The sequence below is a fragment of the Adiantum capillus-veneris genome, chromosome 5 (assembly GCF_014529385.1).
Source record: "Adiantum capillus-veneris isolate H3 chromosome 5, ASM1452938v2, whole genome shotgun sequence".
Taxonomy (NCBI): Eukaryota; Viridiplantae; Streptophyta; class Polypodiopsida; order Polypodiales; family Pteridaceae; genus Adiantum; species Adiantum capillus-veneris.
Window position 1 is genome coordinate 67,839,031 of NC_140935.1, and position 144,179 is coordinate 67,983,209.

Genomic DNA, 144,179 nt, shown 5'->3' on the forward strand with positions numbered 1-144,179 from the left:
CACAGGCAAGTGGCAGCTTTGGGATTGCGAGAGCTTCCCTCTGGCACGAGTGCAGTGGGACCGTGGAGAGTGGTTTTGGAGAGACCCCTTCTCTTCAGCCAATCACTCTAGGATTCCCTTCTTTCAGTACACTGTTCGAGGGCGGCACATGCTGGTAGCACAGAGAGAGGCTCGTCATGCTGCAGCACTTCATTGGTAGGAGGAGGTTCTCACAACTGAGTTCTTGTCAGGTTTTCAAGAGCAGTTGCGGGACTCGAGACAGCCCAGGCAAGGCACCTTGTTCCAATGGCTAGTTGCACACAGAGTTACAATAGTGGGAGTTAGCTAGTACATAGTGGCTTTTCGGCAGCTTGTGCAACTTGTGACCATCCTTTAGAGAGTCAGCATCACTGTTTGTGGGACTGCCCCATGGCCCATCAGGTTTGGCTTTGGGTTCTTCGTCTAATGCCAGCTCCTGTCACAGTGCGACAATACACTTGAGGTGCTACAGCCTGGTCCACCCTCACGGGCCTTGCGCTCCATTTCGAGCTACCTCCACCAGCAGGATGATAGTGATCAAGGGGGGTCGACCTACACTTCAGCCTGCCATACAGCTTCCCCCCAAGAGTGGTGCAGTGAGAGAGAGTTGTATTGGGAGCGCGTCTATGCCCTGACAGTCTGATTCATTTGGCGAACATGTTGCTTCTACATCTTCCATGTCCCACCGACGGAGATTGTTCGTGACTTTTGGTTGGAGCTGATTCATACTCTCAAGGGTTAGTTTGAGAGACTTCAGGGCAGCTCCAACCGCAAGTGGGAGCGCAGAGAGGCTTTCCTGCAACTCTGGTACCTTGGGCCTTCTTCACCATGTCCAAGCTGCACCCAAATGGCACTGTCGACCACCTGTGTGGCTCTTTCCTCCTCCCATTTTGTGGTTTAGCCTCATTGTACATATTTTGTTTACTCACTGGGAGAGTCTCCCCATGCTTTTGATGTAGCCCTCTCTAGTAGAGGTGGTTTGTAGCCATACAGAAGTTTTATTAACTAATGGAAGGATAATTTTCTAAAAAAGAATATAGTCGTGAAAATTGTTCAAGGCTTGACCTAGACATGTGATTGGGCTATAACCTTTTGTAGAGATCTCTGAAGTTACGGGAAGGATTGTCAATCCTCAAATTTTTGCTTCAAAACTTGAAGCTTCTTTAGTGTAACCTCTTACGCCTCCTCTTGTTTTGAACTAGTTAAACTGATTTTTTCAATCTCTCAGAAGTAGATGTTCCTCTCTAGGTATATTCTATTTTCACCACTTGCTTAATATAACATGTCTCAAATCCTCACATGGCTATTGGTGATCTCCTTTGTGGAAATGTTTCCATTTTTGGAGGTAATTTGAGCTTGATTTTGTGTGATGGGAGAGGCTAAAAACTAAGATGCCCCTTTGTTTGTAGCAATTGTGCCTTAAGTACTTTTGCCCCCCAAAACTTGGTAAAGGCTTTGTTACATTGTGGCAACATGAACTTTTTGGAATGTCAAGACTACCATAGGAGTTATTAGGATTTGACACACAATGACTATCTTGAAGAATCATTTGTCACTTTCCTGACTTGGTCATTGAACTATATCTATATACACTTGTAGGAGATCATCAATCTTTCTTGGTTGTCTATCTTTATATCAACAACATCAACATGCCCTTAATCTTTGATTGTAATGCGGCAATCTTGATCCCCTCAATGATTGATTATTGAATAGGAAACAAACAATCGCATGTGTTCTTAACAAACTAATATTTTTATAGAGTGATTGTTTTTAGCAGGTTGGGGAATTTTTCTCTCACAAGTTTTCAAGATCGTACCTCATACTCTTCCTCCTCAATCTTCTAATCCAACAACCATGATTTGATAATTTAGTATAGTGTTGATCTCTTGCAACCCATCTAATCCATGCAACACTTAGTCTATGGATATATTTCCCAAGCAACATAGAAAAGGTGACATTATTCACATATATGCTATAAATTTGTTTGTTTCTAAGAGTACTTCAATGATTAACAAAGTCAAGTGGTGCATCCTATGCCATTCAGAACTATCTGTAGGCCATCGTAAAATTGTAAATATAGTGATAGAAAAGCAGTGTCAAAGACACTAGTTTTGGTTTTCTTTATTATTGCCTTTGCTTTCTTTAATAGGCATGGACTTCAAGCCTCTATAGAGTGTGAACAAATCAGGCTTATCTACCACAGGATATACAATGTGGAGCTCCTCATGAACTTGAAAATATACAAGAGCAATCAAAAAAACTATGGCACATTCTCCTTTGCTTGGTGCTTCGTGTATGTGTTAACTTCCACTAATATTACCCCCTCTTAATTTGGCGCACATCGTGTGCTGCAAAATCAAACCATGGTGACATGCAATGGAAGTGTAATATGGAACCATTTCAATCACCAAGCTTTGCAAAGCTAGATCAAGAATTAGCCTACTTAACTATTTCAAAGAAAGAAAACATCATTGAGAAGATTGGTGGAGAGTTTTCTTGTATGAATTTTTTGTTTGCTGTATTATTCCCTTTGCTTTGAGCGCCAAGAGCAATATTTTTAGTTTTATATTTCTCATTCAAGAATCTGCCATAGAGAAATTGTTCATAGGAGGGAAAGGGAGTCTGGAGTGATGACGTCACAAAAGTTCTTGAGTGATGAAGGAAACTTACCAAGGAGCTTTTGAGCCGGATTGCTCACTGTCAATTGAACCAAGAAAACTCTCCATCGTAGTTGGTGCCGAGAGAAGTGAGAGCAAGGCTTGGAATGCGTCTACCATGGATGGTTGTACCCTGCTTACGTAATGGAATTGGCTAAATGGAAATGGTAGCAATATCTACCTGCATACCTGCATGCTCAGGGTAGCAGGAGAAGGTGGTGGAGGATGTAATGCAACAAGCGGTGAAAGTGTGATGCATCCATAATGCGTGGAGTTAACTGATGATGAGGAGATCGCTACCCTGAAGTGATCAAGAGAGCTCCAAAGACTCACTCCTGCTGGTAGGCGGGGCCCCTACTCTGCTTCATCCATCAAAAGTAGAGTCCGCCTCCCTAGCCAGGTCCGCCTATACCTACAAGTCTCTACGTAAAACTGCAATTCCCTCTACCAAGAGATCGTCTCGTTGCCGATGTGTGTCTAGTCCTTGCGTCTGAGGAGTGTGAGATGGGTCAGGTGATGAGGCTGAGGGCCCCATCAGGGAGAGAGGAGGAGCGGGAGGCGGGGGTGGAGGTGAGGAGTCGTCGTCTGAAGGTGGAGGGGGGAAGGTGGTGGAGGTGGAGGGGGGCTCCTACTGGAGAGGGTCAAAATGGTTCCTTGTCGAAATCCAATGCTGCTGAGTTGAAGGAGGGCAACCACCAGAGGGGCAGTGTGGTGAGCCCATCCCTGTCGACGGTGGTCAAGCACCTGATGTCAGCCATTAGCTGGCTGATCGCTGGCCTCTGTCGAGGTACCAACATATGTGTCTTGGGTACCTGTCTGTTGATCATGCTTAGCCTTGGGAGGTTGCACATGCGCTATGGGTCAAGATCTCCTACGAGGACAGGCCTTCGCTAAGTGGCCCTCTGTTTGCAAATTTGGAGTCTTGAATACTCCACCCTCTATCGTAACCATCCCCCATTCACCCTAGGTAGAAGGACCGCCTTCTGGAGAGTATGAATATCATGAACTAGAACGTGTATTAAAGGCACACCAACAACCTTGGCTGGAATTGAAGCTGTCGTGCGTGGTCCCGATCTCGGAACCAATCCCGGAAAGAAGCGGTAGGTATTCCCGCCTCAAGCCAGGGAAACATACCAAAATATAGATAAGTCTGCCTCCTCTACAAGAACATCCGATGTGGGATCGAACCCATGGCACCACTGTCGAAAATGCGCTCTGATCGCTCGGATGGCCAATGGGCTGATCGACATGACCTTGGCCGTCATCTCGAGTCTCGAACTCTATCTTATAGTATCTTCGCCCGAGAAGCTAAATGTCAATGATCTTCCCTACCTCTGCTAGAAGGGGGGCCTACATAAGGTCACGTACCTCTCCTCAACTGGGATGGCTACCAATAATCTTTCAAATAATAGAGGTGGCCTGAAGGCGCTTCACCTCTGCTGCGAGGCTTGCTTGCTCTGCTGGAAACATAGCAAGTCGGATGGTGGGCTTGACGAGGTCAAACGAGGAGGATTCATCTGAGTCCCTCTGTGGCGAAGTTGGAGCTTCCATCTGTGTCTGCTTCTGCTGATGAACAAAGTGTCGACGCCCCTTATCTGCTCCAAAAAACCTCCTCAAAAGGAAGGGATGTAACAAGGAAGGGGAGTCAGCACGAATTTCATGATTATATTGCAAAGGATTAAGGTCAAGATGACAAGTAGTTATTTCTAGTATGCTGACACTAATCAACAATATTATGTAATAGAGGGCTCATTTGTATCTAGATCGTTGGGTGAAGTACCCTCCATGTTATAGGGTGCCTTAGAAATGCATTTCCGCTAGGAGATTTATGGGGCTCCCCTTTGATACCCAAAGTCTCAACCTAAGACATTACCCCTTCAGGATAAATAAACAGGGGTTTTGATCGTCAATCACTCGATAGCTTTAGCGGAGGCTTGCACTAGGCTTGAAAATTGCAACCGTTCCTTGACGTTTTGCCCTATACAAGACCAGGTTGGGGGCCGGGGTAGGATCTTTGAGTTGGTGATCCTTTCCGTTCTGAACATTCTACCATGTAGTGATGAAGATGATGATCCATTGCTTTAATGAAAAGCCTACATGTGGAAAATTTTAGAGGTAAATGGAATATATTTGGAGGCTTTTGCTTTGAATCTCTCTAGATTTAGTATATCTCACCTTCAAATTTAACACTTTTTGGTGAATTTTGAAATATGTGAGTGGAATTACACTAAACCTCCATTTTTTAATCTCTACTTCAAAATCATGCTCTAGCTGGGTTCCATCACCATTTGAGCTGCTCTCACCCTAATCCACTGAGCCTCCAAGAACATTGCTATTGCAGAAACCATCTACATTGGGACCTTATCAAGTTTATTATCGTGATACTGATGAAATTGTTGAAATATCGAAATAAACTTTGGGTCACTAGCTCTTATTGAGTGGTAGCTACCACATAATATCTTGTTACAATGTACTGCTGAATGGCCCTAATCCGGGATCTCACTTATTGCTGCTTAAAGTCAGCATGTTCCCTCAAATACCTTCAAAGGTTCTCCCTTTTTATTTTTACCGTTATATGAAAACCAGTTTCTTGATTGATTGATGAGGCCAGCAATGTCCCTTTCTTTTGAAACTCCCTTGATTTAACCTCTATTGTTACACTATTACCAACAAGCTGCAATGGCAATGGCACATGAAGGGAAATTACCAAAGGGTATATTCGATTAACATCAACATCAATAACACAGTTGGAGAGATATATTCAATAGGTCATTACTAAAATGTCGAGAATACAATTTGTGAGTATAATAAATTATTCTTTCCTGTCAAGAATACATCTGAGAGCTAAACTATATATATGCACTTTCAAAAATTTAAATATATACAAGTCGGGCAAAATTGCAGACGGTGCCTTAGGAATCGCGCTCTGAACTGTGGCACTACAAGGTAAAGAGAAAAGTTCCATGCCATTCCCAAACGTTCAGCACAATTTGAATGTAATCAGAAACATCAAATCACCTTGTACAATTGATTGACAAAAGGACTTGAAATTATCCGAATTCATCAATGCTTTGCAACCTCCATTTCCTCTATCTCTAGAGCTGAACCCTCAAATTCATGCTCTGAGTGGGCTCCATCCTCATTTGAGCTGCTCTCATCCTCATCCACAGAACCTCCAACAAGCTTCTCTCTAATTCTTGTCAACAGTAGATCCTTCAAGTCACCATGCTCCCTCAAAAACCTTTTGAGGTTCTCCTTTCCATTGGCTATATTTTCACCATTGAATGCATACCAGTTCCCTGATTTGCTGATAAAACCGTACTTGACAGCGAAATCGGCAATTTCCCCTTCTTTTGAAATCCCCTTGCCAAATTCAATTTCAAAGTCGGCAGTTTTAAAAGGAGGAGCAACCTTATTCTTTGCAACCTTTACTGTTACATTACTACCAACAAGCTGCAATGGCAATGGCACATGAAAGGAAATTCTCAGAACAACTATAGGGGCACTCCAAAGAAAAAGAATGTGATATGAAACAAGAGAGCACTCCATATTACCTCCTCTCCTTTCTTGATGTAGCCCGTCCTCCGTATGTTCAAGCGTACAGAAGCATAGAATTTCAATGCATTGCCACCGGATGTCACTTCCACAGGACCACCAAAACCTCCAGGACTCAGCTTGGCTCTAATCTATCGTCCATGAGCAAGTGCAATTCAAATTGGTTTATAAGCAGCTCAATCGATAATGTGTCCCTACCACCAGTATACCTGATTGATGAAGATGAGAATAGTTTGTGATTTGGACAAAGAGTGTGCCAGCTTTCGTAGCGCTTGACTCATTAGGCGAGCCTGTACTGCCATATGTGCATCACCCATCTCTCCATCTAGTTCAGCCCGTGGGACCAGTGCCGCCACCTACAGAAAAAAAATTAAGTTCACACTGGCTTATATTTATATTTGCTGCTTGAAAACTAAGTCTCAGACAATAGAAAGCTAGGCATCTGGACAATTTCCATAGCAGCACAATAACAACACTTACACTATCCACCACAATGACGTCTATTGACCCACTTCGTATGAAGGTATCTGTCAAACTAAGGGCCTGCTCCCCACAATCAGGTTGAGCTAACAGAAGATCCTCCGTGCGCACTCCAAGAGCTTCTGCAAATGAAGGATCTAAAGCATGTTCCGCATCAATAAACACACAATATCCTGCATCATCATGTCAACCTCTTTGAGTCCAGCACAAGAAGGAACCTGCAGCTTGTATGCTGTTACAAACAAACACATGACAATACAGAAAAACCAACTGCAATATTTGCGACAAACTCTCAATTCCTCAAGGCAATCAATCAATTCATGCAAAATTTCACCGATTGCATGTGTTGTTTTTAAAACTGTTGAGACTTGGAAAGACTGAAAGGCTCAGGATTTTAGGAGCTGATTGACTTCAAAAAATAAAGAAGTCAACATAGTACAGAAATGGAAGCATTTGATGTATCTCATTTGCTTTAAAAACCAGGCATTGTATAAGAGTGTGAAGCAAGCTGCTCAAGATAGTAGCCCTGACAGCAACCTGACTTATGATAGCTACCCAAACAGGTCATTGCATGGTAGGAAGTGAGGTGGCAGGTCTGTTACAGGTGCCTCCCAAGCTTGAAACTTCAGACAGTTTATCGTTTTCGGTCTTCAAACTTTCCTTTCCTTAAACTGGGTGTCACAAATGGGAGTGCATGACAATATACTCAGATAATTACACTTTATCGTTTAGAAGCCATACTTAGAGAGAGAGAGAGAGAGAGAGAGAGAGAGAGAGAGAGAGAGAGAGAGAAGAAGAAGAGAATCTAAACGTCATAGAGGAACCTATCTCAAGAGACCTTAAAGATCTATCCGACGAGGAGAGTTGAACTCAAGACCTGTTATTCAAGAGGGAAATGGCATAACCAATCTACCACACTTGGGTGATAGAAAGGTTATACCATTTTCCTTCTCTTATTAGCGCGCACACACCCGAGAAGAAGAAAACGTTATATTAACGTCAAAATGACCTATGAGACCAAAAGGTTAGAGAGAGAGAGAGAGAGAGAGAGAGAGAGAAATGAAATGAAATGAAATGTTATATTAACGTCTTCAAAAGGCCAAAGTGACCTATGAGACCAGAAAGTTACAATGTGGTGGATCTGATACAAGGTCAGAGTAACAAGATGACAAAATGACAGAATGACAAAATAAAATACTACGGAATCCTAAACTGCTAGGTGTGGACTAAGCAGCTAAACAACTAGCTGGGATGGGTAAATCACAGGAGAGAGAGAGAGAGAGAGAGAGAGAGAGAGAGAGAGAGAGAGATTGACCCCGAATGGAAATGATGCAATCTGGACTATTATAGACAAATTCAATAAGCAAGCTCGTTTCATTCCAGTAAGAAAGACCATTAAAGTTGATCACATGGCCTAGATTTTTAAGCATCATGGTATGCCAAAAACGATTACAAGCGATCGCGACCCACAAATGACTAGTTATTTTTTGCAAGCACTTTTTTACGAACCTAGGAACCAAGCTAAATTTTTCTTCAGCTTATCATCCTTAGATGGATGAACAAAGCAAAATCACAAACTCTACAGTCCTAGATATTTTAAAGTGATATGTCCTAGATAAATCACAAACTCTACAGTCCTAGATATTTTAAAGTGATATGTCTCACATAACCAACAAGAATGGGAGAAATATTTACCCCTCGCAAAATTTGCCTATAATAACATTGTACGTTCCTCTACAGGAAAAGCTCCATTTGAGGTTATTTATGGCAAACCACATCGTTCTCCAATCCTTCTCACCGAGGATAAGATACTCGCAATTGATGAATTTGTTCGAGACCTAGATACCGCTTACACGCAAGTGAAACGTCCTATCCTTAGATCTCAAGAAAAACATAAGAAAGCAGGTAGACATCGTCGTAATCTCAAGCTAACTGAAGGACCAATTGTTCTTCTCAAGTTTGATAAAGCACGACTTAAGAAATAGGCCAATCAGAAAGGGACAGTTGCAAAACTTTCCAACAAATATTATGGCCTAAAAACAAGGTTTTAACGCCCATTTTTTAGTGTAAAGTTTAAAAATCTTTTAAGCTCAATCGTCGGCCAATTTAAAAAGGGCCAGAATTAATAAACATTAAGAAACTCAGCCATAGCATGAGAAAACTGGAAGACCGTTGTAGGAACATTATGCTCTCTCTCTCTCCCCCCTCCCCCCCATGCAGTGTAAAATGGCCAATTCTCTTGCCAAGCGATAAAAAAGAGGAAGCGCTATCTCTTCGCAACACTCTGCAATAGTTTCCACTCACACAAAGGGCCTCCTCTTTCAACTCTCAGTTCAGTCCATGTTCTCTCTCTTCTCAATTCTTGCTCTGGCATCCGTGAAGGCCGTGCAGAGACTGTGAAGCGCACAGTGAAGGTAAAGTGCAGCCGTAGGAGCTTGTGTGCGTTTTTGCAGGGGATAGCCACACTTAGACAAGGGTAGTACCGGCTGCCCATGAAAATTTCAGCACTCTTAACGCATTCCAGAAGCAGATTTCAACCAAGGAGAACACGTGTGGACATGCCTTACCCAAGCAGATATCAATAGAAGCTTCTCCCGTGTAGAAAATCCAAATATGAAGCAGACAAAGCCATTCTTGGCTATAGGTATGATGAATTTTCAGCCAATAGGCTTATGAAACCATGCATCTTTCTACATCGGAAAAGTATTTGGGACATAAACAATGAAATATATTTCTTGTTCTCGTGCTTACAACAGCTCAAAAATTAATAAAAACCTCCTTCAAAGAGGGGGGGGGGGGACCAACACATCTTCTGGTCCCTAGTGCTATGTCGATTTTCTGCATTGTTTTCTCAATTTTAGGTTGTACAGAATCTCACGAAAAATAGTAAATTATGTATGCAAACTGAAAAGGGCTCTGTATGGTTTGAGACAATCATCACGACAGTGGTATAAGAAGTTTGACACTTTTATGTTGTCTCAAGGCTTTAAACGCAGCCATGCAGACCGTTGTTTGTATACGAAAAGGGATGAAGATGGTTGTTCTCTACGTTGATGGCATACTGCTTGCCAAGAAACATAAAACCAGTTTTGATGCTCTGAAAATGTAAGCTAAATTCAGCATTTGCTATGAAGGATTTGGGTGATGCAAAGCATATTTTGGGCATGCGTATTAAAAGAGATAGAAAGTTGAAATTGTCGTTTTTATCTCAAGAAAGGTACATTGCAAAAGTACTTGACAGGTTTAATATGGCTGATGCTAAGCCTTTTGGAGTACCTTTACCTCCATACACTAAGCTTAGCAAAGCAAATTGCCCAAAGGATGAGGTGGCATTGACAACAATTTAGGGGATCCCATATGCATCAGCTTGTGGTTCTCTTATGTATGCTATGGTTGCCACACGTCCCGACATTGCTTGTGCAGTGGGAGTTGTTAGTCGATACATGTCGAATCCTGGCAAAGCGCATTGGAAAGCTGTCAAATGCATTTTGAGATATTTGAAACGTACACAATCAAAGTGTATTTGTTATGGAAAAAGTGACTTAAAGTTGCAGGGATATTGTGATGCACACATGGCAGGTGACATGGATACCAGGAAATCTACTAGTGGATATGTATTTGCCATTGCTGGTGAAGCAGTCTCTTGGTGTTCTAGGTTACAAAAAATTGTGGCATTGAGTACTATTGAGACTAAATATATTTCAGCCACAGAGGCTTCAAAGAAGGCCATTTGGTTGGGCAGACTTGCAAAAGAACTTGACATGCCTGCTCATATATCCGTGTCGGGTTGTGATAGCCAGAGTGCTGTTTATTTAGCCAAAAATGCCATGTTTCATGCGCGTACCAAACACATAGATGTGCGGTACCACTTCATACGACACGTATTGGAGGATGGTCTAGTCATCTTGACTAAGATCCATACACAAGATAAACCTGCATATGTTCTCACCAAGAGTCTTGTTAAGGCTCAACATGAGCATTGCATACGGCTGGTGGGAGTTGGTTAACTTAAAGGCGTCATTTATGCCTTTAAGGGGAAGGTTGTTGGGTTAAAAGCCTAAATAACCCCTTTTTGTACATTTTTATACTTTGTCCGGGTTCACATTGAACCTCGATACTTTTTTTTTAAGTCACTTATAAGAAAAGTGGGAAAACCCAAAACTCACTTATTGAGTTTTCATCAAAAACGTGAGCTCTCTCTCTCTCTCCCTGCTTCGATCTCTAGCGCTAGCTCTCTGCTGCTATGTGCCTCTTGCTTCTTGCCCCAATCCTGCACTACATCGCGACGCACACCTACTGGTACCTTCTGCTTCGCGCTTTCAGCCACAATCTGTATCTTGCCTTGTAGCTCTCATCTAATCAACACTATGGGCACCCCCGTCTCCTGCAGTCTACGCATCAGTCGAGCTCTCGGTACCATGTCAAATGCTTTGAAAAAATCCACAAAGCTACAATAAATCCGTCTCCCATGTGACCTCCCTCCTCAATGATGGCTCTGAGTGTCAGAATATGGTCAAGAGTGGAGAAACCCCTCCTGAAACCGGACTGACCCTTTGCTCGTACACCCTCACTCTCTCCCAATTACTCATTTGCTGCTCAAGAATGGATGCATAGAACCGTGCCAATGTGTGTTCAACCATAATAGTGCGGTAGTTCCCAGGCTTTGCAGGATCGCGTGCCTTGAAGATAGGCACAATAGTAGACAATCTCCAAGTCTCAGGTAACCCCTCACATATGGCACGATTAAACAACACTGCAAGAACCTCTACCAACATATCCCTAGCATGTATAAAATGCTCCACTACTAGATCATCATGATCACATGCCCTCCTGGTCCTCATCCTGTCCATGGCTCTCTTTACCATCTCAATGACAAAGAAGGTGCTCATAGTTGGGCATGGCTCCGTAGGATCTGGAAGGGGGTCCTGTCCAAGAATCGTATATAACGATGTCACATACTGGCTCCACACATCAAAGGAAGCAATCACTGGGGGAGGGAAGTGCTCATGAAAGAGTCGACATGCCTCTCTTGAGTCTCTACTCAAGAACAATTGATACGAGTCTCGCTCCATCTGGGCCAGGTAAGCCCGCTTCTTGCATCGCACGAGGTGTCGGGAAGTGATCCGAGATTGTTTATAAGTGATGACTCCTAAAAGGAGATCCCTCTGAAGCTAGGCTATCATCTCTCTGCACTCCTCATCATACCAACTGTTATGGGGCATGCTCCCAGAATGTCGCCTCCGATCTGGCTGAGTGTGTGGGTATGCCTCTGATTCAGCACCACGTAATGTCTCAATCAGTAAAGTGGTACACTCCTCCACTAAGAGGCATGGACCAGCTGTACATAGACGATCCCAAATCTCCTCTGTATAAACTAAGTCAGTCTCTGGTGTAAATGTATAACGGGTATCTGACCTGCCTCTTGATGTTTGGGTTGTACTATACAGAGATGAGAAGGACATTGTCCAGACAACATGATCCACTGCTACGCCCATTGGTCTGGCTCCCACTATGAAATCCTGAATGCAAGGAATAAAATCGGCTACGTCATAACATAGTCCACTGTACTAGCCCCATGTCTGTGTGGAAAGCATGTGAAACGACTGCTCCAAGAAATCGTTATAAGCCATTAAGTATGGTTGACCCATGTTTAGTCGTCATCTCCGTGAGGTATCTCCCATACTCTATCTGCTCTCTGTCATGTGAGCATCTGTCAAGCCCCAACTGTTGCTAAATTGGCTTTATCTGACATAAAATAATTCTAAATGAATTATTGGATTTATAAGTGAGAGGATTTTCTCGCTTGGAACACCAAGAAAAATAATTCTAAATGAATTATTGGAATTTTAAGTGAGAGGGTTTTTCTCACTCGAGACATCAGAGTACAGAGTATTCCTAGTGCGTCATTGAAAGTAATGACGGGAGCACTGAGAATGGGAATATCTGTAAGGCCACCAAGAACGGGTACTTTGTAGCAGGCTACAGTGTCACTGCTACAGGACACAGTTACAGTTAGTAAAGTTGGTCTGGTCTGTTCACACTGGACGGACACTCTGGGCAGTGACACGTGGCAGGGATACGGATGGTGGCCTAGTGGACATGTGGCCAGGTCACACTTAGCTAGCTGACATTTATGAGCCGTTGGTGGCTCTTTATGATTGTATCTATGAGTAGTAGCCGTTGGGTCATTATCATTATCTTTCATGGATGGTCGGGTCATAGTCTTGGTAGCGAGTCTTACACAGGGCACCTCGGCACTCACCCTGCACATCTGAGCCTCGACACCCCATTTGTACCTGTGAGTCCTGGGCTAGAGTTGAGTGTGCTGCCACGCCAGAGTCTGTACATGGTTCTTTGAGATAGTCGAGTCCACATGTTCTGGTCCACTGTTGTGTCTCTCTTGTTCTGTTGTTATCCATTGTTTCTGTGTTTCATTCTGTTTGAGTGAGTTTCCATTTGTTTGAGTGAGATTGCCACGCACATTGCACTGAGGGGCACCCACACTGTAGAGAGCACGACATATTATCCGCGCTACAGGTGCTCTCATTTTGGCGACCACGATGGGATCTCACCTGAAGTCTCACTCTGTTGAGTAGCTAGTTTTCTTCGCTTCGCCTGTGCAGCTTGTTGGTCTGGTCCACTTTCACCCTTGACAGCTTAATCTAGCTGGTCTAGTCTCTCGCCTTGCTGGTCTGTTCCTCTCTCGCAACCGCATCGTTACACAATCGATTTGATGGCTCCTCCCGATCCGGATACTTCTGGAGCAACAGTGGCGATGACACTTTCCCTTGGGTGACAAGACTGTGCTCTTGCCCCACCTTTCATTGTGCATATAGTTACTTTTGCAGGTTCATTCAGTGTTTGGCTCACCGAGACGGTGACCAATCTTGTGGCGGGCAACCTGTAGCAGGCTACAGTGTCACTGCTACAGGACACAGTTACAGTTAGTACAGTTGGTCTGGTCTGTTCACACTAGACGGACACTCTGGACAGTGACACGTGGCAGGGATACGCATGGTGGCCTAGTGGACATGTGGCCAGGTCACACTTAGCTGGCTAACATTTATGAGCCGTTGGTGGCTCTTTATGATTGTATCTATGAGTAGTAGCCGTTGGGTCATTATCATTATCTTTCTAGATGGTCGGGTCATAGTCTTGGTAGCGAGTCTTACACAGGGCACCTCGGCACTCACCCTGCACATCTGAGCCTCGACACCCCATTTGTACCTGTGAGTCCTGGGCTGGAGCTGAGTGTGCTTCCACGCCAGAGTCTGTACATGGTTCTTTGAGATAGTCGAGTCCACATGTTCTGGTCCACTATTGTGTCTCTCTTGTTCTGTTGTTATCCATTGTTTCTGTGTTTCATTCTGTTTGAGTGAGTTTCCATTTGTTTGAGTGAGATTGCCACGCACATTGCACTGAGGGGCACCCACATTGTAGAGAGCACGACACATTATCCGCGCTATATACTTCTGATGCGTCACATCGGATGGCTGTCAGGGAGCATCGGAAAGAAGTATCCGACCATCCGGGAACGGACATCTCTGATGCGTCATAGGATGGGTGACAGAGCATCGTGAAGGAGATTGTACCGTAAGTTCGGTAGGAAAGGACTAGGTGATGGGTATTCCTGATGCGTCACAAGATGGGTGACGGGTGCATCGGAAAGGGGATATCCATAGTCGAGAGGAAATCCGAACTGGAAAGAGGAATATGCGTAAAGACGCAAGCACAAGAATAAACATGGATTCTGAGAAGCTTTTCTTAAAAAGCGGAATATTTTAACAAGTTTTCCGAGAAGATCATACGCTTTCCCGCCAGGAATCTATGTTTGCATTGCATTCGTGCATGTGGTTGCATCCAGGGACGCCTGGGAAGTGTTGTGAAAAGCATTGTTTTAAACTTGTAAGGTTTTACTGAGTTTTTGGGCAGGTTCAGACCAATTTTCAAATATGTTGGCCGTCCACTTAATAAGTGGGCAGCCACTTAGAAAATAAAGCAACAAAACCAACCAGCGAATTCTCTCTCCTAACAGAAAAAAAAATGAAAAAAAAAAAAAAAAAAAACGGCCGCAATCTCTACGCGAGCAGCTATTCGTACCGTGGCCAAGGAGCTATAAGAGCACCACATGCCCTCACGGAAAGGAGTTTCCAATGTCAACAAGAGAAGACTCTGCCGCCAGATAACATAAGAGATCGCGAGACTACGAAGCACGGAAGTCGCTTTTCCCGCGAAAGAGCGACAAGTATCTATTGTGGATTCGCCATACGAATTGTTGTCGCGTGTTTGCGTGTGTTTGCAGGTACTTCATCGCAAAGGAGAAGCGAGAAGGCTTCGGCCTACACTTGGGATTTTCGGAAACGGAATTCGGAAATTGTCTGCGGAGTCTCAACTCCGAGTACAGACGGAAAAAGGATTGAGAGCTCGTCTCTCGGATTTCCCTTACGGGAAGGAACGACCATCGAGTCAGAGATTTGGAACGGAGAGGTTTTCTCCGGTTCTTGTGCTTGTAAAAAGATTCTCCCTAATAAAGAATTCTCTTTAAGGGGGGGACCAGCCCATCTTCAGGTCCCCAGTACTGTATCGATCTTCTCACTCTTCTCACTCTCTATCTATTTCTCTCTATATCTTTGGCTTCAATATTATTAAGTGATAAATTCTATTCATTCGAGTATATTTTATATTGTTATGCGCTCCCGTTTGTGACACCAACTCACCCACATCCAGTTCTCTAAGCATCTCATTTGAGGTGTCGTAGAAGACTATCTGAAAGTTGCCCGTTCAGGCATTGATGTCCCCTAGGAGGAGGATATCACCATCCCTAGAAAACTCCCTTATATCATCATCTAGTATTGAGAAAGGAGACGGCCCTCTGGATGCAGCATATACTGACGTACTGGGGGGAAGTAACATATAGCATGTATAGAAATCGACCTGTGTCGGCTCTCAACCTCACCCACATGTATCTAGCATGATCATCTCTCTGTACAATATATAGTAGCAGTTGTAGCTCCTCCCTAAATAGCAATGCTACTCCTCTTGAACCTCTACTCCCATGCTCAGATCTCGTGATTGTCCTGTGGGTTGTCTCTCATCTATATCCCACCACATGTGGCATCTGTCCAGGGGCCTGGTGAGTCTCTAAGAAGAATACATTGTCCTTATCTTTGAAACTGTCCTCAAAGGCACCAACGTTCAACCTCATAGACCCATTACAATTCCAAGTAGCCATCTTCAATGTGGTCCCATAGGTCTCACACCGTCATGTAGAGCGCCGCTCTCCAATCACCACCCAACCATCTCTGTAGAAGGCCATCATTCCCTTCTCCCTTGCCGCTTGAATCTCTGGCATTACCTCTCTCATATGCGCAAGCTGTGAGAGAGTGAGGTCATCTCCAAGGAATATGCTTGTTTTCTTTAGTGTAGGATGTCTCTTCAAGAAGTCCTTTGCCTCCATGGATGGGAAACGCATGATTAAAGCTCTCTCCTTTGAAGTCTCCCCATTTCCTTGTGTCTTCTTCCCTACCCTCGCTGCCTTTGTATGAGTAGCCTCACTACCCATCATACGGAGCAGTTCTTTGACTTCCCCTTCCACATCATCTCAGTCTTTTAGACCGGTTACTCGTACATGCAAAGCTCTAGTCTTCCTTCGCTGCTCTTTTTCTAAAGTCGTGTTGATGATTGTGGGAGTGGGGATAGATGTGGTTTCTTTCCCTTTCCCTTTCTTAGCGACTTCTATCCATTTCTCGGCCTCATCCACCTTCTTATGTGTCTTCGCGATCACATCCATCCATAAAGACGTCTTTGCCACATTCTGTTTCTCTTCCTCTTTGATCATTCGTACCTGTTACTTGATGACCTTGATTTCCTCTATCACCAGGGCTGGAATTCACCTTCCTCTAGTCCACTGTTTTCTCTATCAACAAGCTCTCGCTTAAGGGCTGAGAGTCGAGACCTCTACTTTGAGTGCCTGTGAATCCGCCTTAAGTGCTTGTATCTCTGCGTGCAAGTCCTCTTTCTCCTTCTTCCATTGTGCGCCTTTGTTGAGGAACATTTGAAGAAGATTGCCTTCTCCTTCCACCATCCTTCCATCTCTGCTTTCCATTCCTTCATCTTCCTTTCCATTTGTATTATTCGCTTGTTTGTAAGCATGAAGGTTGCCTTCTTATGGGAACTGCAAACTGGTGAAGCGCTCATGACCTCCATCACTACTCAAGTTATTGTCACAAAAATACGGAAGCGTAAACTGACTTTTAATTGTACTTCAAATACTCGAGAGAATTAGAGAGAGAGAGAGAGAGAGAGAGAGAGAGAGAGAGAGAGAGAGAGAGAGAAAGCTTGACACTTCATTGGGGACCAAAAGATGGGTCCCCCCCCACTAAAGAGATTATCTTTATTACTAAGGGAGAATCTTTAAAAGCACAGGAACGGGGCAATTGCCCGTCCTCTATTCTTTCTTTTCTGCTTCTGACTGAGAGAGTGCGAAAGCTACTCTCAGAATACTAAGAGGATTTTCCCTCTACTATGAGATTTTGGGAAGCTCTCGAAAACCAGAGTCTATCTTCCACAAAACTCAACAGAAGCTCTCGAAAATGAGAGTCCACCTTCCGCTAACTATGTCCCTTTTTGCATAATCATTCCTGCAACAAAAACAAGGGAGAAACACGCAAAATGCATGCACACATGCTTGCTGTAATTTTCTGCACATAACCTGAAAATGTTACCTGAGCACCTTCCAAAGCCGAAATAGAAACCTTTTTCGCAATGGAATCGCACCAAACTTTGTGTATGCATAGTGTAGGTAGAGAAGAACTAGATTCTATGTGTATTTTGCTGAAATTCACCCTAAAAGAGATTATTAGGGGCTGAAAACAGAGAATTTACAGTCACCACACTCTACGAAGAGAGTGCCCGCTACAACTTCTCGCGATGAAACTTTACCGAAAGCTGGCTATGGCTATGAGAACCCTTGTTCTAGACAATGGGAGCACAAGGCCACCACATATGTCGCAAGGGGCTGCTCTCAAGCTTCCATGGAGGGCTCCAATGCGTAGAGCATACTCACAATAGGGAGGGTAGGAGCACTGCCAACACTGAGAAGTGGGGGAGGGGGGCCTCTTATCAAGCCAGCAAGAAGAGGGGGCGCTAGGAAGAGAGGATGAGAGTGAGAGTGAGAGGGTTAGTTTGCATTGGTAAGTGTACCACTTGGCACACTTACTTAATAACTTAAAAACCCTTCAACTTTCACTTTTAAAAGTTCACAAACTGCACACATAGATGCAACCAATGAAAATATTACCTGCTCCCCAGCGCAATGCCGTACCAGCACTGCTCTGGCATTACCTGTTCGCACTTGTCCGGTCATTTGTTTCGGCATAAACAATTTAAAAATACTTTAACTAACTTATCCTAAGGCCGTAAAATAATTCAGGCCTTAGCACTAGACTAGTAACCTAATAGGACATAAAAGTGTCCTTTCAGGGTTTTGGAAAAAAATTCCAAAACCATAGTAGATCCACTCATTTTGAAAAGTCCTTTCATGAGCTTATAGTCCAAGGACTACTACATATGGAAAAAATGAGAAACTTGTAAGATTTCTCATCCCTTGGTCACTACAAGCCTCCAAAGTTGGTGGACCAGTGCATTTTGCCCAAAACAACAATTTCTTACGGTTGATTGCATATAAATAAGAGTGAGGATTTTTTTAGGACATGAGATAAAATGCCCCGTTAACTTCACTGGGCTGGTGATCAAAACATATGGTTGCTTTTACCTCACTAATTTTTTTCTGGGCAAAAAAAAGTTGCATTTTTGCCATTCTGTGGACCTATCATCAAAGTTTCTATAGTCACGCTCAATACAGATACTATATACATGTTTTCTTAGTTCCCTTTGGGCCTTTAGATTCAAAAGGAGCCATGGAGCATGTCAAAAGGATAATGGATCTCTGACTAAGTGGAACCTTGGAGGCAATGCTAAAGTGCTAAATACAGCAAACATGAAAAAAATCGGTTTAGCATTATGAGCTCTAGAAACCCATAGAAACTACTCAATATCTAGCCAAGTTTGTAGTTTATGATTAGATATGGTTACTACCTATAAAATACACACAATTGGCATAAGAAACTAGCAATATTGAGAAAGTTATACTTGCTACTCTAAAATGTCTCGTATTCTTCAGCAATCAAAAACTCAACCATCATCATATACTACGCTATATAGCGTATTAGATCCCCCAAAACTCAAGAAAGATTAGATTTATGTTATACATTACACTTACACAATCAAAATTGAATTTGGATATCAAGAAAGCCACCAAAAAAATCACAAGGGCTAATTTTGGCCAAAAAACAAGATTATGCAATTCTTGTAAGTTGATCACAACTTTCAATTTTAACACTTAGCTCTCCCTACAAGCATCAAAACATGTTGAGAACTATGAAGGCTTATCCTCTAGCAATCTAAACCTCACAAACATGAAGTTTAGAGTAGTATAGTTGCAAAAAATTGAAAAAAAAAGACAAAAACAGGACCCGTATTTTCACACAGTTTAGGTTCAAAAATGTTGTGCAAGAGTAAGGTTAATGGTATAATCGATACTTCAAAAAAATGTCAAGTTTTTTTCAGCTCATAAGGCAACTTTGTGGATATATAGCACCTGGAAATTCATTTTCATACTCTTCAAATAATTCAAGCAAAATGGTCACTTAACAGGACACAAAAGTGTCCAAGGACATAAAAGTGTCCTGTTACCATTCTAGTGTTAGGGTTATTATTCTAAGGACCCCATCTCATTCTTGTGCTTGCACTAGCGCGCGTAATTTTCTAAACCTAAAATCTAAGGCTACTATCTACCCCTTCATTGAAGACCCAATTTCCCAATCACTAGGGCTTCAGGGTATTTTCTGCTAGGGTCTCCCTGAGGTGCTCTGGCCCAAACTTGGGCGCACCTGAGGCCCCAGAAACTGCTAGATCTATTCTGATGTGCACACAACTAATTAGATAATTCTTTTCTCGTAAATAAATTAATTATTTACAAAGTCTGACATAGTTACATCCCTCTTGGTTCTAAACAGTTGACCTCAACTGTAGAGCGTCAACATAATTGTGCAAGATGTCTGGGTAGTCCTTGAGATCGGACTCAGTCATCCATTTTGCATCTAAAGGGATGTAATTCTTGAACTTGACTAAATACTTTCGATGTAGGCTCCCCGACTTTAGTTGTCTCTCAGAGTTGTATTCAGGTTGAAGGATTTCCTCAATCTCTTCGACTTCTGGAGGATCCTCTTGTACTGGCACCACTGGAGGAGATCCAACATATGGTCGGAGGAGACTGACATGAAAAGCATTATGGATGCGTCAGTGAGAAGGCAAATCCAATCTGAAAGTCACATCATTGACTTTATCTGTAATTTTGAAAGGGCCGTAAAATCTATGGGAAAGTTTGATAACTTTCCCTTTTCCGACCCGCTTTTTTAATCTAGCTTTCTCAAACCGAAGCAAGACATATTGTCCTTTTTAAAGATTGAGATTCCTTCTGTGCTTGTTTGCTTTTCTCTTCTGTTGCTCTTGAGTACATAGAATCGCTTGCTTTACTTGTTGATAGGCAATATCAATATTGCGCACAAATTCATCTGCAGCGAAGATGTTTTCTTTGGTAACCATAATAGGAAGTAAGAGTGGCTTCCCATAAATAATTTCGAAGGGAGCTTTACCAGTTGAGGAATGGATGGTATTATTATACGCAAACTCAACTATCGGTAAGTATTGTTCCCATTCGGATTGTCGTTCCGAAACATAGCACTTGAGGAGATCTAAAACAGTGGCATTAGCGATTTCGCTTTGACCATCTGTTTGAGGATGATAAGCTAATGAAAAATCAAGCTTAGTTCCCAAGTTTGCGAACAATGCTTGCCAAAATAGACTAGTCATGCGGGAATCTCTATTGCTGACAATAGTCTTTGGCAATCCATGGTGTTTAAAAATCTGAGCTAGAAATATTCTAGCCATGCGGTCAGCTTTGATCGTCTTCTCTACTGGAAGGAAATGTGCTTGCTTACTGAATCTGTCTACTATAGTCCACATTGCATCATTTCCATTCTTGGATCTAGGAAGATCCGTAATAAAATCCATGGCAATACTTTCCCATGGCGTGTTAGGCACAGGGAGTGGCCGAAGCTTTCTATAAACTTTATGTCTGTCATATTTTACTTTTTGACAGACTAAACACTCACGTACTTGGCACTAGTGGTAGCAACAATTCCCTGATGCCCGGCATAAGGAGAATTATGTGCTTCATCCATCACCTTTTGTCGTAAGGACTGAGCTATGCATATTGCTTGTTGACGATAGAGCGTATTATCCCTAATGGAATAAGGTGGCTTTGAGTGACCAGCTTGAAGATCTGCCCAAATTGTAGCGAAGTCTGGATCTTGACGATACATCTCACTGAGAGATTCTAGTTCCTCATGATAAATTGTCGTTAGTGCATTGATCTTTGGACGCCTGGAGAGAGCATCAGCAACTACATTCTTCGTTCCAGAAGTGTGTAAAATCTGAAAATGGAACATTGAAAGAAAGTTGGCCCATCTCATCTGCTTTTCTGATAACTTTCTCTGTGTGAGAAAGTAGCGAAGACTTTGATGATCTGTCTTGATAATAACATCAGCTCCTAACAGATAGTGTTTCCAAATAGAAAGAGCATGAATTACTTCCATTAGCTCTTTCTCGTATATGGAAACATGCAACTCTGCATCTTTAAGGCACCGACTTTCGTAGGCCATGGCGTGACCCTCTTGGTTGAAAACTACTCCTACACAATCTCCAGATGCATCGCAGTATACCTCGAAAGGTTTGCGAAGATCAGGGACGGTGAGGACAGGTCCGTGACTGAGTAGATACTTAAGCTTTTCAAAAACTTGTTCTTGTCCAGACCCCCAATGGAATGGAATCCACTTCTTTGTCAGGTCATGGAGGGGACCTGCTATCGTGGCAAAAGCTTGAATGAAACGCCGATAATAGGAACAGAGGCCAAGGAAACTTCGTACATCATGTACTGTAGTTGGCGTAGGCCATTCTATAACTGCTTGAATGTTATCAGGGTCCATTCTCACCTGGTTGTGAGATACTATATGGCTCAAATAGTGGATTTTTTTTAAAAAGAACTCACTCTTCTTAGCGTTCACAAATAATTTGTGTTTGCGTAATTCTTCAAACACTAATTCGAGATGCTTATAGTGTTCGTCTTCCGTCTCTGAGACGATTAAGACGTCATCAAAGAAAACACCTGTAAAGCTTCTATAGGAGTGGAAGATTCTATCCATCATTCTGTTGAATGTGGCTGGTGCGTTAGTGAGTCCAAAAGGCATCACTAGGAATTCATACAACCCGAAGGTTGTTCTAAATGAAGTCTTATGCACATCCTAAGGAGCTATGCGGATTTGATGATAACCGCTCTTCAAGTCTATACGATTGAAGATACTTGCTCCTTGTAACTTGTCAAGAATGTCGTCAATCCGAGGGATTTGAAATCGATTCTTGATTGTGATCTTGTTTAGAGATCTATAGTCTATGCACATGCGGAATGTGCCATCCTTTTTCTGTACTAGCAAGACAGGTTGGAGAAGTACTAGGCCTTTTTTTTTTTTCGAGAAAAAGATCCTTCTATTAGTTACTAAAAACTGGCCATAGGGCTACATCCACCTCTGCACGAGAGGGCTACAACAAGCATGATGGGGAGACTCTCCCAATGAAAAAACAGCATATATACAATGAGGCTAAATCAAGAGATGCAAGGAGGGAAGAGCCACACAGATAGACAGTAGTGCCATCTGGGCACCCCCTGGACTATGGTGTAGAAAGGCCCAGGGCGCCAGAGTCGAAGGAAAGCCTCGCAGCGCTTCCGCATGCGGTCGGAGCTGCCCTGTAGTCCCTCAAGCTGTCCTCTGAGAGTATGGATCAGCTCTAGCCAAAAGTCACGAACAGTCTCTGCTAGTGGCACAGGGCGAGCCTCAAAGATGCGGAAACAGCGGGCCCTCCAGATGAACCAGAGAGCTAGGCCACTGATGAGCTCCCAACACTCCTCTCTCTCACTGCACCACTCCTGTGGAGTAAGCTCTATAGCAGGATGGAGTGTAGGTCGCCCCCCCTGCATCACTATCATCCTGCTAGTGGAAGATAGCTCAAACTGAAGTGCTGGGCCCGTGAGGGTGGACCAAGCCGTTGCCCCCCAAGTGTACTGTCGAGCCGTGGAGAGGGCAGGCATCAACCGAAGAACTCGTAGCCACACCTGCTGGGCCGAGGGACAGTCCCAAAGACAGTGACGTTGACTCTCCACCAACTGGTCACAGGCTGCACAAGCCAGCTCGAGAAGTACTAGGCCTTATTAAGCCCTTCTCCAAAAGTTCATTAACTTGCTTGAGAATTTCCTCTTGCTACATTAGACTAACTCGATAAGGGGGCTGATTTGGAGGAGAACTTCCTGGGATCAAATCAATTGTATGATCCTCAAGTCGAGGGGGTGGGAGTTCATTTGGAAGTTAATCTACAAAACAATCTTTATAACTTTCTAATAACTTAAGTCTTTTTTTCTCTAAAGAGGAAGAAAGTTGTGAAGCACACACATCTCTCTCTCTTGCAAAAATCAAGTACGCTGAAACACACTTTTTCATTACTTTCTTGATGGCAATGTGATTGGCGATAAGGATACGCCAATCACCTGCATCTGCAAGTACAAGATATTCCTTTCCCTTATGATCAAAGGATAAAGTTTTCTGCACATAGTCAGAAATGGGATGCATCTTGTAGTGCCAAGGCATTCCCAAGATAACATTGCATCCTTCAAGTGAAGCTAGTAAGAAAGACTCTTGATCTTTGTAGTTGTCGACCTTTAAATTCAGCTTCCCTATGATTGGAGTAGAGTTAGAGTTCTACCCTTTGAAAGCAGATTGTGCTTGAATAGAAACTCCAAAACGATTGGGCTGTAAATTCAGGTCATCGGCTAACTTTGTAGAGATGAAGTTGTCTGTACTGCCAGGGTCAAACAGAATAAGAGCCCGTTGGTTGTTGATACTACCCCATGCTTTGAGAAGAGCTCTTTCTTTTCCATCCTTGGTTGTATTTCCCTGTACATCTGGGACTGCATTAGAAGAGGGTGGTTGCGGAGGTTTGGTAGGACAATCACCCTTCATATGACCAACTTTTCCACATTTGAAGCATCTTCCTTCGCTAATGTAGGTTCTCAATTCAGCAGGAGAGAGATATTTCCCTTTCTTGGGCTGATTTGGTTTCTACTTCGGAGGCGGTTCTTTTCTTCTTTTGAGAAGAAGAAGTAGAGGTAGGCTGCTCATGGAGAGCCTTCTGCTTGGCATGATAAGTGCTTTGCTCCATCTTCTTGGGAGTACCCTTGTCATGTATTCCATCATCTATGCGAGCTGATTCCATAAGTATCTGCAAGTTACCCCGAAGGTAAAGCTTCATAGCCTTTTGCAAGGCTTCATGCGATCCTGCTTCAAACTTGCGCATCTTCTCTGAATCGTCAATCTTCTTGAATGGAGTGACTTTCAAGAGAACGTCCCAAAACCTATCCACATAGCGTGGAACAATTTCGTTCTCTGACTGTGAAAGTCGATCCCATTCTTTCTTTACCTCTTGCTCATAGTCTGGAGGAAGGAACTGTGCGTAGAACTCCTTCTTGAAAGCAGTCCAATCTTGGGGTTTGCGATCTTCCAGGATAAGGGTTAACCACCAACTGCTGGCGGTGCCTTTCAGGTACATACTCACATAGCGAAGCTTGGATTTTTCTTTAAAATTCCCTTCTGCAAATGCAACTTCAAATTGGCGGATGAAAGCCAAAGCTTTGTCATTATCACGCCGTCCATTGTAGGTGTCGAATTTCACATCTTTGTCTCCCGACTTGAATGCCTGTGGTGCTTCTTCTTATGGTGCTCCTTTCTATGCTTAGACTCCTTGAGTACAGAGTCCTTTCCCTTGAATGCACTTCTTGTTACAACGGATCATCCAGAAACATGTCCTCTGGAGCGACGATGTCATCCAAATCCTTCATAAAAGAAAACTGAGGAGAATCGGGAGGATCCTGCTCTTGAACCTTTGGGTTAAACCGCACATGACGTTCTGGAGGTTTTCTCTGCCTCTCATACATGCGGGAGGTTCCAATCAAAGGATCTTTCCTTGGTTCTGGCGCCTTTGGGTTCTATGGGATTTCTCCCGACCCCATCGGCACTTTGTCCTTCCCTTTCTCAAGAGTATGGAGAATCCTTTGGACTTCTGGATGGAAGAGAGCTTTTTGCAACTCTACCACCTCTTGTTGAAGGAGAGAGAACTCTATCTCGCGTCCTCCCATTTCTGCAGTCTGCCAAGAGTTCTCAATCCCTTAAGGAAGAGAGATGACCTTGCTCTGATACCACTATCACAAAAATACGGAAGCGTAAACTGACTTTTAATTGTACTTCAAATACTCGAGAGAATTAGAGAGAGAGAGAGAGAGAGAGAGAGAGAGAAAGCTTGACACTTCATTGGGGACCAAAAGATAGGTCCCCCCCCCATAAAGAGATTATCTTTATTACTAAGGGAGAATCTTTAAAAGCACAGGAACGGGGCAATTGCCCGTCCTCTATTCTTTCTTTTCTGCTTCTGACTGAGAGAGTGCGAAAGCTACTCTCAGAATACTAAGAGGATTTTCCCTCTGCTATGAGATTTTGGGAAGCTCTCAAAAACCAGAGTCTATCTTCCACAAAACTCAACAGAAGCTCTCGAAAATGAGAGTCCACCTTCCGCTAACTATGTCCCTTTTTGCATAATCATTCCTGCAACAAAAACAAAGGAGAAACACGCAAAATGCACGCACACATGCTTGCTGTAATTTTCTGCACATAACCTGAAAATGTTACCTGAGCACCTTCCAAAGCCGAAATAGAGACCTTTTTCGCGATGGAATCGCACCAAACTTTGTGTATGCATAGTGTAGGTAGAGAAGAACTAGATTCTATGTGTATTTTGCTGAAATTCACCCTAAAAGAGATTATTAGGGGCTAAAAACAGAGAATTTACAGTCACCACACTCTACGAAGAGAGTGCCCGCTGCAACTTCTCGCGATGGAACTTTACCGAAAGCTGGCTATGGCTATGAGAACCCTTGTTCTAGACAATGGGAGTACGAGGCCACCACATATGTCGCAAGGGGATGCTCTCAAACTTCCATGGAGTGCTCCAATGCGTAGAGCATACTCACAATAGGGGGAGTAGGAGCATTGCCAACACTGAGAAGTGGGGGAGGGGGGCCTCTTATCAAGCCAACAAGAAGGGGGAGCGCTAGGAAGAGAGAGGGTGAGAGTGAGAGTGAGAGGGCTAGTTTGCATTGGTAAGTGTGCCACTTGGCACACTTACTTAATAACTTAAAAACCCTTCAACTTTCACTTTTAGAAGTTCACAAACTGCACACATAGATGCAACCAATGAAAATGTTACCTGCTCCCCAACGCAATGCCGTACCAGCACTGCTCTAGCATTACCTGTTCGCACTTGTTCGGTCATATAAACAATTTAAAAATACTTTAACTAACTTATCCTAAAGCCGTAAAATAATTCAGGCCTTAGGGTTATTATTCTAAGGACCCAATCTCATTCCTGTGCTTGCACTAGCGCGCGTAATTTTCTGAGCCTGAAATCTGAGGCTACTATCTACCCCTTCATTGAAGACCCGATTTCCCAATCACTAGGGCTTCAGGGTATTTTCTGCTAGGGTCTCCTTGAGGTGCTCTGACCCAAACTTGGGCGCACCTGAGGCCCCAGAAACTGCTAGATCTATTCTGATGTGCACACAACTAATTAGATAATTCTTTTCTCTTAAATAAATTCATTATTTACAAAGTCTGACATAGTTACAGTTATGCATACATAGTTGTCCTCTGATTATGCATACATAGCTGTCCTCAGTTATGCATACATGGACATCCTCATATGTGCATACATACCACAAAAAATATACATTCTACAAACTGTCCAAATGCTCAAATCTGTGTTATCCTGCACTGAAATCTGTGAGTTGAAGGTGTTAGGCTGCACGCAGGTGTGGGCTGAGGGTCGGTTGCACGCAGGTGTGAGCTGAAGGTGGGCTGCATGCAGAGAGAGGCTGAGGGTGGGTAGGTTGCGCGCAGGTGTGGGTTGAGTGAGCGTTGCTGGTTTAGCAGGGAGTGTGCACGTTGAGAGAGAGAGAGAGAGAGAGAGAGAGAGAGAGAGAGAGAGAGAGAAATGAAATGAAATGTTATATTAACGTCTTCAAAAGGTCAAAATCACCTATGAGACCAAACTGTTACAAAATTGTGAATCTAATACCATGTATGGGTACAAAAAGACTAGAACTAAAAAACTACTACTACTAGAATCCATCCTCATCTGCACTTTGGATGTCGAGAGAGTATGGCTCGAATCCTCTATTGTAGTCTCCGTCAATGCTATGTAGCCCCTCTCCTCAATCTGGCCATCTAGATTTTCGAAGCTCCAGTGCTCGATCAATGAGAGTGTCGGTAGTGGTCGAATGAGTGTGGGTCGAGCTCTGCAGTGATGGCTGCTCCTCTGGTTGTCCCATATCTAGTGAAAAGAAATCTGTATCCGTCTCTGGGACTGTCTCTCTTTAGCTCTCCCCGGTAGAGTGTCTCTATATCTGTGTAACTCAAGTAGATATAGCCCAAGACATCTATGATCCTCATAACTCATGACCCTAGACAGAGGACCGAAACCCCTCTCTGAATAAGCAGTGGAAACGGCCCCGAATCTCATAGTACATTGTGCAATGACATATGTAATGTAGCTCTGTCTCTGGCTCTAGCTGGCATAAGCGGCATATCCTGTTGTCTACGGTATCCCTCTGAATCTATCAGTCTCAATCTCCAGCTGATGTAAGGATGTGCGTATCTGACCAATGGCACACCGCAAACCATGAGACATATGTATATCCATGTAGCTGGGTTGAATCACAAACCCATCTCCTGTGAGGTGGAGAAGATGCTCTCTATAGAAAGCCATCTTCGTGCCCAACTCCTGTGGCGGCTCTATCCATGTCCTCCTAGTATCCAGATCGATCAGGTCCTGACGAATGAGCCTAGTAATCTCCACCCGTGTAAGAGACATCGAGGGTGTCTAAAGAGAGTATTGGAAAGGGGGCAGCCTATCCATGGTGGAGCCATGCATCTAAAACCATGATGTTATTTGTGCATGCCAGCATGAGAGAGAGAAATGAAATGAAACGAAATGATGGCCAAAATGACCTATGAGACCAATCCGTTACAAATTTGTGAATCTGGTACCGTGTCTGAGTACAAAAAAAGGAATACTAAAATGAATCTAGAAGTGCAACTAGCTCGAACTGTGTGGGGTATGTGTGATCACTGATACAATGGGTGCCAAATACAAGAGAAAGATACAATGGGTGATGGATCCATCCTCATCTATACTCTGGATATCGAGATAGTATGGCTCAAATCCTCTGTTGTAGTCTCCGTCGATGTTGTGAAGATCCTCTCCTCGGTCGTGGGTGTCTCGATCTCCCTAGTTCCAATGCTCGGTCAATGAGAGTACCGCGGGTGTGAGTATGAGCTGAGCTTTGCAATGGTGTCTGCTCCTCTATCTGTCTAGTGTATGGTGTGAAGAAATCAGTAATCTGTCTCTAGGATTGTCTCTCTCCAGATCTCCTCAGTGAAGGTGTTGTGAGTGATAGAGAGACTTTTGAACCAACCAAGCTTGGCAATGAATTGATATAAAATACAATGGGGACTTAGGGCGCTTATATACTAGCCTTGGGGGCCATAAGTAGCCACAAATGAGCCAAACGCCGACCGTCATCCCCCTTTTAGCAACCAACCATTGGAAGGTAGTAACCCACCCAATATGGTGAGTGGCCAAAGGCTTGTCCAGAAATCTAAAAGAAAGCCCTCTGAGAGGCCCTGCTGCCGCCAATGCTTGGTTGTTTTTGGGGAGGCCTCCCATCTAGCCATCAGATGTGATAGCCAAGTCGTGCGGTGTATACTGCCCCAAGATGATCGAGGGATGCAGGGTCTCGCTAGAGGCCATGTACCAGAGACCCAAAGACTCGAGCCCTTTTCTATCAGGGGCTGGGTCTACTGCAAGAACTCTAATCCTCTGGAAAATGCACTGCAAAACCGGGAAGGACTCACATTCGATGTGAGAGCCGGCCATCCTGCTCCTAAGAGAAGAAGCACACACCATCCTTTGTGCATGCCCTGACTGTGATCAGCATCTCTTTATGTGTAAAATTTTCCATCCAAGCAAGAACTGAAATCTTGTCAATCCACTAGCTTTGCCACCTATATATCGTGATAGCACAAGACCAATCTGCTCCATTGTGCATCCTCTGACAAGTCACAAAACTGCATCCAACGCCTAGCTGGACTCGCAACCATGGGGCCCCAAAGCTAAATGCAACCAACCACAGACCATTTGGCCGTGATCCATAAGAAGGAAGGGGTTCCATATCAACACCAGAGGAGTCTCTGCTCCATACAAGAAGGTTATCTTTCAGTGAGACGAGGATGGAGCTGCTCCCATGCTCGCAAAAAACTTAATGCAAACCTATCCTCCCAACCAACCTGTGCTTAGCTGGCGTCTTTGTAAAAATCCAGCGTGTCTCTAAAGAGGCCACCTGTCAGGGAACTCTTAAGTTTTAGCCTGAATTCTCGATAGCCTAAATCCTTGACAAAAGGAGCTCCTCCCAAGGCTTAGCACCACAGAGGAGACTGAAAAAAATGAGATTCCCCAGCAGTGCCCGACTCTAATGAGCTAATCCCCAAGACGGCTGTGAGACGCAGGCAAATTGACAACCAATCAAGCATCCTTGGTATGTGCAGGCTGTCTCTCCAGACGAGATCAAGAAATTCCTGGTAAGTCTATGAACCTGGCCTATACAAAAGCTCGAGAAGATCCATCAAGAGGTGATGTACCACATCGTTGCCCGAAGTTCCTGATTGACCACCACTATTTTCGCCACCAAGGGAAGACAAGCTGAGCTCCAGTGAAGAAGCTTTCTCCTAATGCTCAGGAGGAGAGGCACAAACTGCTGCTCTGCCGTCAAATGAAGACCGACAAGACACCCCAATTAACGCATAGGAGTGTAAGGGGGGATCCATTGAAGCCATTTGGGGGCCACTCGCAAGGGGTGAGAGACCAACCTAGAAACCAACAGTCTAGGGTTAATTGATCGGTACAACCAATGCCCACAAAAAGTCTTAAGAGCTCGCCGGCTCCTCTTAAGGTTGATCACAAGGCCTTGCAAATCAAGACTGATGAGACACCCCAATTAACGCACAGGAGTGCAAGGGGGGGGTCCATTGAAGCCACTTGGGGGCCATTCACGAGGGGTGAGAGACCGACCTAGAAACCAACAGTCTTGAATTAATTGATCGGCACAACCGATGCCCACAGAAAGTCCTAAGAGCTTGCCAGCTCCTCTTAAGGTTGGTCACAAGGCCTTGCAAATACAACCCCGTATCTGTGAGAGTGCGCGTGGGGAAGCGAGAGAAATGAAATGAAATGAAATGTTATATTATCTTCTTCAAAAGGCCAGAGTGACCTATGAGACCAAACTGATACAAAAGTGGTGAGTCTGTTACAATGTCTGAAAAGTGTGAAGATGTGAAAATAAATGTGAAAAACTAAATACAAAGTATTAGATAAACTTCTTAGGAGCATTCTGGGTGTCTGGCTAGAATGCTTCTAATCCTTTGTTGTAGTCTCCTCCGGTGAAGTGTGCTTCTGCATCTCGGTCGTGATCGTCTCGATTTCCTAAGCTCAATCGCCCTGTCAATGAGGGTGCCTTTGGTATGAATGTGGGTACTCCTTTGTGCTCGTTGTTGGCCTCTCGCTTCTCCTTCCATTCCTGCTTCTCTCGATCCGAAGAGAGAGAGAGGGAGAGAGAGAGAGAGAGAGACAACAAACGCCAGAGACGGTGAGCCCCCCATGAGCAAAAGATCCAATACAACCAGATGTGTGATCTCTGTGAGATGAGATATGTGGAAGTGGGTACCCCCCTAGCCCTATAAATAGGTGCCCAAGGGGAGGTAGGGCAAGGCCTGATAAAAACCCCCCCCGACCCAACAGAAAAATGATATTTGGAAATATATGTGGTCACCCATACAAAAGTGGACGGTTGGCCCCAAACTCGGGCGGCCAAACCAGGAGCAACCTAGGCTATGGGTGGCCAAACTTGGGCGGCCAAACCAGGAGCAACCTAGGCTATGGGTGGCCACCCCGGAGACATACTAGCCGTACAAGCATGCCCTAGACCTGTGAAGCAGCAGAGTGGTGTAAGTCTTACACCCCCTCTCAGCTCGTGATGCTGAACAAACCGCATGAAGCTGAAGATGTGAGGCAAATGATGAAGATGTCTGCTGCGATGTCCACTAGAGGACAATACTCCGGCGAACTCCGCGAGTGTAGAAGCAGTCTGGGGTGTCACGACCGCCAAGAAATCTCCATGATAAAGTGCCGCCACGAGCAGTGTAGCAAACTGTTGTACTCCGCCGATACAGGGTGAAGATACTACGTGAAGGTCCCGAACTGAGTGTGAAAAAAACTCCTTGTCGTAAAATAAGTGCCAATAGACTTGGAAGTGTCCTGCCGAATAGGATCTATGGTGTCTGTAATCAAAACGTCTGGAGAAAATGGAGAAGCCCAGAAACCGTCATGAGAATGACCAGAAGCCTGTCAATGCATGAACCTATAGCCCAAGGTGGCCAAGTGGCTAAGTTGTGTAAAACTCAGGAAGGCCAGATGTGGCAATCTGCGCCATAAACTCCTCCGAATCAAGGAACGCCAGACTAAACAGTCTGCACTATAGAAGCTACCATAAGCTACAACAGTCACCGATAGACCTCACGGACCACACCGGATGTTGTCCTATCAGTAGGTAGGGTAATCCACCAAGATGAAGGGAAAGCCAGACTCAATAGTTTGCACTATGAAGGACCTCTTAGAAGAGGTGTGGTCAGACCAAGCTGTCTGTACCGTGATCATCCTGTATGAAGAAGGGAAGCCAGACTGAGCAGTCTGCGCTGTGAAGATCCTCTGAGAAGAGGAAAGGCCAAACCAATCTGTCTGGGCTGTCTTGCCTGTATCTCTTGCCTCCAATCCTCCGGTGTCAACCAAAACAGAAACCGCGCCAACACCACCAGACCGCAACTGGGTGTGGCTCTCAATGTGAATGAGCTAGGAGTGGCCTACTACCCAGGTCGAGGGATAAGTCTGTTGTAAGGTAGCAACTCTAAAGGTAGCAATCCAAATGATCAGGAGTGTAAAAGAGCAACTGCACTACCATCCAAGCCAAGCTCCGGGTGACTCCAAATGTAGTCACGTAATGCCTGATCTCCCGCATCTCGTGGGTAAACTCTCCAAGAGAGTCCAAAGCATTGAAGTCCTACTCCAGTCTGTAGATCCAAGCAGTGAACCTATTCAAGAAGAGATCCAAGATCCTCTCCCTAAGTCCATGTAGATACTCCTCTGTAAGCAAGTGATCTGACGTGTCCAGGTCAAGTGGTAAGTGTCTATCCACCAAAGATGGTAGTGTCTTCTTTGGGAATGTCGGAACCCCATATGCCATGAGCATGGCCATATCTCGTGTGAACTCCTAGGTGTGTCCATAGCAAACCACAAGTCACCACCCCCTCTAGAGTGTGTAACCGCCCAATGATGGCTGGAATGAATGGATCTCCCAAGGATCATATGCCCGTAGATGATCAAGCCGATGTCGAAGATGCGGTGCACTGCAGTAGTCACTGAGAGACCGCACGGACCACCACCAGGAGGTAACTTCATCCTCTATGAAAAACACAAACCATGTGGCTGCTATCCACCCAGAAACACAACTGCGAGGTGCTGAAAACGCTGCTGTCCAGCGATTTTCAGCGTGCTCGTACGCTCCCGGCAGGGTCCGGAGCGGTGCAGAGGGGTATGGGAAGGGTGGTGAATCACTGTCAATGCCCCAGATGGGCTGAAAACAGAGAAAACAGCAAGGGGTAATGGCTGAAATCTGATGCAGATGGAGAGGATACTCGCCGGCAATGCACCAAATGCAAAGCCGGGTAGGTGGTGGCGAAATACAGGTTCAGAAGTTGAGCGCTGCCCTCCTGCTGCAAAAACGCGTGTCAATTTGCAATCCACTTTTGCTGCACTTGTTGGCACCAAAAACCTTCTATTTGTTGAAAAACCAAAGGCTTGATGGGTACCCTAGGTGCCCAGCAACTTGTGGAAGGTGTCAACGACACAAAGTGACCAATAAAACCGCCGAAAATGGGCTGAAAACCCAAAAACGCAGATCTAGCTCAAAAATACAGATGGAACAAAGGAGGTTTCCGGCGATGAAATGATCCCAAAATTGAAGCGCTAGCAGCCTGATGCAAAAACGCTGACCTGATCTGCAAAAACGCAGGTGGAGGGGGATCCTCCAGGACGAAAAACACAAATCTCATCGTGCGCCTGGTTGTTTGCAAAACGCTAGCAGATTTTGCATGAAAACACTGGTTATACTGATCTTGGGAGGAGAACCTGATGCGGAGATGCACTGTCCCAGGCCATGAAAAGCCTAAGCTGCTGATACCATGTGAATTGGCATTTGATACCATGTGAGAGTGCGCATGTGTGGAAGCGTGAGAGAGAGAGAGAGAGAGAGAGAGAGAGAGAGAGTCAACCACAAACGCCAGAGATGGTGAAGAGGGGGCGATCAACCCCCCATGACTACCATGAGCAGAAGACCCAACACAATTAGATGTGTGATCTCTGTGAGATGAGATATCTCGAAGTGGGTACCCCCCTAGCCCTATAAATAGGTGCCCAAGGGGAGGTAGGGCAAGGCCTAATAAAAATCCCCACAGACCCAACAAAAAAATGATATATGGAAATATATGTGGGCGCTCGGACAAAAGTGGACGGTGGGCCCCAAATTTGGGCGGCCGGGACCAAGAGCAACCTAGGCTATGGGTGGCCAGCCCAAAGACATACTAGCCATACAAGTATGCCCTAGACTTGTGAAGCAGCACAATGGTGTAAGTCTAACAGTATCATCTGCAAACCAGACATCCAAGAGCTCATTGCGACACAACATTATCTAAAATTGAACATGTATAGTGGGAATTAGTGTAGTTCCTGCACCACCACCTCTAAGAGAACAGGAGTATTGTAAAGGTCAGTACTACAATTGTTATCTAACCTTGACATTTGTCAATTTCTTTTGACAACTAGAACATTTCACATTCCAGCCAGTTCAAAAACATAAAAATGGCACTAAAGATCTCTGATGGAGCTCTCTAAATGCAAAAGGTGGTGACAAGTCAAATTGCCCAGAAAGAAATGATTACCTCCAGTCTTTTGAGCCTCAGCAATAACATGAAGTGCTAATGTTGTTTTGCCACTAGCTTCAGGCCCATAAATCTCCACCACCCTTCCCTGTCAAAGAAAAACGTTTTGATAATGTTGACCTTAAATGAGAGAAAAGAAAACAATAACCTAAAAGAGTTTGTTATGAAGAAAGCTTACTGATACATAACTTTCCACTCTTCAAAAGAAAATTCCTTGATTATTCGATACCTTTGGCAAGCCACCGACTCCAAGAGCAAAATCAAGAGCGAGTGATCCGGTTGAAATTATGGGGATATTCCTATGAGCAACACTCCTTCCCAGCCACATAACGGTCTCCTTTCCAAAGGTACTTGAAATCTGAGCTAGTGCATCTTCTAATGCAGCATGTTTTTCACCCAGTACAGTTTCTTCTGGATTTTCCACCCCTTTCTTTGACTTTCTTCCTGAAACCTCTCAAGATCAATACAAATCAAATAAATGAGTAATATTTGAATAGCTATTACAAAGGACAAACGAACCTTTTGTGGCATAATGGCGCAAACTAACATGCTTCCAATAGTATGAAGAGCCTTCCTCCTACAAGATAGGCACATCAGTTACATGACCAGAAACCCTTCAGATAGCTCAAGTACCCGTGCCACAAGATTGTCAAGTTCTTCGTGGTTTGCAGATATTTTTTAAAAGGTAGGCATCCCCAAAAGACAGCAAAAAATAAGTAAGTAATAGTAATTGAACTACAAGAGGTAAACGTGTAAATATGTCGGTGACATGATCTACGAGAGGTACAAGATGTTGAAATCTACTAGTTTCTGTAGTCTATCTAGGTGCCCAACTGACGTGTCCTGGAGTCCTTTGAAAGCTCATGCTCTGAAAGAAATCTATTACCAGCCTTTGAATGGGTCCTAATGCCAAAGCGTGTAGAACTCCCTAATAAAGCATGTCTATGCCTGCGTAGCTCTAGCAAGAATAGCCCAAGGCATCTCTGATCAGCGTAATCCATCACACCAGGTCCTGGATAGAGGTCCGAATCCCGCTCTGCGTAGCTCTAGCAAGAATAGCCAAAGGCATCTCTGATCAGCACAATCCATCACACCGGGGCCTGGATAGAGATCCGAATCCCTCTTTGTAGAGACCTGAGACACTAAAATCGTCCCCATATTCCATAATATACCGGGTGCCAACATCTGTAATGCTCCTTTGTCTTTGGCTCTAAGTCACATAACTGGCATATATACTGCTCTTGGGGTATCAAAGTGTCTCTATCTGAAGCTGATGGCAGGAAGTCCAGCCTATGACACACCAAAGCCCATGCGAGGGGTGTTAATCCATGTACCTGGGTGGTCTGAAGAAAAAGGTAAAAAGCCATTTTTTTGGACGACTCCCAAGGAGTCTTCCTCCATGTCCTCGCTGTATCAATCTGCGTGCGATCTGCCAAAGGCGCAACATAAAAGGGTAAATCGGGTGGCGATCTCGTCTGCAGCTGCAAGCAAACCTCCTCTCTAGACCAGGCAGCCAATGGATCTCAGATCTATCACGATAGATCTCCTCGTAGTCATCCTCCTACAGCGTACCTCCCCCACCAAGCCGGCACAGGTGCACACACCGCCAAGAAAACCCGTCGTGTAGGGTGTCATGGGAGTGGAGAAGGGGAGCGCTACGCCAAAGGAGAGAGATAACTGGCTGATCTACAGGTAGAAATGAAATGATATATTAATGTCTTCAAAAGGCCAAAATGACCTATGAGACCAATCTGTTACAAACTCCTGAATCTAATACCAGGTAAGTACGAAAAAAGAGATACTAAAATGAATCTAGAAGTGCTATTGGGTATGTGTGATCACTGATGCAATGGGTGCCCAATACAAGAGAAAGATACAATGGGTGATGAATCCATCCTCATTTGTACTTTGGATGTCTAGATAGTATGGCTCGAATCCTCTGTCGTAGTCTTTGTCGATGCCGTGAAGCTCCTCTCCTCAATCGTGGGCGTCTCAATCTCCCTAGCCCCAATGCTCGGTCCTTGAGATTACCGGGGTGTGAGTATGAGCTGAGCTTTGGAGTGGTGGCTACTCCTCTATCTGTCCAATGTCTGGTGTGAAGAAATTAATAATCTGTATCTGGGATCGTCTCTCTCCAGATATCCTCAGTAAACTATCTCTGTGTCACCGCCCGGAATCGCGCTCGCTGCCTGCTGCCGCTCGCCCTCCCTCCCTCGCCAGCACCTATCGCGCCCCCCCCCCCCCCCCCCCCCCCCCCCCCCTGGCCGCCATCAGCCTCTGCTGCGCTCGCTCCCTGTCCGCCCCCCCCCCTTGCCTTGCGCTGCCCTCCCTGTCCGCCCTCAGCCACCTGCCCGCCCGCACACTGCCCGCATTCCCTCGCTGCCGCTGCCAGCCCACATCATTTACTGACCATTCCAATAATATTGATGGCTCCCAGCCTCCACTGGTCGCCATGGGGTCGTCAATATTATGGGGAATGGTCAATAAATGACCATTCCCTACCCCGTCAAGGTTGTGGGTCAGGACTCAGAGGACAGTAGATCTGCACCCTCCATCGCCTCATCTTTACTGGCCGGACTTTGAGCTTGAAACCTTTCGATGCTAAACAGCTCAGCACTCGGAATTTACAGAGTCTGCATGCCAATCGTTTGCCTCTAGCTCAGCACGCAGAATTGCAGTTGCACAGACTTCTGACACATCAGCCTAGGAACTGGTCGCTTGCCTGGGGTTGCCTGGGGTTGACCTCTTGAACCAGTGGCCCTCCTCCCCACGACCGTTGACGGCCGGGACTTAGGGACCATGCAATCTTGCTCCCACAGGACTTCCGGCTCCGCCGGTCACCCTTTGGTCGCAGGGATTCCAAGGAATGGTCCATTCCCTACACCATAACTTCAATCATCACAAGGTTATTGAAGAACATTGTAGGTTCCTCGCTCTAACACTGACCTACAATTCATGCATCTGCAAGCCCTTGGCACTTTATGATCACAATAGGGGTAATTATCACAGATTGTTCACTCCACAATTTCTCATTGCATGCACTCATGTTGCTCTTCAGGCCAAAATGCCAGCTAATCTATTTTAGTGTCAATCCCCAAGGTTAACACTTCAAGCATGCCATTTATTCATTTTCACTTCAGCCCTCTAGATCTCGCACCATAAGTAATTGGCCACGTCGCTCTGCTAACTCTGCTCAAGATTAGGTGGTTGCACTCATTTAGAAAATAAGCAATTAGGCGAACCATGCAAATGGTAGTTTAGTGACATAAGAAAAACTATGGGCAGTTAAACCCGTAGTTGAAATTTGAGAGTGGATGAAAACATGCTCAATTCGAAAGAATGCATCAAAGAAGGTGGCAAGAATGAGCAACATCAAGTGGATAACCCCTAGTTGGCACGGCCTTAAGTGCCAATTGCTAAAAACAACAATGACAGGCTTTTCCAGGGAGTAGTCACACACGCACAGATGGAAAGATTTTTGGAATCTACAGAGGGATAAGGGTTCGAGAGGTAAGATAGGACAACACCGGGTTGCTGCCTATGAAAGATTCTAGAGAGGGAGATACACAAAGCAAGAAAGTATGCACAAATCATGCTTTGCAACCAGAATATATATTGCTAATGAATATATATTAGGGACACTCACACTCTCCCGAAGGTCATTCTTCTGCCTCGGGTGAGTGGAGGTTGGTTTAGACAGAGCGTGGAGTATTCGGGCCTCCCGAACTAGTGCTTCATTTGTCGACAGATGGGCCATCTTGCGAAGGCCTGTCCACGGAGGAGGCCTCGACCTACACCACAGACTCGGCCCCAGCCTGCAAGGGCTAGCCAGCAACCACAGGCAGAGACAGCGCGCACATGCAGAGCCACCCTCCAAGCCTGGGGCTCCAGCGGAGGAGGGATGGCAGTAGGTTCGTGGTCGACAACGGCAGGGGCCATAGCGATAGCCTGGCACTCAGAGTGGTCCTCAGGCGCCTGCCCAGCAACAGTGGGTTCCCACGGGAAACCGCTTCGGTCCTCTTGAGCAGGATGAGGTTCCTGCTCCAGCCCCCACCTCGGCTTCACCCTCGACAGCCCCTCTCCCCCCCCCCCCCCCGAGTTCCCCCCCTCTTGCTCCCGCCGCCTCTTCCCCTCGCCCCTCTGCCTCTGCCGCTCCCCCCCGCCCCTCTGCCTCTGCCACGAGTCGCTTGGCAAGAGAAGGTCAGCCTTTCTCGCGACCCCCTCTACAGGTATAGACGTCTCCCTTTGCAGCAGTCCCTCGTGGTCTGACGAGCTTCAACATTTGACGCCGATGGGAATTCTTTGACTACGACTTTACACGTTTTCTCGGTGACTCCTCAACAGACCATGAGGCAGCCTGCTTCAGGATTCATGTTCTGTTCCTTGTAGCTAGGGGGATAGAGGCCTTGTAAGGTGCAGCGGAATGAATGTTGTATTTTCTCAAGATTAGTGATCTATATTGCTCAAGGTTCCTTTTAGTTCTTAGGGAAGGAGAGAGCCTTCCGTCTTTATGGAGAGTGCTATGATCACGAACAAAGTGAGTGGATATTGTGCGTGCAAGCGAATGAGACTGAGAGAAGGAGAGAGAAGAGATACGACACCCGAGAGGTTGTAAAACCCTCCTCCGAAGGCCCCACTCTCGTCGGCGAGAGTGGTCTACTTTGATTGCACAAAGGTGTACAATGCGTATGCAATGGACTGATGCAACTTGGACTATGCCGATGATGACGACGGTGATGACGACGACGACTTGATGGCTGAAAACTGAGATCTTCTAGTCGCTGAATTTCGGGACTGTTCGGTGGCTGAAAATGACTGTTTTGGCTGCCTTTTTATGGCTGAAAATGGGGGAAACATTCTGCAACCAATCTGGGGCTGATCTACTACTGTGCCCAATGCTGAAACGCTGTGTATCTGCTGCAGATTAGGGCTGAAAACAAAAACGCTGATGCATCCTGCTGCTAGCCAAAAACGCTACAAAAACGCTGAAAGGCTGATTTGGAAAAACGCTAGCAATTGGGGGTTGCTTGCGGTGGGAGAGAATCTGCAATGGCTAGGTGGTGCTGGTAATGGTGGCGATCCTGCAATGGAAGGGAGCCCCAGATCTGAGGGTAGGCGAGGCTGGGAAATCCAAAAATGCCAGGAAGGGTGGGAGATACAAAAAAGCTAAAGGGTCTGAGGGGGTACTGCTGAGAAGTTGCTTGTTGAGCGGGAAGCTCCTGCTGCCTCTTCTACCAGAAAGTGCTAACTTGGGTTTGCTTATATATTAACTTAGGAAAATTGCCCTACCTACTTTTGTTGGAAAGTCACTTAAAAATAATAAGTGAAAATAACCAAAAATAGGAAAATAGGCTAAATGCACTAAAAATTTCCCCTGACTGAATCTGATGGATTCTGAAGGGAATATTGATGATCATGTTGTGTGCAACCGGAGGATATGCATCTATGCTAAGTGACTAGGCATGCACGGTCTACGAATAGTGAAACCGGCCTGTTCAATCCGAAAAGGGCGGTAGACTTTACTTTAAACCTTGATTTAGCTTTCACCCATTATTAGTCGTCTATTTTACCTGTACTTTCAAGACACATCAAAGGGGAGAGGGATACAGGCTGCTAAATTGCACCTGTATGAGTAGACGGACACCAGATTGGCCCCTAACTTAGGCGCCCCTTTCGGTATTTCTTTATTATTCAAAAGAGGGAATAAACGTTGTGGTTCCTACAAGCTGCCCCGCACAAACTCGGCTGAATTTCCACTGTTCCAGCCCGATTTCGGCAGCATAACTGTACTAGAACCCTTCACGGTCAGTATTCCCACGCATTGACTGACTTTCCCGACGCATACGGGCACTTTGCAAAACCTGGCGAGAATCTGCAGCACGCTGAATTCTCTGTTTTCAGCCCTGAAAATGCGCCAGATCACCTGTACAACGGTCCCCTTGCATCCCCGAACCTCCTGGGGGTATTAGGGTCCGTTTAGGGCCAAAACCCTAAACCTGCAAAAATACACAGCAGGCTGTAATTCACTGTTTCGGGCTCCGTTCCGCGTGCCGGTCGCATCCCTAGCAAGTCCTCGAGCTCCCGCACCTGTAGGGCTACTTGCCCTTTGAATCGGACGAGATTTCTGGCGTGAAACCTCTCCGAATTCACCTGTACCTGCGGGGGGATTAGCCGCTAGCTAATCCAGTACCTGTGCAAGAGGCTCTTGCCTCGGCAATCGCGCATGAACCCACACAACTGTACATTGGTCAAATGAAAAGCCCACTAGAGGGGCATAACATACTGCCAAAGGGGAGAGAGAGGGCAGTGCGTAGCGTGCAGGGCATCACTCCTGGCACCGCACTGTGCATAAGAGGGAAAGCAAGCACTCCATAGCTCTTAACCTGTGACAGAGACTTGCAAAATGAGCCTCCCAGCTATAAATCACGTTTTTGCCTTCTCTATAAGTAGTAAACTGGCCTCAGAGTGCCAAGTGTCACTCATTTGTGCATTTTCCCGCTTTAGACCCTCGGGTCTAAAAATATCTCACCTGCAGCCTCTGTTGACTTGGCCACAGAGTAACAAAATGATCCCCATGTCAAACTGCACGTAATGACGCGAAGACATTTTCAGGTCCCAAAATAGCAGTTCCCTAAATTTTAGGAGATGCTGCCATTGTATCTTTCTAGGTCATCCGACCCTCTTTGTACACTGCGGCCACATCCAGAACTGAAATGTAGCCTCTGTAGCAAAGGATTCCACTTTGGCTAGTCAATGACCCCACTTGGCTAACCATAGTCCTTGTCCAACCTTAGTGCTCTCTTGCCCTCAGGCCTGGACTCCCTCTGGACAGTTCCACACTAGCTATGCAATGCAGGGCAGTTAGATTTCCCGAGGGGTGTTTCCAAAAAGTGAAAGTAAATAGATAATAAGAAAGAAATCAACAAAAAGGATAGATAGTAGTCACACGCTGGTGACATACCCCCCTCTTGAAATCTCAAACGTCCTCGTTTGCATCTATGTCGTACATGCTTACTGTCAACACTGATGTATTCAACACCTGTCGACACATATACGACACATACATGCTCATTGTCAACCCTGGTGTATTCAACACCTCGTCGACTCATGTATTGCCTGCGTGTGAACCCTGTCCCAATGACATAGTGGTAGCTTCGCACTCTGCCATTGCTTTGAGTCACTAACTTTCCAATGACAAAATGGTAGCTGCACATTTTGCCACTGTCTTATAGTACACGTTGGATCCCGTAACACTTTCGAGCATACCCAAACCGACAGTTTAAGAATGCAGTTACACATGTACTCTTCAATAGAAGTAATCACTGTATCCTTGACAAACTGACAAGAAATACTCACTTCTATAGCACTAACCAAACTTTTGGACATTCCATAAGAGCAATTGCCAAACTGACAATCTGTACAGCTCTAACATTCATGTAACAGGTATTTGATTTGAGCTCACTTTAAATACCATGTACATCATTTGTTTCAGAAGCCATTGTCACACTGACAATCCATGTAGCTTTGAAACTCAAGGGGTCAAGGTAGGTTGCAAATCGAAGGCTTCCAGGTAAAGTGATAACACAGTTGGTGACTCTGCAAGTTCACCTTCTTCCATCCACTTAGCATCCATTGGTGGATAGTTTCTGAACTTTACTAAGTAACGCCTAGCAACCTTGCCTTTCACTTTCCTTTCTTTGTGTGCCAAAATCTGTTCAGGGAGCAAGATCTCGTCAAGTTCCTCGACTTCCGGCTGATCTTCAGCTGGCATATCTTCTGGCACATCACCCACATAGGGTCTGAGAAGACTCACATGAAACGCATTGTGAATCTTCCAACTGTCAGGCAATTTCAGCCTATATGCAACATCACTGATTATGTCGCACACTTGAAAAGGCCCATAGTAACGCATGCTGAGCTTTGGAAACAGTCTTTCCTTGCCCTTCATCTTCTTTAACCTTGCCTTTTCAAACCGTAGAAGCACCCAATCACCAAGTGAATATACCACTTCACGACGGTGACGATCAGCTGCTTTCTTTTGCTTTGCCGGAGTTCTTTCTAAGGCCACTTTGACCTTCTTGTACATTTCATCCATGTCTTGAACATACTTATCTGCTTCAAATATCTTATCCTTTGTATGCAGTATGGGAGGAACTTTCTTGCCACCTTCAACTATCTCAAAGGGTGCCTTGCCAGTTGATGAATGCACTGTATTATTGTATGCATACTCCACCAATGGCAAATACTGCTCCCACTTTCCTTTATGCTCTGACACATAGCACTTGAGCAGATCTAGGACAGTAGAATTTGCCTCTTCCGACTGCCCATCTGTTTGAGGATGAAATGACGAAGAGAATTTGAGCGTGGTACCCATATTCTCAAACAAGCCTTTCCAGAACAAACTAGTCATGCGTGGATCACGGTCGCTAATAATCGACTGTGGCATGCCATGATACTTGAAAATATTGCTCATAAACAAGCGTGCCATCTGATCTGGCTTTATCTTCTTCCTGACAGGAATAAAATGAGCCTGTTTGCTGAATCTGCAAATAAGGGTCCAAATACCATCATTTCCTGTCTGCGTTCTTGGAAGATCAAAGATAAAATCCATAGCAATACTTTCCCATGGTTTATCTGGAATAGGTAGTGGTTGCAATAACCCTGGTGCCTTTTGCCTGTCAAACTTGACCTTTTGGCATATTAGGCATTCTCGCACAAAGGCATCCACATCCCTTCTCAATGTAGGCCAATAGAAGAATGTCTCTACCGCTTTAACTGTAGCATCAATACCACGATGCCCTGCATACGGTGGGACATGACTCTCTTCCATAACTTTGCGTCGCAATGGCTTTGTGACACACAATCTGCCATGCATCATCATGAACCCGTCTTTAAGAAGATAGTGTTCATGACGTTGTCCATCCATTAGTTGCTCGAAGACCCTTGCAAAATCTTCATCATTTGCATACTGTTCTCTCATATCATCAAGTTCATGATGATAAGGAATCGACACAGCTGAAATTTGTGGCTTCCTTGACAAGGCATCAGCCACAACGTTCTGCTTGCCTTCCACATGCACAATCTGAAAATGGAACATGGACAAGATATTTGCCCATCGCATATGCTTCTCAGATAACTTTGTCTGTGTCAAGAAGTATCGCAAGGTCTGATGGTCCGTTTGGACAACAAAGTCTGCACCTAGCAGGTAGTGTTTCCAACTTAAGAGCGCATGAATCACAGCCAGTAACTCTTTCTCATAGACCTGCATGGTCATCTCTGGCCCTTGCAAAATTCTGCTCTCATAGGCTACTACCCTGCCATCTTGCATTAGCACAGCACCAATGCTACTACCGCAGGCATCACATTGGACCACAAATGACTTCCTAAGATCTGGCAACACAATGACTGGATCCGAAGTCATCTTTTCCTTTAAGAGATTAAAAGCTGAAATCTCTTTCTGTGTCCATCTGAAGGTGACTGCCTTCTTTTGAAGAGCATGTAAAGGTGAAGCAATCTCAGCGAAATTTCGAATAAACCTTCTGTAATAGGAGCATAGTCCCAAAAAGCTTCGGACATCATGCACCGTCTTCAAATTTGGCCATGACTTGATCGCTTCAACTTTTGCAGGAGCCATTCTGACACCATCCTTTGAGACAATGTGTCCCAGAAAGTGAATCTCTTCCAGAAAAAACTCACTTTTCTTTGCATTGATGAGCAACCTATGACTGCGTAGCTCTTTGAACACAATGGCCAAGTGATGCCTATGCTCCTCTTCATTCTTTGAATAGACTATCATGTCATCAAAGAATGTACCAACAAACTGCTGGTGTGGACGGAAAATTCTGTCCATCATCCTATTGAACGTAGCAGGAGCATTTGTGAGACCAAAGGGCATCACTAAAAATTCGTAAAGGCCAAACGTTGTTCTAAAAGCAGTCTTGTGCACATCCTCTGATCTAATGCGGATCTGATGATACCCACTCTTTAGATCTATCCTGCTAAACATAGCTGCTCCTTCTAATTTGTCCATAATATCATCAATTCTAGGTATAGGAAACCTATTCTTGATGGTATTCTTGTTCAGTGCACGGTAGTCGATGCACATACGCCATGAGCCATTTTTTTTCTGCACCAACAATACTGGAGAACAGAATGGAGATGAACTGGGCTGAATCAGCCCTTTTTCTAACAGCTCCTGTACTTGGCCCATTATCGCTTTCTGCTGAGCCGCACTAACCCTGTACGGAGGCTTATTTGGTGGGCTACTGCCTGGCACCAAATCTATCGCATGGTCCTCGGGTCTCTCTGGCGGTAATTGAGACGGTAATGAATCGGAAAAACAGTCACTATACTGTTGTAAAAACATTGACCTTTCTTTATCTAGCACAGATAAATTTGATTCATCACAATCTGACACTTCACGTGCAAAAACCAAGTACGCAGAAAGATGCTTTTTCATTACAGAAGTAATAGCAGAAGCTGATACAGTAGGAATAGACTCCCCTTTAAGCTTTACATCCAGAATGTGAGTCTTTCCCCTGCTCTGTACAGTGATCTTTTTGTTGTAGGCATCCATGATTCCCTGTACACGAAATAACCAAGGAATACCTAACAACACATCACATCCGTCCAGTGGCATGATGTAAAATTCTTCAGCATCTACATAGGACTGGATATGTAGACGCAACTTTCCGATGATGGGTGTCACAGCCTCTGTATGGCCAGGACATGCCAAACCTGCCTCTGCTGTATACCCCATCTCTTCAGGTCTGATTCCCAACTTTGAAGCCAATTCTGGGGAAATGAAGTTGGCTTTGGCACCTGGATCAAAGAAGATAAGCACTGTTTGATCCCTGACCTTTCCCCATGCTCTGCAAAGCTCACTTGCATCCGAATTTGGCTTGTCGCCCACCATATCTGGCACTAGACCAGCCATGGGCTTCTTTCCTTTCTTGTCTTCCTTGTCTTCAGAATCAGCTGGCCTTTTCTTTGTAGGACAGTTGTAAGCAATGTGGCCAGGCTGCTCACATATAAAGCATTTGTTCTCTGTCCTCAGGACCTTCTTTTGCTCTTCTGACTTGCGAGGAAAACGTCTTTTCCATTTCTTTGCTGGTCCTTTTTCTGATTCAGCCGTAGCTTTGTCTTTCCCTGCGTTGGCTGACTCCTGAGTCCCTTTAGGAGCCTCATTGGGAACGTGCTTCTTGGCTGAATTTTTCTTGCCTGATCCTGCCTTGACGCCAGTGTTAAATTCACAATCTTCTCCCTTGAGCAAACCATTGCCAGTGTTTGCTACCTCGATGAGCTGCGTCAAAGTAGTGACTTTGGTCTTTGTGCAGTATTTTCTCAATCCTTTGGGTAGGCCACAACAGTATTTTTCAATCTGTTCTGTCAATGGCACAAACCTATAGGAAGTTACTGGAAGTAGAGCTTTCCAAAACTTCCGATTGTAATCATCCAGATTTCTGCAAGTGGCAGCATTTAGCTGGTGCCATTCTGTCATGACATCTGCTTCAAAGTCATCAGATAACCATGCTGCTGCAAAAATCTGCTTGAAGTAAATCCATGTGGACGGAGCTTGCCCTTGAAGCAATAAAGTTGTCCACCATTGTCCCGCATTCCCTGTCAAGAAAGTGGCTGCCTTGCGGACCTTTGAAGCCTCTGTAAAGTTTCCCCCTGCATAGGCCTTATCAAACTGCTGGAGGAATGAAAGAGCCTTCTTCCTGTCATCAAACCCTGTAAAGGTCGTGAATGACACTCCTTTGCCACCTTCTTTGTACGGAGTTGGCCTCTCCAGCGGCGTTAAATTGTCATATGGAAGTGACTGAAACATGGGAACACTATTAGGGTTCATTTGTGTTCCTTGGCCGATATTAACTTGACCTGGAAATGCCATATTTGGCTGCTGATTTGTAATTCCAGCCATACCAAAATTTGCTTGTGGCATCCCAAATTGTCCCTGAGTGCTTTGAAACCCTGGTTGCATACCCATGACACTGTACATGGGGTTAGGCATCATCGTTTGAGCACCCGCAAACACTGTTCCTGGTGTATAAAACTGATTTCCAGGTGCATGACCAGCCATGCTATGAAATACCGATCCACCTCCAAAATAGCCAGGGTGTACTGAAGGTGGTGGGAAGACCTGTTGCATAGCCTGTAAGTTGCTTCCCTGCCCATTAGAACCAGCTATAGGCTGCTGAAAGGTGGCGGGCTGAATTGGTACAGCTTGAAAAACTGGCATCTCAGCCACCTGTTCTTGCACCTTAGGCATACGTTGTGGAGACTGCATGTTCTCCGTCAAGTGTACAGGTGTTTCCATTGACTGTGCGGTATGAATCACCTGTGCTCGAGCCTTAACAGGCTTTTGAATATGATCCAGTGACCCAACTTGCTGAGACGGAACAGGAGGTTGCAGAAAGGCTAAAAACCTTGGGTTCTGCATTACTTGTGTGAACATAGCCACAGCAGTAGCCAACTGGGTCCTGAATATATCATCATCAGTCTGTGGTGGTCTTGAGGACTCACCCACTTCATGTGTCTGTTGACCCTGTGAAGAGGAAACCTCTTCAGTCACATCATCTGGTCTGTCAGCCATAATTGCAATTCCCTGTGTCTGGTCTATGATCCCCTGTGTCTTCAAGCCCAAAAACTGACCAAGGCTCACTTCTATGGGAAAAAGTGATTTAATCCCGTCGATGGAACCATGAAACCGGCCTGTTCAATCCGAAAAGGGCGGTAGACTTTACTTTAAACCTTGATTTAGCTTTCACCCATTATTAGTCGTCTATTTTACCTGTACTTTCAAGACACATCAAAGGGGAGAGGGATACAGGCTGCTAAATTGCACCTGTATGAGTAGACGGACACCAGATTGGCCCCTAACTTAGGCGCCCCTTTCGGTATTTCTTTATTATTCAAAAGAGGGAATAAACGTTGTGGTTCCTACAAGCTGCCCCGCACAAACTCGGCTGAATTTCCACTGTTCCAGCCCGATTTCGGCAGCATAACTGTACTAGAACCCTTCACGGTCAGTATTCCCACGCATTGACTGACTTTCCCGACGCATACGGGCACTTTGCAAAACCTGGCGAGAATCTGCAGCACGCTGAATTCTCTGTTTTCAGCCCTGAAAATGCGCCAGATCACCTGTACAACGGTCCCCTTGCATCCCCGAACCTCCTGGGGGTATTAGGGTCCGTTTAGGGCCAAAACCCTAAACCTGCAAAAATACACAGCAGGCTGTAATTCACTGTTTCGGGCTCCGTTCCGCGTGCCGGTCGCATCCCTAGCAAGTCCTCGAGCTCCCGCACCTGTAGGGCTACTTGCCCTTTGAATCGGACGAGATTTCTGGCGTGAAACCTCTCCGAATTCACCTGTACCTGCGGGGGGATTAGCCGCTAGCTAATCCAGTACCTGTGCAAGAGGCTCTTGCCTCGGCAATCGCGCATGAACCCACACAACTGTACATTGGTCAAATGAAAAGCCCACTAGAGGGGCATAACATACTGCCAAAGGGGAGAGAGAGGGCAGTGCGTAGCGTGCAGGGCATCACTCCTGGCACCGCACTGTGCATAAGAGGGAAAGCAAGCACTCCATAGCTCTTAACCTGTGACAGAGACTTGCAAAATGAGCCTCCCAGCTATAAATCACGTTTTTGCCTTCTCTATAAGTAGTAAACTGGCCTCAGAGTGCCAAGTGTCACTCATTTGTGCATTTTCCCGCTTTAGACCCTCGGGTCTAAAAATATCTCACCTGCAGCCTCTGTTGACTTGGCCACAGAGTAACAAAATGATCCCCATGTCAAACTGCACGTAATGACGCGAAGACATTTTCAGGTCCCAAAATAGCAGTTCCCTAAATTTTAGGAGATGCTGCCATTGTATCTTTCTAGGTCATCCGACCCTCTTTGTACACTGCGGCCACATCCAGAACTGAAATGTAGCCTCTGTAGCAAAGGATTCCACTTTGGCTAGTCAATGACCCCACTTGGCTAACCATAGTCCTTGTCCAACCTTAGTGCTCTCTTGCCCTCAGGCCTGGACTCCCTCTGGACAGTTCCACACTAGCTATGCAATGCAGGGCAGTTAGATTTCCCGAGGGGTGTTTCCAAAAAGTGAAAGTAAATAGATAATAAGAAAGAAATCAACAAAAAGGATAGATAGTAGTCACACGCTGGTGACAAATAGACTCACAAAAGTGCCAGATCACTGCTAATCTAAACTGACTGGACTGACTGAACCCTGCTCTGGTGTAGCTTGTCCACGGACACATAGGGTTGGGATGTGTCACGTGACAAGCCTTAGACTCAGCGGTTGGCTTCTCTTTTCCCCTTTGCGGCAGGGACTAGACTGAGTGGACTCTCAACTCAATGTTGGAGTGGTTACATACACAGGTCCTAGAGTTCTCTCACCACATGGGAGACCTAGGGGTTACAGACTTGCTTTCTACTCTCTGGCCATTGGCCAAGTTTGCAGTGACTCCTCCAGATGCAACAGGATGTAGACACATTGTGGTTCACCTCTTTGCTGATACTCAGTGCTCGCCATGCTATGTATACATTCATGAGGACTCCTGGAGAGAGGGGGTTGCTTTACGTACGGCTCGCTCTGCCTGGGCTTGGGCCAGGCACTCGTTGCAGTCACGCCTATCTAGAGGACGCTTGGATGCGGATTACTCCCCATCCAAGCCAGCCTCGAAGATAGCACGTTTAGCTGCTACGGCAGCATCTGTTCTCTCTCGCTCCCCATGAGGATCGTCTCATGAAACGAGCAGGGACTTGGTGGGCCCTAGTTTCAGTGTCAGCGGGGCCGACTGCGGCAAGAGCTTCAGCGCTGCCTTGTGGGAGGAGAGATTGATCTCCTTATGCTACAGGAGCATCATCTGTGTGAGAGCTGCATTAGACGTTGTGGTAAGCTCTTGCGTGGACGATATGATACTTTTTGGTCAGTTGCTTTTGGACCTAGACGCATCCAGGGTGGGGTATGTATGACTATTGCAGATTCTTTGCAGTAGGCCATTGTGGGCAAAGGGATTATTGTGCCAAGCAGGGCTCAGTGGATCACTATGCAGGTTCAGGGTTGCCTTGTGGGCTTCCTGAACATATATGCGCCCAATGTGGCGAGTGCAAGAGCAGAGTTTTGGTCACAGATTGTTGAGTCTCTGCCACAGGTAGAACATTGGTATATAGGGGGTGACTTCAACATGTTGGAGGACCCTTCTCACAGGATTGGTGATAGCCATGCTACTGTGCATGGAGTTGAGCTGGCAACTTGGGAGAGGTTTTGTATGACTCTGAGGGTCTCGGATGTGTGGCAGAACTCTAGTTTTGTGAGGCCCCCAGACAGCCTGGCCGTCTCTCGTTCGGACCGCAGAGTGGGAGGAGTGAATCTATCGCGGATAGATCGCTTCTACACTAGGGACCATCTCAGTGACTTGGGTGGGATAGTTGGCATTCTGGCAGGGACTTTCTTCTCGAAAAATGCACCAGTGATCCTCACAGTGGTGGCAGACAGACAGAGGAGGGGGAGCACGATGCTTCGCATCCCTGAGAGGGTCTTGTTGGACTCTACACTCAAAGAGCGAGTAGAGGCTCTCTAGACAAAGAGCTTGGACATGCAGGATTCTCCTGTTGACAGAGTGGCCTGAGGACTAGCTCAAATTAGTCGTTCCTTTCCCAAGAGTCTTTGGCTCGCCTGGCTACAGCGAGAGAGGAGGAGCAACGTCTCAGACGGGGCATTGCTTCCTTGCAGAGGATGCAGGAGCAGCATCCAGACAGTCCTTGGTTGGAGGCGCAACTACAGCAGGCTACCAAGGAGCTTGTTAGCACAGAGGAGCGGCACCATGAGTTTGCTTTCCATCGACAGGCATCAGAGTGGACACAGGTGGGTGACAGAGTGACTGGTGCTTTCTTCGAGGCAGTGGGACCTCGACATACGCATGCCAAGGTCAGTCACTTGAGGAGGCCCGACGGGTCAGTTGCTTCTGAGCCAGAGGACATGCGTGCAGTTGCTACTGACCTTTACCATGAGTTACTGTCTGCAAAGCCTCATTCAGAGCGTCAGGATGCATGCAGGAAGCAGGTGTGGGTACAGATGCCTTGCCTTGTGACTGAGGAGATGCGTCAGAGGCTTGAGCTGCCACTTTAGCTTGAGGAGTTGCACACGGCTCTTAGTGCACTCCCCCGTGGTAGCTGTCCAGGTGAGGATGGCTTGACTCCCAGTTGTTTCTTGGAGTACTGGGACTTGCTTGGCCCAGATTTCTGTAGTGCTTTTTAGTACATCTTGCACACAGGAGAGATGCCTGACAGCTTGAGTGAGGGTCTGATCTACCTCATTCCCAAGGAGGGTGGCTCCTTGGATGAGATTCGACAGTGGCGCCCCATCACCATCCTCAACTCAGCCTACAAAATTCTTGCCAAGGCTCTGAGTTTGAGGATCCAGCCACTTCTTGAGAGCCTTATACATGGGACTCAGACAGGTTTTGTCAAGGAGCGCAGTATCCTTGACAACATCTTTACTTTTTGGGAGGCTTCTGCCCTAGCGCGGCTCCGTGGTGAGGATCTAGTGATTCTTCTTCTCGATTTTGAGAAGGCTTACGACAGAGTTGACTGGGACTTTCTAGAGGGCACTCTACGCAGGATGGGCTTCTCAGATGCTTGGATCATAGGGGTGTCAGCTTTGTACATACGGGCACACAGTCAGGTACTTTTGTCAGGAGGTAGAGGTGATCGTTTTATGCTCGCACGTTCGATCAGACAGGGCTGCCCTCTTGCCCCCTTCCTCTTTCTGTTTTATGCTGAGGCGATGAGCAGGTTTTTGGTGTCGTAGCAGGTTGGTTTACGGGGCTTAGCACCCCCTGTTCAGGGAGATGAGCTACTGGACGCTGAGTTTGCTGACGACTCAGTCTTGTACTTGGATGGCCAGGAGGCCAACCTTCACAGGTGTGAGCAGGCTCTTGAGACCTTCTGTTGTGCATCTGGCGCACTGATCAACTGGAGAAAGACAGTGGCTTTCTCGGTTGGTAGTGCTCTTGTGCCCGACTGGATGCCAGGTAAGGGGTTTCAGGTGGATCCCCCCAGGGACTGCAGTTCAGTACTTGGGCTGTCAGGTTGGTTTGGACTTGTCTCCCGAGCAGCAGATTGCTCCCCTCCTCCTGTCTATCAGGAGGAAGTTGTTACATTGGAGCTCCGCACGACTTTCTTTGGCTGGCAGAGTTGTAGTGGCCAACCAGGTGTTGTTGGCTACTATGTGGTACATCACTTCTTGTTGGATCTTCTCGAGTTCTTGTATCAGCCACGTAGAGCAGCTGATCAGGAATTTCCTTTGGTCAGGGCGAGACACTCTGACAGCCCAGGCCAAAGTGGCTTGGCAGGTCATCATTCTTCCTTGTTCACAGGGAGGACTTGAGATCATAGACCCAGCATAGCAGAGCAGAGCCCTTCTTGGGAAGTTCATCGTCCGAGGTCTTCTTCCAGGTGAGGAGCCTTGGAGGGAGTTCTTGTTACAGCGGCTTCGTGCTAGGGTGCCTCAGGCAGGAGTCCCCTGGCAACCTTCGACTAGATGGATCTTCATAGAGATGCGTAGAGTTGGTTTGAGCAAGAGACTAGAGGATCGCTTCGCTGTGGGGTTGCTTCGATCTTGGGAGCACTTGCGGCGAGGCCTAGAGCAGCGTCAGCCTACTTGCACGGAGGAGCGCCTGCGACAGCCCCTTGTTTGGAACCCCATGGTTAGCACTCAAAGAGGTCACTTGGTTGGTAGTCGGCCTCATGTTTCCTGGGGTTCCATGGCAGCGGGTCCAGCACGCTCTTTAGGTGACTGGTTACAGTTTTCAGGCTTGTCAGAGGAGCTACAGGGCTTTCAGCTACAAGGCATGAGACGGGTGCAGAGCATGTGCCAGGACATCTCAAAGGCAGTACCAGCTGAGTGGCTCACGTCTCTCGAGTCAGCCACGCCCAGATGGATGGGAGCCTTCACGCGACTGGAGATTCTCATCTCTGTTCGGGCTTGCTCAGAGACTGTTCCCTCCCTATTTTTCAAGCTACAAGTAGAGGCCCCGTAGGTGGCAGAGTGTTGTTTTCAGAGGATTCGAGTGGTGGGCATCTGTGGTAGGACTTGTGTCATCGATCCTGACCCAGCTACTCTTGAGATTGGACATTGGAGACAGTGGGCTTGGGAGTGCTGTCCACTGACGAGTACAGTGGGATCCTTGAGAGTGGCTTTGGAGGGACCCCTTTTCTTCTGCAGACCACCCAGGTGTCCCCTTCTTTCAGTACACTATTCGACTGGGACGTCACATACTGGCAGCACACAGAGAGGCTAGCCCTGCTGCAGCACCTCATTGGCAAGAGGAGGTCTCACAGCTGAGTTCTTGGCAGTTTTTTGGGAGAGATTGTGGGACTCCAGACTGCCGAGGCAAGTCACTTTTTTTCAGTGGTGGCTGGTCGCACACAGAGCTACAGCAGTTGGGAGCTGGCTTGTGCATAGTGGCCTCTCGTTCGCATGCACAGCTTGTGACCACCTTGTGGAGAGTCACTATCACTGTCTTTGGGACTGTCCCTTGGTACAATAGGTGTGGCTTCGTGTTCTTCGGCTGATGCCTGCTCTTTCCACGGCTCGGCTGTACACATGGGGGGCAGCTGCTTGGTCCACTCTCACGGGCCCGGCACTTCAGTTTGAGCTATCATCCACCAGCAGGATGATAGTGATGCAAGGGGGGCGACCTACACTCTAGCCTGCCATAGAGCTTACTCCACAAGAGTGGTGCAGTGAGAGAGAGGAGTGTTGGGAGCTCATCAATGGCTTGACACTCTGGTTCATCTGGCGGGCCCGCTGCTTCCGCATCTTCGAGGCGCGGCTTGTACCACCAGCAGAGACTGTTCGGGATCTTTGGCTTGAGCTAGTTCATACTCTCAGAGGACAGTTCAAGAGACACCAGGGCAGTTCCAACCGCATGCGGGAGCGCAGAGAGGCTTTCCTTCGACTTTGGCGTCCTGGGCCATTTTTCACCATGGACCAGGGTGTGCTCAGATGGCACTACCATCCACCTACGTGGCTCTTCCCTCCTCCCATCCCCTGATCTAGCCTCATTGTACATATGTTGTTTTTTCATTGAGAAAGTCTCCCCATCATGATTGTTGTAGTCCTCTCTTGTAGAGGAGGTTGTAGCCCTATGGGCAGTTTCCTTAACTAATAGAAGGATCTTTTTCTCGGGAGAAAAAAAAAAACTATCTCTGTGTCTATGAAACTCGAGTAGATACAATCCAAGACATCTTTGGTCCCGATAGCTCATGACTCATGAGAAGGGTCCGAAGCCTTCTCTGAATAGACAATGGAAGTGACCCCGTATCTCGTAATACTATGCACTGACATAGATAATGCATCTCCATCTCTAGCTCTACATGGCATAGGCGGCATACCCTGCTAGCTACTGGTATCCCTCTGAATCTGCCAATCTCAATCTCAAGCTGGAGTGAATATGTCCATTAATGTGAAGATGTTCGTATCTGTCACAAACTGGTGACGTGGCAACATGCCCCAGGACAAACACCATGCTGACGTGGCAGCAAGCTCTGTAAAACGTGCCGACATACTAACGTGGTAGAATGTACGGACCTCCGAAAATTGCGCCGCAAATCGCACTACTGACGTGGCAATCCGTACGGAAATCCAGAAATTGCATTGGCTGATTTACGGAAGCTTTTGGGATAATTGATTTTAAGGTTATAAGCTTTTGAGTTTAAGTGCTTTTGGGCTCTACTTTTGGGCATCCCTTGTACCTTTAAATAAGTGGGCAAGGCTTCACTTCTCAGAGCATCTAGACGCAGAGTCTGAGAGTGAGCACCTACCCACTCTCTTGTACTTTGAACACAGATTAATACAAAAGGAAATACCGCAAGGAACGCAAGTCTTTTGGGCCAATACCTCTTGGCACGGAACTACGCCGGGCCATGTCGACCTAATTGTGAATTGTGAATTGTTTTGAAGTGAATCTCTGCTATGTCGCGGTAGAATCTTGACTTGGGTTGTCCAAGTTTGTTACAATGGTATCAAAGCGTGGCCGATTTCTCTTTTACTAGGAAATCCGATCCTTTTCTCGGGACACACTTAAGGATTCCAACAGAAATCAGTTGACTTCTTTTGCATTTGCGAATGCAGGAGGAGATCACGGAGCAGATTCTCATGAGCAATCAGAGGAAGAGTACGGCCCACCTCGACCTACTCAATTCGAGATTGAAGAGATAGAACGTCGACAATTGGTTGACGGGGCAACAAAGCAGATGATTAAAATTACAAAGGATCCAAAATTTGCAAAATTTTTGACTCAACAATCCCTCGCAGAAGTACACACCCAGTTGGCAGAAGGCCACAAAGCCACCAATCAAAACGGCAATCAAGAAACCTCCTTCTCCGAGGATGTTTACAGAGCAAGAATTACAAGAGGTGGTTCTGACACAGATTAGCCGGCTTTTAGACGCAAACAACAAATCCAAAAAGCATGAGAAAAAGCACAAGAAAGGAACCGACTTCCCGGAATATTTGGGTCGTCAATCTTCCTTTGCATCGGCGAGATAGCAGAAGAAGAGTGTACAATTTGAAGGACTACCCAGTTCTTCGTCTTCTTCTTATTCTTCTTCTGACAGTTCTTCTAGCTCTTTTGATTCGAGCGAAGAAGACAGAAAAGGCAAAAAGCAAAGCAAAAAGTAAACGCTTCGGAAAGGGCAAGAAAAAGGCAAAGAAGCCTAAATTTCGCCCAGTTTCTGACAATCCTACAAAGTACTCAGACAGTTCGGACTCCGATGATTACATGTTTTATGCAAAGAAGAAGCATTTTTATAAAGCCAACCAATATGACTTCCTCGAAAATAAAAGCAAGAAAGTAAGAGAATTCAAAGAAGGTGGACAGTCGATTAAGTTTGACTCTTTTTTTGGATTTCGAGATGCTCCAAGAGCTTTGGCCTTCATACAACAGTTTGACATGGCTTTCTCTGGAGGGCATTACTCAGAGCACTCCAAGATTTGGAGGGCTACATCTTCCTTCAAGGGAAATGCTCGAACATGGTGGTCCACCCTTCTACTGAGAAAGGAAGCTCCGGTTAATGGGTTGAAATTTGAAAGGCTTTTTATTTCTTCTTGGCTGACTCGGGAGTATGAACGAGATGTACGAACTGCTTGCAATCATCTTCAGATGACTAGGGAGATTCTATGGACGCTTATTGCGAGAGAGTTTGGAGCTCTTTTCTACCAGCCTCTTCATTTAAGAAGGTCTCGTTTAAAGAACAGATTGAGCGGTTTTGCTGCGAACTTCCTACAGAGATCCGAGACTACTGCTTGAAACAAAAGTCAAATTCTATTCAAGAATTGATGGGTCATGCAAAACGGGGTTTTGCCATACATTCAGGCAATTTGACTTACCCCATTGATGAGATCTTGACTCAAAGAACCCAACAAACTTCTAATGATGAAAGTAGAAAGAGAAAGAGTTCCCAAGAAAAGAAAGACAAGGATTCACCATGAGTACTGACCCAAGCACGATTGATGAAAGTACAGAACTTTGCTGAGCTTGGGGCAAAGTGAAAGATCAAGAAGCCCTGATTTTCTTTGATGGAGGAGCCAAGGAAAACTTCATTTCACCTGAATTGGCGGCGCGGTTCGAGATTACACCCGATTGGATGGGACCACAAGCAGAGGCAGTTCTAGCGGCACCCGGATAGGACGTAGCCATTACACCTGTCATTGGCAAACTTCGGTTGCATTGTCCGAGGTATTTGGGGCACGAGGACTTCTACATAATGCCCTGGAAGGTTGTGATGTCCTCCTTGGAGTCCCTTGGTACCATAAGAACAACGCCGTGGTCGATTATCAGGCGAAGAAAGCGAAATTGACAAATGAAAAGAGCCGAAAAATTATACTTGATGTAGGTAATAAACAAATACCAACGTTACCTCATACCATCGGGAGAAAAATTGCATTCCATCTTTCTTCTGCTTCCATACAATTCCGGGAAGGGGGTAGACGGTAGCAACGAGTGTGAGAGGCTCAATACCTTCGAGTCTTGGGAAAAAAAATTGCTCTGATACCACTGTGAGGATTAGTGGTACTAATTCTATAATTAAGACTTAAAACTTCATACTTAAGATCAAATTGAGACTCAAGAGACTGAATGTGTTTAATTGATTGAATGAATGCCTGAAAACTAAGTACATGTAAGGTGCAGCGGAATGAATGTTGAAACTTTGCTCAAAATGAGTGATCTGATCGTGCTCAAAGTTCCTTTTTCTTACGGAAGGAGAGCCTTCCGTTCTTTAATGAGAGAGTGCAATGGACACAAACAAAGTGAATGAACATTGTGCGTGAAGGTGCTGAGATTGAGAGATAGAGAGAGAAGAGAATACGACACTGGGAAGTTGCAAAACCCTCCTCCAAAGGCCCCACTCTCGATGGCAAGAGTGGTCTACTATTGATTGCACAAACTCGTACAAGACTCTGATGCAAAACTTGAGAACTATGATGCAATGTGTGGAGACGACGGTGATGACGGCGACGACTCAAAGTGCTATCTGCTATAGGTGACTTGAAGGCTGAAATTCTGCTAGGTCCAAAAACGCTAATTCTGCTGGTTGTTTGGTCATGTCTTGATGCTGACAATCCGTTGTCCTTTGGTGCTGAAAATCTGCCTAAAAACGATGTCCTATGGCTTAGTTTCTACTGCAAAAACGCTGCCTGTTGTAGCATGAAAAACGTTGAATGGGCTGGCTGAAAAATGCTGGACAGCAGTACCAGAAAACGCTATGCTACTGAGTCTTCCAAGTGCTTGTGACTGAGGCTGTTGGCGGTGAAGATGGCTGTTGAAAACGCCAGGAAACTTGAGTGGGAAACGCTAGAGCTGCTTGGAAAAACGCCACCCAAGGGGGGGAAGTCTTGCTTGAGAGAGAGAGAGAGAGGGTGAACCTACTGCACTTGTGCCTGTGTTCTCCTTGCTCTTCTGCCAAATAGTGCTAACCCTGGTTGCCTTATATATTATCTTACCTATTTTGCCCTACTCAGTTCCCAACAAAAGTCACTTAAAATAATAAGTGAAAAATGTCAAAAATAGGAAAAGTAGCTTTAATGCACTGGAAAATGCTCTTGATGGATTCTGATGGTAATGCCAATGACCATGCTATGTGCAACCGGAGGATATGCATCTAATCTAAGTGAGTGGTCATGCACGGTCTGCAAACAGACTCACAAAAGTGTCAGAACACTTCCTAAGCTAGACTGACTGGACTGACTGAACCCTTGTTATGTTATAGCTTGTCCACGGACACATAGGGTTAGATGTGTCATGTGACATCCCCTCCTTTTTAAAGTGAGGTATTGGTAGCTGCATGGCTTCCTTGTAGTCTGCCAACAGCTCTGAGTAATCTTTGAAAAACTCTTCGTCGACCCACACTACTTCGTGGGTCCCTCGATCCTTGAACTTCAAAAAGTATTGTCTCACTTGCTACTTCGAACCACGTCGAAACCGATGCAAAAACACTTGCTCCGGCTCCATGACTTGAGCTTCATCTATGATCCCCGGTTCTTCTTCTTCCAAAATGTCCTTTGGAGATGTTCCTTGAAACACTTTCAACCAAGAAACATGGAAAACGTTGTGCATTGACCATGAGTTAGGCAATTGCAATTTCATTGAAACCTCATTTATCTTTTTAAAGACTGGAAATGGATCGTACATTCGAAAAGACAACTCGGGACACTTCTTTCCAACTTGCTTAAAACGTTGCTTCATGATTCTTAAATACACCCAATCCCCTTCCTTGATCAAAACATCCTGACGATGATTATTAGCCTACCATGAATAAGATTCATGAGCCTTGCTTAGCCGAAGCTTCTCACTCTCAGAAATCTCATCCAATGACTCACTTTCAGCATTGGCATCAGGCATTTGACTGACCGAGCGAGTCAAAAGTGACTGGAACGGACGGCCAAAAGCTGCCTCATACGTTCGACCAATGGCAGAGGAAAAAGAATCATTCAAAATAGCTTGAACCAATGGGAGATAGAGCTCCCACTGAGACTGCTCATCATGCAAATGTGACTTTAAAACATCAAAAGCCAATTGATTGTAAATCTATGTCTGACCGTCTGACTGTGGATGAAAAGCCGATGAAAAATTCAACTTAGTGCCAAGCTTTTCAAAGAGTGCGCGCCAAAAATTGGACCTGAACTTAGCATCCCTATCTGAAACAATTGATTTTGGCAAACCACAGAGGGGGTACCAATGCTTAATGAACAACCGTGCTACATCTTGTGCGGTGACTATGGCTTACAAGGAATCAACATGCAAAACTTGCTGAAACGATCGACAATTGTCAAACATTAAGTGTTCCTTGAATGCAAACTTGGTGGAAGGTTAGTCACAAAATCCATGGAAATATCTTGAAAAGGTCCATCGAGAATAGGCAGCGGTTACCCCGAGAAGCTTTTACCTTTTGACATATAGTGCACTGAGTTACATAACGAAACACATCCTTTCGTATTTTAGGACAATAAAAGAATTTTTCTATTTTTCCCAAAGTGTTCATTCCCCTGTGCCCACCGGTGAGAGAATCATTTGCATCATGCAATATGGTTTGCCTGAGAGAGGGAAACACACATAAACGTTGACGAAAATAAAACAAACCATCATGAATGAGATAGTTGCTTGGCCCTTGGGAAACAAGAGCCTGCAACCAATGCTTACCAAACTCAGAATCCGCATATTGATTCTTCATGCTGTCGAAAGACATACCCTGAATAGAAAATGTGGACCTTGACTCAAGAGCCAAAATCTGTCCTTTGCGACTCAATGCATCTGCAACAGGGTTAGCTTTTCCAGACACATACTCAATCAAACCTCCAAACTGCTCAAAAAATTGTGACCACCGTGCCTGGAGATCACTCCAATGTGCACTAGGCATAGACTAGAGCCACCTGAGGGCTTGATGATCTATGCGAACTGTAAACTCTCTACCATACAGAAAATGCTTCCAATACTTAAGAGAGTGAATGACAGACAAAAGTTCTTTATCATAGACTGAATAATTCTTTTCCGCACTATTGAGCTTCCGACTAAGGAAAGCTACAAGACGACCATGCTGCTAAAGCACAACGCCTATGGCGACATTGCTCGCATCCGTCCATACTTCAAAGGGATCATCCCAAGAGGCAAGGATAAGACACAGTGCTTCTGTCACCGCAACCTTGAGAGCTACGAAAGCCTCAATGGCTGCTTCGGGCAAGTCTATGCGCTGACGAGTCTTTACTCCTTTCAAAACATCAGTCATAGGTGCAACAATGCGTGTAAAATTCTCTATGTGCGAACTATATGCTTGACATAAACCAAGAAAAGAACGCACATCATATGCACTTTTGAGCAAATCCCAATTACAAATCTGTTCCACCTTCGTGGGATCTAGCTTGACGTCTTCTGCAGAAATGATATAACCCAAGTAAGTGACTTCAGTAAGAAAAAATTCGGACTTCTTAGCTACAATGTACAATTGACACTCATCCAAACGGGTTAGTACCCTTTCGACATCCTTTTCATGTTGTTCCCACGATGCAAAAAAAATGAGAATATCATCAAGAAAGATGAACACACATACACCGACCATATCGCCGAAACGGCCTACCATGAGATGATTAAATGTACCCATGGCACTTGTCAATCCAAACGGCATAACAACATACTCCCATTGCCCTCGCTCGGTGCAAAAAGCGGTCTTGAAAATGTCGCCTTTGAATATCCGTACATGATGGTGTCCACTCTTGAGATCGACCTTACTGAAAACCTTTGCCCCATTGAGCCTGTCAAGGATATACTCAATGCGAGGCATCGGAAACTTGTTCTTGACGGTCATCTTGTTCAAAGCCCTGCAATCAATACACAAACGAGACGAACCATCCTTCTTGCGAAAAAACAAAATAGGAGCAGCAAAAGGACTTACACTAGGACGTATGAATCCTCTGGCCACCAACTCTGTGAGTTGTCGCTCTAACTCTTCCTCCTATGTCTTGTTCAAACAGTAGGGAGCCTTACTGACAAGTTGTGCCCCCTCCATAAGCTTGATGCGAGGTCCTCCGACCGCTCGGGTGGGAGACGGGATGGAAGATCATCCTGCAAAAAGAGATGCTTAAACTTCATAAATAAATATGAATACTTGTCTGGAGCCTGAATGCTCTGGGAAACTGGAGCAACATAGATGAATGCCACTTGTGCTCCTCGTCGTAATTCACGCTTGACCTGCACATGAGAAATGAGAGGCAAAGAATGCAGACCCTCCTCAGCACGAATGATGATGGGGGAATCAGTCTTGGCATTTAATGTGAGAGTGTTGGCCTCCCAATCAATGAGAGGGTTATGCTCACGAAACCATCTAATGCCCAAAAGCATATCACATCCTGAAAGAGGAGACACGAGAAATTTCCTACAGAAAGCAGCTTGCCGAACTGTAAGCAACACATCGAGGCACTCTTTCGTGATGAGAGAGTCCATATCGGGAGCGAAGCCAGAAACCTCGAGAGAAGATTTCTGACTAACCCCTAGGCGGGCTCTCTCAACAAGAGAGGCACTAATCACATCATGCATACTGCCTGGATTAAACAATATGATAAAACGCTGACCCTTTACATGACCATAACACTTCATGAGAGACTCATCAATGTGTGTGTCAGAGACATGAGAAGATTCAGCTTGGTTCATTACAGTGTTTATGGTTGTTGTGGGTGCCTTTGGTTCTTTAGGTGGGATTGTATTAGAACAAGCCTTCTTAATGTGACCCTTGACGTGACATCGATAACATCTACCTTCCTTAACATAAATCACTTGTTCTTCAGCCGTGATGTATCCTCCTATAATTCCTTGTGCAGCTTTTTCATCCGGGGTTAGCTTAGGTTTTGCAGGTGCTTTAGCTTTACCCTTAGATTCATTTTGAGAGTACTTTTCCAAAGCATTAGAGGAAGATGGGCTAGAAGAGTTACCATTCTTACCATTCTTACCGTTCTTACCATTTGGCGGGTTCTAAGAAGTCTAAGAGGTTCCTTGAGACGTCTTGTTCTCCTTAGGCTTTCCCTTGTTGTGCTTCATCTCCTCTGCGAGAGCAATCGTTGCCGCCTTGTTGAGATCGATTAGATCAAGTACCTCGACATCATACTTGATATACTCGTCCAATCCATAAAGGAATGCCTCCTTGCGCTCCGCATCCGATTTGCGTAATTGAGTGCCGAGCTGCAAAACCCGATTAGAGAAAGATATAACTGGCATACCATTTTGCTTGAGAGCACACCAATCATCCTTCAATCGTGCGAGGTACTGAGGTGGCATAAAACGCGGCTTGAGCTTGTCTTGGAAATCAGCCCGTGAATTCATCGGCTTCCTCTAGGTGCGCGGCTAACTATGCCTCTTGCCATGCGTGGTACCAATTGATGGCATCACCGGCAAGGTACATAGCTGCCGTCAAAACCTTGCTATTTCCTGTCTTCTTAGTTGTCACAAAATAAGCATTAAATTGATGCAACCAAGAATGAATAACCGTAGCATCCATCTTACCATCATACTTACTGAAAGTCAACTTCTCTGTGACTGGGTTGTTGAAGTCCGAATCTCGGCTTGCGCCACTTGAGGAACTACCAAAATCTTTGGCTGATTCGAACTTCGAGACAAGAACATGTCGAACCAAATTCTTGCGTGCGGAGGTCCCTCTGAACCTCACGATCGGCCTCCAAGGCCGCTCGTCTTGCTTCGGCTTCCAAGCACGCTTGCTCACGCTCACGCTCAATAGCCACCTTTTCTTTCTTTTCGTTTATCGCGCTCGTGTTCCAAGGCAACACGAGTCGCTTCTTGTCATGACATCATGTCCATCATTGATTTCACGAAGGCCTCCATAGGATTTGGTGCAATCCCAGGCGTAGATAGCGTAGGAGGAGGGTCAGGAAAACCTCCATGGTGAGGAAATTCTTCTTCACTACTTTCATACCCATCACCTCCGTGCGAAGTATCCATTTCGCTTCGGGTGATGACCATACACTGTGATCTTTGGTTCTTAAGTCCACGAGGAACTTGGATTCTTGTGGGTCTTGGGTTCTTGGGTTCTTGGGGTTCTTGAGGGTCTTGAGGGTCTTGAGGTTCTTCTTTCGCTTGCAATCTGTGTTAGAGAAGGATCTTCTCTTCACCCGAGGTCTGCTCTTTTCCACGAGCGCACCCCTTAGCGGCCTTGCACTCACACCAAGGTTGCTTTTTCCAACCTCACGTCGATTGGCCGGCCGCTAAGTGCACGGTCCGCTCTCAATGAGTGAAAAGAGGCACAAGGGCAGGCTGGACAAGCCCTTCTTTCTTGTTCCTATCACTCTTCAAAAACACGATTAGGAATCGACACGCCCAAGAGAACTTGGGTTACGTGCAACCGCAACAAGCAAAAAAAAATTATGTGGTTCTTGTGGTTCTTTCCTTAAGTGATACATAACACTGTCAAAGCTCTAATACCAATGTAAGGTGCAACGGAATGAATGTTGAAACTTTGCTCAAAATGAGTGATTCGATCGTGCTCAAGGTTCCTTTTTCTTACCGAAGGGAGAGCCTTCCGTTCTTTGATGAGAGAGTGCAATGGACACAAACAAAGTGAATGGACACTGTACATGAAGGTGCTGAGACTGAGAGATAGAGAGAGAAGAGAATGCGACACCGAAAAGTTGCAAAACCCTCCACCAAAGGCCCCACTCTCGATGGCAAGCATGTTCTACTATTGATTGCACAAACTCGTACAAGACTTTGATGCAAAACTTGAGAACTATGATGCAATGTGTGGAGACGACGGTGACGACTCGAAGTGCTATCTGCTATAGGTGACTTGAAGGCTGAAATTCTGCTAGGTCCAAAAACGCTAATTTTGATGGCTGTTTGGTCCTTTCTTGATGCTGAAAATCGTTGTCCTTTGATGCTGAAAATCTGCCTAAAAACGCTGTCTTATGGCTGAGTTTCTATTGCAAAAACGCTGCCTGCTGTAGCATGAAAAACGCTGAATAGGCTGACTGAAAACGTTGGACAGCAGTACCAGAAAACGCAATGCTGCTGAGTCTTCCAAGCGCTTGTGACTGAGGCTGTTGGCGATGAAGATGGCTGCTGAAAACACCAGGAAGCTTGAGTGGGAAACGCTGGAACTGCTTGGAAAAACGCCACCCAAGGGGGGGGGGGGGGGGGGGTCTTGCTTGAGAGCGAGAGGGTGAACCTGCTGCATTGGTGCTCCACAAGTTAGGAAAACTAACTTGAAGCTTCAGCCTATTTTGGCAAAGCTACTTTTAAAAAATTGGCTAACATGATGTCTATAAGAAAGCTAAAAAAGGTATTTGAGGAGCTCCCTGGAGAGGACTTGCACCATGAGTGTCAAGGAGCCAACTTGAGTGTTTCGTGAATCCATTTTCATTTTTAACAAGGAGGGCATCACCTTCATCATTGACTTCCTCTTGGTGATAAGAGGGAATTTTTTGACATCGAGAGGAGTAAGGTGGGTGGCGAAGGAGAGACGGAGGTTCTTGACATACGTGTGGGGTCTTCGGGAGGGAGGACTTGTTTGGCATCGAGTCCTTCAGAAAGGGGCTAAATACCGTCTTCTTCGTCGATGGCATATAAGAGGACTTCTCCATCTAACATGAGGAGAGTTTCCTCTTCTTCACCTTGCTCCTACACCTAGACTTAGGATTTTTCCACAAAATTGAAAGCATAGGGAAACTGGAATTATATGGTTTCAGATTCTTTTAACAGGTTAAACCCATCCACATTACAAGTAAACAGGGAAGTGCAAGGAGAGGTTATCGGCTGCTCATCTACACATTAGAAAATCAAATATGAATACGACTCAAGTGTGTGCCATCGTGGTGATTGAGTACACTTTGAGCACGTTTTGGAGTTCGTTTGGGTATATAAGCAATCAACACTACTTATCTTTGTACTTATCTGATTGCAATCAATCAAATCTACTAACAATCCCTATATGCTACTTCTCTTGTCTATGTTTGGGGTTCCTACTATCTCACCTTTCTCACAACGAGAGTCCCGATGCCTTTCCAACCCCTCTCAAACATGTTTTTGTTCGACGTATTTCTGGTAAGCCTGACGTGAGATCCGACCCAAGTGAGAGGTGGCGATATGGAGAACCAAGCAAAGATGATCTCGATTATGTAAGAAAATATTGGATACCTTGGACATATGAAACAAAGATGGTTCAAATGACTCAACAAAAGAAACTCGATGGAAACGGCATTGGTTGGATGCGGTATACAAAAAGTGGAACATCTTCCAATGCCATGACCCAAGAGGATATCTCAAGTCTTATGAGTCAGAGATAAAGCTTCACAGGGTTTCGAAAGATCGGATGATTGTGGCTTTTAAGAGATTTTGTGAGTGAGTCCAAGAGCTTGCAAGGGAGTTGGGATCCTTTTGCGGAAGCTATTAAACAAGAAAGCGATTGTGGATAAATGTTGGATTGTCAAGGATGTGGCATCCTTGACAATCCGCCGTGTGGCTAGGAGGGTAACATGTTGGGTTAGTTAGCAAGTCACTGCTATCAACACTTAGAAATCTTTCCAAAATGCTCAATCAAAAATTGTGTTCAAACACGTTGTGCGAATTCGCAGACGTTCACGAGATTCGTACTTGCATGGGCGCCATGAGACTCATATGCACTACCACTAGCACAATCTCAGCGTTTGAAGTTGACTACTACTCAAGCATTCATGAGGGCTAAACCAACCGGAGGGGTGTCTGTTGGTTACATCTACTACTAATTGGAAGGATATATATGGTGATGAGTTAAAGCAAGATAAGAATGCCATCTCTATGCAAAAGTCAGGGTCAATGTAACGGAACGCACACCATATGCCAACTGAAAGTACAAACTAAGACAACGTTTAGCACTTCAAACAAGGGCCGTCACTACCGCGCAAATGGCAGCACTACCTGTTGTTAGAGAGAGAGAGAGAGAGAGTCAGCTTGCTCTCGTCTATGCACTCCTCGCGTTGCTGCTATCCGCAAAGCCTTTTTTACGCAAGCGCTATTTTTATTACGAAGCATCGGACAATTTGAAAATAGCCTTTAAAAAATGTGTAAAGGATTTGATAGGCACCATGCCTATATCACTACCTACAAGCCATAGCAGCTACGGTACGGTACGGGACGGGACGTTTTATACGCGGTCTCCAATACGCGTACTAGACGTATTTTTGAGAATCAAAAATAAAATACGTCCACTTTTTTTTAGATATGATACTTTAATAAGGACGAATGAAGCGGTTCATGGACCTCCTCAATAACTCTTCAATATTTAACCATAGCATACATAAACAAGCACCATAAAGCTCTAAAACACAATTGATCAACTAGGAAAAGACATACATTTTGAGCAAAAAAACGTTAGAATAGAAAACATTATGAGACGTATTGTACGTTTTAATACGGGATGTCGTGTATCCTAAATAAAATACGCGTATTTTAGCTGCTATGCTACAAGCAGGTAGTGCCAACAACTGAACAGAAAGAAAGAAAGAATCCACATGAGACGAAGTGGCAGAGTTCCACTCCCAGACTGCAACGGCCCCAAACGATGGCCACCCCTTTCGGTATTTCTTTATATTGCTTCAACAATGTGCAACTCTGTGGCTCTACTATGCTTCTTCCCAAGGTAGAATGCCATAGAGAGCCCACAGCATGTGTTTAAGGACCCTTGGCCTTTTAAAAGCAGTTTACATAAAAAGCATGAAGTTTAAAAGCATCTACTCGCCTTGTGGGATGTTCGTACAACGCTGCCTCGTCATCAACTGCAAGGGCAAAACGTGCGGGGTGTCCGTACAACCTGCCATGTCATCGATTTTTACACAATCTCTTGAGCTTGTGTGTGTGTGCGCGCGCGCTTTATTTTTAATGTTTAGGCCCCTCGGCCGGTTCCATAAGTTGTTGAGGGTTAGGATTTTTAATCCTAACCCATTTTAATAATGGCCACTCGGCTAGAACCTATAAGTTCGTAAATCCTTCTTCTTCTTCTGCTTCTGCTAGGGTTTAGGCCCCTCGGCCACGATCTGCAAGTCGGCTAGGGTCTTTAGTGATTTGACACGTCATTAGTTTATGACATCCCCCCTTCTTGAAAGAAGAGTAATCATTCGCGATTATATCTGCAAAACAACTCAAGTTAGATAAGAATATCCGAGGGTCAATCCCGGGGGTCATTCAGTTTTCTCATTTCTTCAATATTTAACCATAGCATACATAAACAAGCACCATAAAGCTCTAAAACACAATTGATCAACTAGGAAAAGACATACATTTTGAGCAAAAAAACGTTAGAATAGAAAACATTATGAGACGTATTGTACGTTTTAATACGGGATGTCGTGTATCCTAAATAAAATACGCGTATTTTAGCTGCTATGCTACAAGCAGGTAGTGCCAACAACTGAACAGAAAGAAAGAAAGAATCCACATGAGACGAAGTGGCAGAGTTCCACTTCCAGACTGCAACGGCCCCAAACGATGGCCACCCCTTTCGGTATTTCTTTATATTGCTTCAACAATGTGCAACTCTGTGGCTCTACTATGCTTCTTCCCAAGGTAGAATGCCATAGAGAGCCCACAGCATGTGTTTAAGGGCCCTTGGCCTTTTAAAAGCAGTTTACATAAAAAGCATGAAGTTTAAAAGCATCTACTCGCCTTGTGGGATGTCCGTACAACGCTGCCTCGTCATCAACTGCAAGGGCAAAACGTGCGGGGTGTCCGTACAACCTACCATGTCATCAATTTTTACACAATCTCTTGAGCGTGTGTGTGTGTGCGCGCGCGCTTTATTTTTAATGTTTAGGCCCCTCGACCGGTTCCATAAGTTGTTGAGGGTTAGGATTTTTAATCCTAACCCATTTTAATAATGGCCACTCGGCTAGAACCTATAAGTCCGTAAATCCTTCTTCTTCTTCTGCTTCTGCTAGGGTTTAGGCCCCTCGGCCACGATCTGCAAGTCGGCTAGGGTCTTCAGTGATTTGACACGTCATTAGTTTATGACGTCCCCCCTTCTTGAAAGAAGAGTAATCGTTCGCGATTATATCTGCAAAACAACTCAAGTTAGATAAGAATATCCGAGGGTCAGTCCCGGGGGTCATTCAGTTTTCTCATTTCATATTGGAGCTCTTGATCTTCTAGCGTAGTAAAATTAGCCATCGTACCCAGACCGCACTGATCTTTAGAAGGGTGTCTCGATGCACTAAATTTACAAACCCAAGCAATCTCACCCAACGAGGAATATTCATTGGTTGACACATCACAATAAACACAGATGCTTACATATATATGTTGCGAGATACAACAAACAGCATCGTTGAGCACACCACCGAGACAGACGAGCTGGTCCAAACGAGGTTGCTTCTTGGTTGCACCTAGAAGCCATCAGATACCCTAAAGAATTGTTGCACGAGAGACATTGCAACAGTGGAAAGCAGATGATAGCACATAGACAACCCATGTAAATCGGCATTGGTTGTCTATAGAGTGCAAGCCTGTACAACTACACACGTATGTAGCCGATAGATAGGTACATATGCAACCAACATACTATTCAAAGCATCCAAGTAATAAAACATAAATAGATCTTTTGACCTCTTCTCCTCTAGTCAGTTTACAAACTTGATAAGGAAACATGAAAGTTAAATCACAGAGAAAGTCTAAGATGGTGAAATCCTGTGCTTCAAAACAGAAATTTACTTGGTATATCTGTGTGGTAAGCCCCTTGCACTTGAACAAACAAGGGAAACCTCCTCCTCGGATAAACCATCCAAGAAGAAAAATCATATCAAGATCAATGACTACTTCTGCACAAACTTGGTCCTCAGCATTGCCTTTCACAATGGTACATGGCTAACATTATTTTCGATAAAATAAACTTGCAATACAGCATAATCAGTCACAATGAACTCAATGAAGCGAAACTTGTTTAAGGATTTTATACATATAAACAGTGTTTCTCAGGGTTTCCTTTTACCATGATAAATGGCTAATATTCAGAATAGAAAATCTGCCAGTCTACTTGTTGGATACCCCTTGGTGTTTTTGAACTGGCAATACAGCATAACGAATTGCAAGGACACCATGAAGAAAAACTCTTTAAAGGTTTGTACACACAAATAAAGCATGTAAATGAGTCTCTGTCTATTGCAGTATTGACATGAGTTCTACATAGCCTTCTCTACTATAGAGGAAGTTAAATTGTTCTACACATGCAGGAAAGGGAAATAAGAGAAGGGGGGGTGGGGTTTGTCGTGGAGGATGCACATGCATCACAAAGAGCATCTCTAAGGAGGAAAATGAGCTGGATTGCAAGCTAACAAACTGCACCTAAAACTTAAAGAAACAGCCAAGTATAAAATCAATGAAGACCTGCATCCACCTGGGGGTTCCTTCGGTAACCTCTCTGAGCAGACTTCGGCGCGCGTTGAGAGTAGGCGCGAAGACGCTGCGCACCAGCCTTTGCGCCATCGCTGGCTCAAAACATTTGAATGTTTAAACCCCAGGAAACCTTCGTCATATATATAGCTCTTCTATATATAACGCTACTTGGGAAAAATGACGAGAGAACAAAAGCACTCTTCTATACTATATATTAAGGAAACTGGTTTTCCAGTGCCACGTGTCGTAATTTCTTTTATCCGGCTACAGTGAGGACAGTGCGCACGTAGGAGGGGAGAGAGAAAGAGAGAGAGGCGACCGAAGGCCATCGGCCACACTAGTATATTCATAAGGACACAAAAAAGTCTTTTGACTTTTCATTTTCATGTGTTTTTTCATTTATTAAATTCACCCTGCACTTATCCACTTAAGTTGTCTTAAAAATCTTTTCTTTTTTTGGCCTGCCCAAAGGGCAAAGGCTATAGAGATGCCTTCTTTCTTTGCTGACTAAAATAGAAAAAATGTTGATTTGTATTTTCAAGCATTTTTTGAAGGCCAAAAATGCTCATTGGTTGAAATAAGATAGTGGGCACTCATTTAGATGACTAGTGTGTAAATGTAACGATGGACTTCAGAAGCTCATTGACCAAGGAAAGTATTTTGGGCTTAAAGCAAGAAACGTTACTAATGAAAAATGAGGAGTATTTTTGGTCTGCCACAGGGCTAAGGCCATAGCCATAGTGATGTATTCCCTTTTTCCTAAAGAAAAAAGAGAGGTTTTAGAAAAATATTTTTTTTTTTTATTGGTTGATTGTCAAGCATACACTCATTATAAAGATCTATAAAGATAGAGCTTCTCAATTTTTGAGGTAGTGGGCTATTGAGTGTGGTTAAAAATGTTACCAGCATAGGATCCCCATTGGGCTATTGAGTAGTAGAAGTGTGGCTTTATGTGCTGCCGCTAAATAGAGAGAATCTTTTAATAATTCAGCTCCTCTCTCTTGCAACCTCTAGGGAATTGCGGGTGTTCTCTCTCCCCCTCTCATGTGCTCGACATGGTCGACCTTGTTTGCAGCTAACCTCTCTCTCTCTCGCATATAGGAGAGCATCCATAGCTACTTGTGTGTCACCGTGTGGAAGTGTTTGTGTGTGGGGCTATTGTAGGCTTCTCTCTCTCTCTCTCTCTCTCTCTCTCTCTCTCTCTCTCTCTCTCTCTCTCTCTCTCTCTCTCTCTCTCTCTCTCTCTCTGCGGGGTGGGCATCGAGCAATGTCTTCTCTGCATGTGCAAGCAAGGCAACGTTTCCCTTTTTAGAAATGTAGTATGATGTTAAGCATGGTGGCTAGGGTATAGTGCCAGATGGGCAACACCCAGTTGTGTCATACATCTTAGACACGATCAGCAACGTAGCCTTGGAAAGTGGGAGCCTTGATGTGCTAGGCACTGGGTGGAGAGAGTTGAGCCTATCTGTGAATGTGCCCTCAGTTCCTCCTTCAGAGATGGAGGCTCTTCTGGAGTTGAAAGCTCATATTACCATGGCATATACCATATTATCGGAGGTGATAATGAGGTCTTCTCAAAGAGGCAGGAGATTCAGGGTGGAGTGCAAAGGGTAGAAGCACAAGATTAGGGTATCGTACAGACACAGGGAGGATGACGGTTATGAGCATGCGGGGGATGACACCATTTCCTAAGGAATTTGAACACTGAAGGAAATGAATGTTAGGTCATGTAAACCATGTGTGTGCTATTGCTCAGCTTGGAGGTAATTGGGGCGCATAAGCTGTCAATGTGCAGGTTGAGGACTTGTAGAGCTTCACGTTTCCAAAAGAGCCTGACAGGCTTGTGCATGCCCTGAGGCGATTGGAAAAGAGAGAGAGAGGTCTCTCAATTGTGTGCAATTGCTGAACGCATGAGGTAGTGTGCAAGAGAGGTTATAAACATGAGACACTTGACAGACAGATTTGATTTCTCATGCTAGTCAATTCTGAGCGAGGAACAAGGTCCTCACCTGCATAGTTTTTGTATGATATATTGAGTGTAACGGAGTGCCGCATTGCCTCAAGCTAAAGTGGTCAGATTGTTGACTACAGCTAGTTTCAAGCGGTACATTAAACTGGGGTTTACATGTGCTCTGAACGGCGAACTCTGTGTGTGTGTGTGTGTGTGTGTGTGTGTGTGTGTGTGTGTGTGTGTGTGTGTGTGTGTGTGTGTGTGTGTGTGTGTGTGTGAGAGAGAGAGAGAGAGAGAGAGAGAGAGAGAGAGAGAGTTGTTGTCCGTATCTGTATGTTCTTAATATATGTATGTAAGGCCCGTGTCACATTGGCACGCCCGCCCAAGTGTGATTTGCAAGTGTGGCCAGCCCAAGTGTGATTTGCCCCTCTGCCATCCTCTTGTGGCCAACTTTCTCATTTTGCAACGATGAATGAGCGCACGCCAAATCAACCTGGGCTTCACTTGCCCACCCTAGTGTCAGGCCCTAGTGTGACACGCACCTAACTCTCGAAAAACTGTCACTTTTGTCTTGTGTCAGAAATGAGATAGAGAGAGAGGTTCTGCAACTATTATAATGGCAAACAAACAAGGCTATGACACAAGTCTTTTGCTCATTTCCCTTCAACTTCATGCAGTAGGCTGTAGCATGGCATGAGCATTGTTTTCTGGGGTCAATTTCTCAGCAAAAGCTCTATAACCAAAGAGTTCAATTAATGTATGCACTAGTAGGCAAGAGAGAAAGAGAGAGAGCATGCGCACATGCATATGAGCGGTGGCTTCTCTTGGTAAAAAAGTGCTTTGAGCCCACCATAGTCCTACCACGCCCTTGCACCTAGCCACCGTGACTCACCGTCGGCATCAAAACGTCACCCCAATTGCCTTAACGGTTACACATGGCGAGAGTCGTTTTCTTGGAACGAAAAGGCTTTATTGGTTGCAACAGAAAAGGCTTTTCTTGGAAAGAAAAGGCTTTATTGGTTGCAACAGAGGACAACACGACTGAGAGAGTTGAGTTTTGTCATTTACATTGCGATAACAGTTGGGATTGTAGCATTTACGCTTACTGCCAGCGGGTGGTGAAGTTCATGACTCGATCGGCAAGCCATCGAGACCCTTCGCATGTGCGCTCCTTAAGAGAGAGAATCTGTCAATTGTCTTTAATGGTTGCAAAATATCAATCCACAAACATACAAAATTCCCTTTCGGGTAGATTGAAAGAGAAAATTTTCAAAATAATCGGCATATTTTACAATCTAAATCTCTTTTCTTGAATTTTTTAAGTCGAGTTTCTCCTTCTCCCTCTCCCTTAGACTGGTTTTTTTCATTTTCAGCCAGCTCAAGGCTAAGCAGAGTCGCGAACCTTGGTTGCCTCGCTACCTGAGTTGTCCTGTTTCTTGATTTATTGACACGTGGCTTCCTTTCATGTGCATATGTAGGTTTTCTTGATTTCTTTCCTCTAAAGTTTCTTATATGTAGGCTTTCCAAGCTTTTGGGGGGGGGGGGGGGGGGGGGGGAATCTTGAGCATTGGCTTCTCTCCAACTGTAATCAAGATGTACATTTATATTCTGATTGAAAATGCTTTGGTCTACTTTTGCAGGCATAATGTCATACTTTGTTGAAAGTACAACAAATTGTCACGAGCTTTCTACTTGAAATGCTGTCACTTGAAACTTGGATGGTACTAACTGTAGAATCTGGTCACCACCTTGGCAGAGCAAAGAAACTTTAGTCTGTTATCATTAGGTGCAAAAGTCATGCCTTTCCACAAAGTTGATTACTTGTTGAAGGCATGTGGGATTAAGAAAAAAGTTTGCATTGGGAGAACATGCAAAGGCATGCATAGCACAAGTTAATGGCAAGCTTCGGGCTTAGGGTGTCTCTTCCATTCCCTTCCAATTTCTAATCATGAACCATCAATTTGGCATAAATTTTGATACTTGCCACAAAATGAATATAATGAAGCTAGGTTGATTGATTCTCAAAAGGTTGCAGCTGGCTATGGGAGAATGTTATTGTTGAACATCTGGGTGACCTTCGTAAGTTTGTGGTGGTTTGTGATGGGAGGTTCATGGATGATGGGTATCAAGGCGACCTTTTGAGCTTGATGTAGGCTTGGGGTTTTGAGGTTATATCTCTTTGTAGCACCTCTAGCATGTTGGTAGCACCCCTCCCTGAGTCTCCTTCAATTTCACACTTGTAATTGTTGTCGGTTCTTCTCTCTTTGTCTATGCATGAATGCCTTTCACCCTAATCACAAAGGCCTATTGCACTACAAATTCCTTTGGTTTGTTCCTTCTCACAAGCCACAAGAAAAAACGATAAGATGAGGTTTTGAGAGGCTAATAGTATGTATTTTTACATGTTTTTTTGTGCTAGTCTTTGATGTTGAGCTAATTGTCCCCAATGAGTATAAAAGTTCCTATGACAACATGCTTATCGTATAGACCTCAAAATGGCAGGCCTTGTGATTTTATCACTTGTTCATTTCATTTCAAATTGGAGAGACCTCGATTAGCACACTTACTCCTATTGGCAAGTGCTCCCAAAAGACCTAGGTCCCACCGACAAATTTGGAGATTTATCTCTAAATTTTATATTTTGAGGCGAGAAAACCTTTTTAAAAAAATAAAAAATTAGTGGGATTTGGTGTAAAAACCTTCAAATATAGTCAATTTACCTCTATTGTTTCTCATATGTAGGTGTGGCAAGGTTTTGGACAAGTTTTTTATCGAGTACTCCTACTCCGATCTACATTCAATCTATTAATTAATTAGAGTGGGAGATTCTATTTCCCACTTTACATAAAGTAAAGTGTGAACCCGTTGCTCTTGTTCTTGCATGTATCAATCATTTCTCTTTCTTTCGACAGCTTTCTACTGACTCTCACACACAGCTGCCTCGCACTCTCTTGCTCTCCCTCGGCACACGGACATCTCTCTCTCTCTCTCTCTCTCTCTCTCTCTCTCTCTCTCTCTCTCCCCCCCCCCCAGCGGCCTCATTGTCTCTCTGCATGTGGCTCTCTCCCATGTTCTGCAAAACAAAGGACAGGACTCCATGGTGTACACGAACTCACAATCGCCTTGCAAACATGCGTGCGCACGCACACACAAGTCCTCTCTCCCTATCTTCACGATCTTGGGCCTCTGTCTGCGCACCTTCACCCTCACTTATCATCTCCCTGGTTGGCTCCGTAGTCCTCACAAGCACCACCTCTATGCCTCCATCTCTGCCTTGGCACACACCATCACTAGCTATCCCATACACAGCACCGAGCGACTATGTCCCGCCTTCCCTTAATCCTTCCCAGAGAAAAAACATATTTCGTAACCGAAGAAAATAAGGGAAAACTTGAAATTCTCTCGGTTCCTAGGTGAAATTTTGAAGCTTTTGTCAGTAATCACACTAAAACTTGAAAAAAGAATTTTGGTTTTCTTCAACCGAGATTTTAGGATTTCAGCCGGTTAAAATACATTGGACTTGTGTTAGGGAAAGGTTTTCCTCAGCTTAGCCTTGAGCCGATTGAAAATTAAGATTAATTGGATGCAAACCAAGGCAAAGGGAAGAAACATCAATAAAATATACAATAAAATAGTCCAAAAATCTTGCAAATTTAAAATTTTTACTAGTGTTTTCGGTTTGCATCTTGGCAAAGAGGAAATCCAGCCAACCATGAAAAAATACTTTCTCGAACACTGCACTGGACCCCAATTTTTTTCTAACACATTGCCTTTGTCTCCATTTGTCCCCGCGCAAAAAATCTCACATTGACACACACGCCAAGACCTCGCGATGGTCTCTGCCTCGAAAAAAATTTGCCTCTTTTCCTTTGCCTTAGCATTCGAACATAGAGAAAATCTCTTTCTTTCCCACTCTCTATCTCCTCCACTTGCCATGCTCAGTGCCCATGCAACACCCCCTCCCCGCCCCCCTTCCACTTAGTTTAGCTTTCGTCTAAACTTTTACACAAGCATCTTCGATGATTCCTATAAAAAGAAACTAGTATATGACTTGCGTGTTGATGCTACCAAGAAGATGGTGTGCTTCAATTGAAGCAACCATTGATCTCCTTCCCTCCATAGTAGGGTTGAGGTTTTACATCTCTTTAATACACTTGTGCACCAGCCATCACTATAACTACTTTCTCGAGGTCAATGTATGACAACTCATAAGGTGTAAGCACTCTCCACATTCATGTGAACGAAGCACAAATTTATCTTTTGGATCAACACTATGTCTACCTTTTTGAGTGTAAGATATAACAACTAATGAAGTGTAGCTACTCTCCACATTCTCATGGATTGACCAAGAGGAAGTCTCCTTCTAGTTGGTCATTTGAAACTCCAACACACTCTTCCCAATAATGGCAAGCGTGTTCCCCCCCTCTCTTTATGTGTGTGTGTGTGTGCGTGTGTGTAGATTTCAAGAATTATAAGCTCAATTTGAGGTCTCTTGGGATTGAATTAAGTAATGGGTTCCCTTCGCATGATATCTTGTCTTGCCATCCTCTGTTTCTCTCTAAGGAGGTAGCTAATTTGTGATTATGGATTTGGGTTGGAGTTCCCTTTGCACAATTGATATAGGTCCTTGGTGAGTGGAAGTGGCCCTCTAAGTAGTCTAATGGAGAGCTAGTGTCCTTCTTTGAATACAATATTTTTATTGGGCAAAAATTGCTTTAGAGGCATTAGCATTCCCTCTCACCATCCTCACCAGTCAAGGGACTCGTCATGATAGCAACTCTCCCATGCTTCTCTGGTGTTCTTTTGTCTTGCATTTGAGGCATCAAAGTCAGCTAAGTCATCAAGTGATATTTGTTGGCACTTAGGATTGCATGTGTTGGCCATGACCCAACATGCCAACATTACACTATGTAGCAGGAAGAGTCACTATGCCATTGGTTTTGGACATTGTATGCACAATTAATGTGGTGAGTAGTGTGTTGTTTGCTTCTCAGAGGGAGTATTCATGATGGGTTTATGACATGGGGGTGGTTGCATGGCTATAACAACTTTTAAGGCCACCTGCTCTATATGTGGGTGAGTTTTAAAATTTATAGGTTGGATTGCGCTCAACCTAGCTAGCACATACACTTGACTTTGCCAAGACTCGTTGCATGTCTCTTGCAATTGACCATATCACATTGAAAATTCTCTACTTCTTCTTTTTCTTATTTTCTCGTTTTCCTTCCTCTCTCTCTCTCTCTCTCTCTCTCTCTCTCTCTCTCTCTCTCTCTCATTCTACTTCTTCTTCTTTTTCACCGGCTTTACAGAGTGTGCTCTAAAAACATAAGAAATCTTTTAGGGCCCTCCCATAAAACCAATAAAGGTCAATTCATATTTAACTGATCACCCCCTAGATTGGTGGGGATCACGGCTCAGAAAATAAACTGTCATAGAACTTTAACAACCTACATTTGGAAAATTCTAGAGATAAATTGACTATATTTGATAAATTTTCCACTAATTTCTTCAATTTTTTCACTTTTGAACTTAAGTTTTAGAGGTAAATTTGAAAGTTTCTATGTGGAATTGCACCAAACCTAATCGGTGAGTATACTCATGTTTGCTCCTCTCTCTCCCTTTCTCTCTCTCTCTCTCTCTCTTCACCTTTTTACACATGCATACCCCATATAAGTTTTTCCTATGCTTCCTCATGATCTTGATTAAGTGTTGTTGACACTCTCATTGAGCTTCCTCTCCCAACCATTTTCAATCCAGCTTGCATATGAAATGGATGTCCTTTAACAACCTCTATGTAAGGGCTACCAATGTGTTGCTTGTTTTGATCAAACTCCTTATTAGCAATCTCTATAAATTTCTAACAGATGAGTTGATTTTCTTTTAATATTGAGAATGTGTTTGACTTGTCCATTTACATTGCTCTATATATGCCTTACTTTCTTGCACCTCTATCCATGTTTTCAGTGCAAGAAATGGTAATAGTGTACATCATCACCACCTAGTCACAACTAAGTAAGTTAGTAATATAAGGCACATATTGTTTGTTCGTGTACATTTGGGACCTTAAAATGTGAGAGCAATGAAAGACAAAAAGTTCACTCAGTTGTTTCTCTTTGGCATCATGCTAAATTAAAGGGCGTGCTGTGTTGACCCGTGGGTCCACAATAGGACATAACTCAACAAAGCCTTATTCTCTTAGAGTTATGAAATGCTGCGTATTATGGTTAGAAACATCATTTGTGATAAGTAGCTAGTCTATTTGCAGAAGCCGGGGTCATTGCACTTCTAGATTATAAATAGAAAGCCCTTTTACTCCTTGAACTCTATTTTTCGTTTAACCTATAATAGCCTTCATATATAAGGTACCTAGGTCATTTTGTAAAGAGGACTTCATCATAATCAACTTTTTAAGCTGTTGTCGACTGTGTGAGAGAGAGAAAGAGAGTGAGCGTGAGCTTCTTCCTCATGCTACGCCCGGCTTGCTCAACGCATTGGAGATCCAATTGCACCATCATGCTAAGCTCAACAAGAGCTATGCATCAACACCAAGCATTCCTCGTGGAACGGAGCACGCGCATTGATGCATCTACGAGCTATTTGTGTCCCCGTAAGTATATCTACATGCAAGTAGTCATTAGGATTGGGGCGACATAAGCTATGCATGTTACCATATACATGTGGTAGTGATGTGTGTGAACACACTAGGACCGCCGAGGAAAATTTTTCCCTCTTTAGGAGGTTTTTTCCCTCGTGCATTGTATATACGCCCATCACTCTAGGGCTATCTATCTTTCCATTGCACACTAAGTAACACACTCTCTATTGTGTGCCTTGAGCTTCCTTTGTCTTCTCCAAGTTGTGTGTGTTTCTCTGCAACCATAATTCCAACAATTGGTATCAGAGCAGGTTACGTCCTCCCGGGCTTAGTCGCCAGCTGATCCAGCACACGCCTGCTCACTTTCTCCGATTACAGTGAGGTTTGGAGAGCGTTCGTAGGTTGACAAATATTTTGGATAAGCTCATAGAGCTTGGTTTGCTCAGATTTCTGATTCGGGCTCATTTCGGCCTCCGTTTCCACTACAGGCAGGTCTGCACAGGCAATTTCGTCATTTTGTGCAAAATTTTCATCAGTGTCGTTTTCTACATAACAGGTGCCATACATTCTTCTACGGTTTGTGCTATATAGCACGTGTTGTTCTCGCTCCGTTACTCCTATTTTTGAGCAGTTTTCACATAAGGTGCAGCATTTAGCATGACTGACAACAACACAGATGTCTTCAAGATGTTTGCTGCTGCTACTGAGGATAAAGGGTGAGATACTCTGCATCATTATTGGTATGAACATCTTTCAAGTCGTAGGCTTTTGAAAAGATCACCCTGTTGTATGGATCTCGTATCACCACACCTCCACCTGCCTTTTGTATTACCCTCCTATATGCTCCATTAAACCACATAGTAAAAGATTCCACTAAATGCAGCTCCTCCTTGGTTTCATCCCGCACCACCCTGGGATAGATTGGCAAATCAGCGGCCTTGCTGACCAGAATATCCGCCAGGTGAGATTGACTTGTATGGTCAATTTTGAATTCAAACTCAAACTCCTGTAGTTCTATCACCCAGTTCATGATCTGTTTCCCTGGCTTCAAGTGCAACAGTATCTCCGGCAATAAATTGTTGGCCATCAGCACAAAAAACTTCCACACGATGAGATATATCTTGAACTTCCTGTAGGCAAAAACTAAGGCCATGACCCACTGTTTAGCTTCGGTGTAGGTTGCCTCCCTAGGACTTATCACCCTGCTTTCAAAATAAATAGGGTTATAACTTCTTCCCACCTTCTGCAATAGTACTACCCTAACATACTACGGTTCCTACCATCATGGCAACATAAAAAACATATTCATGATTGGGAGGACACACAATAGGGGGTTGACACAGGATTTCCTTCACCCTGTCAAAAGCTACTTGAGCCTCTTCATCCCATTTAAAACCATGCACTTGATGTGCCCTCTTTTGAAGTGGGTATACATAATGTGACAACATCCAAAAAAACCTCGACAGATACTTCAACCTGTGCACGAAAGACGCCAAACCCTACGCATTGGAAGGAGGCTCCATCAAACTAGAGCCTTGACCTTCTTTGGATCCGCTTCAGTCCCATTTTGTGATACCACATGGCCCGACAATGATGCTTGGGGTTGTGCTAGTCTGCACTTCTTGGGGTTCAACTGACCTTCCTCTTCATCTAGCCTCTGAAAACATAGCCGCAGCTTGCACAACAATCCGCCCTTGAGCTATAACATCCAATGTCATCCATGAAAACCCTAATAAATTTGCCTAGATATGGACTAAAAACCCTGTTCATCCAGTCTTCAAAGGTAGCATAGGCATTTACCAGCCCCAAAGGCATCCTGTGATATGCAAAGCAACCCAATGGAGACATGAATGTAATTTTTAGATGGTCTTCAAGAACAATCCCTATTTGAAAGTATCCTAAAAACCCATCCATAATGGAACACATTTCATGGCCAGCCACCTAATTTAAGATCTCATCTTGAAATAACAATGGGTAGTGGTTTCTTTTGGTCACGGCATTCAATGGCTTGTAGTCGACACACACCCGCCATCTCCCATTCTTTTTAGGAGTGATAACCACCGAGGAAAAACCCACTCTGACTCCTTCACGGGGTACATAATACCTGCATCCAGTAATTGACTGACCTCCTACCAAAGGGTTTCCTTTAGAATTTCACCCAATTTCCTTAGCTTCTGCGCCTTAGGCTTGTATCATTCCTTGAGGATTATTTTGTGCTCAACACCCTTGGCTCCTCGCAAATCTTTATACTCTTTTGCAAATAAGTTCGGAAAGGATGCACACAACTGGACATAGCTTTCTTTCTCCTATTTGGTCAAGTCTCCACTTAGCATATTGATCACCTCTTCAGTACCTAGGGCATGCACCTATGCTTGCACCTCCTCTTTTGCACAAGGTTCTTCCACAGCGACCCCGAACAAGTCAGCATCAATCTTGAGCATATCACCCTTGTTTTCTTCTTCCTTTATATCTCTATAGCCTTCATCACAGGCCGTTCCAATCTCGTATTCATAGTTGGTGGTGTCACCCTCGTCTCTCGCCGCCATAGGATGGAAATGGATTTCCTTGGTCTTCAGATGTAGCACCACTTGTCTTCCTTTCTCTTTATCAGGCAAGGTAAACACCCTGTTTTCCCAATCCTATTTGGCACCAATTGTCAACAGCCACGGCCTATCCAAGATGATAGGATACATGTTAGCCCCAGCTTTTATCACAAAGAATTCGATTAGGCACTCTATGCCCATCACTTTCACTCTTATGTCTTGGGCCACGCCTAAACGCCTAGCCTTAGCATGGTTAGCCATCCTCATGCACACATTCGACTTGGCTACCGCCTTAACCCCTGTTTCTCTCATTGCAGCTTCCGTCATGACACAAACCTATGCTCCACCATATATATAGGCTTGAACCTGCATCCTTTTCTCGATGACAACATCCACTAAAGGAAGAACATCCGCCCGATTACCTACCCTGAGAGCGATATTTTGCACTGCCTGCACATTGCCCTTACCCCTTGGCATCCTGGTGCTAATGCTAGTCGATCGCTGTCACCTATCCATTGGGTTCAATGCCAACAACTGTCCAAAAGTAATATTAGCTCTTTGACTTTGGACATCACTCACAAAATCATACTTTGAATGGTCATGCCCAAGCTGGAAATCTGCTTGTTTAATTTTGCGACACCTTCTTTTCTTGCTAGTTTTAGGCTTCTCTTTCCCCTCGTATACTTTTTCCTTGCCTTTACGAGCTCTAATCTCCCACTCAGTTTCTGTCTCCCTTTCAACTCTAGCTCTTTTGTTGGCCAACACTTCGACATCCTGTTTATCCACCCCCAATGATGTTCACCCTAGGGACTTCACCGCCATCCGTTTGGGCTTGTTGCTGTGGATTCTCAATTGCCTACTCTCTTGGACCATTAAACTGTGCTTGGCCTCTCCCTCTGCCAAACAATGGGTAGATACCACCTCTTTCCCTTGACGGATGAGGACAGTCTGGTGCATAATTCCCTTCTTCACCGCAATTATAGCACCTTCAAGGTAGAGGCCTCGCCCTGCCCCTTGCTCCTCTTGGCTTTCCCCGGTCCATTACACTTAGTTGTAACTCTTGCATTTGATCCATTAGATCCTAAACTATACGTATCCACTGTTGCAGAATAGCAACCGTAGCCATATTTTCTTGATTTTCTTCCTAAGTTGACTCTCGAGGACTTTGTGGTTGAACAGGTGCCATTGCTTCATAACATGCTACGCCTTGCCCTATCTTTTTAAAAATTTTTCTACTTTTTGACCTTGCAATCGCCACTGCCCCATTGTAGTTCTTTGGACTTTCAAAGTCCACTTTCTTTCGCACCTTCAGATGTAAGCATGCCATAAACTTATCCAATTTGAAGTACTCACCATTGGCTAGCTGCATAGCCGTTGCTAACTCTGTCCAAGATGCTTCGAAACGATCTAGAAACAGACTGAACTCCTCGCCTACATCCTGCTTTAAAGCCTTCAGCCTTGCATCCATCTCAACAGGAGATGCAACCTTATAAAAATCATGTAGAAATCTTGCCCAGAGAGCCAATCATGCCTGTCTCGGCTCCATCTCCAAAGCTTCAAACCATTGTTTAGCCTTTCTGCGCATCACCAACGGGAAGGTTTGCATCTTGCTGTCTTCATTAGGCATTCGTAGAGACTACATGTACAATTCAAAATCTTCAAGTCATTCGTCTGGATTCTCTTCACCGGACCATAGCTTTGGGATGCCATCCTTACCAATATGAAAACTTGTATTTTTACTTCACCAACGAGAGCAATTAGCGTGCTCCTCAGTAAGTTGGAGAGGGGGAATGGGGAACATGCCCAACACACACCCCTATCCTCTCAAACACACCTTCAAAAAACACATTGCTTGCTAGTAGAGCTCTAGTATCTGCACATCACCTAATCATACAAACCCTTAGCAGTACCACAATTAAACTCATCCACGCTACAATACTCAATCCTTTCCCTTCAGCACAGACAACACTTCTCTCTCTCTCTGTGTGTGTGTGTGTGTGTGTGTGTGTGTGTGTGTGTGTGTGTGTGTGTGTGTGTGTGTGTGTGTGTGTGTGCAAATTCACACATCGGTGGCTCGAGGCGTACACACACGCGCCCGCACATGACACCGTGGATTGCACAAGAGCATAAGCAGGGGGGAAGGGAAATTCAACACCAAGAAGCGGCAATGTTCCTTCACTTTACTCAAGATAATCTAGTATAATTGGCTCCGTCGGCACAACCTCAAAAAGCACCAAAAAAAAGACAGACCTCAATGGCCATTGTTGGTCCTGTCAGATGGTGGATCTTTCTCCTTGGCTTCGTTGCCACCACACATGGACGAGAGGCCTCCTCTCCTTGAGCTTTCTTCCCTCCTCAACAAACTAAAATCCTCAAGCATAAGAAGAAAAAAACTCTACCCCCAAAGTCTTTTCTTTCCTCTCTTACATATTCTCCCCTCTTTTTTAAATCCCAAGTGGCAACGACGGTGCCATCATTGCACCCTTCCTCTCTTCTCTTTTTTAACCTTGTTTTAATCTTTCCAAAAAAGAAAACTCTTCCAACGAGCCAACACCCCTTTTTACCCCTTTTTAGGTCTCACCTTATTTTTTCCCCCTTTTTCTTCTTAGCCTTAAGGATTACCTCTTGCCTTTTCCTTTCTTCCCCCAAGAATATCCACCATTCAACTTTTGAATGCTTCAAACAGAACTCCCCACCCTCTTTTTATGCACATTTTTTATAAATGCTTTCACTTAACTTGATAGCTTATCTTCTTTGGATCTCACCTTATTTTTTTTCCTTTTTCTTCCTAGCCTTAAGGCTCACCCCTTGCCTTTTCCTTTCTTCCCCCAGGAACATCCACCATTCAACTTCTGAATGCTTCAAAAAGAACTCCCCAAGCTCTTTTCATGCACATTTTTTATAAATGCTTTCACTTAACTTGATAGCTTATCTTCTTTATTTTGATAACTTATCTTTCTTTGATAACTTATCTTACTTATCAAAACTTTCTTAACAAGTGACTTGCTCACTTTATCTTTATCTTATCTTTTCTTTCTTTATCTTTTTTTTTTCCTTTCCCTTATCTTTTCCTTTATGCTATTTTTTCTCATAATGAAAAGCTCATTTTCTATGCATTGGTTATGTCCATGTTCCCATGGCATAAGCCAGAAGTGTCGTGAGTATACTTTGGTGCTTAAATTGAGCCCGATTTTTCTTTGAACATTTTTTTCTATTATTTTTTTCTTTTTCATTTTTAAAATGGGTGGCTTCGATGTGTTGACCTTGCGTAAGGGCTAGGAGAAGGCCCTTACACTTGCATGAGATTAAAAGGCCATGTTTCAAAATTGCAACCGAACTACCAAGGAGTGCTAACTGTGGAGAAAACGGCAGCAAGCAATGGATTTCGATGATGGATTTCAGTGAATAGTTCGGCCATGGGCTAATCATGCATGGCAATTGAGGAATCCAAGATAATAGTGTAGTTGTCTATGAACGGAGACAATCACTTAGAATTCAAGGACAAACCGCTAAAAAAAAGGTCTCGTATAACATAATCTAGTGGCAACAAAGTGTCAAAACCCAAGGATAAAGTGTCCAAGTGTAAGTCTGAAGGCATGAGCAATAAATCATGTAGAGGCTTTGCTAAGGGAATCCATATTATGGCAATATGTACAACATTTTGCCTAGTATTTCAATAACAATAGGGTCTTCAGGTTCATGCAAGACCTGTGGCATGCAAGTATATGCAATGCCTGTGACATGTAAGTCAATGATGCTTGGCATGGCCAATTAGTTGCTTTTATTTATGAAGGCAGAATGCTACATCCATTGTTGGCACAAGACCAATGATTACTTTGGAGTGGATGCTACTACAAAGGCAAGGCCTCACAGGTTCTTTTCTTGCTTGCAATTCATTCGAGTTTTACGAAAATAAGGTTAGTGGGTACAACTCACTCATTAGGTACGCAATTGATTTTTGTTTATTGAGCATGTGCTTCATAGCTATAACATGCAATGGACATCTTTGAATGATCAAGGATAACAGGTATCAAGCTAAGCATGTACGAGATGCATAACTTGCAAGTATTGTTCCGCTTCTCCATACGATCTATAATTAGAGAAGGCCATTTTTTTGTGAATGATCAACAAGGTCGACTTTATTTTGTTATGACATGTGTCTGTGAGCAAATATCTATAGCTATGAGAAATGGTAGCATCCAAAGTGGGGCTACTACGATGTATTATGCAAAGAAAAGACTTCCCACGTTTGGAAAATGCTATGAGCATACGAACTTGGGGGGGACTTGGCAAGTGTCTGTAGGTTATTTCATTATGTGTCAAAACGGTATATATGGTGCATACGACAAGTTCAAGAGAGTTTTTATTTCAAAAACTCAAGACAACTAGCCAAAATAGAGCAACCAGGTCAGACAATTTCAAGTTTTCTTGTTTTTCTACATTTTAACGTTTAAGTTGGTAAGGATTGCCTATTGTACAAGAGTACCAACAGCATTCATGAGAAGCAAGGCTCTAACCCGTGCCAAGATCCTATTGTTGATTTCAATTCAACGACACTGGCACACAATTGTGGGAATTTGGCAAAGTGAGGATATAAGCTCAAAATTTTTGTATGCCAGCAACAAATTGAGATGTATCCATGTTCGCTTGTGTGAGGTACTTCTAGTATTTGCTCAATTTGTAGGGGCCATTATTGTTGCCAAAGGTTTATACCTCTACCGCGCGACATGTTAGTGATGTAAACATAACTCCATCTCCTTATTGTTCACACTTCCACTATAACACTACCTACTTTGTCAAGGATGAGGTAAGTTATTGATGTCTTTAAACCTTTTTTTATTTATCCGTATTCACAAGCAAAGTGCCATACTTAAGTCACCCTGGTACAATAATGATCACATATCAGGTAGGTGGGTCAAGATGTCACTTATGTTACCTCTCTCTATACGAGAACATTGTACAAGCACACTGACGTACGTTTACATGATAAGATACGACACAATCATTGTCTGCACATAGGTATACACAGGGGACATACAACAAAGTTGAATAAGGGGTTTTTCTTAGCCTAGCACTCTCTCTCTATCCTAATTCTCTCTGAGAAAAGTGAAATTAGGCATGATTTTACCAAAATCTTTCTATGTTGATATGGTAGCAGGAAGGGCTAAAAAAGCCATCAATTTTTGAAGGGCTAAGAGCCACCTATTTTGGAATAGCTAAGATCCATCATTTGTAATCCATCAGTGATTGCTTTCAGGATCAAAAAATTCTATCCAGTTGAGTATCCATCAATTCTAATGGACAAGCAAGAGTCTTGCCATTACTGAACTTTTGGGTGTTATTTCAGCACTACATATTTTAAGTGTGAAGATCAAGTTGAGTTTTTGAAGTCTTAAACTTGTACAAGTTTATTTCTTCCAAGGTGTATAGATGAAGTAAGCATCTCAGACAACACAACTGCTCACAAAAACTCAAGATTATGGACTTTCAAGTCCACAAAATATCCAGTTTTGTGAATACGATTCCAACTTGAGGAGATCTCCTATTTTGTCTATAGCATTGAGAGTATCTATATAAGAACAATTTTGGGGCAAGACCTAGTGATTACTAAATTACCCACTAAATATTGATGATCAATACCTCCACACAATTGAACTTTCAAGGAAAGAAGTGTTGGGGTATAAAGCCTAATGTGGTCGCCCAGGTAAGTGGGCAGGCCGTCAGGTATGTACACATATTCTTTTGTTAAAACCTAATAAGAACTCACTATGCTCTACACATTACAGTAGAGCGAGTTCACCATATCGTCGTGCTCTTCTTCTCACACTCTCTCTCGCGTCGCACTTCCGCTCGTACTCCTTCAACTGGTATCAGATCTCAGATCGAGGCTCGGGGCAGCACTGCAGGAGGCTAGAGTCACCAGCTCAGATTGGAGTGAAATTCGACAGGCGAAGACACGGCCCCAAATCTCGTGGGTAAGCCCGGAGGGCTTGGTGTTGTCAGAATTTCATTCTGAGGTCACCTCGGCCACCGTTCGGCTTCGACAAAGGTCTGTGCAGGCCATTTTCGACTACGTGGTCTCGACGGGTGCAGATCCGACTCTGCAAATTTGGGGTTTTCGGCCTACGACTGCAGGTGCTGAGGATATCGACACTCCCAGAGTGTTGATTTGTGGCTGTCTACACATCGAAGGACGGCTCACAGTTCTTGGAGGTGTGTCACATACGACACGGGCGTATCTACACACAGACTGTAGGCGACATCCACTAGTTCATCAGGTAGCTTGTGTTTGCTGCTTGATATTCCAGATTTCATCTTGACATTGCAGGTACTTCCACATGGGATGTATTGTCAGAGATGATGTATGTCTGTTGAGGGTTTGCTGGCTGTGAGTCACGCAGCAAACAACCGCCGCAGCGGTTACAGCATATAGTGGGAAATTTGTGGATGTATGACTTTGTGGGAAGTCTATGTACTGTCAAATTTACTGCAGCCTTTGTTGAGGGTCGAGTGAGGTTTTATTGAGGTGGGGGATTCTCGAATGTTGAGATCCTTTCGGTGATACAGGTCTTGGAGCGATCCCTCGAGCGCCCTTAGATAGGCAGCTAGGATGTATTGACTGTGAGTTAGACAGTTGGGATTGCATATTTGCTTTACTGCCATTGAAGAATTGTCACAGTCTATGCTTACAGGACAGTGACAGACAGTACAGGTGCAGGACAGGTTTACCCGCAGCTTACAGTGTCAGAGAGACAGTGTTTTTTGAGCTGTTTTTTGGTCTATTTTTTAGTACACCAGAGCCATTTTACAAAGGAGACTCTGCCAAAATTTTTGCAGAATCTGAAGCTTTCTTGGTTCATTTGACAGGTTGATATTGGTTCAGAGGTCAGTTTACAGGGGAAACTCTGTCGAATTTTTCCCGGGAAAGTAAACTACTCTGAAGCGTAGCTATGGCTGGATCACAGGACACTGCTCTTTACAATACCAAGAAGCTGGATGGAACCAATTTCCCATTGTGGAAGAAGCAGATTTGGCACGTGTTGGTACAAAAGAAGCAGATAAAACCTATAAAGCTCAAGGGGATAAAACCAGAAGATATGGACGAAGATGAATGGAGCGAAATGGATGAATTGGCACTTTCTACCATTATGCTGACTTTGGCAGAAAGCGTTTACTTCAATGTAGCAGACGAGATGTCAGCTTATCAAGCATGGTTAAAGCTGAGTGATCTTTATGAGAAGCAGAGTGCAGCTTCACAGGTATACTGGCTTAAGAAGCTTGTTGACTTGAAGATGAAAGAAAGGACACCTATGTCCAATCATCTGAATGAATTCAACACAATCTATAGTCAGTTGTCAGCTCAAGGTGTCAAGTTTGATGAACCTGTTAGAGCTATGTTCCTGTTGATCACATTGCCGGAAAGTTGGGACACTTTTCGCACAGCTTTGAGTAATTTTGCACCTCTAGATGGTTTGAACATAGCAGGTGTAGAAGGAAGTCTGCTTACTGAAGAAACTTATAGAAAGACAATGGACAAAGGCAGAGGAACAGTCTTAGTTGTCAGGGGAAGGACCAAAGAAAAGTACAAAGGTGGAAAGAGGAATCAGTCTCGTAGAAAGTCCCGCAGTGCTAAAGGCAAGAGTGACATAGAATGCTACCATTGTGGCAAGAAGGGTCACATGAAAAGAGACTGCAGAGAATGGACAGCAGAAAAAGGCAAAGAGAAAGCTGAAGACCATGGTGAGAAGAACAAGTCCTCAGTAAAGATTCAAGAAATAAATGTGACAAACACTGTTGCAGAGGATGACAGTCTAGTGTCAGGAGACATCCACTTCTTGAAGAATACAATGGACTCAGCTCTTCTTACAGCATCTGATGGAAATGCACTGAGTGATTGGATTATAGACTCAGGGGCATCACTTCATGTGTCTCCAAACAAGGAGTGGTTTACCTCTTATGTGACCACTAAAGATCATGTTCGGCTAGGCAATGGGCAGACATGTGAGATCTTAGGTGTCGGAGATGTACAATTGAAGTTTTAGAATGGCTCTTCTTTCACGCTGAAGAATGTGAGCCATGTTCCCGCAATTACAAAGAGCTTGATCAACACAGGTTTACTTGATGATGCTGGCTACGTCACCACTTTTGGACAGAACATGTGGAAGATATCCAAGGGTTCTATGACAGTAGCACATGGAGTAAAGTCTGGAGGACTTTACATGATTTATGTATCAAATGTCTCTAAAAATGTAATCAATGTAACCGAGCAGCCGAACGTTTCTTTGTGGCATAGCCGGTTAGGACATATGTCCAAGAAGGGAATGGAAATCTTGTCTCGTTCTGGTTATTTGCCTGGCTTTTCATTTAATGATTTTGAATTCTGTGAACATTGTCTGTATGGTAAGCAAACACAACAGCCACATAAGCATAGAAGCAGTAGAAGAGATACACAGTTGGCACTTGTTCTTAGTGATTTGTGTGGACCTATGCCTAACCTATCTCTAGGGGGAGCTTCTTACTTTATGACATTTATAGATGATTACTCGAGGAAAGTATGGGTTTACTTTCTCAAGCACAAGGATGAAGCGTTTAGTGTTTTCAAAACGTTTGTGACACTTGTGGAGAATCAGAGTGGCAAGAAGCTTAAATGCTTACGCACTGACAATGGTGGAGAGTATGTTTCAAAGGCCTTTCAGGACTTTTGTGAGTCAAAAGGTATAAAACGTGAACTTACTGCTCCTTACAATCCTCCTCAAAATGGTGTTGCTGAGAGGATGAATAGGACCATACAAGAGAAGGTCAGAAGTATGTTGTCTAATGCACAGTTGCCAAATGGGTTTTGGGCTGAAGCTGTATCAACAGCTGTTCATCCTGTAAATAGATCTCCTAGCAAGGTTTTGCAGAAGGATTCAGTGCCAGAGATGGTATGGTCAGGCAAAATGCCCTCATATAAGTATCTCAGAGTCTTTGGCTGTGAGGCATATACTCACGTTCCAAAGGAATTTAGGAAAAAACTTGAGCCAAAGAGTAGAAAGTGCATCTTTCTAGGCTATGGTAATTCTGGTGAGATGGGGTACAGACTTTGGGATCCCGAATTCAGAAAGGTTGTCCGCAGCAATGATGTTCACTTTAATGAATCCAAATATCATTCTAAACCAGAGAGGGTTGAGGAGATTAGAAGAGTTGTCTTCCAAGAAGATGGACCTGCACGTGCAAGACAAAATGTCGGGGCTCAAGAGGAGCAAGGACAGGATAGAGTGGAACCACAGGTTGTGGCTGAGCCTGAGCCACCTATTGTGCGTAGATCTAGACGTGTCATGCGACCTCCTGATAGGTTTGTTCCATCTATGAACTATGTCATGTTGACTGATTGCAATGAGCCTTCATGTTACAAGGAAGCAGTGCAAATGAAGGACTCCGGGAATTGGAAATTGGCCATGCAGTCAGAGATGACAGCTCTGCATAAAAACAAGACATGGAAGCTAGTTAAATTACCACAGGGCAAAAAGGCTCTACCTTGTAAATGGGTTTACAGGTATAAGATCACCGCTCATGATAGTCAGCCAAAGTACAAAGCAAGGCTTGTTGCCAAGGGCTTTAAGCAAGAACAAGGCATTGACTTTGATGAAGTCTTCTCTCCGATGGTCAAGATGACTACATTGAGATGCTTTCTTGCATTGGTTGCCATATTAGATTTGGTGTTGCACCAAATGGATGTCAAGACAGCGTTCTTGCATGGTGATTTAGATGTGGAAATTTACATGCAGCAGCCAGAAGGGTTTGTTGAGAAAGGCAAGGAAGATTGGATATGCCAGTTGTTAAAGAGTCTTTATGGCTTAAAACAATCACCGAGGGCATGGTACCATAAATTCCACAAGTTTATGCTTTCTCAAGGCTACAAACGTAGTGAGTTCGATCATTGTCTATATACAAAGAAGGCTAAGGATGGTAGTTGGTTGATCCTTATTTTGTATGTGGATGACATGTTGATTGCTGGCAAGCACTTGGAAGAAATTTCAGCTTTGAAGTCAAAGATGGCAAAATCGTTTGACATGAAAGACATGGGTGAGGCAAGTCATATACTTGGTATGTGCATTGAGAGAGACAGATCAAAGAAGTTGATTTGGTTATCTCAAACAGAGTATATTGACAAGGTTTTGCAACGTTTCAATATGGAGAAGGGAAAGGCATTGAGTGTTCCATTGCCACCATATGTGAAACTTAGCAAACAAGATTGTCCTGTGTCTGAGGAAGAACAGGCTGAAATGGATAAGATTCCATATGCGTTTGTAGTGGGTAGTTTGATGTATGCAATGAGTGCTACTCGCCCAGACATTGCATTTGCAGTGGGAGTAGTAAGTCGATACATGTCAAACCTAGGCAAGAAACATTGGGAGGCAGTGAAAGGAATATTGAGATACCTGAAAGCTACAAAGAGTATGCGTATATGCTATGGGAGTCAGAAGCTAAGTGTAAAGGGTTTTACAGACTCAGATTATGTAGGTGACTTAGACAACCGAAGGTCTACGTCAGGGTATGTCTTTACATTGGCTGGTGGAGCAGTATCATGGCGTTCTAGATTAGAAGATTGTGTTACTCAGTCTACTACAAAGGCTGAATATGTTGCAGCATCAGAGGCATGCAAAGAATCAATTTGGCTTAATCGACTAGTAACAGATTTGGGAATCAAAGAAGAGATGCCTGTGTTATATTGTGATAGTCAAAGTGCTATACAATTGGCTCGCAATCCAGTTTATCACTCAAAGACAAAGCATGTGGATGTGAAGTATCATTTCATCAAGGAAATGCTCGAGGATAAGCAACTTCAGCTTGTCAAAGTTCACACCACAGAAAATCCTACTGATCTACTTACAAAAGGACTTCCCTCAGAGAGCTTTGCACATTTTCGCAAGCAGTTAGGTGTAGGGTAGTACATCACTTCTCTACATCTCTTGTAAATTAGCTTGTATAGTAGCTTCTCTCACACTTAAAGTACCACATTGGACTTTAAGTGGGAGGTTGTTGGGGTATAAAGCCCAATGTGGTCGCCCAGGTAAGTGGGCAGGCCGCCAGGTATGTACACATATTCTTTTGTTAAAACCTAATAAGAACTCACTATGCTCTACACATTACAGTAGAGCGAGTTCACCATATCGTCGTGCTCTTCTTCTCGCACTCTCTCTTGCGTCGCACTTCCGCTCGTACTCCTTCAAGAAGTCCACAAGCTATCACCTTGCTCCATAGGTCTCGCAATTGTCTTTGGTGAATGGATCCTAAGTGGTCAGTGATGGAGTGCTTGGACTCTTCTTTAGTTGGATGGTATTTTTTCTTGTTATGCTTTTGCAACTCGGATCCTATTTGTACACCTTGTGGCAGGAGGTTTTCTCTCTGTGGAAATCATGCAGTCAAGTGAGAGCAAAGGCAAAACAATATTCAGCTCTCTAGAAAAAGCATGTCCACATCTCATGTACAAATTAGGGAGGAGGCCATGTGGTGTAAGTTCACACTTTTATATTCTTATATGGTGTCTGCCATCAAAAAATCATACATCAATCATGCTAAGTTGTCTTAGAGGCATAGGTAGCTATACACAAGGGCTACTTGTAAGCGATGTAGTGTTGGGAACTTTTGTCAGCTGATATGTCCTCCAATTGATATGCCCTTGGCAAATCACCTAAAGCTTTTGGTGACAAAATGTAATATTTTTTGGTATGCACTTCTAGCAAGTATGTGCCCAAAGTGGCCAAGATCAACACTTTGATTTGTTTAGAGGGCCTCTCCTTTAACAGAGTGACTTTTGTCAGCTAATTAAAACCATGTGGCAATGTATAAGATATTGTCTTGGGGGAATAGGTTCATGAATAGATCTCCAGACAAGGATTGTTAGGAAACAATTACTGCACTTGCAGGTAACACATTAGTTGACATGTATACCAAATGTGGTGCTCTAATAAAAGCTCAACAATTGTTCAAGGAGCTGCCCAATTGTGATGTGGTCCCTTGGTCTTCATTGATTTTGGGGTATGCCCAGCATGGCAAAGATCAAGATACTTTGAATTGCTATGTGCAGATGCATCGTAATGGGCTCGCTTAGTGCAGTCCACTTTGTGTCGCTTTTAGAAGTTTGTTGTCATAACAAGACAAGGATTGAAGATTAAACTTCAGAGGGGCCTTCCATGATGAAAGATCCATTGGGGGGGGGGGGGGGGGGGGAGAGAGAGAGAGAGAGAGAGAGAGGGAGAGAGAGGAGGGAGATCTTCCTCAAAATTAGGCGGTGGGCCAGTGAGCTAGACGCCCATGTCTATGAGGGCGATCACGTCATTAACGAAGGCTCAATTAGAGGATCAAGAATATTCTAGCACGACATGGGAGACGCCCAGTACGATTATTTACAGAGGGACATTGACGAAGCTCTTCAACCATCGATGCAATACTTTCTCGGACAACGCCTGATGAGGCCCCACCACCCTCCATCTCTCTTTTGTGTAGAAACTCCTTATGCAATCCAATCTCTCTCTCTCTCTCTCTCTCTCTCTCTCTCTAAATATAAGAAGGAATGCATTATTAAAATACCAAACACGACGCTTCAATAAGAGGGACTGAGGCGTCAATAGTTTCGTATTACCTACAGAAAAGGGGGCTCATGCAAGAGCTGACCTAGATATACAAAAGAGGGAGGTAAAGCGAGTGACTAGAGAGTTAAAGGCCTATTGAGGGTTGGAGAGGGGGGACCGGGACATATTGAAGATTCAAAACGCTCCAAGCACTGATCCCAGAATGGTGAGAACACTGCCCACAATGCCTTCCAGTGACCAATATCAACGCCGCAGACAGCTGACGGGTGACGTCATTGACGAGGTGAATCACCTTGCCCGGCTCCTCCAGCACCACATGCAAGATTTGGCCCACTGCCAACATCAAATTCTACAGCGACGGCACAATCGTCACCGTCATGGACGCAAGATTGGAGAAAGTTACATTGTTGGTGCCCAATCCACTGCTCCATAGCCAGCACGGCTAAGAAAAATCCACCCTTCACCATGGCGCCGTCTTACAGACCTCCTGCACACGACTAGCCCTCCTCTGTCTCATTCAGGAGCAGCCGCTTGGCGGCCCTTCTTCCCTCCACCATACACGCTGCTCCCTTCTATTCTCTCATGCATTTCCTTGCAACTTTCCTCTAGGACACTTGTTGCAGCCCTGCTTTCTCCAAGCCAGCGTTCCTCCTCCCTTGACGCCTGTGGCCCTTGATACTGGCCCTCATGCACACCAGATCATGCTACCCAGTAGCGTTTCTCCTTCATGTACTTCATATAAGCCTGCAAATGACCTTCTAAAGCATCACCCCGGGACTTGCTTTTGGTGATTATTCCCTGTCTACAATCAAAGCCTTCTCTTCTCGAGCTCTTACTAGTAGTGCCCCTTTCACGCAAGGGGGGGGGTTGTTATGAAGTTCCATTACATTAGGCACAAGCCAATAATAGCGAGGAGAAAACAAACCGGGGATGCCACCATCCTGAGGCGGTTGCCACCTCCGCTCCGAATGTCCACCGAAGTGTCAAAAGGGCAGCCGAAGCTTTGACAAAAGACTGCAATATCAATGTCACCACATGAACCAGAGCTTCCAGACCACTAGCTCAATTGTATCATCTCCAAGAGAATAAGATCAATGACCAATTCCATCACTTAGATCCACCAGAGAATAAGACCAATTCCATCACTTAGATCCACCAGAGTAGCATAAGAAAAGGTGTGTCAGTGTCGCCCAAGGAACATAAGCCCTCTTGCATACCATGCCTTCCATGGAGACTGGACACACCAAAAAAGAGGACCTGCACAATCCGCAGTAGCCCCCAAGCTTCACAATGTTGCACGCTCTCCACGCATCGATAGCACCCCTCACAACGAGTTTCATTCTCTCTCTCTCTCTCTCTCTCCCCAGAGAGAGAGAGAGAGAGAGAGAGAGAGAGAGAGAGAGAGAGACCACTTGTCATGATGTAGTAGGAATCAATACTATATGATGATGACACTCATTTATTGTCAAAGTCTAACATAAATAGTTTCTTGGCCCCCAACTATGGTTGAGTTCACTCAAGGTGGAATTAACTCCCAAATTCCCTCCCTACCAGTGAAGCCTTTGGTGTGTTGGGACCTAGGTGCCCTGCATACGTTGGGTGGTAATTATTAAAATATGAGGGAAATTTATTGATTTGGCTTACATATTCACATGCAAGGGATGTTGGGGATGGTGATGAAGCCTTTAACACCTTCTTCAGTGAGACAAGGGCCAAAACGTATGTTCCTCAATCTGTGTTTGTCAATTTGGATACCACCATGATTATCGATAATAATTTTAGATAGCACTTTCATCTCCTGAGTAGCTCATCGATGGCAAAGAGGATACTGACAAAAACTTTTCCCATGGCCATTATACCATTGGAAAGGAGATTGTTGTTCTTTGCCTTGATTGCATCAAGAAGTTTTCATCTTATGCTCTTGTGATTTTAATAGTTAAGGACTTACATGGCAATGCTTGCATCTTATAGGCATGTGGCATTATGAAAAACGTTGATGCTACTTTGCGCTCCTTTCTCAAGCCTCCTTGACCTACTGCTCTCATCAAAGCTTTTTTTATGCAAGCATTATTTTATATATATGTTATTTTTATGTAAGTTTACATTTGTATCTGGGATGCTGTCTCTTTACACACGCTGATTGTTGGATATGTCCAACAAGGATATGGCTAGGAAGATATGGGTTGCTTTCAATCATTAAGGCTTGCTAGAGCAATGCTCTTAGCTTTGCGTACCGCTCTTGTGGATGTATAGACCATTGACGAGGGAGTGCATGATGAGATTTCTAGGTGGGGATTGCCTATTTTGTGTTATGATTGATAGTGGAGGCTGAGTTCCATGGATGGATCTCGATGCAAAAGTTTTTAAAGCATCAGAATGTGCTTGGTAAATACTCTCATGGACATGTATACTAACTATTGTGCCATTTGCTAGAAAGACTATACTTGAAGCCGATTGAGGTCAACGGGCTCTTCATCATTCTTTAAATTAGTCAACCAATGCCTGTGTGTATTACAGTTGGTTATTAACATGAAAGGAAAAGTCTTTGCTGAGCTAAAACTTTCCCTACCTTTGTGAGTCATTCTTCTTGGAGTGCTCTCATTGAAAATTAATCTCAACTAGCTCTAGGGTGTTTGAAAAAGTAGTAATGCTCTCGTTAATATGTATAGTAATATGCTCTCTTTTACCTTTCTCTGCAGCTTCTAAGTTTACATTACAGGCTTTTAGTAAAGATGAATGTATCGGAGGGTGACCCTCCTATTGAAATTTCTCAAAACAACTTAGAGCCTGGAATCTACTCTTGGTCAACCTAACTTTCTATAGGTGAGGACCAAAACAAAATCTCTTGAGCAGACAACTCATCATCAAGGACTTGTGTTATCTTCACTAGAGCATTGTATTTGACATACATATCCACTAAAGCATTGCCAAGCACGGTTCCCTCCCCCAACAGATCCTGTTTCATGATATCATCATATATATCTTGTCCAAAGTGGGCAACTCGGTGGAGTACATAAACGCTTTGCCAAAACCCTATCAACCAATATATCATTGGAAAGATCTTAAAAAGTAGTTTCTAAATCTGCAAACTTCAACAAAGTTGGAGCTGATTTGAAGAAGTTATTATGGCCTCTCCATTGCACATCTGGTATACATATCAACTAATATATTGCCGAAAGTAGTGTTTTTTTCCCCAGTAGTCCTTGTTTTGAAATCTATTCATGAACTTATTTTCCCAAGTCGATGGATTCTACACTGCCACATGATTTTATTTAGCTGACAAAAGTCACCCTACTCAAGGAGAAGTCCTCTCTCTGCATCTGATTTAAAAAAATCAAAGTGTTGATCATGGCCACTTTTGGCACATCCTTCTAGAAGTACATTTTTTCACCAAAAGCTTTAGGTGCTTTGCCAAGGGCATGACAATTGATGTACATATCAACTGTCAAAAGTATCCAACACTACATCACTTCCAAGTAACCCTTGTGTATAATTGCCTATGCCTTTGAGGCCCCTCAACATGATTGGTGTAAGATTTGTTTATGGAAGACACCATATAAGAATATAAAAGTGAAAACTTACATATCACAACCTCCTCCCTAATTTGTACATGAGTTCTGGACACGCTGCTCCTAGAGGGCTGAATATTGTTTTGCTTTTTCTCCCTTGACTGCTTGGGAATACAAGACCAACAACATCTATAGCAAACAACACCTTTTCCCTCCATTTGTTAACGACCCCTTGCCATACCATGTGGCCATCTCCAAAACATGTTGCTCATGACATTCATCTTTCTGTAAAGAGAAATGCTTCATGTCAAACTCCCAAATATCATAGCTAGTAGCTTCTATTTGAAACATTTCCATGCATTCATCCTGTTCCTTTGGAACATCTTATGCCCATTCTACACCTTGTATTTCACAAAAACATTCAGTATTGATCTTTGACCATATACACATGAGTAAAGATGAGCCATGTATTCTTTGCACGATGAATTTCTCACCCTCATACCTCCACCTTGTGTCGAATCTCTCCTCCCTCTTGATTCCTAACCTCCCTTCCCATTTGACTTCAAACTCTCAATTGCATGACATTTCCTCTTTTTGAAACAAATACTAAGCATGATATTCACTCAAAATACTTGCAAGGATGCATTCCCATCAATCTCCTTTTGCTTTCATTTCTTCTTCTCTTCATATAATCATCATCCTCTCTATCATGAACTTGAATTGTGGATTCAATTGACAAAGGCTATCCATTGAAGCAAATACTATAATAAACTCCAGGGAAGATGACCAAGGTTCAGAATGCCACACTTACACCATATATATCGTACTAAAGCTTCAAATTAGTAGAGGGTATAATGCTTTTGAATAGCATGCAAATTGGCATCCATCAATTGAAAGTGCCTAGAGAAGCTCCCTTCTCCTAGAATTCTTCTATAATGCTTTAAAAACAAAGTGTACTCAAGTTGGGAAAGGCTGACAAGCTCTTGAATTTTTTGAACAAATGCGCCATGAGGACATTCTTGTCTGCCAACACGTTAAGTTTAAGGTCAGTGTCATCGATATTTTGGACAGTGATAGTCTCCATAAAGTTTGGCATGAATAGGTACATATGCTCTCTCTAGACATTTGATTTTGATGTTTTGTTTTGCATGTTTTATGTACATGGTGACCACATGACTTGGACATGGCATTATGGTGGTTGTATGAGTGCGAGTATGATTGATTATGTGATTGGAGGTTTGCTATGTGGTATGATATGCATATCATGATATTGCTACTTGGAATCTACTTTGGTTTTGAGGTTTCTTGAGTTGATATTCTAGGCTACTTTGAGACTATGGCAGATATGTTGTTTGCTCTTAATACTTCAAAATATGGTGTTGAATCAAAACTAATTAGAAATGGTTCTTCTTTTTAAGTTGCATTTCAAGATAGCAAGAGATGTGCATGAGCATACATTCCCACAACAAATACATGCATACATGTTACATTTTATTGTTTAGCGATTGAAGGATTGCACAATCTAATGTAGAATTTTCTCATGGCACACTAATATTTGAAGATATTTTTAGTGTAATGTGAGCATTAAAAAGCTCCAAAATAATGTTTCAATTCCAAAAGCTCGGAAACAAAAGCTTACAAACATAAAATCCCCCCTCCCGCTTTGATCAAGAGATAACTCGTTGAACTCTCTAAATCTACAATGGTATTCAACTTCAGTAGGGTGCAAGCCAAAGCCAATCTTGTCAATTGGCTTCATAGCCGGGATGTCTTGAATCAAGGTGGTTTAGTATCCAATGCTCAATATCTTCCAAAGGTTTCTTCTCAGTGCAATTCAATGACGAGGTGGCAGTAGCCAAAAGCTTTGGCAACAAGCCGGCCGTTTCTCAATTGTTGATCGATGTGCGAGCTCCCTTGGAATTGCTCGTTTGAATCCCCTAAGATTCTAGGAAATGTGCTTGATGTGGGTGGAATTTTTCATCTTAACATTATGGTTGAGAAGCAACTTGAAAGACCTAAGAATGGCTCTGATTACCGATCTTTTATACCATCAACCAAAGTGGCACGTACTGTTGCCAATAAGGTGTATATTTGGTGGGATATCAAAAAGTCCCAGCCCAATTATTCAATTGTTAATGTGGGGGCCGTGGTCTCAAGGTCATTCCTATGAGCTTTAGCACCTTCTTTGGGGATTACTTTAAGTTTAACAAATCTGGTCACTTTGCTAGTTCATGCCGAGGGGTGTTAGCCTCAACCCTTGTCTTGGTAGGTGGTTAAAAGGTCATGCCTGCAACACTCCAAAATGTATTTGAATTAGTGACTCCTCAACCAGATTCCAATGATAAGGATGAGAGGACGGGTGGCATAATTCAAGAAAGCAAACCCCAATAAATTCAAAGAAACCTACCAAAGTCCACCATGGCAATAGAATGGACACCCCTAATTATTGTTTCACGTCTGCCACCTTGGAAAAAAAGACCCAGTGTGTAATGGATATTGCCTATGAACTTTGAGAGTAGCGGAATTAGAAAATTAGGTGAAGCACTTTTGAGAGATTACTTTGTGAGCATACCGGGTGAACTTAATTGATGGTAGCAACATAAAGATGGTACTTAGTGAACTTGGCATGAACAATACTTTTGCAAGAGAGAGAGTTTAGAGGACATGACAATAGTTGAGGACCGGATTCATATGGAGTCGGTTCCCCCTCCAATAGGCATTTGTATTATAGTTTCTTCCATCAAGAGAGACTTGGTACAATACAATCTTTGTGTTCCTTGTGACCTACGTGATGCAATGAAGATGGAAAGCTTCATGCATCACAAGCATAACATAAACTTGAAGAAAGAATTAACTATCCCAAGCCTCAGTCCTAAGGCCTCAAACACCTTCGAAGGTGGAGAGAGCTAGCGTAAAATTGTTTGCAAAATTGACAAGCGTAAAATTGACAATTGTACACATCATAGGCAAAATGAATTGATTGGCAAATGTAATAATGACAATTGTACAACATCATAGGCATAAAGAATTGATTGGCAAAATGAACTGCGGTGACAAATGTAATAATATACATGGTTCAAAAAGACGTATAAAATCCGTCTCATGATACATAAGCTACGAGAAACCCTAAACTAATGCTATCTAGCTACGGCTAAACTGACGTCGTCTAGTCAGACGTCTCATCGCGTCCAAGCGGCGTAGCTGTCGGATTCTGCAAAAAAAGACAATAAGACAGCTTTCAGTAAGTATAAACATATAATGACATTTATAAAACAATACAAAAAATAGAAAAGAGTAAACCCTAATACTAACCATGCCACCGCGAGAACTGAGAACGTCCATCAGGGCGTTTAAGCCCTTCCTGCCTGCGTACTCACGCTCGTACGGTGTGGGATCACGTCCTGTCATCGACCACTGTCAAAACATACAAAGAATTCATTATGTTAGAATTAAAAAACTCATAAACCCTAAACTATCGAACATAAAGAGCAATGCGAAAACACTTACAAAATCGGCCTCAAATGATGCCCATCCACCGCTCCCCAAGTGGTGCGAGCTCTCTGCCTCTACTCGCGCTCTGGCTGCATCCTTTTGTTGCTTCCACTTGTCGGGATTCTCGCGCGCTGCTTTCTTCACATTCTTCCAATCTTCTTTGGCCAGCCAATCTGGCCTGTTCGACCCATCCTTGATTGCTTTTTGCACTTCGGAACGCTTGTGTTTGCAGTATTCGCGCATTCGAATCTTCATCAGGTCTTCATTGAAGCGCTGATCTCGTGTTGGAACGGGAAACTCATCATGAAGTATGCTGATGACTCTGTTTTTTAAATCACTTGGTACTTCACTCCATTTGTTTAGTATGTAATGTCTAAACAGCTGAGAGCAAAGACCACGCATGCACGAGATCACCTTCTTACCGTCATCATCCATGATGATGCCGCCGCTGAAGTCGACAGAGTAAGGCAAGCCCTCTGGCCGGTGACGTGTGAACCTGGGTGTCCCGGCAGGGGTCTCTAGCGGCGTGTCAATGGGGGTACGGACGTCAGGTGTCTCCACCGACGTCTGGGGCCCGAAGCGAGGAGTGTCGAGTGGGGTGGCTCCTGGCGGAGTAGGTAGAGGTGTGTAGCTGCTAGGAACAGTTAGCCGTGCAAAACCTGGCATAGATGGCGATGCTGTGGCTGGTGTGGGGGCGGGCAAAGAAGGGGAGGGTAAAGAGCCTCGTCGAACACGAGGCGGTGTGGAGGCATCGGTGGCGGAATCCCCACAACAACCGCCACCGCCACCACTAGAGCGCCAGTGTCTAGACGAGTGTGAAGCTCGTCTCGTCGACGCCGAAGCTTCGGAGCACGCAGAATGCTCCGAAAGAGAGGGAGATGCGGATGGAGTAGGAACGCGCAATGATGCGCCAGAGCGATGACGCTCCACGTACCACTGTCTCTGCTGCGGTGACAAAGAAGAAAGAAACTCCTCATCATCCATACCTGCATTAAACACACGAATATTTAAACTTAATATTGAATGAATAGAGTAGACAATGACGCAAAGACCATTAAATACAATGACGTAATGACGCATATAAATACAATGACGCAATGAATTGAGTGATAGAAGAGGCAAGTCGAAAACTCAAAATTTTCAATCAAAAGATGTGAGTGCGAGTAGAAAAGAGCGTTATACACCATGGAAGGTACTTAGGGAGCCAGAGCTTTTACAACACGGAGCAAAATTGTTCAAATATAATATTTGTGGCTTTAAGAGATCTCTCTCTCATCCTTGCAGAACTCAGCATAACTTCCTATATCTATATAGAGCTCTCCGTTAAAACACATATCCTCTGTTTCATTTTGTAGCTCCTCTGCATGCACCCCATATAGAGTAGTAGCATCTTGATGCTCGTCTGGCACCACCGCAGCGGCTTCTGATTGAGCATCTTCTCTGATCTCCTCCATTGATGCCGTTGTGATTGGCACATGGTAGCCTTCATATGTCCTTGCACTACGAGGGCCTACCGCTATGACGTACCACCAGTTTGATGTAGACTTTGTAGGATGAAATATTACCTGCCAGAGCCACATAACTTACATGAGAGCTTTCAAGCACATAACTTGTAAAAGGGGGATGTTAACTATTTACATACTTACTTGTTCACAATGCTCGGGTAGTACGAAAGTGTCTCTTAGGTCAGTCCATTTCTTAGTAGAATCCACCTCAAGAAAACCAGACTCTCCTCTACGCACAGTAGCGTTGCGACCCTCCATGATTATCTTGAACCATTGCACGTCGAACAAGTCGACAAAAAATCCTCTGTAATCGATCCTCAAAATCTCTTGCAGCGTGCCGAAGTAAGTGAGTTCCGCCACCACAGGATCTGCATTAGAGAAACGTCGTCCACTAAACTGTTCAAATTTTGCCATGATTCCACAATCTTGAGTAAAACGCTTTTTGTCGATTCGTTCCACCCTAAAATGTCGACCTTTACACCATGCTGCTGTGTATGAATTATACTACAACGAACAAAGATTATGAGTGGCCGTTCAAACGTTTAGAAATAAAGTCACTAGCTAGTCGTACATTGCAAACTTACCTTGGTCGCGCAACCCCGAGAGTACTCCCACTCTTCCTCAGTCACTTCGTCACCGCATTGTTGTGCGCTTTTCAATTGGTTGTGCAACCATCTTAAGCTCATGAAGGTTGGTAGGATCTCCAGAACCGTCGGATAGTGCATCGGTGGTCGTCTTCCTCGTCTCCACTCGATTCGTGCCCTTTGTCGCTCTTGCTTTGCATCCTCATATTGTGAAATCCACTTTTGCATCACTGGATTGTGAAGCATGCAAAATCGGTTGATTTTAGCCTCTAGATCTTCCGTCATCTTCTTCTCAACACCGAGATTGCACATGACAATCCCAGATATGCGCTCATCATCTATGGTTCGCCATAGCGTGTCCCGGGCTTTATCAAATCCGTCTAGCCACTCTCCAATGTACACTAGGGACTCTGATACCAACCAACCTTCTGCCATGCTACCCTCCGGACGTGCCTTTTGACGCACATATCCCTTAAGCGTTTTCATGAAATGTTCTAAGAAGAACATCCATCTGGAATGAACTGTGCCAGCTATTTCCACCTCATCAACTATGTGAACAAGAAGATGCACCTGAATGGTTAGCATGGTAGTAGGAAAATGTTTCTCAAACATGCACACAAGCTCCGCAGCATTTAGTTTGGCGAATGGTATGCAGTCTACGTTGATCTCCTTTTGTGAGATCCATTGCACCAGCTTTGCAAGTTTGTAGATTGTGTTACGGATGTCAAGAGACAAACATCCCTCAATGGCAACCGGTAAAATAAACTGTAAAGTATGTGCAGCAATGATATTAAAGTCCACATTTTATGCAATGATATTAAAGTCCACTATGAACGTACCTGGCACATTTTATGCCAATCGTGTGACTTCAAACCGGTAAGCTTTCCTTCTTTAGTAAAACACGTTCGGAGCGAGTGCATTACGCTAGTGGGGGTCCGCAAAGATCGAATGGTCTCTTTTACTTTGCGTTCTTGGGCTCCTGTGAAAATCCATGGTGCTTTAGGGAGTTTTATCGATCCATCAGACGCTGTTTGCGGCCAATATTGCTCCATACGATCCACATTTCTAAGGTCAACTCTGGCTCCCAAAGTATCTTTCTTGCCAGTCAGATGGTCCCATAGTAGATTACCCACATTCTTGAATATGTGCATTGGATCGAGCAAGTGATTGATCATGAGTCGGGGCAAGTATGGTAACTCGTACCATAGAGATAGTCTCTTCATCCCTGGAGGCAATCCGTCATCGCACATCTCCTTCTGCTCTAACCATGCTTGTGCAGACATCCTTGGTGGCTCTCTTCCCAAAAAGCCGTCGCGTAACACATGATTCTCTGGAAGATACGCTTGATGACCTTCGTAGATTTGCTTCTTCAGTGAGGGCGCCCTACATGCATTCAGTCTAGGTCCACATGTGACACATGCTCTGTATCCGCTTGTTTGAAGCCCTGCATGTATACACATGATAATAGATCAACTATGGGAAAAAACAAGATTTACATTGTCTGAGTGAGGAGTGTCAATAGATCACCTGAGCAATCTGTTAGCCCGGGATAGTCATGCATGGTCCACATTAGAATCCCTCTGATCAAAGCATTCCGTCGTCCTGTGTGTCGGCTCATATCCACCACCTCTATGCCAATCCACAATTGTTGTAGCTCTTCCAATAGTGGACGAAGATACACATCCATATTCTCCACTTTATATCGCCCTGGCACAATCAAGCTTAGCCATAGGTGCCCCTGCTTCGTAGTCAACCACGGGGGAATGTTGTAGTTGACGATGACAACGGGCCATACACTGTAAGATGTTGATCTTTGACCAAATGGATTTACACCATCCATAGCCAGGCCTAAGCGCAAATTTCGAGCTTCCCTGGCAAAATCCGACCATGTTCCATCTATATGTTTCCAGGCTACGCAATCTGCAGGAATTCGTAGCACACCATCCGAAGATTTATTCTCCTCATGCTATGATGCTAGGGCGTCCATGGACTTACATTCGAAGAAATGCTTGATGCGAGGAAGCAGAGGAAAATGTCGCAAAACCTTTTGTGGAATTTTTGTCCCGTGGAGATCTACTCGATATCTTTCGGAATCACATTTCGGACACTTCTCCATGTCTATGTATTCCCCTCTGAAAAGAATGCAGTCATTAGGACAAGCGTGGATAGAATTGTAATCCATCCCCAAGTTTCGCAAAATCTTTCTTGCTTCATCTTGGGAATCTGGCATCACATTGTCAGCTGGTAGTATGTGCTCTTTAAGCAATCTACACAACATAAAAATACGATACAGTCGTGTAAAAATCTATCAGATCATTATACATTTAGAGTTTTATTAAAGCAAACTAATTATAATAGATCACCTGAAAAGCGCTGTGACGCTAGTGTCACTCCATCCAAACTTTGCCTGCATGTTGAGAAGAACCAGGAGTGCTTTCAATCTAGACATACGTGCTCCATTATACAATGGCGTATCGGCTTCACTTTTCATATCATCATAGATAAGCCTTTCTGAATCCATGATCGTCTCGATCATTTCATCAATCTCGGGCTCAAACATTGCCTCGTTGGGAATGTGCTCTGCATGATCATCCCCCGAGCTGTCACAGGCTACATCTTGTGGCCTCACATATGCTGCTTGACCAAAGCGCCTGCGAACACGTCTATTGGGTTGCAAGATTGCTGCTTGTTGGCCAGCGTCAGAGTCCGACGAGTTATAATTGGCAACAACTCGATCTATAATAGATGGATCGAACTCGCCAAATTCGCGAACGTGCTGCAAAGAAACACGTCTTGTCCGTCGCACAGCATGCTTGCATTGATTACAAGGACATAAGACCCTCGTTGAGAGATAGGTGTTTCGGTTGGACGGTCCCACATCCTCGTCACTACTCATAATGAGGATAAAAATCTTATAACCTGGACAACAAATTTAATATTCTATTGGCATTCTTCGTCTTATCTCTCTCTCTCTCTCTCTCTCTCTCTCTCTCTCTCTCTCTCTCTCTCTCTCTCTACCTCACATTCTCTAGTCATGTCCAATCCCCGCACACCTCGGTCTAGAGGTGCACGGAGATCAGAACCACCGGGTTATAATCTCGTCTTTATTGGTCAATACCTATATTTGTGGGTACAAGAAATCTACAGACCCACGTCTACATGATACTGCATGTAGTGGACAAAACCCCTTTGCCTCTTCTCTAGCTGTAGCACTTCACAGCATCTTAACATCTTTTCACAGTAGATCTTTTCACTGTTCGTCTAACTCTAAACCCTAAACCGTAAGTAATTCTTGCGTGGACTCGATCTAACGTAAATAAGCGTAAATCTAAATAAACGTAAATCTAACTAAAAATAAACCTAAATCTAATTTAACGTAAGTCTACATCTAACCTAATCTTTAACGTCTTTTGGGATAGTTTCCTACGACGTTAAAACTCTCTTCTTCTTGTGTGTGTGTGTGTGGGTAAACCTAAATAAACCTAAGTCTAATTCTAATATAACATAAATCTAAATCTAACGTAAATTATGTTATATTAAAAACAAAGAACTAAACTAACAGGGATTATAAGAACCTTAAAACTGATTTAACACATAATTTTTCACATAACTCGGCAAGAGTTGGCATTCTCATCACTAAAGATGTGAGAGTTAACTTCCGGCGGTGACGCTGCCTCATCTCCATCCACATCTGACGACAGCAATTGGCCCTTTAGACCGTTCTTGCTCTTGTTACTAACTTTGAAGTTACTGTTGAATGACTAGAGGTTGTCTAGATGGTCATTGTGTCGGGGATGTAGTGACTCTTGCCGCCCTGAAGATCCACCTTCTTCCCTATCTTCTGAAGACATTTCACCAGTACTTTTGGATCAACGGAGCCCACCATGAGTGAAGGCAGCAATACCCTATATTCCATTGAGGGCTTTCTTCACCCGCTTCATGCAGGCATCGCAGTCTATGGAGACCTAAATCTAATCTAATATAACGTAAATCTAAATTTAGCGTAAATAAACATAAATCTAATTAAAAATAAACCTAAATCTAATCTAATTTAACTTAAATAAACCTAAATCTAATTTAACGTAAGTCTACATCTAACCTAATCTTTAACGCCTTTTAGGATAGTTTCCTACGACGTTATAACTCTCTTCTTCTTGTGTGTGTGCGCGTGTGTGGATGTGTGTGCCAATAAAAAGAGATAAATGGTATAACCTTTCTATCACCCATGCCAAGTATGATAGATTGGTTATGCCATTTCCCTCTTGAATAATAGGTTTTGAGTTCAACTCCTCGTCGGCTAGATCTTTAGGTCTTTTAATTTTAATTAGTTTCCTACGACGTTAAATTAGTTTCTCTCTCTTTCTCTCTCAATGTGTGTGCGTTTTTTTGTTTATGCATGTTTTCTCTCTCTTTTCCTCTCTTAATGTGTGCGTTTTTTGTTTATGCATGTTCTCTCTCTCTCTTTTCCTCTCTCAATGTGTGCGTTTTTTGTTTATGCATGCTCTCTCTCTCTTTTCCTCTCTCAATGTGTGTGTGCATTCTTTGTTTATGTATGTGTGTGTGCGTTTTTGTTTATGTTTGTACTCTCTCTCTCTCTCTCTCTCTCTCTCTCTCTCAAAAACACTATGTGTGTGTGTGTGTGTGTGTGTGAGAGAGAGAGAGAGAGAGAGAGAGAGAGAGAGAGAGAGAGAAGGGGAAGGGAACATGAGAGTGAGGAGAGGGAAGGAGCATACCTGGCTCTCCTTCCTCTCCTCGTGTGTGTGTGTGTGTGTGTGTGTGTGTGGAGAAGAGAGAGAGAGAGAGAGAGAGAGAGAGGGAGGGAGAGCGTTACCTGCTCCTTGCTTGAGGGTGCCGAAAAACTCAGATCTGAGATCTGAGTTTTTGGGCGCTCTCTGTTATTTTTTTAGCCCAGCCGGCGTCGCTATGAGCGTCGCAAATTTACTTGTAAATTTGCGACGCTCATAGCGACGCCGGGAATTTTTTTTTGAGCGTCACTAATATGAATAGCCTCTTATAGTGTTAATGAAGCTAACCCTAAGGTCTTTTAAGCTTCATTAGTTAACCTTGCTATTTGACATACCATCTCTCATTTGGACCCCTTGTTGAGATAGATCCGTAAGCACATGTCTATATTCTAACCCTTGTTCCCGTTTATTATCCCATATTAAATGATCAGTTTAATATGAGAAAATCATTTGGGTTGGTTAGATATTAGATATTTGATGATTTAACACTAACCATTGGAGGTCTTTAATGAAGCTAACCCTAAGGTCTTTTAAGCTTCATTAGGTAACCTTGCTCTTTGACATACCATCTCTCATTTGGACCCTTTACCATTGGCCCCGTGTTGAGATAGATCCGTAAGCACATGTCTATATTCTAACCCTTGTTCCCGTTTATTATTCCATATCAAATGATTAGTTTAATATGAGAAAGTCATTAGGGTGGGTTAGATATTAGATATTTGATGACATTACCTCTCTCTTGAAATCATAGTCGTCCTTGAATATGAGGTAAAAGTGATAAAGTCATAGTCATTAGTCAATTTGTCTTAGTGAGTAAAGGATCCCTTTTTACCCTACGACATCATTCCAAGATGGATAACTAATCCATTTGGTGCTTGGGAGACATAGCTACCGTAAGCATGTCTGCTCTTTAGTCCATTTCATCTTCCCAAGTAGAGTGACAAATTCTACATGATGTTTGAGAGACGTCGTCATCTGAAACATGATTCTTAGTATGCATACTACTTAAATTTGTGCACAATAAAGAGAGAATTAGTCTTATGAGACAAAACATTGATCATTAAAAGAAACATGTACATTTTCTTACTCTAATGTAGCATTGTAAGCGTTGACAAGGTTCATACTATCCTTAACATTAGGAGAAAGTTGGACTCATTTTTGGGCCTTTCAGTTCTAGAGAGAGAGTGGCGCTCGACCAATGAGGAAGAGGCTAACGTTACGTTGAAAATCGACATTTTGGAGTCAAGCTCTTTATTCAAAAAGGGAGGAAATATTATTTTTGTTCATCAAATTGCACAATTTCACGCTTTCAAGACATAAATGCCGTAAGTCGCACTAACTCTGTACCGAGGAATTTCAGAACTTTCATTGAAGACTCTATCTAGTATCTTTGTTCCCGCCCAAATATGACTTTGAGTAGCTCTACTTCCCTCTCAAAACTTCTTCCCTTTTTCATATTTGCGCTAACCTTTCTGTGTATTCTACTACACGCCATGACTACTTCTCAAAGGCCTAGCACTACCATTGACTCTGTTAGCATTTTTAACAGTTATACTATAGACGATCAAGCATGGATACCATCTCGAATAACTATCGGAAGTTGGGTTCTACTGCAAACTAGGAGGAGGAAGAGGAGGCAACGCAATGATTCCGTGGAGGCTTTCAAGGGACAAGTTAAAGAGTTTAAAGTGTGTGCACAAAGCAAGCAGGTGAAAGAGGTCCTCATACAACATGCTTTCCAACATGCAGACTTAAGGTTGCAAACATCTCCTCCAAGTTTTCCAAGGCATCGGCCCAACTGTAAGTTATTTTGAGCATCTCGCTTAGTGCATGATTATATTCGAAGGTTAAGTGGTGGATATTATCTTTGGTACGTTTCAAATATTTATCCATCGAATAGGAAAGATTGGCAACCGTTTGAGAGCATAGTTGGGATTTTTGATGCTTTCCATGCATTTATTGGTGAGCAAATGTACCGAGGAAGACAACACAAGGAACTTGCAGATAATGGAATTTTCTTTTATGACATGTCATATGTGGAACCGAGAACTTCCATTGGTTGGGGTCGTGTAGCTCCTTTGTCACTTCCATCCTTTGACAGCAAGGATTGGTCCTTGCCAGCTTCGCAAACTAGTGAAAGATTTAGGAATAAGTTGTTTCAGGATATACAAAAGTCCCTCAAGTACTGAATTGCCATAAAAATAGTTCAGCTCGCACTATTTATGCCTCTTGAAGTGTTTGTAGATTTTTTCTTCGATGAGCAAATAAGAACTACCGCAACAATGTTCATTTGCAAGTCTGAGAGCTGTTTGGACTTTTTAGATGATAATTGGGATAGGAAACAATCACAGAGAAAAATCTGTATTTTGCAAAAGAAGTCCATAATTTGTAAGTTCATTATAAGCTCTCAAAATTTCTTAGTGTCATTTTACTATATTAGATATCATCTTCTTAGTGGGCAGCTTATTCCACTCGACCAAGATACAGAGAATAGCCTCAAGAACAAACCTTTATCAATGGAGCTCTACTTTCGAGACAGCCTACTTACTGTGATGGAGACAATGTCAAGCACAACTCTTGCACAGCTCAGGGTAGATCTTACATGTGAAGAACTTCCAATTTTACCGGAATTGTATGCATTCAGTCTCAACAATAGAAAGGTGCTTACTAAATCGATGAATTTTGATTGTCTTTAATACATTAAGACAAAATCTAACTTTTTCTTCTTTTCAGATTCCAAGACGCAAGGAGAAAACAACATTGTGCAAGGAGTCACTTACAAATACACTTCACTTAATTGCTTTCAGCGGAAGCTAGGTCACATACCTTGTGCACGCAAAGAGCTTTGATGCCATGCAAACCATGATGTACTCTTCAAAATACTAATGCAGAGACATTTTGTGCCGGTCAAACAATGTTTCAAAAATGTACATTTTCATTGTCTCAAAACATTACATATTGTGTTGTTTCTGTCAAGATTTATACAAGTAAATTTCTCCCTTTCCCTGCTACTGTCCTCTCCCCTGGTTTGTGCCACTCGTTCCCTGTCCTCTCTCCCGGTTGCTGCCACTGGTCCCTTGCCCTCTGCTCCGGTTGCTCCCCTGCCCTCTGCTCTGGTTGCTGCTACTTCTGCCTCTGGGGACGTTGGTCTCGGGCATCCTTTTGTGTTGCTCGAAATCATGGGCCTCTTCCATGGCTTCCCATGCATCTTGCACCTGTGAAGCTTCCCTCTGTTCTTGCTCTTGCCATCGACGTGTAGCCCATTCCTCTACTTCTGCGGCGTCTACATAATATTGATTTATTGCTTCGTGCATATTTCAAACTTCCTCTTGAGTCTGATTGTGGCGTTGCGTCATTTCGTTAATGCGAGCCTGTTCAAACTCCTCAGCTCTCGCCCCTTCCTCTCTTATGCATCTGTTTACCGAGATTATAATATGCTAGATGGCCATTATAGAAAAATGTCGCACATTGTTGGGGTGTAATTATGTAATTGAAGTTCCTGTAGAAGCGTGATACAAACGTTTGTTGCTTCATACAAACGTTGCAGCAAACAATGAAACAGCACGATTACTTACGTTCGGTACATCCATAATTTGATTGAGGAGCAACAGGGCATTCAAACAGTTTCGCCAGCCACAGCTATAGTCATCAGTCTGCGGGGGCAAGGTTATCCGTTCGTGCCGGATGGTATTTCCTAGATCATGTTCTAACAAAACATGCTCTACACAGCATACAAATTTTTTCGCGGCACTACATACATAACCACTTCAGTTAGCAACACATTACAAAGAGACACTACTTCCAAATGTACCAAGATGGGCCTTACGTTTTTACACGACCGTGAAACACCCTGCTTTGCCCGGAGTTTGCGTAGTAAACAATCTTAGCTTCCATGTCAAATAACATCAGACTCCAATGATCACTACAAAGACACCATCAAAGATGAGAAAGATTCTAAATGCAACATGGTTTTTACAAGGCAAGAAAAAACTCACGATTGATTGTATGCAGTGACCAGAAAGCGCGCTAGATCAAAGTTGACTCTGCTAAACCAGTTCATCAGACTCAAAAAGGAAACTGAGTTGTTCTGCAGCAAAGGCGATATCAGTGTATCTATTACGTATACTTTGTCTTGAACCTCAAGGGGCAGAAGCGAGACAGCGTGCCTAACGTGAATCAATGGTAGAGATTAGACTTGAGGTATTTCAGCGGGCTGTCCTGCCACAAACCCATGAGTCAATACCGAGCGAGTGGGGCAGCTATCGAATTCCATAAGCCACGGACTCGCTTGGTATTGATCCATGTCAGAGGGCAAGAGACGTTTAATGAACCAAGCGTGACTTATAAAGAAAAACTTGATGATGGCTACAAAGACATGGGTCAATACCGAGCGAGTAGTACCACTATCCAATTTCATAAGCCACTGTCTCGCTTGGTATTGACCCATGTCTCGGTAGAGACCCATTTAATGAACCAACAATGACTTTTAAAGAGCATGAGAATTACCACAAAGCAACGTTGACGACCTCATTCGTTGCGTTGGATCTGGTGAAACTGTGCATGCACAGGAAGTCTTGTTGATCGAGGTTGAAAATGTAGGCTTTCTCTGACCTTCCAGGCAGCAATATCTATGCATGCAGAGGCGCTGCGTTGAGTAAAACTCTCCACTCCTCTATGTTCTCTTCGTTGATTTGCTCTAAAATAATTGACTGATCTGATACGTTGGATGGCCCTTGTGATGCAGAGCCTTGCCCTTGACTTTCTTGAGCTGGTTCCCTGGTTGCCTCAGGCTCCTTCCTAACAACCATAGGGTCCTCCCTAACAGGCACATGATCCGGATCATTTTCCTTCAATATTGGTTCCTCCATAAATGCCTCAGGGTCCACCTTGGCCTGCTCTTGCCCCTCATCAGCCCTTACTGGCTGTGGATCCTCCATGACTTGCTTATTTTGGTGTCTAGCTGGCTCCTCCATAATTGTCTTTGTATCTTCCATGACTGCCTCGGGGTCCACTATGGCTTGCTCATGCCCCTCTGCGGCTATCTCAGCCTGCCCATCTGTGTTGTTTCTCTCGACTCGTGATCGGGTCCTTCTACTGTTTGTTTCAGGCCTAGACGGCTTTGTCTGTCGTGCACAAGGATGGAGAGGAGGGATGTTGAGAATATCCATGGTTCTACTATCCCGGATAGGCATTGGCTGAAGCAGCCCATCGTAGAGGAAACGCAGCCTCCGAAGAGTATCAAAATTTTGCGGCATGATAGTAACGCGGTGTGCATGGGCAACCAGGATATATCCATCACTGAAGAATTCAACGAGGTAGTCTTCTGCAATTTCTTGAAGGTAGAGTAGTGCATTGCTGGCCCATCGCATGCCGACTCTCCACTGCTTGCAAATCTCTTGCACTACGCGCTGGAAAGGGAGACGTGGAATAGCAGGTTGAATGTGTCGTTCTATCTTGCGCAGCTCTTGCAGTACGCCTCTGTGCGCCTCATATCGGTGTCTTCTTGCTTGGGCATTCAAAGATTCACGTGTTGCCCTCCTAGGTGTGGCCTTTGTACGAGACATCTCTACAAATAGCATAACAAAAAATGACATCAGCACAAGGGACTTAAGATTTCAGAAAAGGTCAGTACCAAGCAAACATGTGCATTGGATAGAGTTTGCCTTCCATTATTCGCTTGGTAGTGACTTCAGAAAATAGTAATAGCAGACATCACTTATATGTTCTGAGGTCAGTAACAAGCGAATAGGTGCATCGGAAAGAGTTTGCCTTCCCTTATTTGCTTGGTACTGACCTCAGAAAATAGTAATAGAAGACATCACTTATATCTTCTGAGGTCAGTACCAAGCGAACAGGTGTATCGGAAAGAGTTTGCCTTCCCTTATTCGTTTGGTACTGACCTCAGAAAATAGTAATAGTAGACATCACTTATATTTTATGAGGTCAGTACCAAGCGAACAGGTGCATCGGAAAGAGTTTGCCTTCCCTTATTTGCTTGGTACTGACCTCAGAAAAGTGTAATAGCAGACATCACTTATATTTTCTGAGGTCAGTACCAAGCGAACAGGTGCATCGGAAAGAGTTTGCCTTCCCTTATTCGCTTGGTACTGACCTCAGAAAAGTGTAATAGCAGACATCACTTATATTTTTTTAGGTGAGTACCAAGCGAACAGGTGCATCGGAAAGAGTTTGCCTTCCCTTATTCGTTTGGTACTGACCTCAGAAAAGTGTAATAGCAGACATCACTTATATTTTCAGAAAAGGTCAGTACCAAGTGGACAGGTGCATCGGAAAGAGTTTTCCTTGCCTTATACGCTTGGTACTGACCTTAGAAAAGTGTAATAGCAAGCGAACAGGTTTGCATCCCATGTAACAAAATACCAATGTGAAAGAGACGTTTAAGTCCATGCGGTCCTAATTGTCATGTCGTTCCCTCCCATCACCTCTCCTAATCTAGGGGGTGGTACCATTGCTTCTCCCTCCCATGTCTACCTCTCATGAAACCGCATGGCGGTACCACCTCTCACAAACCACTCATCAGCCAGAACCCAGTCTCTGCTTTTCAAGCATGTCCATCTAGTCTATTTAACCATCAGTTTTTCAGAACCTCCCTCAAGGTTTCACAGAGGAACTACAAGAAGCTTAGGATAGTGGTGATGCCTTTCCAAGGGATACTCCCGCAGCGCCAGCAGGACCGCATCCGGGCCCTCCTCATGAGGTCCCCCCTTGGCCCTCACCCGATGGTACCCTTAGCGTTCTCGACCGACACAGCCTGGGAGTGGCTGCTGTCAACATGGGAGTCAATCCTCGAGGTAAGCCGCTGGTAATTCTTTCCTTTTTGCTCCCAATTTCCAAGCGCCTAGTTTGAAGAGCTTATTTGCTAAATGCTCTGTGCAAGATGCTAGCCTCAAGCTAGAACAAATACCGATCGTTAGGCACAGAGTCTCAATCCTCAAAGACTCTCTCGAAGCAAGAAGGCCTGAAGACATGCAGTGATTGCTCACTGAGAATGGCTCTCTAGATGTTATCTATAATTGGCTACACGAGATGAAGGATGAAGTGCTTGAGCTAGCCAGTAAATATGAGGAAGCCCTGAACTATGCCAACAAGCTTCAGGAAGAGATAGTCTGGCTGTGAAGGAAAAGGATTAAATTCTAACTGGTTATTGCGAACCCTAAACCCCCGGAAATTAGTAGGCTACTTTTTTTAAACTCTGAAACTTGGCCTTTGCACTCAAAACCCCCTACATGGGTATTAAGTTGTAATTTTGCAGTTCCCTTATAAATTCAAAATGCGTATTTGGTAAAAAAAAACCCTAAACCCGCAACAAACAGGGTTTACCTTCCCCTTATTTGCTTAGTACTGACCTCTGTACTAGCAGACATCACTTATATTTTTCGAGGTTAGTACCAAGCGAAGTGGTGCATCGAACAAAGTGGCCTTCCCTTATTTGCTTGGTACTGACCTCAGAAAAGTGTAAAGGCAAACATCCTATGGTAAAGACAACATTCTATAGCAAATATCCTATGGTAAAGCAAACATCCTATGGTCAGTACCAAGCAAACAGGGTTTACCTTCTCTTATTCGCTTGGTACTGACTACACAAAATACAAGTGCACAAAAGGGTAGTAGCATACCTCTTCACTGTGTGTAGAGTTCTGCGTCACTAAAGCACTGCAGAACAGGAGTAACAGAAGGATGCGCGAGAGTAAGAGGAGATGCGCAAAAAGACTTGGAATGGTTTGCTTACCGCGTAGCGTCGATGGGGGTAGAGTTAATTAAAATGATGGGCAGTAGAGGACGTGAAAAGAGGTAGAAGAGTGGGGCGAGGGTATAGTTGAAATGTTTGGCAGGGGTACTGCCTCTAAACTTAGAATGCTTACCCCGGTGAGGATGACAACTTCACTTATGCGCATGATTACACCCGAGATTGTGGTTGGTAAATCGTACTGCATGGAAATATGAGACCATTTAATACTGCATGTCCTTGTGAGCGCAGCCCACGTGCCTTTTTCGAGTGACTGTTTAGAGTCAGAAAGACACCAGTCGCCCTTGCAGTCGCCATCTCCATCTCCAAGTGGAACAAACAGATCGCCGTTGCCTTTGCCTTTTTTGCGCTCTTTCTCTTGGCCAGCTCTCGTAATCTTGCGTTTAGAGTCAGACGCCGATCGCCCATGCAGTCGCCATCTCCATCTCCAAGTAGAACAAACAGATCGCCGTTGCTTTTGCCTTTCTGTGCTCTTCCCCTTGGCCACCTCTCGTAATCCTGCGTTGAGCGACCTCCACTGGGTTGAGTCCTTTGCTGTCGCGTCGCCATTGCCATTGCCACCTTCTGGTTCTTGTTGTCGGCGGCATGCGACATCACCATCCAACTCGGCACCATTGGATATTGCAGGGAAGGGTTCTTTCTCCCTGCCTTTCTCCCCTTCCTGTGTGCTGTTAACTATGTGCGCACCGAAGCCACTGCGTTAGGGTAAGATTAAAAGTCTCGTACCGCATGGTTGGAATAATTACTCCTTATGTGACCGTGCTTGAGTTTGGGCATAGTGAGTGAGTAGGCCTATATATATATCACTGATAACATTAAATGCTCTGTTCTTATCCACATGTTTCGAATAGGGCCAGAACCAAGCGAATAGGGCCCTTCGGAGATTCTTGGGCCCCTATTCGCTTTGTTCTGACTCATGTGAGACGCGTCACCTTTTATGACATTAGCACACGGGACAGAACTAAGCGAATAGGACCCTTCGGAGATTCTTGGGGTCCCCATTCACTTGGTTCTGACTCAAGTGACGTCACCTCTTATGACATTAGCGCACGGGACAGAACCAAGCGAATAGAGACCTTGAGGGGTACTCGAGGCTCAATATTCGCTTGGTTATGACACCAAATAGTTTTGGCTTGCTTTTTCTGTCAGTCATGGGGATCATAGTCCTGGAGATAGACGTTGTGAGCGAGGATACATTTAAAGAAAAACTATTCACGTTCTTATACAACGCCCGTGCTCATCACCATGCACCAGAACTATCAGGAATGTTTAATGCGGAGTTTGCTATACAGAGGATTATAGATTGCTCATTTGAGTACCTACAAACCCATTTGCAACAGTATGAGACAGTCACTTGTGACAATTCCATGACAGTTGATGGCATGAGATATGTGCACCCAGCCGACCTTGACCCTGACAAGAGTGCTTCCAGGAGACTGAATCGCTGTCTAGAAAAGTGTCCCTCCAATGCACTGCTTGTACAAGACAAGTGTATGAAGCACTTCAAAAAGTGTTGCTTAGTGGAATTCTACCACGGGTTTGTCTGTTACTTATACTTGTAGACGGATGGTCAGTCAGAGACTTCCTAGTCAACAACTTTCGGTAGTTGTCCATTGGCGCTGGAGGAAGAGGTAGAGGATGTGGAGGTGTAGTTCGACTCAAAAGAAGAGCGGGTAGAGGTATTAAAGGAAACATTTGATGCGGGCTTAACTCTTGATTCTCTTGCGGATGCAGCAATAGGGTGCAAGCAAGAAAGTTCAAGTAAGGAAGTGACTTTGCCTCTGAATTGCGCTCCCAGCTTTGCTATGGCAGGCGACACCCACTATGTTCTGCTCACAGTTATCATGCATGAGCTCAATATACGGGAGGACTACTGCCTAGCCGCAATTGCGAATTTTTGTGAGGCGGACATGGGGTTTGTGGATGATGATGGAGTGGACCAACATCGTATTGCTGACACAACTGTCCGCGACTCACAGTTCACTTCAGGGTGGCAGCTGATCAAAGATACATTCAATGAAGCGAAGTCCAGAGAGACCAATTTACCAACAGATGAGCAGTTTGAATCGACAACAAAAAAACTCAGCTTGAGAAACATGGGTAGGCCCGTGGCACCCAGAGATCAGGTAATGAATAGTCAGTCTATTCACTTGTGGGGGAGGTCGATGCTAGAAATGGACGAGAATCAGATGGTAACTTTTGTCGTGCATTCAGATGGTATTGGAGATGGCCCAGTGATAAAATATCATGATCATTTTTTTTGTTGACATGTGCTAGTGTATGACGATAGTTTCCTTAGAAGAGCGGAAGGCTCACGGCAAGGGCTTGTCACTGGAGTCCAAGGCAAGGATGCGGCGTTGTCTCACTACATCGGGCGTTTCAACCACAAAAAGGTTTGTAGAAACAATTCAAGTACTTGGCAATTGTAATCATCTCACTTACGGCCCATAAAGTCATTACAATTTTTATGTAGATCATAATATACCACAAGGAATACTCCGATGACAATGCAAAGTTCCCACTGTTTGCAATGAAAGTTATTACAAGATTGTGTGGTGGGCACCCCCTCCCACTAAACACAGAAAGAATAATTCTGATTGAGAAACAGTTTGCTCTACGTGTATTTGGCATTGGGTATGGGTGCCAAGTACTCAAAGCCCCCTATTTCATGTCCTACACAGCTCAGGCTCTGGCTGCAGAGGTTGAAGACCCAAAAAGCTTAGATTCATACAATAAGTGGCTGTTTCTGAGAGAAAGAAGACGCCTGATGTTGTGGAGATGCTGCCATCAACAGAGAAACGAGCTCGTCTACAGAGCTTGTACATTGAAGAGGTACAAAGTGAGGAAGAAGGAGGTGCATCAAAGAGGATAAAAATGATGGGCTCAGGTCCATCTTCTCCCGCTCCACCGCCACCACCTCGCATGGTGCTCCGCCGCATTTGAAGCTCCCCAAGCTATTTGAAGACCGTGTAATTTCTGAACTCTTAAGAAGTTCCTTCTGCCTTGCTCTATGAATTAGTCGTCTATAAGTCCATTGGTGTAACTCTAATAGGCTATTGGCCTTATCTTTTTCTCCTCCATGTCTAGTGTGCTTAAAATAACCTGTTCTTACCATGTAGTGGGTTTTTTCCATGCCTTGTGTGGACCATATTGATAGTGAGCCGTATGTCTTGGCAAAATATGGACCATGGTTGAACAGTATGTGCTACATTGAAATAAAACAAAATGGTCATTAGAGTATAATTTAAAATTTTGTTTTGTATACGTAGAATGCTAACCCACCATGTAATGTGTGATATGTTGCCCACCCCACCCTGTAAGGTAAGTCTTTTTTCAATCCAGCAAGGCTGCTTGAAATGATGTGAGCTTACTTTGGTCCCAAGAATGCTGCTCAACGTAGTGGAAAATTATATCTAGTGATTTCCACACATTCGCCTTGTGATTCTGGATTGCCCCACCACCCGCATTGTCTTTAACCACTTTAACTGTTTCCATTTGTTGAACAGGTTTCTCCTTTATTCTCTATCTGAATCTTTGAGGCTAAACCCAAGAAACCTTCTTGCCTTCACGCCACCTATCGATGCTTTTCTAGGTACCTTGTACCGACTTTGAGACATCTTAGGATCCTCTTCGATGTTGACATTGCCTCCATGCAAACCAATGTCTGAGAGCACTCCCTCTAATGCTTTGATCACTCTTTTCGACTCGCTCTCTGTCTTTAATGTCCATGCAAAACATATGTACAAATGAACCACCTTTTCAATTATTCGACAGAGTGCATGAAGTGTACAGACGTGAACTCTACTGAGAGGAATATCAAGCACTGGTTTAAAAGTCTTATCTTGAAGATGTCTGTTGGGAGCTCTATTCCATTGCACACTCTCAAGAGATTGTGCATCAGCCATGCAATATAAGAATGGATTTGCCACAGCTGCTACGTGTGTTATGTTTTACATACACTTAAGAGTCTTTAAGTCACCTAGCATGTGCCAGTCCACTGTATAGTCACCAAATCCTTCCACTGAGAGAATGGCTCCGTTTCTTTGTTCACTGATGATAGAAGGAATTTTGGTTTGACTAAAAACCCAATTGAGGATTTCAAAATTTTCCTTATCAACCTGTAGTGAAAAACGAAAACACAAAATCAACAACCAAATAATCAATATTTTTGTTATCATAGAGTGAACGAAGTATGCCTGAAATGATCCTAGAGTTAGAATATTGTTTTCGGATTGCACGCTGAAGTATCGTGGATCCTCTTTCGTTATTGATGGATCTAGAGCTCTGTTCATGAGGGTAATGGTGACTCTCTCCAGCTTCTTGTTCTTCAGGACCTCGCACTCGTTGAGCTTCAAAACAAACTTGAGAACCCCACCGCACTTCTCTCGACTGATGTCAAAGAAGTGAACTACTTACCTTTGCAATGCTTCAAGATCAACGAAGAGGTTGTTGTGCTTGTTAAACTGTACCTCTCTGCCGCCCTTGTCTAAGAACGTTGCTTCAATATGGAATGGTGACCCAAGTTTCTCAAACACCTCATCGTTTACGTGCCGGCGAGCAGCCTTTACATGTGATGGCTTTGGCAGCAATGATCCTCTCTGTAGTTTATTTTGAGACTTTTAAGCTAATGCTTTGAAGAGTGCCCTGTATCCCATCTGCAAGATGCCACTCTCATCAAGTATTGCTTGCACTTCCATTGGTTCCAGCTGATTCTCGTTCATGAAGGAGGTAAGGAGCCTCCCTTTCAACTTACGAAATTTTTTCTGAGTTATCATCTCTTCAACTACTTCTTTTGGAACTAGACGGCTGTAAGGCACTCCGGCATTGAAAACTACATCGTTCGAGTTTGGATGCAGTAAAGACCTGCCAAAAAAGCAGCATGCGTTATGATCATGTATAGGAAAGTGTATCTATTTCTTAGTGAAGCACATTGAAGATACAAAAGCAGAAACAAACTTCGAGTTACCTTAAAGCTCGTATTTATTTTTTCAGGCCACCACTACCAACCTTCATTTTCTCAATGTTGCACATATCTCGTTTTCTTTCCGACTACCAAGCACGGTGTCTTTCTCTCGCAAACTTGTGATCTTCTTCTCAAGGCCTTGGATTGTCTTTTTGTTTGATGAAATCTTTTGAGAGCATGCTTCATTAAGTTTCTTCAGCTGCATGTTCTCCATCACCAGGAAGTTTCTTTGCCTTTCCGCATTCAATCCTCTCATTTCCAAATATTTAGTGTATCCCAATAGGCCATCCTTGCCATCGCCTGTGAAATGTAAGAGATTAGTGATATTAGCAAAGGGAGGTGGCGCATTTGTCGTAGGATCCTTTGGATAAATAAACCCATCGGTCCACAAATCCAAATGATGTTCCTTGTTTGTCCTTCTAAGTTCTTTCTCCTGTTGAGATAAGAAAAACTCCCTCCTATGTTTCTGCAACGGTGCGTACTCTTGCAATACATCAACATGAAGATGATGTGTGTTCTTTCTTTGGGTAAGTGTTAAAGATGAAGGGGCTGAGGATTGCAAGTTCAAATTAGTGTTTTCATCAGGAAAAGAAGCGTTCTCCATTCCTAGAGTTGATAGAGAAAAAGACGGAGACTCGAAACTCATGAAATATCTCAGGTTTTGGGAGGGAAGACCATATTCTCAAGTTTAGAGTTGATAGAGTTCGTTGGCTTATGTTTCTGGAGGGAACGCTTGTAAGTTGGCATATCAAATCATTAGTGATACGGTTAATTGGATTCCTGACAAGAGAACGAAGGATAAGAATGATAAAGATGGCAGCTACCTACCAAAGAATGTCATTTTGGCTTTTTGTTGCGCAAAAAAGTATCACATAAAATGCACAATTTAACATTTTCATTTTCTCTCTCTAAGCCGACGTGGCACTTCTTACAGGGCCCAAAAGTGAGTCCAACTTTTTCCTAATGGCACAACTGGAGTTGCCCTAATTGGCAACCTCGGCATGGGAACCACCCCATCTCTTTGCATCCACAAAACCCTGGGTTCTTCCCGCACTGGTACACTCCTTTGCACCACTTTTGGCTCAACTCTCACCACTTCCATTTTCTTTGGCATCACCACATCTGGCAAACCCTGCTTGGCCTGCCGCTTCTTTAATATCTTTTTGGTCCGGCCTCTCGCCAATTCCACCGCCTCAGCATACGTCACAGGCCCATCCGCCTCCACTTTCTCTGTGACCTCCTCATGGAGAGGATTGCAAAACTTGTTCAATTTTAGAAAATCAACAATTTGACTACCAGCTACCTCCATCAGCTCTCGCCAAAGGGCTTCGAATTCCCATATGAACGTTTGGAAACTTTCGTTGAGACTCTGCTTTAAACCGTCCAATTTTTTCTTCACCTCATGCATCTGCATCGCTGGCACATAATGGCGTCGAAAAGCCGCTTCCAAAGCTTCACAGTTCAACTTTTCTTCTGCTAGTAGCCCATCAAACCACCGCTTTGCACTTCCCTACACCAACAACAGGAAAATCCTCACTGCACCTTGTTCCCTCATCAACCTGTTTTCCAACACAAATAGGCCATAATCCTGCAGCCTTCCGCATCTTCCACCCTAGTGAATGTAGGATTACCCGACCAAGCCATCTTGCACCGTATCTGCTCTTCAAAACTCACATTTCATTTGCTCTCCAACCACAACTCCGTCTTCAAACAAGAGCCATCAGATAGCTCCTCCGTGGAGGCACCAGAAGATGGATGGGGGGAAAGAGGAACACACCTGGAACCCAAACAGTTTGCCTCTCTATAGCCCAGGATAATCATTGCACCCCGATCCACTAGAGTTCACCTTCAAAACTCGCACAATCGACAACAATCCACACTGCTCTGACCCGTTTACGACCGTGCCGCAGCACACACCACTCTCTCTTTCTCTCTCACACACACAGAGGCCCCATCTCCAATACCGGCACTGGATTGTTGGAACAGAGCAAAGAGAAGAAGGGGGGAAAGGGGAAGAAACGACACTAGAAATCGATATGGTTTGCTTCAATTACGACAAAAAACCTCGTCTACACAATCATCAAAAACTGCTACAACCTGCTCGGCATGGAGACCTTGAGCAACAAAGAAAAAACTGCAACCACTGCTTTAGCCTTCACTGCTTGTGCGGCTCTCCTTGTTGAGAGCACGGCAACAAAAAACACCTATGGTAGCACCTTCGCTCCAAACTGCTCTCCTTTGTCCTATCTTGAGAACTCGGGAACACACCTCCGAGTCTGCCTCTTCTAGGCCGAGGGCTCCTCCCTTGAGCAAAAAATGGCTGCTCTTCTTCTTCCTGGGCTCTTCCAGAGCTCGCCTTTAAGCCCTTCCAAAACCTCCCAAAAAACTGCCAAAAACAAAGGCCTTATGGCCTTGTGAGCCTCGTCCTTTCTATTCTCGGACTCCACCTCTCTATTTTTAGCCTCTCTTTACTGTATGTGAAAGCACCCCATGGGCTTGCCTTGAGCCCCAAGTCTTCAAAGTTGCGGCGCCGCTATTGTGGGTACAGTCCCCTCATTAAAACCTTTGGTGCCTTTTCGACACGCGAGAACGCGCACTGGCAAGTTGCCACATCATCATCCACATCCCGCGAGCTGCGTTGCCCGCGGGCGCCCAACAGCGCCACCACGCAGAGCCTGACATGCACCCGCCATAGCCACGCTCCAAGGAGAGTTCCACTCACCCTTCACATCTCATATGGGGCTCAAGGCCTTGCCTTTATACCCTGCCGCTTCGCGTCCGAAATCCGCCTATGGGACTAATTCTAGCCACGTGGTGGCTCCCCGTGAGCCCCCTCTAAGCCTTCAAAAAAGTTCATTTGATACAAAAAACCCCATTGGGTGCCCCCCAATTTCCCAGCTTTGCCATTTGTGGCTCCGATGTCGAATTGCCAAGCCGCAAGGCCTGGCCAAAACTTCACTATGTCGACTTGAAAACCCTCGGCTCTTGCCACACTTCAAGATTCTTCGAGACCCCGAACCGAGGCCGCAAAAACATGAACTTTCATCTGCAACCAACTCCAGCAACTGCACCCCGACTTCCAACTGCTATATCTTTCCGCTCCGGGCTCCGTTTGATAAGCAGTCAGTTCTTGTTAGCTCCATACATAGCATAGCATCTTCTCGAACTCTGTCGAAGCCCAAAAAATTCCAGATGGCACGGCTTCCCATGAGGTCAAGTGGGCACAACCCGGCCCCTGGCAAAATTTTAAATGGCCATATCCAGCAATACGTAGCTCTGATCTGTAATCTGAAAAGACGGGTATGCTCTATAACTCGAGCACTATGCGTCTATACTCTGACATCCACTTGGCCACGTGTTCCCAACTGCCCTGCCCGACGAGGATCTGCAATGCACTGCACCTTCAAACTCGAATATCTTGGGCTTTGTAGCTCTGTTTGATGAGCAGTCTCGACCTGCTCCTTCAGCATTTCAAGCTCTACATATCAGGACCAAATACCAGCACCTCGGACATTCTTCACTTGTCGCCCTATCAGGCCCTATCCGGAGCCTTTTTGGCCTAAAAAACCACATAAAGTATACATCCCTGCTGTCACTTGCCTGCACAAGCTCTTCCAATCTGCTCTAGCCCTCTACCACACACCTATAAGCATACACATCACTGCCTGTGCCCTTTGCTAGGGTCGACACACTTTGGCTGCACTTGCGTTGGGGCATATCTTGCAACTGACACACTCCTATTCGCAAATTTGCGAATACTACACTGAACACTCTTGGGGTTGCCCTCGATACGTAAGTGCTCTCAAAGTCTATGCGTGCGTATGCAATGGACATCCGTATGTGTGGGTGTGTCCGAGCATGTGTTTATTACCTGTGTATCACGTTTATCATGCCATATACTGACATGGGTTCCAAATCCGTACTCTTTTTCACCTCTAGTACATTGTATGCAATTTTTTGTGAGCATCCGAATGGTTTTTTCTCTATATTGTTCACTTGACTCCCCCATACCTTTCGACAAGCTTTTGTTAGCATCTCAGATTGTGGTGAAACATGAGAGAGAGAGAGAGAGAGAGAGAGAGAGAGAGAGAGAGAGAGAGGAGCCCTGAAGAACCTTATCAAACACATCTTCCTCGCTTGTGAATTTGTTGGCCATTGTGAACTTATTATTAAGCTCATCTTGTTGACTCACTAACTCAGTAGCACCTTATACGTCTTCCCTTTTCATAAGATGCTTCTCCAGGTGTGTTTTCATCTTCTTCTTCTTCTCCTACGCACACCGGTGTGTGTGTGTACACACACACACACACACACACAATGTACGCCATCTAAAAGCTTCTCTCTCTCTCTCTCTCTCTCTCTCTCTCTCTCTCTCTCTCACACACACACACACACACACACACACACACACACACAAAACAAAGATTGGTTATGACATTTCCCTCTTGAATAGCAGGCGTTGAGTTCAACTGTCGTCGGGTAGATCTTTGAGGTCTCTTGGGATAGTTTCCTACGACCTTAAAATCCTTTTCTCCTCTCTCTCTCTCTCTCTCACTCTCTCTCTCTCTCTCTCTATCTCACACACACACACACACGCGCGCGCGCACTCACACACATATACAAAACAAGGATGGTGAATGGATGATAGACAAGGAGTTTGGCTGACAATGTCTTGCAGAGGAAGACTCCTACATCAATTCGTCGAATTGGCACGAGTCCACGACGCTTTCGGAAAGCTCTCATTCCAAATGGAAAGTACACATATTTGAGTGACTGGAGGAGGGGCACCACTTCATTGAAAGAATATACTTAGTCCTTCTTAGGATGATGCCATCATGCCAGCATCCATGAGACATGGTTACTCTGGCTTACAAGGCATGAGATGCATTTGTAGAAGCAGATTTCTGTATGTGAAGGTGATGAACACAAAAGTATATTCCTCGTGCCCTGTATGATTGATCAATCTTGTGGTCTTTCTTGGAGTGCAGCTTGTGGTTGACAAGTTCAAGCAATTGAAAGGTATTGTAAACGTCATGGGGATGTACAAGTTTCCTGCAAGTGGAAAGTCTACCTTTTGTTAGTATCTATGTGACCATCAATTTACTCGTTGTGGGGGCAAGACGCTTCACCTAGAGCTGCGTAATGACCCTACTGATGAAGAACCGCTCAACGAGTGCAAGAGATTCTTAATGTCAAGCCTAACTGATTTCAATGCAAGCTTGACCTTTCTACTATTTCCAAATTTGTGCAGGTGCTCCTCTCATGATTATTTATATACACCTTTAAAATTGCTTCCCTTCATGTCTAATTAGTTGGAGCTTGGTTGTGAGGACAAGTTTATATATTCATGCCTAATTCTATATGATGCAGCTCTGTTATACACTAAAGGAGACCGATTTCTCAAAATCTAAAGTGTTCTTGCTAGTAGATAACATGACCTCTGTAACGTCTTCGGAAGCGGTGCAACATATTCTTGGGCTGGACCCTAGAGCTGGCAATTTTTTGCTAGAGTTGTATGAAAAAGCATGGTAGAATGCATGTCCCCAGCCTAATAGATGAGGAGGCTCTTTGAATGCTTCGGATTGGAGCTGCATCTATGGTACACAGAAAACTGGTGCAATATTTATGTCTTCACTAGGAATTCAAAACCGTCGGATGGATATGGCTAATGGCATCTACAATTATGCAAGATCAAGGCGCGAAGCCCACGGATTTGGTACAGAATGCTCAAAACAAGTACTCCAATGTTTTTGAAGTGGCTATAAAGCTTTGAACAATGTTTTTGAAGTGGCTATAAAGCTTTGAACAGGCTTCCCGAGTATGAGAGGGGGATTAAAAATACAAAACCACTGTAGAGATTAAAGAATTGGCTTTTATGAGAGGGGTGCAATATATCCATTATTCAAAGATATAGTAGCTTGGTAGCCCAGTTAAATATCCATGAAAAAGACAGTGCTCTCGTCTACTACTACTTTTCAAAAATCGTAGCACCTACCTGTAGACTCAAATTTTTACATGTCACTGTCAAAGATTACCTCTTCAAAATTTCAACACTATGAGTCGAATACAGAAGTTGGTGTGGGTGAAGGTGAATCATGGATGACGAAGAAAAAAATGGTTTTACGCTTGCAGCACATTTACGACTGTAAGGAAGGAAAAAAGTTTTTCGATTGTCTGATGGAAACATCTACCTTCGACACCAAATCAGAGACTAAAATGATCATGCTTTATAGATTGCGGAGGTGAACCTCTCTCTCTCTCTCTCTTCTTAACTTCTTTTCTTTTTAGCCACGCTGCGAGAACTATCGACAATAATCAACGCAGTAGAAGCACCCGCAAGAAACAAATACGGAAACTTCAAGTCCCAACTAGTCATAAATGGTGTCACTACCACAACAGGTAACTCTCTCTCTCTCTCTCTCTCTCACACACACACACACACACACACACACACACACACACACACACACACACTCATAAATGTGTGTGTGTGTGTGTGTGTGTGAGAGAGAGAGAGAGAGAGAGAGAGAGAGAGAAGAAGAAGAAGAAGAAGAAGTTGATGCTGATGGAAATACTAGCTATAATGTGCTTTAATTTGAGAGAGAGAGAGAGAGAGAGAGAGAGAGAGGTGGTGCTCTCAAGGCCGTCCTGCTCCTGCCCCGCGTTGCACACCTTGCGCCCAATTGCGTGCTTTGCACTCCGTTACCTCCCTGTTGCATGTTCGCCGCCAATGTTCTCCCCTTGCGCCATAGTCACATGAAACGACGTTTCGGGGGATCGAAACGGAAACGCCGTTTCGAACCGGAAGAAACGGCGTTTCGCCATGTGAAAAGTGGCCAAAGGGTATTTTGAGAAAAAATCGGGCAGCTTGTGGGATTTGTGTTTTGTAATTGCAACCTACAGTTGCTTGAGAAGCTTTCTAATTCCCCTGAGCCCACACAAGTCAATGTCGATAAAATTGACATTGCGAAGGTGCGTGACATTCTAGATATCCCACAGCACGAGCGCGATTTGTATGCCTTACTCTGTGAAGAGGCTATTGCTCCAATTCATGATACGAGGGGACAGAGGCGACGAAGGGGAAGAGCTCGAGTTGGTGGCACTAGTGCAGTTGGAGTTTCAGCGAGTGCGGAAGAGTCCTCCTCCTCTTCTTCCAGTGAGGAGAGTGAAGAGGATGATGCACAGGATGAGGTGGAGGATGAAGCAGAGGATGAGGCAGAGGAGTCAGATTCTGGAGCATGCTCATTGCTACTTAGTACTTACATTTTGATTTGATCATAGATGACATTTTAGTATTGTCATTGACTCATTTATCATCTATTATTATGGAGTTTGGACCCTATCTTTTTGAGTTAGCAGTGATTTCTGTATCCAATTGCCAGTGAATCGTGATTTATGAAATTATGTGATTTGAAATTTAGAAATTACGAGTCACGACTCGTCACCTCAACGTGCTATGTTTTGAGCCTTGACATTGATATTTGGATTAAGCATAGTATGACTCTTGCAGCTTATGCACGGTCATACATTTTGACATGTGAGTCTGCGAGTCTGTGACATGTCTTGGAAGTTATAAGTTGTTAGTTGTAATTTGCATGTTTGATGTTTCTTATTTTGAGCATTAAGTTTCAATTTTTGAAGTTTAATATTAGGATTTAGGACTTGTGACTTGTCCCCTTTAACTTTCTGAGTATACCCATGGTCTCTCTAGGCTCTTGGGCTACTTGTTTTATGAAATTCATTGTTTTTAAATTGGAAAAAAAAGTGCCGTTACTCAACCGTTTCTGCCTCGGACAAAACTCCGAAACGCCGGTTTTTCCATTTTCGTTTTTGCGATTTTCGTTTTGGGTGGTGAATATGCCTCGCGCGAGTCTGCCAATGTATGGGCGCGTGTCTGCTACCGCGCTACCTTCCCCTCCCTGTCCTGCATGCTCGTATGCATATGATGTGAAACCGGCCCGATCTTTAACACTTGAACTTTAACAACACAAAGTAGAGACTTAAAAAGAAACAGGTAACTGGCAACTACACTTCAAGACATAGCACGGCTTGGTAGCTAGAGCGCTCCCAAGCAGACAACGACACCTGTAGGCCCCAAAGATTGGTGCCCCTTTCGGTATTTCTTTATTGCTTTTCAGGAGTGAGGAATAAGCTGCAAAACCAGAGTCCTTGAGACCTACACCTGCATCTAGCTAGATGACACCTGTGCAGGCAAAATTTTGGCAGCATAACGGCCCTAAAACTTGCCTTGGGCAATTTCCCAAGCTTCGACTCGTTTCCAATAGCATAAACCCCCTGTTTCCTGCGCAAAAACAGTAATTACAGCACACTGTAATTATTGGTTTTTCATCTGTTTTCAGCTCTAAATAGCCCCAAATTGTCGTATAACAGTGGGGCACAGTTCTCAATGATTCTGGCATCATTGCGGCTGCAAAATAGTCCAAAAACAGCGCGTACATAGCGCTGAAAATGCACCTGTTTGGTGAGGTTATGACCCTCACCGGTGCCTGCTTTGGAGTACCAATTAGCTACTCTTGCTCCTGCTCAAAGAGGCTCTTGCCTTGAAAGAAAAGCATGAAACCACACAGCTGTACATCAGTCAAATGTAGAGCCCTCTTGTGGGGCATCACATAACTGCACGTAGGGAAGAGAGAGAGCAATGTGTAGTGTGTAGGTCATCACTCCTAGCATCACATTGTACATAGAGTGGAAAGCATGCACTCCATAGCTCTTAACCTGTGACAAAAACTGAAAATGGCGCCCCCTCTTACTGAAAAGAACTCGCCCCAGCCTCTTGAAGTGGCAGATTCGCTCACAGAGTGACACCTTGCCCACTTTCCAAGTTTGGGCTTTCCTGCTAAAAATATCTCAATCCGCACATCAGCTGACGTGGCAGCAGATTTGTAAAATGTTCCCTTGTCATTCCGGAGGTAATGACGCGAATAGATTTCATGGCTCAAAATAGCAGTTCCCTAATTTTTAGGAGATGCTTCTGTTGGGCTCCCACTGGTCTTTTGACCATCTATCCCCATCGGGACCACATCCAAAAATGCAATGTGGCCCAACTGTCGGGTACTTTCCTTTGGTGACCCCACCTTGACTTTATGCCTTTATTGAGTTCACTTCCTAGTATCCACCAACTTGCTAAATGCGACGGGGGGATCATGATCTTGAACTAAGCCTAGACATCTACGAATTGCAGTGCCGATCAGCTTCACGTTTGCGGGTGAAACTACTGTTCACATTGTCCATACAATGTCATACCATTTGCAACTTCAAAAAGAGGATCTTAAAAATAAAACAAAAATCATTGGAAAGAAACCACCAACTAAGGTTGGTAGTTGCCACGTCCTCGTGATAGAGTTAACAATTGCCACATCCTCATGACATAACCCCCTCTTGAAATCGCAAACGTCCTTGATTGCATACCATAAATACACGCCACTAATGATCTTGTGTTGTTAGCAGGGACGTTCCAACACCCTGAAGTAATTAACATTACCATCCGGAAGCATGAGAGGTTTTAGTTTGTTAGCTGTATCCGGAAGAAAGGTTGTAACACATAGATACAAATGACTTAATGAGACGTTTATATTTTTGTCATTTCCATCTATTACATTGACTTCATATGTACATTTGATGTGCTAGGCCTATCATTACCCCTCCTTTGCACACGTTGGGTTGGGGCATAAGTAGGTTGTAACCCAAAGGCTTCAAGGTAAAGTTGCAATATATTTGGTGACTCTGAAAGTTCATGCTCTTCCATCCACTTTGCATCCATAGGCGGATAGTTCTTGAACTTCACCAAATAGGGTCTTGCAACCTGTGCTTTAACTTTTCTGTCCTTATGTGCCAAAACTTACTCATGTACCAAGATCTCATCAAGTTCCTCAACTTCTAGCTGATCCTCATCTAGCATATTTTCTGGCACATCACCCACAAAGGGTCTTAAAAGACTCACATGGAGTGCATTATGAATCTTCCACGCATCAAGTCTTGGCAAGTACTTGAAAAGGCCCATAGTAATGCATGGTGAACTTAGGAAACAACTGTTCCTTGCGCTTCATCTTCGTCCGGAATGGTGGGTGGAACGGTCGGAACGCCTGGTCGGAACGACGCATTTGAAAAATATGGTCGTTTGATAGTTGTTAAAAATTGGGCTGCTGGGCGCTTTTGAATGGTTTTGGGGGGGAAAGAGAGGGGGTCTTCTCCTCTCCTATATAAGCCCCAAGTCTCAAGGAATTTATTGAATCTTCGTTCTCCCTCAAGGCAAGAGCTTGACGTTGCCTCAAGGCTCACTCTCCACCTCTCCATCAAGCCCATCTCTCCATCTCTCTCAAGTCATGATTCATCACCTCTCTCTCTCTCTCTCTCTCTCCCTTGGGCCTCAAGGCTTAAGCCTCAAGGCTCAAGCTTGAGAGTCGAGACTCCACCTCTCCCTCACTCTCCACCGTTCCATCTCTCCCTTTTCCTCAACTTTCAAGTTTAAAGGCGCTCTCTCCGTCTCCCTCTCCCTCGGGCGTCAAGCCTCAAGGCTCAAGCTCAGAGCTCCATCCTCCCCCCCCCCCCCCCCCCCCTCCTCTCTCTCTCTCTCTCTCTCTCTCTCTCTCTCTCTCTCTCTCTCTCTCTCTCTCTCAAGCTTCCTTCCTCTCTCGAGTCTCATCACTTATGGTGCAAGCTTCCACATCAAGTGAATGTGACACCTTGGATGCCAATAAGAAGACAGACGAAGCATCATGGTGGGATGAGCCTAGTGTTTTTTCTTGGCATGGGCAATATGCAAAGGGGGCAGCCCTAGCCTTTATCGGCAGCTTGGATTTGCGCTTTTTCATGTGCACACCTAACCCTATGTGCATGTGGACAAGCTAACTCCTATTTCTAGGGTTTAGGACAACCTAGGAAGTGTTTTGGCACCCTTGTGAGCATGTACGCAACATGTTCATATCCAAGAACTTTAGATCAGTTGCATACCCTCTGATTGCACATGAGCATAGCCAGTGTCTGTCGTGTAGCCATTGGGAAGTGTTCCCATATAGTTGTAGTAGTAACCAGCCTAGGTATTTATATGCATGTGAAGCACCTCTTATAAGTGAGTTGATTAACTTACTAATAAATGGCATTTTTAGAAATCGTGGGATCTTATTTGGCATTGTTTGACCCAACTTTAATCCCATATATAAGTGACCCTAGGGGTCATTTCTCAAACATAAGTTAGTACTAGCACCTAGTACCATCAGTATCCATGGCATTTTTGCATGAGCGGTTTCAGCCATGACCAACTAATCATCAACGTTCTCAGCCATCAGTAGCAGATTTGCATCGCCGTTAGCTTTCAGCCCTATCATTTTTCAGAAGTTGCAAATTTCAGCCATAGTCCCGGCGTTTTGAGATTCAGCCCTCAGATCAGCCAGCGTTTTCAGCTTTCAGTCCATCACCGACATGATCAGCCCATAGACTCATCACAATTGCAGATCCTATTCAACATCCCTAGAGTTTTGCAAATTCGGCCCTTAGCCTCACAGATCCAAGCACCTACCACAAGATCCCTTAGCGTCTTAGCATCTAGGACTATTGTATCAACATTCTTGCAATCTAAAGCAAATGCCTCTCTAGCGATAGAGAGGGGGGACCCTTGGAGGGGGGTTTAGGACCCCATCTAGTATTAGTATTCTTTCCTCTTTCACTCACAGTTCCAGCTTCAGTTTACTCTTGCTCATCTGGTATGCAACAGTTTAGGTGCACGTGTTGGAGTTGGCTTTGACACGAAGAGAAGGATACTTCTATGTCCAGAACCACTTCTTGTTTGATCATCCCACTTCTTTGGATGAGCTTTAGAGCAAGGTTGCATCTACACATCCATATGGATCCTATCCGTACAGTGCAGCCGTACCATATAGATCCATACGGATGCTTTCTTTTTTAATCCCTTGACCTATTTCAGCCAATTTGGCCTCTTTCACTTCGAGCAAACCCGGTTGTTCGTCTTAGCTAGACTACGAAGTAGGATGATCCACATAAGGATGATGCAGGCCCATAAGGCGACCTAGGATTTACAAGGCCAGAGTATGATGATGAGGGCAATGTCCTCACATAGGGAGAGATGTCCTCATCATCATCTTCATCGTCCTCTGATGATGACCTTTGAGTGCAATGTGCGGTTTGCAGTACTTACTACTTATTAGAGTCAAGAGTCAAGACTTCAGACTTCAGTGCTAGATATCATTATGTTTTTTTCCTTAATGCCCTTAGTTTTATGAGACCATGACATTAGACGTCAGGCTCTTTTTGGTTGTAGACATTGGTGAGCTAAACTCAGCTTTGTGTTTTCATTGTTCGGTAGAGTCGTGGACTCTAGTTTTTGGCATTAGTAATGGTCTATTTAGATCGTTGATTTGCTAGTCTTTATTTGAAGTCTTGGTGAATGCAAAAGTAAATGTATGAAGTACTCTTAGTAAATGTATGAAGTACTCTTAATCTTGGTGAATGCAAAAGTAAATGTATGAAGTACTCTTAGTTTTATGCTTTGTGAAAAGAAGTATGAGTTTTCACATACCTAAAAACTCAATCCATTTTGTACTTTGTACCTTACAAACCAAATTTGTATTGAACACTACGTACCTAACCACCTTGGTTTAGAGTTGGAGCATGTGGTGCTAGACCCAAAGCCGACAATGAAAACTATTTGAGAAGGTTTTGTTGGAGTGTGGACTTCTATCTCCATGTTCTTTCTTCCCCAGTGGTAATGTGGCCCTATAGATTTGGTAACTCCTTTGCCCTTTTTAAGCTTTTGTCAGCACCAGTTGTTGGACAAGTTTACGATCTCTTGTTAATTTCCAACCTTTTATGGGTAGTTTTTTTGATCCTTGGTAGTAGATTTGTCCAGATCCTTTGAATGGCACGTTTACACGTAGTGTCAACAGTTGGTGGGGACATCTAGTTCCTACTCCCACAATCAGCAACATTTGAATTCTTCTTTCATACATCCATTTGGAGAGCTCCAACTTTGGGGGCAGTCCTTCGGGTGCAGATCTGGCCATGGCTAGCAAGTATAGCAGGTTCTTTCTTCATTGTTTTTTGCCTAGCTTTCTAGCATGTTACAAATCAGCTCCAACATTCTTATTGGGCTTGTTGCAGTTGCTTTAATCCTCTGTCTCACAGACTTAGGGCACCCCAGGTTGGAAATCAGGCACAACACACAAGGGAATCACTTAAAATACTTCACAACTTTAATATTTAAGTTGACACGGCGCGGCGTAGTTCTGTGCCAGAGGTGTTGGCCTCAAAACGCAGCGCCCCTTTCAGTATTTCTTTATTATATTAATACTTGAGCAAAGTACAACACCCCAAGGGTCCTCTGCTCTCAGACTTGCGTCTAGATGCTCTGAAGAGTGAGGTCCCTTGGGTTTATTTATTCTTACAAGGGATGCCCTAAAAGCAAAGCCCCAAAAGCTTCTAACTCAAAAGCAAGTAGTCCCAAAAGTTTCTGCCTCCAAAATCTGGTAGAAAAAATAGGCAGCGAAATATGCGAAAAATACGTACAGTCCGTACAGTCTGTCATGTCATCAACTGTCAACGCAAATGGAAAAAATCCGTACAATCAGCATGTCAGCGTGAGTTCCAGCCTGTCTTTCTGCCATGTCATCATCTTCACTGTCCTGTCCGTACCGTCTGTCAAAGTGAATTTGGGGTGGTCATGCCACGTCATCTGTTTTTGACATACCCCCTCTTGAAAGAATTGTAATCTCCCTCGATTACGCGTGAAAAATGAGAACTGTCAACGCAAATGGTGAAAATCCGTACAATCAGCATGTCAGCGTGAGTTCCAGCCTGTCTTGCTGCCATGTCATCATCTTCATTGTCGTGTCCGTACCGTCTATCAACGTGAATTTGGGGTGGTCACGCCACATCATTTGTTTGTGAGATACCCCCTCTTGAAAGAATTGTAATCTCCCTCGATTACACGTGCAAAATGAGACATAAGCCATAAACAAGTTCAGTAGACACTGACTCTAAGTATTGATGCACTAGACGACACAAATCTAGCACTGGTACAAAGATGACAGTCACATCACATCACATTCAGATCATATCACATAGAGCCTAGGACCGTGATTCCTGGCAATGTATTTAGCAATCATATCTAGATTCGCCCCGGACCTCACTGATGTTGGATTGACTAATCCCATATTGCGATCACGTCCATAGGTTTTGTTCTGATTTAGGACGATGATTCTTGTCAATGTATTTAGCAGTCACATCTAGATCCATCCTGGATATCACTGATGTCGGATTACCTAATCCCATATTGCAATCATGTCCATAGATTTTTGAGGCCGAAATGCTACAATCATTTGGTCAATTATTCCATCTTCACTCAAGCACTGCCGTGTGCGAGTAATTATTTCCGGAGATCCCAATCCATCAATCATACACCGAGTTCATATTGCCATCTCTTCCCGCAAGAACTCTTGATGCGCTCACGACAGTTACATTGAATCATTCATGATTCTTATCGTTGTCAGGTTCATTCTGAAGCTGTCATTGCTCCTTATTCATCATCATCATCGATTTCACGTGTTATCTGCACACAAACAACAAGTTCTTCCAAAAAACATTAATTTCATACATAAATTAGATTCACCTTTAGAAATTCCTATTTCAAAGTTCTTCATTCACACACTTAGTTCATACTAAACGCAATGTTTCAATCATCTAGTCATCTCATTCGTTCAGAAGTCTTGATGCACCTAGATCCCTATGTAGCCATGTCATCCCGTAGGAACTCTTGATGCGCTCACAACAATATCTAGTCATCTTATTCATATGGGAATTTTGATGCATGAGAATCATCATCATTCATTCATAGTTCATGATTCTTATCTCGAATCGTGATCCGGAATGTTGGCGCTCCCAATTTGTCATGATCTTATTCTCGATTTCACTTGCAAAACATGCAAAGTTTTAAGAAAATGGTTCACCTCATTGCAAAAGATTCGAGGTTCAATTCATGTTTCCAAATGCTTTTATAAGCATGTTCCTCGCTCCTACTAGTTATGTGCACACAGACAGCAAGATATCAGTATTCCTTTCAGTTTCCTTTCCAAAATTTGTTTTGGAGCGAGTATCTCCACACTCTGTAATATCTCCTCTGAGAGGTGTTATTACTGTTAGATTCTCCACAAGAACCTATGTGTAATCTGGAATTCTCTATGGCTTATGCCCTGTAAGACAAAGCGATGAAGACAGGAGCGCACCCAATGCGATGGGTGGGAGTAGCTAGTAAATCCTGGGGTCGGGCCACGAAGATTCTTCAATAACAATTTCCAAAGTTCCAAGTCTGGGGTCGTACCACAAAGATTCTTCAATAATAATTTTCAAATTTCCCAAGTGTCATGTCTGCTCTTTGATAGGACCGGTATGCTTTGAGAAAAGCACACGCCTGATGCTCTGATACCACTGTCACAGACTTAGGCACCCCAAGTCAAAAATGGGGCATGACACATGAGGGAATCACTTAAAATACTTCACAACTTTAATATTTAATTCAACATGGCGCTCTAATACCACTGTCACAAGACGGGGCAACACGTGCCAATAGAAAAAAACAAACTTTTAGCACTTCAATAATAACTGAAGTGAGAGAGAGACGACACGGAGAGTGGTGAAGTTCCACCCCAAAGAGTATTGGCCCCAAACCTTGGCACCCCTTTGATATTTCTTTATATTACTTGAACTCAGTTAACTTTGCACCTTCGTATTGAAGCCTGCCAAAGACTGAGCCCTTGGCTCATATTTAAAGGCCCTCGGCCATAAAAAGCAGTTACATGAAAATCTTTCAAACTCAAAAGCAACTGGCCCAAAAGGAGGTGATCAAAAGCTGCTAGCACTTTTTGCGAAAATCCATATAGCTTGTTAGTGCAAAATCTGGGACTATCCGTACAGTCTACCACGTCATCGTGTTAGCGCGAAATCCGGAGATCCGTACTAGCTGCCATGTCATCAGTTTTTATGCTTTTTTTTTTTGTTTGTGTATGAGGGTCCAACTTTATTTTAATATTTATGTCCTCTAGGCCCCATCGGACAAGGTCCCAAAAGTTGGTGGAACTTTTACTTCTTTTGTTGCTTCTTTTTAGGGTTTAGGCCCCTCAGCTAGATCCGAAGGTTGGCTCCGTTCTTCAATGACTTGATACGTCAGCAGTTTGTGACACGGTGCGGTGTAGTTCCATTCCCAGAGGTGTTGGCCCCAAAACTTGGCACCCCTTTCGATATTTCTTTATTACATTAATGCTTGAGCAAAGTACAACATGCGAAGGATTCTCTGCTCTCAGACTCTACGTTAAGATGCTCTGAAGACTGAGGCCCCTTGCGCTTATTTATTCTTACAAGGGATGCCCTAAAAGCAGAGCCCCAAAAAATTCTAACTCAAAAGCAAGTAGTCCCAAAAAAATTTGGCTCCAAAACCTGACAGAAAAAAGCAGTCAACACAATATGCGGAAAATTCGTACAGTCCGTATAGTCTGCCACGTCATCAGTTGCCAGCATGAATGACAAAAATCCGTACAGTTAGCATGTCAATGTGAATTCTGTCTTGTCCTACTACCATGTCATCATCCACATTGTTCTGCCCGTACAATCTGTCAGCTTGAATTGCAGGTGGTCATGCCATGTCATCTGTTTGTGACACTTTCTTAAGTGTTGGTGTTATATTGTGTATTGGTTGATTGTAGAGTTTAGTGGTGGGTATATTCCCTTTAGCACAAGGGAAAGACAATTTTGTTGCAAGAGGTCTCATGTGCAGGAACAATTGACAATGTTAGTAGCAGTCGCAGTTGGGTGTACCTCGGGTCTATCCATTAGGCATGTCCATTCTATGCTAGACCACCCTTTGTCACTTGTATGAGTAGCTTGTTATCAGCATGGAGAGCCTTTCCCTCTGTCATTATCATGTGTACTCTCTCTTTTTACCTCAGTAGTCTCTCTTCTCCACAAGTGCCTTGTTCATGTATGTGGCATTGCATGTATTCTAGATTGGACTACCGGATCACGAGCCAATTCTTGTCTTCATTGCATCTTCTGCTGCCACCTTTCACATAGGTATCCAATTGTACAAGTCATTGTGCAATCAATAAAGCAAATAACACTATGATAACATACATCGGGTGGTGTTATCTCTCTTCCATTCTCTCTCATCCCTCTATTATCTCTCATTCGACATAAGGACTATGTATCTCGAGGTAGCAGTTCAATTAAGGTTCATGTTTCTATCCAAAGCATAGAGCTTGAAAAACAATGTCTTCAAGTAGACCTTACATCCCCCATCACCATCCTCTCCAATGCCTCAATGGAATTGGTGGACTTGGTGGTCAAGGCTATGATGGAGATGATGTTGAAGTAGGATGAGAAGCGGTTGGTAGTGAGGCGGTCCGGGGCGGGCAACAAGAAGAGCGGCCTCTAAACACCCTTCGAGGCTCCGGTGCTGCTCAATTGGGGCTGGGGCAAGCACAATCAGAGACAACAACAACCCACAGCCAGAAACCAAACAAGAAAAGGGGCACCACCTAGTTGTAGATGCGAACTAGGACGCACGTGATATCTCCTTGTACTCAAACGCACAAAGAGAGGGGAATGCAAGATAGCCACACACACCAAACACAAACATTCACCACGCCAGAGAGAGGTAAAGAGAACAAATCAACTTGAGCAACTCAGTCTTAGCCTTAAAGACTAGATGCACACAAAGCTTGATGAGAAATAGAGAGACAACACAAAACTTGACCTTGTTGCCAATACACAAATTGTCTTAGGGTCACGGGAGCCCTCTCACCGAGCACCCTTTTACAATTTACCTTTTAGGCAAACAATTCAACAAGCCCTCAAACCACCAAGCATGAAATGGCACAACAAACTTCAAGGACAATATACCTTCAACCACTTGATGAGCCAACTTATCAAATCAATTTGGAGAGAAGAGTCGTAGTTGCAGCATACAATTGCACCCAAAACTATGAATCTTACTTATGGACAAGAGTAGGCTACAAGTGTGATTGCAGAGTATAGTATCACTCCACTCCTCTAGATGGCATAACTAACTTCAAGCTTCTCCATGCACCTATGTGTAGTGATGGAATAGAGCACTCACAATGCACACACTCTACACAACTAGGCTTGAAGAGTGGTGTGTTATGTTTTGAGAATGGTGTGGTGTAGTGTGATCATGTGATGATTTACAAGGGAGAGAAGGGCTCTATTTATAGGTTTTAGAAGCCCCGATTAGGATTAGGCCTAATCAAGTTTATTTGAAGGAATAAAAGATTATGCATATTTTTATTTTTTTTAATGAGGGTGGGTCTCTCTTGTCCTTTGAGTCACATGGATGTGGGCGCAAGGGAAGATAATTATTGAGGATGAAAGGAGAGAGGATTGAGTGAATAATTTGGGAGTGCCTACTCTAGTAGAGGGTGCATTTTACAATAAGGTTAGTGGTTAGTAGTTAGTAATTATCACTAAAAAATATTTACAAAATCATTCACCAAATGGTGAGATATATGATGAGAAAAGTTAGAGAAGGGATAAGCTTGTAAAGCAAGGTTGAAGCTTGGAGAAGTTGACATTCACCTCTTTACAGCACTGGTAGAAGAAGGGGTCAGCATGGCGAAGTAACGCGTGTCGATGAAGCTATGTTATCTTCAAATCTTGGAAAATTCATGATAAAAGCCTTCATTTGCAGAGGTTATCTTTGGATTTTTGCTGATTTTTTGAAGTTCTTTACAAAGTTGAAGAGAGTATGGTAATATGGACATATATGTAGAGAGAAAGGGGGACACATAGGGTGTAGAAATGGAGGATGAAGGCTACGGAGGTGTGAGAGATGTGGCAATGGTGAAGAGGGTGAATTAGGTCATGGGAGTTGCAGATTTGGGAGTGGGAAGGAGAGGAAGGAGTGTGTGTGAAAGAGGAAAATGATAAAGTGGAAGAGGGAGTGTGGCTGCATAGCATGGGCAAACTTGGGTCCACCAATAAAATCATAGCTCGCAGCTCGTAGCTCAAAAAAATATGAAAAAATTTGAGGTGAAAGTTCAGCTCACGAGCTACAACTTTTGTTTGTATCACCTTTTCAAATTCGGGGAGCATGTGATCTTTAAAAATTCAGCAAAACCGACTATTTTTTCCACTGCACAAGGTCCTTGTGAGGTCCTTCTTTGAATGATTTTTTTGAATACCTCCAAGAGTGAGCTCCCCATGGTGCATACATGCATTCCACATACCCTTGACCTTATTTGGTAGGTCTATAATTGAAGATATTGTTGAGATCATGATATAAGTGAATAGTACAACTAAGAAAATCAAATATTGAGGGGTCTAAAAAAATATGTACATGTCAAATATAAATAATATAGGTGGAAAAAATATAAATGGGTCAAAATAAATCTCTCTCATTATAAGTCTACCATAAAAAGATGAATATTTTTGGTGTTCTAATTTATGAGAGTAAAAGAGAATAGATGTAGGAAGGAAAAATCACAATAGTGAAAAAATATACACATAAATAAAACTAGTTTTTTTGGATTTTTGTTGGAATGGAGTTACACCAAAAATAAGAGAAGCTTGCATGAAATTATTTTTATATGGAATAAAGAGTATGCAAAATGGTAAGAAAAAATATGTTAATGGTGAGCAATGTACATAGCATAAATAACACACCATAGGTAGAAATATTTAAATAAATACCAAAATAATTATGAAAAATCCTTTATTTAAGCCCTATATACAATGAAATATTTACACACAAATGGACCATAATATACTTATAATTTTATTTTTTTAATTTTTTTGGCTCAACTAGCCCAGTGACTAGCTAATTAAGGGTTTTTAAGAAAATATAGGGAAAGTCCCCTAACTCACACACGCCTATGTACAATGAAATGGTAGGGATAACCAAAATTTGAGTGATTTGATAGGGTGAGGTAGCTTACTATGGCAATTATGGAAAGCCGAAAAACGGCTATCATTAGCCCTCCCCCAGGATGATGAGGCGGTCCGGGGCGAGCAACAAGAAGAGTGGCCTCTAAGCACCCTTCTAGGCTCCCGTGCTGCTCAATTGGGTTGGGGTTGGAAAAAACAACAAACACACACATATCCCCGCAACCTAACTCTACACAAATTTGGGGAACCACCTAGTTTTGGATGCGAACTAGGACGCGTAAAGAGATTAGTATTTGTTCAACATAGCTTGAGTAAATTTCACCACGACACATCACACGAAAAGCCACCCCAATCACTATCTTAAGTCCAGGGGAGTCCTCTCCACCCTGTCGCCCTCTTACAATATGTGGGATTTATGGCTAAATTGATGACAACACCCAGACACAAGCTATCAAGAACTAAAAATATCACCAAGACACTTACACATCATTGTTGTCCATTACTTCATGTTGGAAGAGAGACAAAGTATCCAAGATTAGTCCAAATCCACCCCCCTTGATTCAGCAAATGTTGGGCTTACACTAGTAGGAGGAATGATAGATTTTCCACTCTCAATTGAATGATCGCTCTCTCTCTTACAATGGCATAGAGTTCCCGTGCTAATCACCCCTATTACAACACATACACAAACATACGACAATGAGCTTCCACTCAAGAGCTCCTTCTAGAGAGGTTGAGCTTGGATTCTCAAGCTATAGCATAGTGCTCTTGCTTATGGCTCTCCCATTTGTGCTAGCTACACCCTCCTTTTATAGCAATTTTGAGGGCTAGGGTTACTCCTCTAACCATGGTTGGTTTAGATTTTTAGCACTTATCTAATTTCTTTTTCTTGGAATCATCAAGAAGTTGGTGTGGATAGATGAAGAAGAGAGAGAGGAGAGAAGTGGAGGTGATAGGACTTTTCATAGTAGGTTAGTGTTAGTACATTAGTAGAGTTAGTATTTTTATTGATTTACAATTGGAATTGGATATTTACAATGGGAGTATCCAAGTAGGATACAAATAAGAAAGAAAAACTCTTAAGAGGTAAGAAAAGATGGATTTCTTACAAGGTTGATGCTCCAAGTGTCTTGAGTAGAGTCAATTTTGACGCTTGTTGACGGTCCACTAGCTTTGACGGTACATTTTTTTCTCCACTCTTGACCTTCCTTGAGAGCCAAGGTAAGTGAACATGAGTAATCAATCACCATGATGCTATCTTTCAAGAGAAGAGGCCGAATTTTGTGGTTTTTTTGATAGATATGGGTAATATGGATGAGAAAAAATGAGACTAGGTGGTCAATTTTGGAATGGAAGTGTGTGTAGGAAACATGAGATCACCATGGTTTCTCTTATTCTTCAAGGTTTAGAAGAAGGTGAGTAGGGTGCAGAGAGGAGTGGTGAGAGAGGTGGGGATGATGAGTGGAGAGGTGTGTGTGAAAGAGGAAAATGATAAAGTGGAAGAGGGAGTGTGGTTGCATAGCATGGGCAAACTGGGGTCCACAAATAAAATCCTAGCTCACAGCTCGTAGCTCAAAAAAATATAAAAAAATTGAGGTGAAAGTTCAGCTCACGAGCTACAACTTTTGTTTGTATCACCTTTTGAAATTCGGGGAGCATGTGATCTTTAAAAATTCAACAAAACCGATTGTTTTTTCCACTGCACAAGGTCCTTGTGAAATCCTTCTTTGGATGATTCTTTTGAATACCTCCAAGAGTGAGCTCCCCATGGTGCATGTATGCATTCCACATACCCTTGACCTTATTTGGTAGGTCTATAATTGAAGATATTGTTGAGATCATGATATAAGTGAATAGTACAACTAAGAAAATCAAATATTGAGGGGTCTAAAAAAATATGTACATGTCAAATATAAATAATATAGGTGGAAAAAATATAAAGGGGTCAAAATAAATCTCTCTCATTATAAGTCTACCATAAAAAGATGAATATTTTTGGTGTTCTAATTTATGAGAGAAAGAGAATAGATGTAGGAAGGAAAAATCACAATAGTGAAAAAATATACACATAAATAAAACTAGTTTTTTTGGATTTTTGTTGGGATGGAGTTACACCAAAAATAAGAGAAGCTTGCATGAAATTATTTTTATATGGAATAAAGAGTATGAAAAATGGTAAGAAAAAAAATGGTAATGGTGAGTCAATGTACATAGCATAAATAACACACCATAGGTAGAAATATTTAAATAAATACCAAAATAATTATGAAAAATCCTTTTATTTAAGCCCTATATACAATGAAATATTTACACACAAATGGGCCATAATATACTTATATTTTTTATTATTTTTTATTTTTTTGGCTCAACTAGCCCAGTGAGTAGCTAATTAAGGGTTTTTAAGAAGATATGGGAATAGTCCCCTAACTCACACACACACACCTATATACAGTGAAATGGTAGGGATAGCCACAGTGTTTGGATGATTTTGGTAGGGTGGGTTAACTCACTATGGCAATTACGGAGAGCTGAAAAACGGCTATCAGTAGCAGTATCCGAGCGTGAAGCACATTGCTTGGCTTTTGAGGCCGAGGAGGAACAAAGTCTCGCTAATAAGACGAAGGAGGAACGTTGTCTTGCCATGGAAGGAGGAATGTCGGATCACTTTAAAGGCAAAGAACGAAGAACGTGTTCTCACTATGGAGGTTGAGAGCGAGGAACTCCATTTGAGCAAAGGCGTGCTGCGGGCAAAGTCCCATGCTCTCTTTCTCCCTATCTTTTGCTAGCATGGAGACTTAGACAAAGGCTTTCGTTATGGAGTTTGTTCTTTGCCATACTTTGCAAGCTATCCAAACTTGGGCAGGCTGGATTAGATCATGCATTGCCATTGACAGCTTTGCATAAAGTATAAGGACCACCTTACAGAGGACAGTTATGTTATGGCATCTCAAGTGAGCTGCCCAATGTGATCTCGTTATTTATTTTGGCTTTTAAGTATTTATTTCACTTATTTGTCTAAGTCTGGGTGGGGCAATTTACTGAGGTTAATTGGTTGAGGAGACTCTCTCTCTCTCTCTCTCTCTCTCTCTCTCTCTCTCTCTCTCTCTCTCTCTCTCTCTCTCTCTCTCGCGGGTTCGCGCAGGAGTCAACAGCCTGTTTTTTGGGTTCGCGTTTTTAGGGTTTTTGCAGCATATAGAGGTTTGTTTTAGGGTTTTCATAGTAGTAACAGGCTGTTTTAGGGTTCGTATAGTAGATAGAGGCCTATTTTTAGGGTTCATGCAGTAGACAGAGGCATGTTTTAGGGTTCACACATCAGTCATCATGCTGTTTTTAGCTCTCTCTCTCTCTCTCTCTCCATGGCTGCTACTCTGTACCGTGCTCACCTGTTGCTGCTGCCCCACACCAGTAACGTGCTCTCTCTGTCACTGTGCGTGTCACACCTGCAAGCTATGGCGTGTTGGTGAACAGAGAGGGTAGTGTGTGTGCTGCACAGAGGGGTGACTAGCTATGGCAGTCATGGCCAATGGCCAAACTCAAGGGAAAAGCTGGGCTGCTGCGCTGCAATGGCCTCTCTGACCCACAACATCTGTACAGAGCAGATAATGCACTTCTTATTCCTCCTTTCTTTCTCTTCACTCACTTCCCACACTTTCCTTCACCTATGCCACAGCCACATCCACCCACATTCACAAGAGCATTACATTACATATAAAGAACTGAGATTTAAAAACTGACATTCTTTCACTCTTCCTCCCACATTCTCACACTTCACATTTTTAAACCTTTTTCACTCTGTGTGCGAAATGGTAAGTGAGCCCGATACATCTCTTGAATGACAAAACATGGAAACAATCTCCCCTGCACAGGACATTACACAGGACACGAAAGCCATCAATGTATCACCTGTTTGCAAGTTGCGAGCAAAGGCAACCTTCATGCTCACGAACAAGCGGATGGCGCAGATGGAGAGGGAAATTAAGGAGTGTAAAACAGATATGGAAGGATGGTGGAAGGAGAAGGCCAACCTCCTTCAGATGGTCTTCAATGAAGGCACACAATGGAAGAAGGAGAAAGAGAGCCTTAACGCAGAAATACAGACACTCAAAGAAGAAGTCTCAACCCTCAAACAGGAGAACCCAAACGCCAAGATACGGACACTCAAAAAAGAAGTCTCAGCCCTTAAAAATAGGAGCTTGCTCATAGAGTAAGAAGTGGACTAGAGGAAGGCAAATTTCAGCCCTCGGTAATAGATGAAATCAAGGAAATCAAGGAACAGGTAAGGATGATCACAAAGGAAGAGAAACTGAGTGTGGCAAAGACATCTTCATGGGCGGAGATGATAACAAGGACACATAAAAGTTGGACGAGGCCAAAAAATGGATTGAGGTCGGCAAGAAAGGGAAAGGTCAAGAAACTCCTTGTACACCGACGCTTATCAACATGACCCTCGAAGAGGAACAAAGAAGGCGGATGCGAGCACTGCATGTGAGAATGACCGGTCTCAAGGACATAAACAATGTGGAGAAAGAGGTCACAAGCCTTACATCCATGATGGGGATGGAGAAGCCTTTGCACACAAAGGCATGGAGGCTAGGTAAGAAAAGTGATGGCACGGGAGAGTCTTCAAAGGGGAGAGCTCTCATACTACGCTTCCCCTCGTTGGAAGAGAAGAAGGAATTCTCGAGGAAGAGGCCCACTCTCAAAAAGACAGGTATTTTCCTTGGTGATGACCTGACTCTCTCACAGCTTGCACATATGAGAGAGGTAATGCCAGAGATTACAACAGCAAGGTAGAAGGAAAAGATAGCCTTCTATAAAGGTGGATGGGTGGTGATTTTAGAGCGGCGCACTGCATGATGGTGCGAGACCTATGGGACCACACTGAAGATGGCTACCTGGAATTGTAATGGGTCTATGAGGTTGGACTTGGGTGCATTGAGGACAGTTTCAAAGACAAGGATATTTTATTCTTCTCAGAGACTCATCAGACCCCTGTACAGGTGATGCCACATGTGGTGGGATAGAGATGGGAGACAGCTCACAAGACAAATGCGAGATATGAGCATGGGAGTAGAGGTTCAGGAGGAGTAGTAGTGCTATTCAGAGAGGAACTACAACCATTATTGCATATTGTACAAAGAGATGATCATGCTAGATATATGTGGGTGAGACTGAGAGCTCACACAGGTCGATTCCTATATATTGCCATATGTTACTTTCCTCCTAGTACATCACTGTATGCTACATCCAGAGGGTAGTCGCCTTTCTCTATACTAGATGATGACATATGGGAGTTTTCTAGGGATGGTGATATCATTCTCCTAGGGGTCTTCAATGCCCGAACGGGCAACTCGCAGACAATCTTCTACGACACTTCAAATAAGATGCTTAGAGAGCTGGTTGTGGGTGAGTTGGGACTGGACAGATGCTTAGATGACAGAGAGCAGATGGAGTATGGAAGATACCTCATGGAAATGACGACTACACATGGATTAGCCATAC

General features: G+C 43.9%; 1 protein-coding gene across 2 annotated transcripts; it reads right to left on the bottom strand.

Moving 5' to 3' along the window:
• Positions 1 to 5,410: 5,410 nt before the first annotated feature.
• Positions 5,411 to 68,669, bottom strand: LOC147457481 (DNA repair protein recA homolog 3, mitochondrial-like). Of its 2 annotated transcripts, none has more exons than XM_086512355.1 (8): positions 68,516 to 68,669; positions 34,610 to 34,667; positions 34,320 to 34,534; positions 34,091 to 34,178; positions 6,711 to 6,883; positions 6,440 to 6,586; positions 6,230 to 6,361; positions 5,411 to 6,128 (listed from the first exon to the last, which is right to left on the bottom strand). In XM_086512355.1, exons 1-8 carry the CDS (start codon positions 68,612 to 68,614, stop codon positions 5,739 to 5,741), a joined length of 1,302 nt encoding a protein of 433 aa, XP_086368481.1. In that variant the 5' UTR covers positions 68,615 to 68,669; the 3' UTR covers positions 5,411 to 5,738. The 2 variants fall into 2 exon arrangements, with proteins under 2 accessions (XP_086368481.1, XP_086368482.1); XM_086512356.1 differs by having other exon boundaries at positions 68,526 to 68,603.
• Positions 68,670 to 144,179: the final 75,510 nt, after the last annotated feature.

What these genes read in the sequence shown, in the direction of transcription:
- LOC147457481 (XM_086512355.1), bottom strand. Translation starts at nt 68,614, where the DNA reads ATGGCGCAAAGGCTGGTGCGCAGCGTCTTCGCGCCTACTCTCAACGCG. An exon ending in GAGTCGGTGGCTTGCCAAAG is followed by an intron (nt 34,179 to 34,319) that starts GTATCGAATAAT and finishes TTTCTTTGACAG; the next exon opens with GGAAGGGTGGTGGAGATTTA. An exon ending in TTCTCATCTTCATCAATCAG is followed by an intron (nt 6,362 to 6,439) that starts GTATACTGGTGG and finishes CATGGACGATAG; the next exon opens with ATTAGAGCCAAGCTGAGTCC.